This window comes from Colius striatus, chromosome 8 (genome assembly GCF_028858725.1).
Source record: "Colius striatus isolate bColStr4 chromosome 8, bColStr4.1.hap1, whole genome shotgun sequence".
NCBI classification, from domain to species: Eukaryota; Metazoa; Chordata; class Aves; order Coliiformes; family Coliidae; genus Colius; species Colius striatus.
In genome coordinates, this window is record NC_084766.1 from 18,325,805 (window position 1) to 18,446,524 (window position 120,720).

The following is a 120,720-nucleotide window of genomic DNA, read 5'->3' on the forward strand; positions in this document are numbered from 1 at the left end:
CTTTCCCAATGCTCTCAGCTGCAGCTGAGATTCTAGGCCAGACTTTATTTTTGGCAAGGGGGAAAAAAAATATCCTTTGATACTGTGAAAAAAAATGAAAGTAAATGCTGAGCCCTGTGCCTTGAGCAAGGATCTCTTCTGCTATATAGCATCAGTGTATTAGATCTGAAATCCCCATGCTTTGATCATTGATGGGAAAAGGAAAAAAAATGACATAAAGCAATTTATTGTGATCCCTAGTGATTCTTTCTTTGGGATTAAACTTGGAATATTATTTTTGTGATATGCTGGCATAACAAACCAAAGCATGTGAGTTTCACTGCAGGATGAGGTTGAGCTGTGAATAGAGCTGAGTAAATTACTTGCACAGAACAAAGCAGCTGAAGAAGTTACAGTTCTATTTTTGATCACACAGAGTGTACAGACAAGCACAAAAACAGAGAAAAAAACCCAAAACCAACCCAAAGTAGAAAAAAGAAAAGACCCCAGATCCTCTGTTCTTCATAGTTGAAAGCACACAAGCTGTTGAGATCTCTGAGGACTATTGGTTAGAGCTTCTTTTTGTAGTATTTTCTGTTTATGGGAATTACAAGTTGTATCTACTCCTGTTGGTATGATGACAGACATGAGATGTAAAATGTTGGTGAAAGCTTGCTTGGTGCAAATACTTGTGTGTGGCCACAAGAGAGATTTGGCAAGCCCAAGTTTTCTGCCTGAACAGTGACCACATTCACAAGCCTTAGGTCTCTCAACACGTGGTTAATTTGGCCCAGTATTTACTGAGAAGTCTTCCTGAGCAGTCTGTTTATGGACATATTAAAACAAAATTGGTACAAAATGTGTGGTGAAACCTTGGTATGTAACTTTGAGGTGCCAGATCTTTCACAGAAAGCTACTCCCAGGAATTTCTCTTAGTTTCCTTGCCAAATTTCAACTTCCCACTCTTGAGGTAGGTCAAAGATAGCTTTAAACAGAGGGAAATTTCTGTGTTATGCTTTGAAACAGATGATCTTTTAAAAAACCTCAACACAACAAGAAAAGCTGTGGGACAGAGAGCAAAGTATGAAAAGAGAAAAATATTCATTGTCTGTCCCAGTCCTGGTTTTGCTCTTGAACTCATAGCCTCAGTTCCTGGTTGTGAAGTTCTGCCATTGAACTTTGATTAGGCTCCTAACCTCACCTTAACCTTGGGAGCTGCCATCCCTCAATGGTATAAAAACTGTGGGTGAAGAAGAAACAAGGAAATAAGCCTCAGAAATCCCTTTGTCACCTGCATCTCCAAGGTCTTGGCAGTGATCTCTGATCATTGCACTGCTGCCTTGCTAGCAGCGCCTCTTTTGGGAGCCCAAGCAGCCCCATGGAATCCCAAGCCAAATAAGAAGAATCCCAAGCATTACCTTTTCTTAAAAATCACTACATATGGAAAGCACTGGGGGTAGGATTGTTATCTCACCTCTCTGGGTTTGGGAACCTCTTGGATTCCCTTTAAAACTTCTGCTGCTAGCATGGGGATCTCTAAAAAAAACCCCAAACTTGTAAGGCCTTCTTAAAACTGGGAAAGACATGCCACATAATCCCCTAGGAAGCAGTCAGTGACTACTGTCCACTTTCCTCCAAAGGTAAAATGGTCTCCAGTTTCCTTTGTGGGATAAAAAAAAAAATGTTGTTAATCCCTTCCATTTTTGGTTCAGAGAGAGTGAGCTAGTTTTCCTAGCAGCAACATATATTGAAGGGTTACAAGTGGTGCATAAGGTGCTTGGAATAAATCCTGCTTGGATGATGTTCAGAAGCTTTTCTTGAGTACACTGTGTCTGATCCTGGCTGCTGAGAAGCCATGTACACAGTGTACAGCAGAAATCACTCCAGCACAGCACTGTTGCATGCCACCTGGCAGAACTGCAGGTGGAAACCACTGAGATTCAAAGACTAGAGTGAGAGTTTCTCCCTTTGAAATAGCAAGAGGGACAATTAAGATGCACACTCTCCTGCTCTGGGGTGAGCATGTTGGTGCATATGTCTTGTCTGATACTGCTTATGAGGAGCTAGTAATTTTGCTCATATGCACCACTGATGTGGGGTGCTCTTTGTGCCCCCCAAGTCCTTATTATAAGTGTCCCTGGTGCCATGGGACCTATCTGTGCACTGTCCTGCTTTCATCCATTCAGTTTGCAATGGCTGATGCTTCTTCCTTTCCTTTCACCCACACTGGGGAACATTACCCAGACTTCTAATTTTTCCTATGGTAATATTTTGCTGTTGAATATTCCCTAGCCCTTGCTTGTTTCTCCTAGCTCCTACACATGCCCTTGGACAGAGTGGACCCTCAACAACTTTATGGATAACACAGAACTACAAGGAGTGGCTGACGTGCTGAAGAGCAGAGCATTGGTCCAGAGGGACCTCAAGAAACTTGGGGATTTGGCCAACAGAAACTTCCTGAAACTCAGTGAGATGTACAAAGTCCTGCACTGGGGGTGCCATTGCATAGATCGAAGCTGAAAAACAACTGGTTGAACATGTCTCCTGGAAACAACCAAGGGATTACAGCAAATGAGGTGTTGAATACAACCCAAGGTGTAGTCTCGCCACAAAGGCAGTAAAGGATATCCCAGGCTACCTTAGGCACAGCAGGAGCAGGCAATCAAAGGATGTTGTTAATCAGTGCCAGGGAGGTCAAAGCTGGATTCTGTGTCCAATCTTGGGCAATACCTGCAGAGGTGGTGCTTGGAGTAATTCTGTGGAGCTCTCTGACAGAAGATGCTGAAGGTGCCGATGGTTCCCATGGGTTCAGAAACAGAGAGAATACTTCCAGATCTGCTGGGAATACGTTCATGGAAGAAAAGTCTGCATGGAAAACCAATATTTATACTGATACAAACTCTAATTTGGTGAAGGACCTGAGCTCCAAGCTGCTGGAGCTTGGAGATGTATAACTACGTGCTTGCATTGTTCTTCTGTAATAATTACCTGTTAGTGACTGCTGGCATGGTAAGGATATAGGCTTGAGCTGCCATGATTGTTTTGTTCTGCATCTTCCTGGGAAGCCTTCTTCAGTGAGAAATGTGGCAGATGGATAGAAATATGACCAGGTTTGGAGAAAACTCAGAGGAGTTGGAGCTTGGGATAGTGTGCAAGAAAAACAGGGTAGAGGATTTTTGTCCCATGGCCAGATCTCACACTTGACAGTGCTGAGAGAAAAGCTGTTTTGAAGAACGTCCTTCAAGATCTCTCCCCTTGGATCTCCTGGGAAGTCAAACTCTAACTTGATGAATGTGAATGTGATTTGTTCTTCCTGGTCACCTGGCTCAGTAAAGCACACCAGGCTATTGTGTAGGCATTCTCAAGTTGGCTTCATTGCTTGCTCTCTTGTGGCCCTGTGTTGTTTAAACTTGCAGCCTTTTGTACTTTTCTCTTGAAGATGCTAGAGTGAAAAATGCACAAGTAGCCTTCCTGGTCCATTATCCTCTCTCTGGGGAATCTCCGTCTCTTTGGACAGTAGAGCCAGGTTCCTTTATCTTGGCCCCTCCATACTTTGTGTTTCCTCTCTGCAATGGCATCTGCCATCACTGGTAAAAGCACAAATGTGCCAGGGACAATCTTTTTCTTTTGCAAAACAGACCCAGTGCTCCATCACAAAGTTTCATTTCTAACCTGAGCAAGAGGCCTGCCACCAATTCCCCTTAAATTAGCATACTCAAGGGAAAGTTTTGGTGAGACATCCCAATTTGGCTGAAACCAGCAAGAGAAATGCATGTTGACTTTAATGGGAAGTCTCTGTTAACCACAGTCTTGCTGCACAGATCTTTCAGTCGTCTGAATTTGCTTCAGAGATGTGGACAATGACTCTGCAAGCTGATCTTCTGACCAGAGGTGAGAGAACTAGGAGGGGCTTGTCTAAAGCTTTCAGCTGGACATCACAGCAAAAAAGCAGGTGTTTTCCTGCTCATCAAACTCTTTTTTATCCATTTGATTGAGGGTGGTGATTCTCAGAGATAAACACAAATTATTCATTTAGAGAAGTCTTGTTTAAAAGAAAATAAATGGGAGGAAAATGAAAACCACAAGTACTGACTTTCAAATGTATGTGTTTGGACTCTTTAATCCAAAATTCCCTATCAGCAGAGTGCTGATGCTTGGAAATTTGCTGGAGCTGATAATTTGGCAGCATTAGAGCTTTTTGCCAATATAAGTAATGAAGGATCAACAGCTCGTGGTTTGGGATATCTGGAGTAAAGACCACACATGTTGCTCTTAACAGGAAAGAAAAGCCCACCCTTGCCTTGAGCTCAGGCAGCACTGGTGGAGGAAAAGCATGTTCATCTCTTGGGGAGGATCCTGTGGGCTTCAGATTTCAATGATGAATTTCTTCCAGCTTCCCATATCTGGCATCCCACTTTTTTCCATGTAGGTTGTATCTGGCATTGAGATGGTTCTGGTCTAGACTCACAGGCAACAATATAGTGATACAACAGATGTGACTTACAATCCATCATGACTTGTGCATGAAGAAAAAGGGCGCCATAGTTAGAGAATCTGGGTCTGTGGGAGACCTCAGTGTCATTTGCAAATCACATCATGTTTTGCTTATGGTGTCTGAATGCCTTTGCATGTAATTTTTGAGTGGTTGAGAAAAAGTTAGTCAAGTTACCATTATGTCAAGAGACAAAACATATGTACTTACACTAAGCTCCTTTAGCACACCAGCATGCACAGGCCTTCCATATTCATTCAACATAGAGAGGAGACCGTCTTTTACAGTGAGTGCTGAATATCCAACCAGTGAGATCATGCAGAAGTGGAGGTCTTCAAGTTTACTTTTAACATCAAGTTTCTTGTCATAGACATGCTTGAGAATGAATATATGGAAGACTTGTGAAAAACAAGGCAGAATCTTGATCCCTGTTCTTGGCAATAATCAGGGTGCATCTTAATTCATAGAATCATAGAATCGTTGCTGTTGGAAAAGGTTTTTGAGATCATCGAGTCCAACCACTAACCTCACACTGTTGAGCCCATCACTAAACTAAACCATGTCCTCATCTATGCATCTTCTAAACATCTCCAGGGATGATGATTCCACCACCTCACTGGGCAGCCTGTTCCAATGCTTAATAACCCTCTTGGTGAAAAAGTTCTTCCTAATGTCTAATCTAAACCTTTCTTGGCACAGGAAGTGCCAGTTTCCTCTTGTATGTATCCATTACTGGAGAGAAGAGATCAACCTCCACCTCACTACAACTCCCTTTCAAGTAGTCGTAGAGAGTGATCATATCTCCTCTCAGCCTCCTCTTCTCTAGGCTAAACATCCACAGCTCCTTCAGCCGCTCCTCAGCAGATTTGTCCTCTAGACCCTTCACGAGCTTCATTGCTCCTCTCTGGACATGCTCCAGCACCTCAATGTCCTTCTTGTAGTGAGGAGTCCAGAACTGGACACAGTATTGAAGACATGGCCTCATCAGCGCTGACTACAGGGGGACAGTCACTTCCTTAGCCCTAACTGGTCACATTATTTCTGATATAAGACAGGATGCCTTGGCCACCTGAGCACACTGCTGCGTCATGTTCAGCCAGCCGTTGATTAAGACCCCCAGGTCCTTTTCTGCTGGGCAGCTTTCTAGCCCCTCTGCCCCGAGCCTGTAGCATTGCATGGAGTTGAGTGGCTCACGTGCAGGACACTGCACTTGTCCTTGTTGAACCTCATACAACTGACCTCAGCCCATTGCTCCAGCTTGTCCAGATCCCTCTGAAGAGCCTTCCTGCCCTGAAGTGGGTCTACACAGCTGTCCAGCTTGGTGTCATCAGTAAACTTACTGAGGGTGCACTCAATCCCCTCATGCAGATCATTGATAAAGGTATTAAACAGCCCTGGGGAACAGCACTGGTGACTGGCTACCAACTGGATTTAAGTCCATTCACTACGACTCTCTGGGCCTGGCCATCCAGCCAGTTTTTTGTTGAAAAAAAGCATCAGAAGTAGTGTAGCCAGCAGGACTAGGGAAGTGATCATTTCCCTGTTCTTGGCACTGATCAGGCTGCACCTTAAATATTGTGTTTGGTTTTGGGCCTCTCACTCTAAGACAGACATTGAGGTGCTGGAGCGTATCCAAAGAGGCTGGTGAAGAGCCTAGAGGAAAAGGTTTATGAGGAACAGCTGATGGAACTCTGGGTGTTCAGCCTGAAGAAAAGGCAGCTGAGGAGACCTTCTTGTTCTCTGCAGCTCCCTGAGAGGAGACTGTGGCCAGGGTGGGGATTGGTCTCTTGTAATAGGACAAATAGAAATGGCTTCAAGTTGCACCAGGGGAGGTATAGATTGGAGATTTGGAATTTTTTTCCCTGAAAGGGCTGTCAAGCCCTGCAACAGAATGGCCAGGGAAGTCGTGGAGTCCCTTTCCCAGAGGGATTCCAATGCTGTGTCGCTGTGGCTCTGAGGGACATGGTTTAGTGGTGGATGGGACAGTGCTGGCTTAATGGTTGGACTTGATGGTCTTAAAGGTTGTTTCCAATCTAAACACTTCTGTGATTCTGTGATTCAAAGTCTTGCTCACCTGATTTGTGACTCTCAGAAACTCCGTTTTGGTGCTCCTTCACTATGCCTAACAGACACAAAGTTAGCTGCCATGCTTTATGTGTTGCAGTTGATGATTGCTACTGGACTTGCCTGCTTTTCTCTCTTTTTTTTTTTAAGCATACCTAAAGTATATCTTTATAGGTGCTTCTCTTACCTCTGGCCAGTCACTGTCCTCTCTTTCTCTGGGGATCTCTGAATGGAGAACTGATGTTCATCCATTTTCTTTCTCAAATTCTAAGCTGACTTGAAGGAGTCACGTGCATGCCGTTGTCTGAACTCCAAATACTGCCCCTTTCCTGCCCAAGAGATTAAAAATAAAACCAAACACAGAAGCATCAGTTGAGTATGAGCTCTCCCAGGGCCTCATCAAATTTGGGAGACACAGCTTGGCATTCAAAGACACATCCAAGGCAGTGAGATTAATATGAGTTTTCAGGCCCATATTTTTCTTCCCATGCTGTGGCTGGTGTGTCCTTTGTATTTTACATTGCGCTTTCAAAACTTCTTCCCTGTTTTGAAGAACAGAGGAGATGCTGATCTGTGCTTTAGCCGAGTGGCCATTGGCTTATCTTTCTTTGGAAGCATGTTGTGCTCTTATTCAGACTGGTTTGTTCTTTGGATTTGACTGCAGATTTAGCCCCAGATTTTTCCTTGGTCAGTATTTATTCTGTGTAATGAAGCTTGAGACGATATTAAATAGAGGAACAAACTATGTTTGAGACCAGCTGTTGTAACTTGCTTTCTCACTTCCAGGCAGACATCCAAGCCACTTTGGTGTTTATGAGACATTTCCATGTGCACTTGTATTTCTGGGACCTTCACAATAGTGCCTCCAGATTTCTGGGTAGGACAAGCTGAGGTACAAGAGAAATGTTTGGAGGTGGCCTTGAGTCTAAGTGAGCACGGATGGTATCCTGACATGAAGTACTCTGGGCTGGGAGAAAAAATTTCCAGTGCAATCTCGAATACTGGACCTTAAGTCATGGTGGAAGCATTTCATATGGTCTGAAAAGCGCAAAAGCTAAAGATCTCAACTACTGCAACATTCACATCATGCGACGTATTTGCTTTCCTTGGCAGAAGTGAACCTCTGGGGTTTCATTTTCTGAATGTCAGTTAAAAGTCTTCTTCCCGATTAACTGCATTTACTGCTTGTTTATCCCGCTGAACATCCAGTTTGTAAAAGATTCGGTGGAGGGGTGGTGAGAAGAAGGCACTCAACTTGATAGAAAAACAAGAAGACATTTTTGATTGGGGAAAAATGATAATTTCTCCTTGCCATCCTCCAACCCCATTTCCCCAATAAGGATTCCTCCTGCTCCTCTCCTTGTATGCTTCAACTTCAGTGCATGAAAACAAATCTTTTCTGTCTCTTCCTCAGAACATGGTTGTCAGTTTTACTTTATATCACCATGAGTGATTGTCCCTGAACTCAAGGGAAGACCCAATAGGTTATTCTGTCACTCATCCATTGGATATTTCTCATATGGGTTGGGTACCAACAACACATCTGGCAGTCCTCTTGAAATTCAGCTGTACGTGCAAACTTAGGGATGATGGTTTTGCATCAGGAGCTCTTCCTCACTGTAGGTCAGTTTTGAAATTAGCCCTAGCTTGCAGGAAAGGACTGGATTCCAGAGTTTTTCCAACAAAGCACAAGATGTTTGCTAGGATTAAGCTTTGTGTGTGTAGGGTAGGCTTACTGCTTCCTGGCAGGAATGGAGAGGCACCACTTGGAATATCTAAATAACTGAATGGGAATATCTTGCTCAAGCACGTGGTGAAGGAGTCCTCCTACAAGTTTTACAAGTTATGATCACGTGGCCTTGGACTCCTTCTGGAAACTTCTGGTGTGGCTGTCCCTTGGAGCGCTGGTGCATTTGTCTCTGAAGAGTGCTATAAAGCCAGTATCTCCAGGACTTGGCATAGAGTCTCGCCACAGCATGGCTGGTTTTTTAAGTCTGAAGAAATCCTCTCTGGTGCCTGTCTGTCCCAACCTGTGGCAAAGTCTTGAGAGAAGGTATGTTCTGCACCTGTTGGCCTAGGGTTTCTATGTGAGTTTGGGTTACGATGGAGTTAGCTTTGCCAAGTTTCTCCAGCACTGTCTCAGCACTGCCTTCCTGATTCACACTGGAGGCTTGAAAACAGGCATTCACCTTCCCCTTGTCTCTGCTTTTGGCACTAGTGAGGTTGCTTGGTGAGGTGTTGTATTGAATGTTCGTGGCTAGGTTTTGGTAGCATGGGGTGCTACAGAAGTGGCTTCTGTGAGAAACTGATAGAAGCTTCCCTTGTGTCCCAGTGAAGAAGGAGGGGAAGAGGCACTCCAGGCACTGGAGCAGAGATTCCCCTGTATGGTGTATCCCATGGTATGGCAGGCCCTACCTCTGCAGTGATGGAAGCTGCAGTGGAGCAGAGGTCCACCTGCAGCCCATGGAGGTCCATGGTGGAGCAGTTCTTTACCTGCAACCTGTAGAGGACCCCACGCTGAAGCAGATGGATGACCAAAAGAGGTTGTGACCCCATAGGAAGCCTGTGCTGGAGCAACCTCCTGGCAGGACCTGTGCGCCAATGAAGAAAGAGGAGCTCACATCAGATCATGTTTGCTGGAAGGACTTGTGCTCCATGCTGGAGCAGTCTGTTCCTGAAGGACTGCACCCAGAGAAGAAACCCACTTGAAGCAGTTAGTGAAGAACTGCAGCCTGTGAGAAGGTCCCACGTTGCAGAAGGACTGTCTCCTTTGGGACGGACCCCAAAATGAAGCAGGGGAAGAATGTGAGGAGTCCTCTCCCTGAAGAGGAAGGAGCAGCAGAGACATGTGATGAGCTGACTACAACCCCCATTCCCCATCTCTCTGCACCATTGAGGGGGAGAAGGTAGAGAAAATTGGGAGTAAAGTTAAGCCCAGGAAGAAAAAAGGGGTGATGGGAAGATGTTTTAAGATTTAGGGGTTTTATTTTCTCATTACCCTACACTGATTTTGATTGGTAATAAATCAAACTAATTTCAGGGTTTTTTAAACAAAATAACTATCTGAAACAGCAGAAGACAAGAGAACTAGCAACTGTTGGGAGATACAGGAACAATCAATTCCCCTTGATCCTCCCCACCTTCAGACATCTTGGAAACACCTTCCTTGTAAATTGCAACTTACAAATACTTTGTTGTTTGATAAGGTGACAACATTAGTAAAAACCTAAAAGCTTTTTGGATCCTGCTTATGGAATATCTCTTCCTGCTGACTGCAAAAGACTTGGACCAGGTCAAACCATACACTCTCCAATATCCAGAGGGAAAGAAGAAGACGTCCTTTTTTATCCTCTTTTAAAAATATTAATTTGATGATATTTTAATTTTTTTTAAAGTATTCTTGTATGCATTTTCTATTTTTTTTAACTTAATATTATTCCTTGTATGAAGCTTATATATCCTTAGCTATGCTGTGGTTGTGCTTGAACTTTTCTGGAAAGTGACATAGAAGATGGAGATGCTCTGCAGGATGGGCAGGGTATTGTGCCTCTTCCAGTGAAGACCTGGTAAGAAAGTTTGTGTGATAGTAAGTCCCCATCTCAGCATCAGTCTACATCTGCCACAAGATCAGATTTTCTAGACAGATAAAACACAGAGCATACTGTCCTCTCTATAATGTATTTCATAGAGTGGTGTCCATTGTGGAATCTGTTTTTATCATTGATTAGAGCTTACTTGTAAAAGACATTATTTATAAAGTGACATTCTTTACAAAAAAGTAGTTAGAGTATCCTGATGAGGAGGTCCAATCACAAGCTGAAGAAAAGTCAGGTCCTGCTGCAGCCTTGTTCACATTCCTAGAGGCATCCCTCCCACTCTACTGGGGTTGGCCTCCCAGCACATCCCCACAGCTCAGTTCCCAGGCAAGTCAGTGATCCCTGGGAGAGGGCTTCTGTGGCAGTGTGGGATGCCAAATTCACATCCATGAAATGCACTGTTCTGAGGTCTCTGATTTGCTCTATTAAACCAGTCCAAGTCAGAAGACTCAGAGAAATTAACTTCAAAGTCAGTGCCAGTAGAGGAGGTAGGAGAAAGAAAGAAAAGAAAGCAAGAAACGTTCATCTGCTTCTTGCCATGTGCCAAAATGTTGTGACACATATGTCCATATGGGAAAAAGAAACAATATCTTATGCAAACCAGCTGTGCTTCAACATGGAACAGTCTTGATGCTTTCACATTGTTTTACCTTTTTTAAGTAGGGTATAAAGTTAATTAAGAAATCCCTGTAACAGCTCTTTGAAGTAGGGACCGCTGGCCTAAATCCTTCCTCTTCATCCAAATGTACAAGCGCCTGCAGCAGGGCAGGTGAGACTGGAGGCAGGACTTTGTGGCTGGGGAAAGAGGATGTTGCAAATTGGATTGGAGCACCACCAAGGCAAAGAGGGTTTCCTGGGCCAGCACACATATCTGACAGCTGTCCTGCCAGAGGAGGCAGGTGAATCTGTGATGAGGTTGCTTAAGATGGCAGGAACTCAAAAATTTTCATCAGAGCTCAAACAATAGGTTTTTCCTGTGCTGCGTTTGCTTTTTCTTGAGTTTTCAAAAGGGCTCTCTGCAAAAATGCCTTTCCTTAATCATGGAGCATTGGTTAATAAATATAAAAGTACAAGGATTTCAGTTTCCTTTTGCTGAACTTCAGCATTTTCCCAGGCATGTGTCCAGAAAAGCACAATAATAGAGCTGTTAAACCCAGAGATACTACCACAAGTGTCTCATTGTCCAGTGTTGAATACGAGGACATATCTGCTTCAGCATGCTAGCTATAAAATACCAGCTTCATCTCCCCACACTGATGCTGCCTCAGTTATTTTAGTCTTAACAAGTTTATAGCTGTCTGATGGACAGAGACTAAACTGCCTCTGATGTAAAATAGAAGGAATCCTGCACAAATGAGAATATATGCCTTATTTGCATTTTATCTCATTAACTAGGGTAAAACCCTGGCTCACAGCCTCTGTGAAAAGGGAAACCAAATTATTACCTTGTCATTGGAGATTTTTGGCTAATTCCTCAGGACTTAGACAACGTGCCCTCATCCTGATTTCTGCCCCAGATGTGGAAAGACCATGCTGTGCCCAAGGACACCAGAACCCCTGGTATCTCTGAGGATGTAACTCAGTGAGGATGTAAGTTTTTCTGGAGAGATTTGGTATTTGGGGCCAGAATCTGCTTGGAGAAGCAAAGCAAGATCCCCAGAGGCACCAGCACAAGCTTCAGTGCAGGAAATAGTCCATTCCTGAAATCCAGGCTTTTCCACATATTTGTTAGTAACCTTGAAAACAGGATTTCTGCTGCTGCTGTTCCATTTTACAACATGGCAAAGCTGAGGAACAATGGTGAAGAACTGCAGATTCACTAACTGGGTGTGAAGTGATGCATGAAGGGAAAATAACCCAAATTGCCATATGTGACATGATGGGCTCTGGCTGCTGATGAGCACTCTAGAATGAGATCCCAATTTTTTGATGGGTGATCCTGTGAATGCAACAATCTATTGCTCAAGGAGCATTAAAAAAAAGCCAAAAGGCTGTAGGGAATTTACCAGGAAAGGAAAAGAGAGCATCACAACGCTGCTGCACAAATCTGCCATGATGCTGGGTGCAGTTGAAGTTTTCCTGTCTCAGAAGGGATATAGCAGAGCTGGGAAAACTGTGGGGAGAGTGAAAGATCTGGAATGGCTTTTGTCTGATTGTACATGACTTCTCCTGCTATGAAAAATTAGAGTGCACTAACCAGCTTGAAGTAGGTTCAGGTTGGACAAGGGGAGAGTGTTGCTCACAGGGCACACATTTACCCTGCAGAGTCCCTTGGTGCATGATTTTGAGGATGTGAGGAGTTTTTGTGAAGTTGAAAGGACAGTCAAGAAGCTAATAAATGAGGAATTTGTTCAAAGGTACTGATCACTTCCAAAATTACTTATTTCATAAAATCCCTGAACAGCAAAGTACCAGAAGCCGTGAGAGCACCCAGGTGAAATTTCCCTATGTGTTTTTCTTATTCTTATGCTCTTCTGCAGTTTTTTGGCCAGAGTTCAAAACAGGATCCTGGGCTTAATGGATTTCCACCAATACAGCCATTTTCTTGTTCTGACACAGGAAATTGAAGAGACAATCCCTTGTGAAGGGGGATGTAATGACATTGTACATGAGTGATTTCAGCTTTGCATCCTGAATCAAGCTAAACATTTAATGATGAAGCCCAGAGTTCAGAGATGGAAGGATGGAAGAATAAACCCCCACACTTCTGTGAAAGTGTAAAAACGAATTCTGTTTCAGAAAGCTCATATTACTAGGTTTGTGAGTGAAAGAGCCAGGAGACCTAAACAGGAGGCAGAGAGGAGCTGCAGCCCTTGAGATGAATGGCCTGTGCAGGGCTGCCTGGTGTGTGAGGGACCCCACACTGGAGCAGGGAGGACCAGCAAGGAGTCCTTCAGCCCTGAGTCAAGTGTCACGAGCCATCAGGAAAAGACTGTCTGCACCCCCCATTCCCTTACCCCAAGAGCCATTCAGAGGGGGAGATAAACACATGGGGATCAGAGCTTTCCAAAAAGAGGGGAGGGATGGAGGGAAGGTGGTCTTAAGGGACTGGTTGTGCTCGTCACCACTGTATCGCTCTGTAGTGTTTTCTGTTTGTTATGGTTTTGGGTTTTATGATTTTGGTTGGTGATGGATTAAATTCATTTCTGTTTTCTTCCCCAAGTTGAGTAGTCCTGTCTGTTTTGCCTGGGACTATAAGTGGCAATTGAGCCCTTCTTGTCCTTAGGACATGACAAAGGCCCTTGGTACTTCTGGCTGGTCGTGGTCCTTTGATCCTGTATGGGGCTAAACCACATCTCCTGACTTGTGGACTGGAGTAGGGGCTTGTTTCATCCACCAATGGACAACCTGAAGAGTATGATGTGCCCAGCTTTCAAAAGGAAAGCCTCAGCTCTGCAAGGCTGGCAATCTGGAAGATTTTTAAATTGACACACGTGGTATTGGTAAGTTGAAGGACCTTTGCTCTATAGGCTTCTTTCCCTGCATATGTGCACTGCCTTCGAGTGGGATTTGCTTGCTTAAATGACAAACACTTTTCTGGTGTATCCCTGGTCTTATCCCAGACTGCCAGACTTGGTGGTATTTCATTTCTCCAGAAGAAGGGGAAGTGAGCTACTGAATTTATGCACAAGCCCCCCAGAAACGTCATGCCAGTTGGTGTGAGGACAAGTTGCACCAGCTGTGCTGTGCATCCCCTCCTACGGCACCATGCTCCCACACCGTGCTGCTCCTCTGGCTCTGCCACCAGGTGTACAAGATCAGTGGTGCATTTAAGTGATGCCATCCATGCTGCTTACCATGATTAACAAACAAGAAGTCCATTTGGGAACTAAGGCTTCCAGTGAGATATTATCATAAAAATCACCCTCTACTTTTGCCATTTCAATGTCCTTCCTACACCCTTGTCCTATTTTTTTTTTTTCTGGTTTATAAAGGCTTTGGGCACAGAGAAACTACTGGAAACACAACTTTTCCCCTTCTCAAACACGGCTTCTTTTTACTCCTTGACTGTAGGATGCCCTTATTGAGTGTGGGACTGCCCCTGCAGCCCCCCTGCCCACCTTCCACTTCAGCAAATGCATCTGTATACCATGTTGTGCATTTCCCTGGTGTCAATGTCTTTTCTTACTTTTTTAAACTGCCAATGAAGGGAAGAAATGCAGCATTTGAAGCCTCCACTGTGCCCAAGAGATGACACTGCTCCTGAGGTTTTATTTCAGTAGCCCGCATAGCTACTTGTCACCAAAACAGCTACTGAGGAGGGATCAGACAAACTGTTGTAATGAAAGAAATTAAAGGGTAGAGTCCCCTCTCCCCCAACACCTCTGGTGTGAGCTGTCCCACACACAGCAGTTGGGTCGTGAGTTTGCAGGGGCTCCACTACCCACCCTGCCAGCACCCAGAGAGGCAGGACCTGTGCCATGGGTTGGGGTGCTCTGAGCAGCTCTTCAAATTGCAGCCTGTGCAATTTGCAGGGCACAGGGGAGTCAAAGCAGTAGATGTAGGTAGCGTTGTGTAGGGGTGGGTGAATTTTTACAACAGCTGCATCCTTCCAGGGAGTGTTGGAGATGTTACTTCTGTTGCATCACTTCCACCAATGAGTTTTATCCTGTGATGCTGAATCTAAGAGTGAGGTTAGGAACAACTCATACACAACAAGATTAGACCTCAAATTTGCAACTAAACAGACACTTACAGGCTTTCCTAGCCCTTCATGTCCTAACTCTTCTGTCAGCATTTGAAAATGTTACTGTATGAAGATGAAAATATCCTCCCACCCATCCCATCCTCAGCATCCTTCATACCCAGCGGTGCAGAGTGTTAGGAAAGTGTGCAGATCTAGTGTTCCAAGGAAAGCCTGCAGGACCAGCTTTGTCATAAATCATCTACCATCAGCCAAGAGCTGTGTTCCAGTTCAGAAACATCAACCCAAAGCGTCCTGAAGAAATTCAGCTGTGCAGATTTAGGGGGCTTTGCTGGTAATGGGCTGTAGATTAGCTGTGCACTCACCTCCTGCAAGGCTCATCGCCAGCTCTCATTTACCCAGTGAAAGCCCCAGGCTTGCTGGTGCATTTGAATGAGGTTTGCAAATAGTTTCTACCCATCTACTCTGCAAGTCAGGCTCACATGCAGCAAACAAAACTATGCTGAGGAGCCCAAATCTTTTGCTAGCAATGGCCAATTGGGAATAAAAGTTACTTCTTTATAGCAGATGTGTAGCTCAAAGTTCACTGTAAGTGCACTCACACTGAAAGCACAGCGTGTATTGTTCTGTAAGAAGGCTAAGCCCTTCAAAAGACTAATTTCATTATTCAGAAAATAAAGTAAGAGAGTGAGAGTGCCAAAATTAACCATCCAGTCACCCTCTGGAAGCAGAGATTTCTTTGAGTTAAATGCTGTTGCTCACAGAAACATAAAGAAAATCTGCCATACAGGGCTCTGGTTTTTGCACTGGTTTAGCAGCTCAATACCGTGTTTAAAAAATGGCTAGTGGGCCCAAGGCCAGGCAGACCACCCCACGCAAAGCTCTCTGTGTGCACAACGTGCCAGTGAATAAGGCTCAGGGCATCTACAGTTATGACCTCCACAGAAAATCAAAAGCAACAAATCATGGATATTTTTTTTATGATCTAGACAGAAATCGATCATTCTCTTACTGACCAAATTCAAACATAATACTTCTAAGCAAGAAGGGCAAAAGGAGAAAACAAGTCTTATGAGAAAACTTCACCTAAGTGCTTTTAGGCTGATTTGAGCAAATAAAAGTATGTTCTTAAAATTGACAGCAAAACCACTTTAAACTGGTGGATCTTTACCCACGCTGTTTATTTGTTCAGAGGAAGAGATGGTGTGGGTCCTTCTAATTCAGCACAATCAGGTTCTGCCCAAAAGCTGACCCTGGCCCTTTTAATTGGTAATAACTGTAATAACAAAGCCTGTGTCTCTGTTTTTCCTGCCCCCCACACTCCAGCAATGCACTGGTGACTAGGAAGAGGGAGGTTCAGGTCCTGTTGTTCTCTTGAGGCATGCATCCACCTCCATAGGCTTTGCAGGACAAGTTTCTTGTCTTCACCTCCATCTGGTTCCACCTTGCTCTGTAGCCATGGTAAGCCAATGTCAGAACAACAAGGACAAATTGTGTCATCTCATGTACAGAACCATGCGTTGCTTGGCCATGTTGCTTGGCTGGTGCATTAATTATTCCTGAAATTCTCCTTGCCTAACCAAATTCCTCCCTCTGGAGCCGAGCTCCCATCTGTAAGTTTAGCACTAAGGAAAAACTCAGGAGCATTTCACATGTAAAGAAACATCCATCCCATTTCAGAAGGTTAATAGTGGAAGATTGTCAAAGACCAGCTGTTGTTTTTATCCCACGAGTCTGCAAGGATGCACATGTGGGAAGGGTTTTGGTAGAAATCTGCTCTCTGGTCCAAATTTCTCAATGAACAGGACAAGGGAGTACATTATCTGTTAGAGGTTTTCCTTATTCTCGCAATGTACTCCATGCAGTGATTTTCCCATGGAGAGGATCCCCTGCTCCCACCAAAAATCTTCTGCTCTGGGTGATGTCAACTCAGGTGGTCAAAAACTGTGAGCATGACAGTCCTGGGGCTCTCCTGCTCACAGGGGGCAGGCCATTCTTTGGGACTGGACAGAGTTTCCTGCACTGCAGCTTGTGACAGTGCCTCTGGGGCTCTTGCTGTGCCACTCCAAGTAGAGTCTAGGACCTGTCTGGGCAGGGGAGATGCTGTTGGATCCCTCTTTGCTTCCTCATCTCTGGCTGCCTCAAATCAGGACAGCAGATTATTAAGGAATTCTTAAGGTTGGTGAGCAGCACCTATGTCCATTGCCACAGTGAGGCCACATGGGAAGCAGAGCAGAGTCCTTGGGCATGGGAGCTGACCTGTAACTATCTGTTGCAGACTCCTCACGAGCACCTGCCATGCAAAGGGGGGCCAGCTCCCTCTTGCATAGCATCAAAGGAGCAGATGGGTCCCTTCCATTTGTTGTTTTACTTCCCATTTCCAGCACGTGGTCCTGGGGGTGACAACATGACAAGCTCTTCTATCTGTCAAAACAGCCAGAAACCATCTCCAGCCACATCTGGGGTGGAAAATGGAGTTTTCTCCCAAACCCAGAGCTGTTATGTCCTGCTCAGAAATCGTTTGTCAAGGGCACTGACTTGAAGAATGGACTGTGATATGTTAAGGGTTTTATTTATACTTGCTCCAGTCCCACTGTGTTTGTGGTTCACAAGCCAGTCTCCAAAACTGACTTTTAAATAAAAAGAGAGTGGCAGAAAATCCAAAACAATTAGGGTGCAGGGTGCTGATAGTACAGGTTTTGGACCAGAATTGCTCCAGCATCTCCCTATAAAGAGCAATAATCATGCACAACTTGTAGCTGTTGCTACAATATATTCGTGAGAAGCTGGAGAGCAAAAATATTTGTGTATTTCTGAGACTTCATTTCTCTCATGATGGGGAATGGCAACATGCATGCTCACTGCTGGGCAGCTGCAAAGGAAGCGCTGGCTGTTTCACTAAGCTTTGAGGTTCTGAGCTCAGATTTTCTGTGCACTGAAAAGGTGGTGAAGTAGACCAGCTGAGCCCCTCTTCTCCTGCCAGCTTGTCCCCTTTACCTCTGCTCTGGGCACGGAAAACAGCTGTTGGGACAGAGGCTGACCTATATTCCAGTGCTGAGCAGTGCTCACCACTTTTTTTTCCTCTGGGCTGAAAAAGGCAGAGGATGGCCAAATCTGTGCACGGTGGAAGCATCACTTCCATACCCTGAAACAAGCTGAGGGAAATAAGACCTTGGTTCTTGCAGCAGGGCGTGAAGGATGTTTCAGCACCAGCACAGGTGAGGGAGGAGGTGCTATTCAGCTTGACAGGAACCCTGTGTTGAAAAGGTAATTTCAAGCTGAGCTGTGGTTTACTGCGGCATCCTTGTGACCGGCTGCGTGGCTGGTCGGCAGGGGCAGCAGGGAACAGGCTCGTTTTCCCACAGCCACAGCCTGTGCAGGCATTTCAAGCTGTGGCTGAGGCGAAGTGGTGGCTTTCTACTCACCTGTGTGGCCCTTGCTTGAATTAAACCCCCTTGCATAAAACCCCCTTCCTCAGACTTTCAGAGCACTCAGGGAGAAGTGCGGTGCACAAAGACTTGGGTTTTTTTTCCTTCTCGCTGGGATGATGCCTGAAGCACCTGGTTATAGTGATGCTCAGCTGTTATGGGATGAAAATTAGGGAAGAAGAATCATGAGGCTTTTCCAGGATCTCTACAGGCTTCAGTACCATGACCTCCAAGATGACAACAATCTGCCCTGCATCTTCTTTGCTCAACACGGGCAATAGCTCTCCTGGGTTTATTTCTCACCTGTTTCCAATGATTTACCTCCAGAGGGGAAACTTTACCCAGCTCCTCCAAAACAGTCACCTTCCCTCCTCCTTGGCAAGGGCTGTTTTTCTGCTGTGTGAGGCTGCCCGTTCTACAGCAGCTGCAGGCACCAGCCATGCTTTGCAATGCTGCAGTGGTGTTATCACCATTTGATCTTGAAGGTGCCACCTGCATAGCAGAAATCCTAAGGAAGCCAATAGTGAGGCCATGTGATGAGGTGGGCAGGGCAGCAGCTGAATACTCTGGGATTTCTGGGCTTCAGCTCTGCCGTGCAAAGCGGCTTACAGACAGCACATCCAAGCCAGAGCTTGGATTAGAGGCAAAACCAGCTCTGGCCTCAGTGAAATGTCTGCACAGTGGCTCAAGGTGCTGACTGGGCAGCTCAGAGTGCCCTGAGTGCACTCAGGCTCCTGTTTACAGCACCAACCTCCTAATGGTGGGTCACATTTGGTGTTGTTACATTGAATTTTGCAGCACGGAGCAGATGAGCAAATGGTGTGTTTGCCCAGGCACTCACAAAGCCCTTCAGTGCCAGAGCTCAGCCTACAGCTGAGGTCAGGAGCCATGACCCAGACATAACTTCACAATCTGGGTGGTGCAGGGTCAGGTTCCTCTTCTTTGCATTATTTCAGAGTGGAATTCATCTGTCAGTATTGCATGCCACATTGCTGCTGCTGCTCAGTGATGGCTGCTTTTAAGTTGGTGCTGTGCCAGCACAACACGTCTCTCCATCATGATGTGGTCACTGCAGGGGAAGTGGACACCTCGACTTGCCCAGACATGGCTCTGAGAAAACTGCTGTAGCTGTGGCATTGGTCCTGCTGGGAGTGGTGTCAGGCCAGGGACATCCACATCTTATCTCTCAGCCACACATGCCTTCTAGAAGAGTCCAATATGATGATGCTGACACACCTCATGGGCAGCAAGATTCCTGGAAAATCCTGGCCTCTGGGAGATCTGGTCTTGCTCTGGGGGCTTTGTCTGCAGAAATGTTTCACAGCTCAGTGCTATGGAAACTCACCCTGTATTTTCAGCTGGGCAGCACCTCCCATCTGCAACTGCCTTTTAAAATGAAAAAATCAAACCAAACAAACCCCAAATTAAAATAACCTCTTAATTTATTTTCATATGCTCACACAAAAATATGACCCAGATACTTGGAGACATGAGGCTGGATGTCTCTCTCCTCCTAGCTCTTTCCAGAAATGGGCTAAATTCCTACAAACTGCACTAAATGCACCAAGAGGTGTGCAGATGGTTTTATATATCTGGGACATTTATTCCAACTAACAGCCCATATGCTCTGTGCAGTCAGGGTCGGAATGAGCCACATTTCTGCAGCATGGCATAGGGGCAGGGTCACAGAATGACAGAATGATGGAATCTTAAGGGTTGGAAGGGACCTTGACCCCTGCCGGAGCGGGGCCACCTAGAGTAGGTCACACAGGAGTTCATCTAGGTGGATTTTAAATGTTACCAGAGAAGAAGATTCAACAAGCCATCTGAGCAGCCTGTTCCAGTGGCAAAGTCCATCTGTAATGAACTGACCGCAATCCCCATCCCCTGTGCTGCTGAGAGGGGAAGGAAGGAGAGTCCTGGGAAGAGGAAGGGGTGGGGGGAGGTGTTTTAAGATTCAATTTTATTTCTTATCTCCCTGTTCTTATTGTTCCTTTAATAAATCAAACTTTTTTGTCCCCAGGTTGAGTCTGTTTTGCCCGTGACGCTAATTGCTGAACGACCACCCTGTCCTTAACTCACAAACTGTTCACTATATTTCTCTCTCTCTCCTGTCCAGTTTAGGAGGGGGAGTGATTTTATGACCTGGCTAAAGCACCACAGCACATCACACACTTTTAGGATTGACCTTTATTTGGATATTTAGTGGTGTGGCTGCCTTCCACTCAGAATTGAAGGAAGAGGAAGGAAATGAAAATTTTAGCTAGTTAATGCAAAATCCATCTTTGAAGAAAGAAGTAGAAAACAAAGGGTGACAAGGAAAATAGCACAAGAGAAGAGTCTAGAAGTATCCCCTAATGTTGCAGCCTTCTCCTTTCACCCCTGCAGGAAAGGGACTCACATCCTTCTTTGTGCACCAAGGCAGAGCCTAGATGAAGGCATTCAGGTGGGATGAGTCCCCAGAAACCATCATCACAGGCCCAGCAATGGTTGACCCACCTGCCACTGTGATATCTTCCAGGGGAACTGAAAACCCAGCAGAAAACCCTCTTGCACGGTTCGGCATGTTCCCTTAGGGACAGTCTCTCGCAGGACATCAGACCTGGATGGAAGTTGAGAAGCACAAATGAAAGACGGGGCTTGGCTGCTTCCCTATGCCATCCTCCAAGGGATATGGCCCTTTAATTAAGGTTTTCCAGCACTCCAACATGACATGGACATGGACACTTCAGCTGGGACTCTGGATGCTTTCGAGCTTGTGTTAAATCACACCAATACTAAATTCCTCACCAGATTTATTCCATGACTATTTGGCTTTTCATGGCTTCTTTGATCTGTGGAAGGTGGGAGCTCTAATGCTTTTGTAAAACAATTGTGCACATTACATGACCACTGATCTTCCCTATTTCTGCACAACACATAGTGATTGAAACCTGAGAGTTTGGAGCTGGTTGGTTCAGACAGAAAAATAACATCTAGTTTTAAACTTAAGCATTTCATAGAAGGAAGAAAAACAAAAATTAATAAAACTGCATGGGATTATTAAATGTTCTTCAAAGAGTTTTTTAAAATTAAGTGTTAATGTTCTTAGTGTCACTAAAAATACTGCATTAGAAATGGTTAAATTACAGTGTTCAATTGCTGTGAATAGAGGATGTTGGATTTTTGTGAAATGCAAGGTTATGAGAAAAAAGGAGGCCGAATTTTACTTCTCTAATGGTTAAAATTCTATCAGCTGAAAACAGCATTTTGTTATTTTTAGTGTAGTAGAGACAGGTACTAAATTTGTGATGTAATTTAAGAGGAAGGGAAAGAGAAAACAAAATTCAGAATAAAGAAATGATTTCTTGGTTAATTTCTGAGTAATTTCAAAATTGAATTCCCAGAGACAGAGTTTAGTAGCTTAGAAATACTAGAAACCATGACAGGGAGTATTTTCAACAGAATTACAGTTACTGTTTATTTTTTAGTATTTCAAATCAAATTCCTTGTTCATTCACTTATGTACTTATACTCTTTCCTGGACCTGAATCCTCTATTTCTACACCTGTTCTGCCAAAATGAAGTGCAGAACTGTCTAGAACTCACCTTCCATTCAGCCTAGCTTTCAGTACTTTAAATGAGTTTTGATGGTGGTGGTGATGTAACCCTAAGCCTGAAATGTCACCACAGTTTTCTTATTAACACACTGCTACAGACCACATTTAGGTACATTCTTTTTCTTCCTTGCTCTTGGCATTTGCCAGGCAAAGCAGCTAAACCACCTTCCCTATTGGCTGCTCCCAACTCAAGCCCTCCACCACCTGAAAGGAAGAAAGGCCTATTCCTCCTTCAGGAGGCCCTGGACCAGCAGAAAGCCACAATGCACTGGTGACTCTCTAACCTGGGAAATACTGAAGTCTTTTAAGGGCAGCAACTTTCCGGGCAGGATCGCTTTACTCTGTTAAACTCATGTTACAATCCAGATGTCAATGTCTATGCCCAAGATGGCTTTGGGATAGCCATTGCTATGAGAGCTGCAGGAACATGCACATCCTCTCTTTTGCCTTCTCTTCACTCTTTCATGAGCACAGCTGGGCTGATGCTGCTTAGACCACACCCAGGAGTCATGTTTCAGTGGCACATCAGTGCCAGTTACCTCATCAAGCTCTTAAATAATCTCTTCCAGAAATCTGTAACCAGGACTCCAGAAAAATGTGGGTCAAGAAAGATGGTTGGCATAGTAGCATAACCCACCTAAAAGTCGTCTGTGCCTGGAGACATCGTTAGACCTGGAGTCAGTATGTTCAGACCTTGCATAGGCTGTCCGACTTGAGAAGCACAGCAAGGTATGTCACATCAACTGATTCCCCAGCAGAATAACCATGACCAGGCTGTTCTGAAGACCAGAACAAATTACCATATGTATGTATGAATAGTCTGGGATCGGTTGTGCGTGTTCCTTCTGTCACTTCCAGGGCTCCAAATGCCCAGACAAGGAGTAGACTCCACAGCTCCGTGGGGTTTTGTGCTGTTTCAGGCCAAGCTCCCTGTCCTTGACACAATTTTCACAGGCCACAAAAGTATCAGGAGACCTGGTAAGACTGCTGGAGCTCAGTGTCTCTGACTAAAGCAAAAAAAAGCCTTACTTCAAGCACAGATCCTGGAAAATTCAATTCCATCACAATGATTATAACAGCACACCAACAGATCTTCATTTATTTATTTTTCAAGATGGGGACCAGCAATATTAACAAACTAGAATGCAATCCATCAAAGTAATATTCATCACAAATCTAGACTCAGTCTAGCAGCTGACTTTGAAATTGCTATAAATGACACTTCACAGACTCTGCAAGACTCACAGCAGAATCTATGCAGCCACCAAAATTGGAACAAGTAAATCCATCGCCCCCACAAATCAGGAGAGGTTGAGTATGAAGAATCATTTGTCCTAAACAACTGGGCACAGCTTTTGTAACCTGAAAAAGAAAAGTATACAAGTAGATGGAAAATGAAGCATTTTATTTACCTGAATTTCACATCAGAAAGGTCTATATTCCTGAGAAATATGGCTTCACACAAAGCACTCCTCCAAGCACTAATTAACAACAAAATATTTATCTTTGAATTAGAATAAAGCTTTCCTGTATATGGAGATTTAGAAACCTGCAGCCCTGCTTGATCTTTTTCTCAGTTTGTCTCAGCAGAAATGAATTGCCCAACTCTGGACAGATGAGACATATAGATTCCTAAACCCAAACATATGGAGGTATATGATCTTGTATCAACAAAGCTGGGCTTGCAAAAAAAAAAAAAACCCAAGTATGTAACTGTTCAACGAAGGAAGAGGAGTCTGCTGTTTCCAAGAGAGCCTGCAACACCAGCTGACCTTCCTGGATGCGAAGTGAGGTGGACTTCTGAGTAACAATTGTCATGATGCCCATGCTTCATGCTGCCTTGCAAGCCTCTGTACATAAGGATTAAATATTGGAAAAAAAAAGGAAAAACATCTAGAAAACCAGAGGGGGGAGGAAAGCAGAAGCACATCAGCAGATCAGCAACAGAGATCAAACCATAGAGATTTAAAGTACAATTTTCTTTCTATCATTTCTGACTTTCTGCCTTCGGTCTGAAGACATGGTTTGGATTCAAATATATCTTTTGGTTCAAAGATGTCTTTGGATTCCTGTGCAGTGAACTGTTACTTCATCCCATCATGCATCTGCCAGCTTTGGTGAACATGACCTGAAGTCCAACACATCCTATTCAGTCCAGGGGATTTTTCCACTGATTCAAATGTACACTCAGACAGCCACTGTCATGCCATGATCTGCTATTTCCAGGTACAGATAAGCTGCAAAACATCCACCTTTATTTTACTGGCTGCATTTTGTAATACCAGCACTATAGTATCTCTTTAAAGGAGGTAATTATCCAAAATTAATTTGCACCCAGTTGTGACCCATTCTCCATGATGCAACTTGAGAGTCCAGCCACCTATGATAAATCCAGCCAAAGACTGTCTTTCTTACACTAAATTTAGGTCAGTATTCAATTTATTCCTAATTTTTTCTTACAGATCAAGGTCAGAGAGCAGAAAAAACAAAGAGAGATTTGGCAGAAAAGGCTTTTTGAGTATCCTTCCCTCTTGCTCATTTGGTGCTGGCTTCTGAATTGTCATGCTGACCACAGGATTTGTATTTTCACATCTCAGCCTGCATCTTTTCATCTGTGTGATAACATGGTGTGCTCAATGCAGTGAAGGCCCTCACTTTAGGCATAATGACTGAGGAAAGGAATAATCCTGCCCCTTTTTCAAGTTCTTCTGAAGGTGTTGTCCAACATGAATTCCAAATGGCCCTCAGCTACATGGCTCCATGTCAAAGACTGCAACACTCAGAAAACCAATGGCCAAGGTCATCTAGTGCTGGCAATGGCTTTCTTTGTGGACAGGTTGGACTAGAGACCTGAAGAGGTACCTTGTGAGGTTCCCTCTGAAAAGGTCCAATTTGTACAATTCTGTGTTTTTCCAGTATCCCTTACACATATAAAGAGACTCTGCCAAAGGGACATGATGGGTCAGGAAGCTGTTGGCTCTGAAGGCTAACAGCATCTCGTAATTAAAGCACAGGATCCCGAATTGCAGCTGTGCTGCTAAGTAGTGTCAGTATAAGTTTGGAAGTCCTAATCCCACCGTGGAAAAATGTAATGTCTGCATTTTAATTCCAGGATTGTGTTTGGTCATGTGAAGGACATTACAGCTGTATTTAATTAACAAGTAGGATAAATCTTGTTTGAAAGACTCAGGGGAAATATGCACCCATCCCTGAGGCAACAGTTTACTATAACTGAAAGTAAAGATAGCTTTAAGAGGGAGCTCTGTCCCAGATATTTCATTTAGGAAGTGATTATTTTATAGGATGGCAAGAGAGATCTCTTTATTGAGACAATGGATCTGACCTACACTGACTTATTTGCAATCTAAGACATATTGATACTTATCCACTCCATTAAAGACTGGTGATAATTCTTCCTGTCACCAGGCATAGAGCATAAGCAGCTGCTGAAGTCGGTTAGTAGCAGCGGGGTTGATAGCACAGTTGAAACAGGCAGGAGTGGGAAGAGTTGCAAATTGTACAGTGGTTTGAGAAAATAACAGAGCTCATCAAGCAGTATGATGTCTGATTGTAATTTTTAAATAGGGGAAACAGGATACACACCTAGTGATTTAGGAAAACAACAATTTTTAAGCAATTGTTGAAAATAAGAGTTTGTTCCTACAGTTTGTCCCAGCCACCCCTAATAGATGAAGCAATGGGTACAAGGTTATAATAAATCCTGCATGGCCATCACTTTGCCACAATTCAAAAAGCATAGTTGTTTGGTGGAATGCAAATGGCTTTTTTAACTCAGTAGTATGAAATTAATCACTGTGCCTGTCCTTATCCATGCTTTCATGGTGAAACAAATAAGAATGGGACAAATAAGATGCATATGCTCAGCTGACACCTTTGACACCATGTAAGTAGTGCAAGGAAACAGCATATTAAGTCCTTTCCTTGCACACATAAACAAAGTAGCTGAATTTGACGAATCATATGACAAAGCTCTGTGACAGTAGCAGTAACCAGAGTGTATTAATTCTGTTTAAAACTACTTCTTACTTTGTTTCAGGAGCCCTTTTCAGAGGCAGTCAACTAAGTATCTGCTTGTTGGAAATAGATCCAATTCTTCTCCTCCCTACCACCTGTAGCTCTTGTGCTTGCAAGCAGTTTGAAGCAGAAAAGTTAACAGATAATGCGGAAGATTGGAAGCCATGCAGAAAAGGATGCTTCAACAGTAACCACTGTACTGTTACTAGCCAAAAAAAACCTCCTGAATTGATAAAGAAGAATACATAAAACATAGCATGATTTTTGTATGAGTCATCTGAAACATTAAAACCTATGTTAAGGTCATTTTTATATGACAATTGAGAAGAAATACTATGCACTGGGGAGTGATTTGCAAACTACTAACACCTACCTTGCAGAAGAATAAACTTGTGCTAATGAGACCAGGTCCCTAAACTGAATGCAGATCAAGTGATATGAGTAGACTTCACAACAGTCATTTACAGTTACTTTTCCAGACTTCATAAAAGGAAAAAAATTAGGGGACTGCTTTAAACAGATATTTTGCATCAACTTTCACATTAGTTTTCAGTGTAATTCAACTTAAAGAGGCTTTGGTAAGTGTGGAGATACACTCCAATACTTTAGGAAATTGTCAACAATTTCCTTGACTTTTAACAGAAGCCTGTAAAATATACACGTTTTGCTATTATTACCCTTAAGTAGTTTTTTTTGGGGATTTTTTTTTGCATAACATAGTGTTAAATTGAACCGTGCCAAATTAAATAATTACAATTAGTACATCTGAAAACAAGGACTACTCTGTGGTAGGATGGGAATTTTGCTAACATATCACATACTTTTGGACACAGAAGAGACAGATTGAATCATATTTTTAGATACTAGCAAAAATCCCACCTAAGTATGTGGGATTTACCTCCTCCTATGCACCACTCCTGTCCTTACTTACCAGGAGTGCTACATAACTTACTGCTGAGCCATGTTCACTATGTACAAAGATGACTACAAATGAAGTGTCTGTCCTTGATCAGCCTTCATGCTGCTCATGGCTACGTGGAGGAATGTATTACCGTCATGGAGCAACTATCCCCTTTGCCCTTGCTCCCCAAGGACAAAAACCACTGGGTCATATGATGTCTTCTATCTCCTGATACACAGCCGAGTCTGTACTACAGCACTGCCCCAACAGCATCCTTGCAGCTGACTCAACCCAGCATAGAGTACCTGGGAGTATCTCCATTTATGACACTTGATGCTGTCTGGTTTAGGTAGGGATGGCACAATCCTCTCCAGGTGACTGAGAATTAACTGCTGCACCTCCACAGGATCTGAGTCCAGGTGCTCACTTCCAAACGTCTTAGTTGTGTGAACTACAACCGAGGGCCCAATTTCAGAAGACTCTGAAATAAAAAGGAGAGATGCTTTTGAAATATTCCACTAGGCCTCCTGGTAGACAGCAGGATGAGCAATGTGCCTCCATGGCCAAGGCCAACGGCACCCTGGGGTGTATGAGAAGGGATGTGGGCAGTAGGTTGAGAGAGGTTCTCCTCCCCTCTACTCTGCCCTCGTGACACCTCATCTGGAATATTGTGTCCAATTCTAGGCCCCTCCCCTAGACAGGGAGCTGCTGGAGAGAGGGCCACCAAGATGATGACGGAGTGGAGCATCTCCCTTATGATGAAAGGCTGAGGGAAGTAGGGAGGATAATGAGGCGAGACCTTATTAATGTTCACAAATATGTCAGGAGTGTCAGGAGGGTGGAGCCAGGCTGTTCTCAGTGATGTCCAATGATAGGACAAGGGGCAATGGGTATAAGCTGGAACATAAGACATTCCAAAGAAATACAAGGAAGAATTTCTTCACTGTGAGGGTGCCGGAGCACTGGAACAGGCTGCCCAGATGGGTTGTGGAGTCTCCTTCTCTAGAGACATTCAAAATCCACCTGGATGAGTTCCTGTGTGACCTACTCTAGGTGGCCTGCTCTGGCAGGGGGGTTGGACTAGGTATCTTTCAAGGTCCCTTCCAACCCTTAAGATTCTGTGATTCTGTGATTAATAATTGCCTTCACTGCATGCTGCCAGTTGTGCCTCTAGCCTAGGAGTCAATAAGAACAAAAATATCTGTGGCACCACCCTATTCTTCCAGCTGGAAAAAACATAAGGAGTAGTAACACAAGTTTTTCACAAGCAGCACCATGAAGAAATCCAGCCACTTGGCAAAATTTTTGGTGGTTTTCCCATTGCAATAACTCTAGTCCCACATGTCTCCTAGAGGAACCTCAGGCACTCCCATATCCCATAAGTAGCAGCTAGAAGGAACAGAAAACACACTAGAAGCAAACTCTTCCCCTTCTTCCTTCCAGACATTTCAACAGGTTCTACAAGGAGGGCAACCACCTGGCAATCGTGTCAAGCTGTCAAAAGTGAACAACAAGAAACATGTAAAATTGCTTTTTGCAGACAGGTCTACAAATAGTAACAATTAGAGTCCCTAATTAAAGCATTTAAAATGCATATCCCCTTAAGGGGACAATCTCTGCAACAGAGAAATATGAAAGACTTGGATATGAAATCATCACAAGATACAAATTTTCTTTAAAAGAAAAAAGGACAGAAGAGTGCTTGTTGCAATACTGTGAAAAAAACATCTGCTCCCTCTATAACTGACAATGGAGCAGTATTACATTGTTGAAAAGCCAGAATAAAACCCATTCTTACACTTAGAGAGGGGAAGGAGAGGAACAGAAATGAGGATAGGTTAGCTTGAGAAATCAGCACTTCCTTTTCACCTGCACAAGTGAATTTCATGTAAATTGTGCTTCTTTATCAAGTTCAGGAAATTTATGCACAGTTCTCTACATGGACACTTCAGGGAGCATGATCCTTCAATACAACTTCTGTCCTTGGGCAAATACAAGCAAAACTCAGAGTCTGTCCCTTAAAGTTCAACCAAGCTGCAGTGCCAGGGGAGGGACTGAAGACAGCTCAAGTGCTCATGTTCATCAAAGCAGACTTGGAAAAGGCCACCTTTTTCTGGGTGCTTTCCTGAAGTGTCCAGATACTTTGAGTTTGTTTCCTATTTTAATGTGAGATGCTTTATTGTGAGTACTTTCCTGTGTATTGGGCTTGAAAGTAAGTCTTAATCACCAGTGATGGACAGGTCTAAGATATCCACTCAACGAGGATTTGAGATGAGGGCAAGGCTGATCTGGGGACTAAGACTGTAAAGTGAATCGTGGACTGCTCTTGTCTAGAAGCAGAGGCTCAGCCAAAGGGGTCATATTCTTCCTTGAGCTCTGATGAACTGATTGCCCGAGTCTAACACTCAGCCTTAGCCTCATCCTATTGAAATGTCTCCTGCCACTCTCAAGCCTAGTTTCACAGGCTAGCAGAGGATATGTCTTTGTTTGCATCAGCTTTTCCAGCTACCTGGGAAAATGTCAAGAAACGCTATCCTTTCTCTTTTGGGGGAGAAGGCAGGTATTCTGATGTCTCTACATAGACACTCAAGGAGAGACAATCAAGTGGGGAAGTCTATAAGGTACATTGGGATTAATTAGAGTATACATGGTATTCTGGCAAATTCTTCCATATAAACTTGGCAAAAAAGCTCATTAAAAATGTCTACACATTTTCATAAAACAAACATTCATTGCTTGCTGTGACTTGTTTTACCTAAAGTTTCTTGGACAGGGCCACCTTCTTTCAAATCTCTCATCTCTTCCATAGCATGTACAAAACAAGTTTCAGGAGAACAAGCAGTTTGTTGAGTTTTTAATTCCTTCTTTGAGCTACTGATAGCTTGGAGAGCTTCCAGAGGCCACTGAGTCACAGCCTTCCAGTACTGAAATGTGCAGCCTGTGAGGATCAAGTTTAGCCTCACGCCTTTTTCTTTCTCCAGCAAAAATACTGGCTAAGAGAGGAGTTAAAATCTATCTCACAAGGCACATTTTGGAAGAGTCCATGAAAAGAACAACACTAACTTTTTTTGTATTCAGGAATTCAGCATTTCTTTAGCCTTACAGACAGTTTCTGATTAGTTTTCTAAAAGGCAGGCAGGTGATTACCAAGTAATTGGCCATGTAATGAGGTTAAAATCTAAATAACTCTTCAACTATTCCACCTTCCTAAAAAATCTTATTTTAAAATCTGCATTTTAAAATTAAAAAGGATACTAAAGAATTACACTGATTCTGAAAACCTGTAAGACAATCTTCCTTTTAAACTATATAACCTGCAATCCTGAAGCTCTAGAAGGGACCTGCTTCTATTTTTATGTGTCATCTATCTTTAGCCCTCCAGAAGGCAAAGAGATGTAAAGACTGCGGTATTGTGGAAATGAAACTTGAAATAATTTATAATGAAGAATTCCCACTGATTGCCCAACCTGTTATAAATATTTATGGGATGGTTAAGCTGGCCAATCACACAAATATTTAATATTCATACATAACGCACAGGGAATTCAACATACACTTCTTGTAGACTCTTCCTTATGTAATGTTCAAGTGCATTACCTCTGCAGATGGAGACATGGTTTTATGAATAGTAGCTGAGATCCTCAGCTGATGAAAAAGCCTTCCTTCTCAGAGGCTCATCATGCTCAAGATTACACCAGTAATGGCAGCATCAGAGAAACAGCTTTATTATTGATTCTTCCACATAAAGTGAGAAGAAAATGGATGCCATCTGTAGTTATCAGTAAAGAACTAGGCTGTGTCACAATGAAGTCAGCTAATGGGAGCATATTGCACTGTGGAGAAGAGCTGCTGGGGAACTCCCTAGATGCTGGTGCATTCCCCAGCAGGCTCAGCTATGCCCGGGTCAGGCTTGATGTCTCCGCCCCACTGCAGTGAGGGTTAAATCCAACACAGAAGTTTGTATTCCTCTCTAGCAGAAGGAACAAAGACCAAACTCGGAAAAGTCATGTTGTTCTGTCTCACCCATCTGGACTGCCAGAAAGATGTCATGGTTACCTGGTTTGTTCTAACTTACAGAAGTCCAGAGGACATGCTGATGAGGGCTATGTTGAATGCACACTTAATGATTTAAAGAATACCATTATGCTATACATGTTTAAAGAATCAGCAACCATTGCGAAGTCTGCATAAAGGAATTGAGAAAACAAAAAGAGAGGGGATGCTCAGGGGACGAACAACCCCATGCACCAGTACAGGCTGGGGATTGGCCTGCTGGACAGAAGTTCTGCAGAGAGAGACCTGGGAGTCCTGATTGATAATAAACTAAACACGAGCCAGCAATGTGCCCTCGTGGCCAAGAAGGCCAACGGCATCCTGGGATGCATCAAGAAGAGGGTGGCCAGCAGGTCGAGGGAGGTTCTCCTCATCTGAAGGTCCCTTCCAACCTCTACCATTTTATGATTCTATGCTGCCATACTTCCAAGCAAGAGGCTTTATGAGTTTGCAAGTTCCCTGCAACAAGCAGTGATTCAGAGCACTGCAGCTCATCACACACCAGCGAGGTGCAAGCAGTCCTTAGGGATGCACACGGCTCTGAGAGCAGGCAATGGCTGGCATTTCTGGAGAATTACAGACTGCAACTCACTGGCTCTGCTAACAAACCCATCCCATTGCATAATTATACAACAAGGCTGTTGTATGAACTTCTTTAGTACAGAAGGAGAGTGTTATACCTCTGCTTTACTGAGTCAAAACAGGGATTGCATCTCATACAAACAAAAAGAACAGTCTGGAGTTACATAGTGAGGGCTAGACTTTGCCTTTTGGGCTTAGTAGGCTAGACTACTTGTGTTTATGTAGATGTGATATATATATATATATGTATATAGTTATTTTTTACAGAATGACTTGATAAACTTCCAATAATCATGAATGTATCAAAGTGTAGAAACACCAGAAAAATAATCCAATTTCTGTTTGTGTAATTTTTACTTATGCCTAGAGAACTGCAGCCATACTCCTGTATCTGCTGAGGATGTATCACTGATAAGCACTGCAGCTGCATCTGATGGGAAGCAAGGCAATCTTCCCTCCAAAGATTAATGCAATGGAGGGAAGGATGAGCACAGATGCTTGAAAAATAACACACAACTGAATAGAGGGGGACAGTGTATATGGCATAACAGAGGAACGCTGGAAGTGAGACCATTCAGGCATCACTTGGAGAAGGTGATGGCTATTTGAGAAGGATGACTGTTCTGAAAGACACAGGAAGGATGACTGTTCTGTTTCACTCAGAAGACCCAGCATAAATCTTAGCCTGAGCATTTCTGCTTACTCTCTGCACAGTTACTTTTTCGTTGTCATCATTATCTTCTTCAGTTGAATGCAATGACTCAAGGTTGAGGGATAGAAAAATGGGAAAGATGATGGTGGAGCATGATGTTTCAATGTTAGTAACAGCACCCCTCAAAAAAAGTGAACGAGGGATAGAGAAGTGCTGCTGTGCCTTCCATTGAAATGTTCTGGAGGTCAATCAGAAGCACGGAAAGAAAATAACAAATGTAAAATACTGATTTGTTGTCTTAAAGTGTGTGTGTGTGTGTATGTCTCCATTATGAGCAGAGCCACACATGTGTTTGAAGACAAATGAATCACTTGGTGACCACTTATGAATTTTACACTTCTGTCCCTCAGCATTACTGGACATGATACAGACATGCTTCCCAACTGTCCCGTGGTCAGCTCAAGTGATCGCAGGCAGAAATACTGCTCCAGCTGGCATGTACTGCTCTTCCTGGAACAAAGTGGAAATCCACAAAATGCAGGTTCACCAGGAAAGAGAGCAGTTAAGGTAGCTGGTTGGCTGTTTATATGTCACAAGGAGGGCCATACCGGAGACTGATCACCTTCAGTTGCTGGCCCACAGTTTGTCCCAGCCCTACGAATACAATTTGTTCCTCTTGGAAAATTTCATTCATCTCTCACAACATGAGGGAAATTTCAGTGAGCAAAGTACGTGTCAACGCTGATGTTCTGGTAGTTTCTGTGTATTAGTTAACAATACGCTCCAAATAATATGCTTCCTATTTGCTTAAATTCCATTTGGAGACAGCAAAGACACTGTATTTAGCTATTTGATAATTCCATTATAATTCCATAGTTGTTGTTCTCAGTACTGGCACTTTCAGACCACGTCAGGAAAGGATGAGTGAATTTCTGTCTTTGGCTGTGTCCTCTTTGGCACAGCTAGAACCAGGCAGCTGGGATGGACAATACCAGTAGGTACTCTGATGTATCAAGGATGTATCAATAAACACAATGATGGTGACATAACCTTAGATGCAAGAAAATCTCCAGCTGCACATTGTCAGTAACAAGGAGACAGTGCCAGAGTGGGGGAAAAAAAATCACTCTATATTTGGCTCCTTTTTTACATACTCATTTTTAGTGCTTGCTGGAGGAAGCACACCAGGGTGGATGCAACTTTGTTTTGTCAGTTCAGCCATTCTTTTATTTTCCCTCTTTTCAGACTAACAGGCTAAATTCTTAGGAGAAATAACAAAGTTGGGCTTCCACAGTTGTGAGTCGATTCATCTCTCCAAATTTTTTGCTTGCACTGTTTCTGGAGGCACTTCAAGAGCCACTGCCACCCAGTTGGCTTTGGCACAAGGAAGGGCACATTTGGAAGAGCTAACTTGGACTGTACTATCACGACAACCTGTGTCTCACACAGGACAACCCCATGCATCAGTCTGGCTGAGCAACAGACCTTTCTGAAAAGACTCTATTGGTTAAGGTGGATTGACCACTGAATATAACCCAGCAGTGCAAATGTGGCAAATTACATCACACTGAGGCCTTGAGCGATATGATCTAGCTTTGCAGCTGGATCTAATTTCAAACCTTGCTTGGAGGTAGGACTAGACTACCTCCAGTGGTCCCTTCCAAACCAAATGGCTGTTCCTCTAGCTGGTAGAGGCAGGCAACAGTCCTGGAGGCAACAGCCACAGGCTGAGCCTTGGCAAGTTCAGATTGCAGATGGAGAAACACTTTGCCCTGCAGTGGAGGTGCAGTTGTAGGACAGGTCACTAGCCATGTGGTGGAACATCCATCCTGTTCCATTTTAAAAAAATGCTCAGCTAGATAAAGCACAGCTGCCCCGACCTTGTGGTAGAACAACCTGCTGTGAGTGGGAGCTGGAGCAGAGATCTTCAGAGGTCCTGGCCACCAGCACTGCTGTTACACTGCCAGCTCCTCATGACAGCTTATTACATGAAATTGCACGTTTACAGTGTAAGAGAAGGCAGGTGCACCCAACGTTACAGCTGTGTTCTAGTATGGTGGCAGCATGTAGATAGAAAGGTGATGGGCAAAGTTTTCAATGCCCTGCCCAGCCAGTACCAACATCACTGATGCCTCCACACAGCAAATCCCGACTGAACACAGAAGACTAGAAACAGAACTCTCCCAGGTCAAAATCTGAATGTGCTTTAGCACAATGAATTTGGTAATACTTAGTAATTAGGTATTAGGCAGCATATGATTATGAAAATCCTCCCTTATTCTGTGACACTGATATTGTTTTGTAGGTCACCACAAAGGTGGATAGCTTTTTATCCCACTTGAGGGACGTGGTTAAACGTGGTCATCGTCACAATGTGAGCAAGTAACAGAATCAGGAAGCATTTTCTGCTCCTAATGAACTTGATTAAACTCAAATGCTTGCAGTTTTTCTTGAGCTATCTTATGTCAATACACTCTTGGTATACAAAATACATTCAATAAATAAAACGTATACTTGCTCAACTGCCATCTTCCAGAAACAGATGAGAAGCATCTGCCTTGTGGTATGTCCTCCAAGCTTTACTGAGCAGCTGTACTATAAGCAGCCATTTCAAGGATTTTCCGTGATTATAAAAGCACACTGGCTAACTCTGAATTACACTGAAGAGCCTCAATTATATAACTCATTATATAACTCATAACTTCTAAACATGCTTAGTGGAAAGAACGGGAGTTGTAAAGTAATGGATGATGGGAGATAAATTGGCATGTGAATGAATCGACGTTTAAACAAAGGAACTCCAGTTCTTTCTTGGAATAGCAACACTTTGATGTCACAGATCCCCTTACACTGGTTTCATAAATGCAGTAACGTAAAACATGTGCTGGGTGCTGATTTTCTGAGGATCTTCCTGCTTTCATTGTGTATTTTATTACAGGCCAAATGTGACATTAAATGCTATTCGTTGCAGGCTGGAATTAAATACTTGCTCTGTTCAGAGCAGCAACACTCAATTAAACAGCATTTTTCATAATCTACACCCTCTATTGTCACTGTGTTTCAGGGAAATAATGGGAGCACTGACCTATATTGCGTTTCTTATTATCGATGGAGATGAACCGTATGCAGGGATTATCAGTGATGTACTGTGCAGCCCAGGGGACATCAATCTGTGCACCAGCTTCATAAAAAAGTCCCAAAGCATAGCAGGAGGAGTAGCTTGCAGATTCCAGTTGTTGCTTTTGACTTTCATTAACTACTGTGTAAAAAAAAAAAAAGAAAAATCCCTTTTATCTCAGAACATTAAATATGTGAATGCTGCAGTTAAGCTGATTATTCCTTCCCAAAAACAACCACACTGCTAAAACTAGAGAATTTAATATTAAACCTAGTGCTTTTTATATTTTTTCTGGGACATCTCTTCAAGAAGTTTTAATGGTGCGCTATGTATAGTGTGTCCTTCACACACAATCCTCCCCTATCTGTCAATAGTTTATCTCCCAGTTCTCTGCTAGTGGCCTCTGACTAGAAACATCCATAACTGGTGACTTTTTTTCCAAATCTTTTCTCAAAGGGTGAATAAATGGGATTAGGAAGTTTGGGTTGCCTCTAGCACATCAGGTAAATGATTGTATGGCTCTCCAAAGACTCAGATGACTTCACATGTCAACAATATGAAGCCAGGGACTCTTGAATCTCTGGGGAAAATAGCCCTGCGACTTCTGTGCTGCAATTCAAATGGATGCAGGAAACTTTTTACTTCAGCACACAAAGGGTTCATCCTGAAGCTCAAGTTCTTCAGCTGAAGATATTTTAAAAAGGTTTAGAAAATTTCAGAACAAACATGAATCCACTCCTCTCTACGATTAACTCTTCTCTCTTCTAATTACAGTTGAGATCTGCTTTTTGCCTCAATTTTATACTTTTCACAAAAAGCTGCACAAAGTAGCATTAGTCCCACTCTGCATTCAAATACTCTTTTACTTCCTGCAAAAACACTGACTAATCACTAAGTTAGGTACCACATCTCTCTTCCTACTACCGAATGGTCAGGTAATGCTGCAGCAGGACATGCCAAGACAAAATCACAACAGTCTCACACTTGTATGTGAAGTTGCATGCTCTGTTGGGCTTGTTTGGAGATTAGATATGAAGAGGTAAAAGAACAACAATCCAGGTGCTTCATTTAATGCAAAAGTCAGCCAACACAATGAACATCTTGTACAAAATAAAGAGCAGCTGTATCCACCATGGGACTTCCCACGAGCAGCAAGCCAGGTGTTGAGTGGCATCTTCAGAAGGACTTCAGCAGAAGTCCTGCCCCAAGACAGACCAGCCCCACATGTGGGGCAGGCTGGGATGGGCTGGAGAGGGAAGCTCTCCTCCATAAGGAGAGGCACCCGCAGCCTCTTGTACACCAAGCTGGCCAGGAGCCACAGCAACAAAGGCCAGCAAGCCAGGTATGAGGGCACCCAGCAGGTCAAGAGAAAGTATATTCCTCTTGTGTAAGGCAACATTTGGACACACTGTGCAGCTTGTACAAGGGAGACAACAACCAACCAGGTCAAATTCTGTGCAGGGTCACCAGTGTGGTCAATTAAAGGTGGTCTCCATTCCTGGGGACTGCACTGACTCACTCAGACATGGCCGAAAACAACTGCTGGGAGTAGTGTTAGGCTAGAGATCCCCCCACGCTGCCTCCAGTCACGGCTGGGATGGGGCATACCTTACCTGTGCCACAGCCACCTTCATGTGACCGTAATTCACGTGCTCCTCAAAACTTGCAACCAGGACATCTTCATTACACACTCACTCCACCAGTATATACACTCTCCCTGGGAACCAGTATTTCCTACCGTGCCTCAGCAATAAATCAAACCTCTGTCATGCAAGCACTTGAGTCATACGGTGTTTGCCAGGGGTGCAGCAAAGCTGGCAGAGCATTTTCCAGCAGGATGCACATTTGAAAGCACATTCTGTTATGCTGACAAGTCCTTGCAACAACTGCCATTAAACCTACATACCACCAGTCCACCAAGGTACATTCCCACCACAGTGGTGGGAGGACAATGAGCAATGCAGAGTCGTTCTGCAGAGTAGTTCTGTGGAGAGCAACCTGCGAGTTCTGGTAGACAGTAAACTCTGCATGAGACAGCAATGTGTCTTCATGGCCAAAAAGAGGTGCATAAAGGAGTGTGACCAGCAGGTCAAGGGAAGTTGGGGCCAGTCTTGTTCAACATCTTCATCAACCACCTGGATGAGGAGACAGAGTGTCCCCTCAGCAAGTTCGCTGATGACACCAAACAGGGAGGACTGGCTGATTCCCCAGAGGCTGTGCTGCCATTCAGTGGGATCTCGACTGGCTTGAGAGTTGGGCAGAGAGGAACCTCATGAGGTTCAACAAGGACAAGTGCAGAATCCTGCATCTGGCAAGGAACAACCCCATGCACCAGTACAGGCTGGGGGTCGAACTGCTGAAGAGCAGCTCTGCAGAGAGAGACCTGGGAGTCCAGGTTGATAATAAACTAACCATGAGCCAGCAATGTGCCCTCATGGCCAAGAAGGCCAATGGCATCCTGGGATGCATCAAGAAGAGTGTGGCCAGCAGGTCGAGGGAGGTTCTTCTCCCCCTCTACTCTGCCCTGGTGAGGCCTCATCTGGAGTCCTGTGTCCAGTTCTGGGTTCCTCAACTCAAGGGGGACAGAGAACTTCTAGAGAGTCCAGCGCAGGGTCTGGATGATCAGGGGACTGGAGCATCTTTCATATGAGGAAAGGCTGCAGGACCTGGGGCTGTTTAGTCTGGAGAAGAGGAGATTGAGGGGAGATTTTATTAACATTTACAAATATCTAAAGGGTGAGTGTCCGGAGGTTGGGATATCCCCTTTTTCTATAGTATCTAGCAACAGGACAAGGGGTAATTGGATGAAGCTGGAACACAAAAAGTTCTATTTAAATATAAAAAAAAACTATTTAACTATGAGGGTGAGGGAGCCCTGGCACAGGCTGCCCAGAGGGGTTGTGGAGTCTCCTTCCTTGGAGGTCTTCAGCACCCGCCTGGACATGTTCCTATGCGACCTGATCTAGGTGATCCTGCTTCTGCAGGGGGGTTGGACTAGATGATCTCTAAAGGTCCCTTCCAACCCCTGCCATTCTGTGATTCTATGAAGTTCTCCTCTTCTTCTACTCTGCCCTGGTAAGGCCACATCTAGGGTATTTTGTCCAGTTCTGGACTCCCAAGTTCAAGACTAACAGAGAACTTCTGAAGAGTCTAGTGGAGGGCTACAAGATAATGAGGGGACTGGAACACCTCTCTTATGAGGAAAGACTGTGAGATCTGGGTCTATTTAGCCTGGAGGAGAGAAGACTAAGGGAGACCTTATCAATACTTATAAACAGTGTCTGTCAAGAAGATGAGGCTGGTCTGTTTTCCGTAGTGCCAAGTGATGCAACAATGGTTAACAGGCACAAGCTGGAATGTAGGAAGTTCCATTTGAACATGAGGAGAAACTTCTTTCCTGTGAGGGTGAGGGAGCCCTGGTATAGGCTGCCCAGGGAGGGTATGGACTCTCCTCCTCTGAGGTTTTCAAAACCTGCCTGAAGCTGTTCCTATGTGACCTGATCAAACTGAACCTGCTTTAGCAGGGGGTTGGACTAGATGATCTCTAGAGGTCCTTTCCAACCCCAGCTCTTACCAACCTGTGGGTGACCATTTCATCTATGCAAGTCTATAGATGCTGCATCCTAACTCCTTGTCATGACTAGTCCACTCTAGCAAACTCCATGTGGAGTCCCAAAATGTCCCTATTCAGAGTCCCCTGAGAGGTTCAATAAGTAAGCCATGAAGCCACACATCCCCCACCTCCTGGCTGGAAATATTCCCTGGCCTGTGCTAACTTTCCACTTAAGCCATGAATTTAGCAGCACAGGCACAAGGTGCCAGCATCCAGGACCTGTCTCAGGAGCTCCTCATTGCCAAGTCAGAACAGCAATGTCAGCAATTTCAGCAGTGCTTGTCCCAGTTCCTCCTGGACATAGAGAAGTGCTGCTTCTAAACACATGCCACACAGTGGAGGGGACAGATCTTGTCCAGAAATAATCTTTCAGGTAAGGGTTTTGAGGTGTCTGTCACCACCAGGCCCTCTTCTTACAGCTGTAATAAATAATCACAACATACAATCACAAAGCACTGTTGCTGTGCTTTGAAAGAATATGAGTGCCCTACAAACAAGCAAATAAATACAAAGCTGTAATACCACATTTAAACCACTACTCTTTGTCCAGGTTACTTTGGCAACTCATTTCCCCTTGGGGAAAATAAAACAAATCAGACCTTCAGCCAGCAAAAGAAATTTCCCCAGCAAAGCTCAGCATGCAGAAACTTCCATGCTGTGGGAATGTATCTGAGAGAGAATGGAACTGCCTGGCTTGGAGACTGCAGGTGCCAAGCTGCCTAAGCCTGTGCCCTGCTTCTGCTCTGCAGCACACACGGGCTGCTTCAGAGGAAGGGATGAGCAGGTTTAAATTTGCTCAGGCAAATGGTTTATTACACAGAGCATTTCAGTAGGTAAAACCTTCACAGTGTTAAGTGTTGTCAAAGCAGAGACAGTCAGTTGGCTCTGAAGTACCTTGCTTCAGACTTATCATCGCTTGACGAAACTACCTCCACAAGCTATAAAGTTTCAGAAGGTGTTAGGGGTCATTGGGGATGAATGCTGAACAGCAGTACAGTAATCAAAGCTAAGTTAAAATTTTATTAGCTCTCAGTACATACATACACATGGAGCTTGGCTGAGGGATGCTGGGGAAAGCAGATGAAGGAAGGCAAAGGAGCCTAGCTAAGCAATCTCCCTCTGAGGAGAGGCGAGAAGAGGGAGAGCAAGCAGCTTCCAGGGTGTTGGCACCAGCCAGAAGTGACAGAGCTGTGACTTAACAGATCAAAGGGTTGTAAACAGCTAAGGCGGCTTGTTCACAGCACTAAGAGAAGGGACAGCTTTGGGAATAAGTCACTTTTCAAAGCCTTGGGTTGATGGGATAATGCCCAGACTAAGTAAACCTGGCTATTCAGCTCAGCACCTGCAGACAATGGTGGGCTGCTCACCATGAGAAGTGAATCCCAGAAACAGTGAGGAGCATCATCCAACTCAGTCTTGCCCTGTCCTTGAGTAAACCAGAGCTGGAAGGGAATCTGCAGGGTAGAAGCAGAGGGCCAGCACTGCAACACTAGCCACACCTCACGTAACTGCACTGGACTCACGGTCAGGCTCAGGCTTGAGGCAACTGCAGCTGGTCACTGCGCGTCCCCAGGGATGGGGATTCCCCACCGCTCAGGCCCTTTCCAGGGACACCCCGCTCATAGGGGATGGATTGGCTGCTTCCTTGGGCTGAGGCTTCCCATGCCACAGCTTGTGCCACTGCCTCTGGTCTCTTTCTGACCATACCATAAACTAGAAATGACTAATGCTATCCCAAATAGTTGGGTTTGCATCTCAAAATGTAAAACTATATTAACAGTTACAATGTACATTTGTAACCAATTTGCTTAATTATTGCTTAGGTTTTTAAAAAAATATTGTCTGTGGGTCACTGGACTCTAAACTGCTGCAAATTTACAAAACTGAGGAAGTTTGTATAGGTTGATAAGACAATAAAGTGACACCAAGTTTGAAAACTAACAACAAAAAACCTGAACTGTATGCAAAAACAATGCTACAAGTTGTAAGACTGAGGGGTTTTTTCCCTGCTCCATCCCCTCTGTGCTTTAACAGGGCAAACAAGTTGATCTAAGGACACGAAGAGGGCCTTCATTTTGAATTTCCATACTTCTTTTGGTTTAAACGAAAACCAGACTGTTGTTTTAATGTTGCGTATGAAACCACAAAATAACTATTAATTTTTCTTCTTCCAACAAAAATGGATAAGATGATTTTAATAACATTTTGGAAAAAAACCCCCAGCTTTCAGACCACAGAACTGTCCAGGGTACAAGAATCAGCCATAACAGTATTTTTAAAGTAATGCCTAAGGACATGAAAATCTTATATTTTCCACTGAGAAACTCAGCTACAGCTGTGCTGTGAATGGCACTGAAGTAAATCTCCAGAGGACATTTCATCACATCAAAGCAAGGGGCATGCATACTTCATTTGCTGTTTCTCTAGACAGTGACAGCAGAGTGGATTACTTATCTGTGACACTTAATAAATATAATAAGGGGCTTTTATCTGCTGTTCCAGTGCTCTAATATAACCTCACTGCCTTACTTGTGTTGTGAGGAGAGGACCCAAAGATCGCATTAGGGCCAACAAGAGGAGAGCCAAGCTGGCACACCGCGACCACGGGCATTCAGGAGTCCAGGACTGAGTCCAGCCTACTGTTGCAGAGTCCAGGGAAGCAAAAATAAATCCAGGTGCTCCAACAGCCAAGAACCAATCAGAATGAGCAAGGTTTAATCCTGGACTCTTAGTCATTTGCCAGCAAGAAAAGGAAGGGATGGTAATTTGCATCTCTCTCTGCAGCAAGGCACTGCAGGAGCTAGGTAGCACCTGGACCGTTCACTACCAACTTGTGACAGTTGCCAGACTCCAGCAAAGACTGGACTTGCAACTGTAATTTTGAGCAAGCAGAGATGGGAAGAGACACAATGGGTCAATAAAGGATTCAGGTCAGTCTGATAATGGAGGCAGACAGGTTACCTTCAAACCAAGTCACACCAGGTCACAGCTGCTGGAAACAGGGAAAAGCAGATGCTACAATGTGAGATGCATTTTAAAAAATACTGGTTTTGGAAACTTTTGTTATTCCTAATTCAGTACCTCTAAAATCTTGCGAATACTCATCTTCCTATCACGTCAACAAACAACTCTGGAGCTCAGCTTGGATGCTTGAATCCAGCTCTTACATGCACATAAGGAAGTATGTGAAAACTTGGGTAAATAAATTCAGATCCTGGTTTGAAAGACTTCTAGAGATGAGAGGGAAAATACTTTTTTTCTTTCACCATACAATATTGCTGGGTCATAGAGGGTGTGGCATCCTGACAACAAGCAGTCAAGTCTAGCTCGTGTTTTATCACCTGACATATTCAAAATCACTTACAAGGTACAGCCAAGGGACATCCAGACAGTAATGGCTCCCAAAGCACTACGAAAAAACTCTATAGCAGTACTTTAAGGAATGTTATTAAAGCAGCAAAATAAGAGGATGCTGGACTTGTTTTTTCTTTTAGGAAAGACCACTATTTTTAGTCTTGACTTCTTTTTACTGGAAACTCCTTATTCTTCAAATAATCTGACACCTTTAGTTCCGATGGGAATAGTTTTAGATTCTGGCTTCAACTTGGTGACTTTTCCAGAGTATCCTCCCAGCTAACTGTAACTCCTGCTCCTTATAGGTCTGCTTTCAGCACTTTCTTAAGCCATTTTAGGCAAGCAGTCTGACACAAGCTAAGCACAGTTGTCCTGCAAGAAACCAGAAAAATACTCTGAAGGATGCTGTGACTTTCAACAAGGGATGAAAATGCCCCCTGTACCCCACAAGGGTTACAAGAGTCAAAAGGTACTTCTAAAGTTACCCTTTACTCCTTTCTGCTCAAGTTTTGGCAAGCAAAAACTTCAGCTGAAGCTTTGCTGGTGACCATAGCTTACACAGCACCTCAGGATAAGCCCCTACTTTAACATATTTGCAAAGAAAATATCCTTTTCATCTCTTGAAAAGTTCAGCATCAAGGCTGGACAGCAAGATGCCCCTGCATCCAAGGAGGAAACTAGCTACCTTTTGTCACTGTCCTGCCACCCCTGGATCAGGACCTGAAACAAAATCAATCCTGTCCAACTCCCAGTCCTCACCCACCACAGGATGGCACAAAGAAAAAATCCCTGCCCATTCCTCTTGTTCTCTCTCCAGCCTTATGGAAAATGGTGTCAGACATCTTGATTAAAGAAAACCCAACAAACTTAGGAAGGATCATAGTATGCACTGCTTGTTTTCCAGCAGATGGATTAGCTGGTGGACAAGCTCCCTGTAATTCTCTCATACTCAGTTGAGTCTTTGACTAGGAAGGTTTTTCTCCACCTTCTGTACTTTTCCCTTACTCGATTTGTCTGACCATACATTTATCTCACAGCTATGCCCTCAGTAATTCTGCTACTGACACTATCCCCAAAAAGCTGTTTTCATTTCTTTAGACTGTTTTGCTTAAAATTTTATTTGCAGCACTTTAGTCATGTGCTGACAGTAAGTCAGATGATGTCAGTGACAGAGTCTTTGTAAGTGGCTAGTGAGCACCCTTAAAAAGTTTAAAAGTTAAAAAGGAAACTCAGTGGTTAAACAGCAAAGATATTTTTAGGTATCAAGTTAAGAGACTTTAATAAGGTGATCACTCAGCAGAACAGGCAGCTGAGTCAAGGGGCTGGAGATAGTTTATTGTCACAGCTGGGAGAGTGCTGCAGAGAGGAGCCATTCAGTATGGCACATCATTATAACATCCACACAACAAGGCCTCCAGGGATGACAACCTCTTCTCCCTCAGCAGGTTTGTGGAGAACTTTCCTACTGCTCTCTGAAGCAAGAAGTTGCTGCCCTGAGCACTCTAGTTGAGTGGTGACAATGGACAGACTTGTCAGGCAGTCCCCCCCTCTTTGCAGTCATCAACACTGACATTGCACCATGACACTGGCGCTCTGCCACCATGCTGACCATTACAAGATGCAGGCTCTTCCGCTTCTGCCTTTGCGTAGGAGGGAGCAGAGGTTATGAGAAAGGCTTCATTTTTAAGTCCAGCTTCCTTATCAAACAGCTTGACATTCTTTTTAAAAAGGCAGCATAACAGTTAAACATAATGCTTTTATCTATGTCAAAATGCTCACTAAACTGAGATATACCTTACATATTCGTATTACACTCAGCTTTTGTTTGAATAGTTCTGCTCAGATCCAACGCAATGCTCACTCCTGCGTGTGTGTAACATCCATAACTTCTCAAATAATTAGTTCAGATCACTGCAGTCCTGGCTGACTTGGCATAAAGCTTGTTTAGATAAAGTTTGTAACACATGAAGGAACAGCATATTTAGAAATGCAGATGATTAAATAAAAGAGAAAGGTGCTAGGGGGGAAAAAAAAGGCAGTACAAGTAATTTTTTATGAACTTTAAGATTTTGAGAACTAAACTTGAATACCTGTCCACCAGCTGCTGTCCACAAGATGACTCATTCACATTAAGCTAAAACTTCCCTCAATTTTCTTAAGAAACATGTATGCTTATCTCCTAAGGCACTGCACATTGTACTTGAGTCAACACAGAAATTATACAGCACTATTTCTAGGAACAGAGACAAAGCTGGCACAAGAGCAGAGTACCACCAGCTCCTGGAAGAAGGGCAGGTGAGAAAAGCAGAGGGACGATGCTCCATGGGATCTCTGTCAAACACTGGGCCATGCTGCAGGTGGTGTGCTAATGTTCACTAGCAGCTCTGAAAGAGCTGCGCTGCTCAGAGCAACTGGCATAGATCGTGTGGTTTTGTTGTCAGAGATCAGCATAGCAGCCTGCTGCAAAACTCTCTTTCCTTTCCCTCCCTGTAACCTGATCCTTGCTGTATCTACTTATATGCTCAGCTCATACTTTTATTTTAAAAAATCCCTGATTCAAAGCAATAATCTTGTTATGCTTAATAAATAATTCAAATTTTAAATTTAACAGATCAATCTTGCTTTCTCATACTGTAGTTTATTCTTAACCTGTACGCTGCATTACGCACAGCTGATGATCTCCATGCTGTTCTCTTCAGCCTGTATGTTCAGTGTCCAGTCTGCAGGTGGATTTATAGCCATTTGATTCACTACTTTTGTATTAATGGGCAAAATAACTTCTCAGACTTATTATCTGGATGACTGGGCTGTGACTGCAGCAGTTGACTCCTAACCAAAGTCATAGCCATTTACTCAGTGATGCTTTTGGAAGCAGTGCAGCTCCTGAAGATATGTACACTGATGGCAAGAGGCATTTTTGTCTCCTGAACCTTGAGCATATGCAAGGCCCACACACAACACACCATGGAAATGCTGCTCACTACTCGTTATTTTATCTATGGTTTTGATTCAAAATTAATGACATCTGACCTCTGCTAAGCTTCCACCCTGGGTAGAATAGGGTATGACATTTACAATCAAGTAAAACTAATGGATAAGTTAACGTCTTTTTCATTATGCAAAGTCTTCCTATAGTTACACCACCATCTGCCTGAAGAAAGCAAGCCAGTCTTGTAATGATTCAAAATGCTCATATTTTAGCTGGGAAAGTTCTTCTCATTTTGCCTGTGAGGGAGCAGAGATAGACACCTTTGTGGAGCCACCAGGACAGACTGACTACTTCCAGCAAAGGACACAGATATAGAACAAAGATAACCAGCATTGTCCAGGAGATTTTGGAGATGTTTGGAAATCAGAGTCACTTACAAAGAACCCCAAGAAATTGGTTAATAAAGTCCAAATAAAAAACATAATACAAATGTAAACTCCCGTTTCTACTTGGTAATCATTTATAGGAAGTGAGATAGAATACACATGACAAATTATGTACAAATTAATCAAGGTTCATTTTCCTGCTGTGCCTTATCATTATAGAGGCCTTAGAATAGCTTCCTACATTAAGTTACAAAGTACTACACAGTTCTGTTACTCTCTGGTCTCAAAATGTAAAAAGTTCATTACTTACATAATCTTCACCATAAAACATTTAGCAAATAACTTCTCTCCCAGGCTATTTAGCCTTCTCTTGCTGAGAAGCCAGTCTCTGGCCATCCAGCCCTCTGGGCATCTCTGAAGCTTTTTGAATGATGAAACATGGAAGCTGCAGGCATACAAAAGCAACTTCCTCTGTTAATTCGTGTTGAACACCAAGTTTTCTTTCGCAGTCCTAGGGAGAGATGAGCTTATATTTTCATTGGATCTCAGGTCCCCAGTGAAGTTGGTCAGATCAGGTCTCTGCATCAGAGATACAAACTTAGGATAGATTTTTTTCAGTCACTTTTCATATTTACACTTCCAATGACAAAATGAAAGGGGGACAGAAGAAACCATTGCCCTTTGCCAAGAAAACCATAACACACTATAGGGACTGGTGTCTGCATTAACTTAAAGCCGCCTCTGAATGGAGCTGGTGGATCATGGTCACAAGTAACACTGTCAGAAGCTTCATGCACAAACAAATTTTGGAAACAAATTGAAGAATACATAAAGATGCTTCAATCAACTTGTATCTTGCTTCAGCAGGTAAACTACACAACCACATAATCAAGAGAAAAACATTAGAGCAAGAGAAGTCTCTTCCTCCTCATCCCTTCTGCCAATTCTTATCTGGCTTTCTGTCACACAGAAGACCTATCATCAGCTCTCAATGCATCCTAGCCCGCCATTAGCACTTCTGCTGACTATTACGTTGGTGCTGAAAGTTCAGTAACAACTTGAACTTCCACGCATTTTCTGAATAAGGAGAAGCTCAGCCTAATGAAATCTGAATAGGAGCCCACAAGTGGCCAGTTCTGGTCTACCTTCTCACCTGTGACACTGACTTGCAACACTGCCTTGGGTAAGTCACATAACCTTCCTATACACAGGTTTTATAGTGCTAAACAAAAAGTAATTATAACTATCTTCCTCATAGTGTTGTGGAAGTTAATCAAATTCCATCCTAAACAACAGTAGATGTAGTACAACTGAAGTAGAAGATGCAGACACAAAGTGGTTTTCTGCTATTGTCTCCTCCTGTGACAGTACAACTAGAGTTTCCAAATGGTTTTTACTGGTAAGGAAAGACTGTGTTAAATACTAAATCTGTCTTCCATTTTAACTATTTAAGAAAAATGGTTACTGGGGAACTAAATGACCTGACACATCTGCAGGGAATTTTTTAACATCTATTCTACTGTTAATTCTCAGTATTAAGTTTTGTTTTCTCAATTAATCATAAACAGTCTTCCTTTTCTAAGATTAATAATGACCACAAATTTCTATCTGACACATAATTTAGCTTAAATGTTTCCAAGCTGTTTCTCTTCAGTTCATTACCTTGGCCTGAAGTTGCCTATATATTTTACCATCCTCAGATCGGTCATATAAGAGCTCTATCAATTTACATTCTCTTCCATTGCAGTAAATCCAGACAAGGACTTCACTGCATATTGATAAATGTCCTGAAAAGGAGAACATTTGACCTGGTAAGAACAGTGTTCTTCCAGAATTACTCTCCTGATGTACCGCAAGGCACATTTCCAATCACAACAACTTTGGGTGGCTATTTCACTGAAGAAACATGCACCGTACAGTATTCATTGATTTTGGAATACCTTGAAGTTGGACACTTGACTTCACTAAGAGACATAAGCCATGTTGGTACAGCCAAACATGTACATGGATATGAATATAATTTAGTTTTTTTAAATCTGCAAAGAATGATTCCCTTATGGAGGAGATGGGAAGCATCTGCCTAACTTAGTTAGCTTCCGACATAACAAATCTAGGACCAATATTAAAGCAAAGCAGCAAACAAAAAGCAGTGCAGAACAAATTTCAAAGTGAAAAGGGATTCTGAAGTCAGTCTTAGTATGACATGTCCTGAAATCACTCAAGATAAGTAGAGCTGCTGCAAGGAAAAGGTTTTACTCATTCAGTAAGTTATGTCCTTTCCCTCTGATTGGTGAGCTGAAGATCCAAGAAACACTGAATACTACTGTTCATCCCAATGGTGAGGAAAAGTGACTGCTAATTAAAAGGTAAAAGGATTATGATCAGAAAGCTACCAGTGAGAATGGAGGAATGGCACTGGCACAGAGACATGCCAGTACCAGATACTAGAAAATTCATGACAAATCACACATAAATATTTGAAGAAAAAAAGACTAAATTATGTTTGGAGGAAGTCTATGATTTTCTACTGTTGAGAGAAATCCTCTCATTACGAGCTTAAACACTGAATGCATTTAAACAGATTTAAAACTCTAAATGAGGCCTTCAAATCGATGTTTTCAAAGGCACACAAATTATTTCAGAGGATGGATTTGTATTCCAGTAAGATGAGACTGAGAACTGTGCTTGATTTGCCAATACACCTACCTGTGAGACAAGCAGTATCAAGATGCAATAGGTTTCAAGGGAAGAGAGGAAGACAAAGTAGGAAGTGGGAGACAGAGAGGTGACACAAGGCAAAGACACTTGTTTCTCAGCTCATTACCAGGGAAAAAAAACTTCCTAAATGCACAACAAACAGGCACATGTAAAAACAAAGCCCAAACCAGAATATAGCATGTCTACCTAGTGCAAGCAGCTTTCTGATAATCACAGCCTTTTGTCTAATCACATCTAATTGCTCCTTGTCTCAGAGGATTTGTATGAAGCTTAATTCATCCCAAGTACTTCTTAAAAGCAGCCAATAAAACGAAGCACCTGCCTGCCCTATCAGTATTTTAGAGGGTTGTGGGGAAGCAAATAAAACCATAAACTTCATTCTTTCAAGAGGAAAATAAAACTTTTCTGAAGACTGTACTTATTATAAAGCATAATATCTAATGGGAAAGTTTCTTTTTAGAAGCTGTCTGCACTGTATCAATTAGTTCAACAGAATTTGGCACATGCAGTTTCAGGAATATGTATCCTGAGATAAAGCTTCACACTGGAGTATCACAAAGCTGAAGATCTTTAAAATAACATCATGAACACCTACACATCCAAATTGGGATAGAACTTAGAGCTTAACATTCACAAACTTGTGTACAAAATGTAAAAAAAAAAACCCAAAAACAACACCACAAATCCATTTATATTCATTTGAGAATTAACCAGTCTTGAAAGATAAAGCAAATCCAGTTGCTGGGGAAGAAGAGTCTATCAGACAATGCGAAGTGCCAGAACTTCACAACTACCCGCCTGGACAGACAGGAAGAAATTGTCAAATTGTCATCCACCATATCTTTTATCTTCTCTAAAAATGACCCAGATAAACCATTTTCTTTTAATTTCACATGAAGTATTGTAGAATATACAATAATTCCCCTCACATAAGCAAAAAAACTCAGGATAAAAAAATACCACTGAGAACTACACATGCCATAGTGACACAGTCCATAGGAAGAGCACACACGAGATTTGCTTTGTTTTTATTTATTTTTTTTTAAATCAAATTAGTTGTGGCTATACTTCTTTTTGAGCTTTATTTTACTTACACTTTTTTTCCCTGCAGCTGAATTAGTTATAGACTTTATGGGGTTTTCCTCCAAGAAGTTTTAATAAAGCAAAGACTGAAAAGCTGAAATAAACAGTTTTATCCTTTTGCTATTTTTAGAGGCATATTTGAATTCTTATGCACATATTTCAGTAACTAAGAGGGAACGGGAAAGGGGAAAACATCTTTCCTGATGTACTCCAGCACAGCAAAGGGAGGAATCTGATGCACTGGATAGAAAGGGATTGGAAGGAGACAAAAGGGAAGAAACCAATACTGAACTAAGAAATCTAAGGAGATAAGCAGAAGGGCAGATGAGAATCAAGGTGCCAGGCAGTATGTACAGAAGACAGACAACATGAAATACAAGGCATCAGGGCAGGAGGAAAGACAATGGAAAATATAGCAGAGGTAATAGATTTACAAACAAAACAATTTAAGGAAAATCATTTCTCAAAAAGAAAGTGAAGGATGGATCAAGAGATATATGTGAAGTAAACAGGAGAAACATGAACTAAACAAAGAAAATAGAACTGAAGTTCCAAGAGGCAGACTAGAATGAAGGCTCACAACTGAGATTAACAGACACTTCTGTGCATTCCCACAGCAGATGTTCTGTCTCCCTATATTTAGAAGAGACAGTGGGATGAATCCTTTTACTGAATTGGCACAGTACTTTATTTTCAATTACATAGTTTAAGAATTAAAGTTGCTTTGGCTGGTGCTGAATATCTGAAAGCCTTGATCATGTTCTGGTACCCTCACGGCAGGTAATGGGAGTTTTGGAAATAGTGCTTATGACAAAAATAATTTTTCTATTTTCCTCCTGCAACTGTCCAGTGTTTTGCAGCACATGTAAGTTTGAGGGTCTGTGCACAACTTTCTCAGCCACATCAACAGGCAGGTTTTTTAGTTTCTGACATTTTAATACTAAAATTTAGACATTTCCTAAAGAAATAAGAGACATAAAATACGTACTGGTGGGGTAAGTCTAGTCTGTTGGACATTGATGAGATTGTTACTGACAAGAATCCATTCAAATGGAGACACTTAAGTGAGATTCACAGATGTCGCTGGTTCCTGATGAAAAAATGAATTTATTTTGCTTCTGCAGTGAACTTAATCTAAAACCCCATAATCTTTGCTTTTAAATTGACTCACATAACTCAGGCAAGTCCAGTTGCTCAACATTTAATGTAGGGTTGCCAGCAACTGCACAAAATCAGCATTCGTGCTTTCAGTGGACCACAGAAGCCCACCCTGCTATCAGTGTGTCTGTTGAGTATGGCTCTGCTTCTCCAGGTATGTTCTGTAAACAGCCTGGGAATGCACTTTTAAAAGATTACTTCTCTCTAGCTTTGCATTTGGTTACCAAACACTAACTCACATTTCCACCCACCCACCCTTACCCCTATAGGGAACACCTCAGGCTCTAGGAGACATTGTCAGAACTTAGAAAACTCTTTAAAGATTTCCACTTGTAACTGGTGAAAAGAATAATCTAGACAGCTGTCTTTCTTTTCCTAAATGTGCTATGTGAGTTGTGATTCACTCTTCTGAACTGCAGAACCATGCCGTAACAGATCTCTCTATTATAAAGTACCTTAAAAATCTAATATATTCTGTAACTGAAGCCACAGAACCACTACCAGTCCCAAACAAGTTTTGAGTTCATTCTCCATTTTCAGAAAACAAACCAATGCACAATAAGCAAATAAATCTGAACAATAATTCAGAGCCATCAGTAGACGCAATGCTAAAACACACTAAAAATACAACAATACAAATGAACATTCCTGCATTCACTGTCCAAATACAGAACAAAAGGAAGGGGACTTGTATCAATCATGTAAGGATGGATGACAGACCATCCATAAATACAGCACTGAGAAAACTGTTACTATTAATAAAGATCTGACTAATAGATAACTTCCACTCAAAAGTACTAAAACAGCTGGCTTATCTCTCTGTGGCCTCTTTGATGCAGATTTTTAACACAGAATTCTAGGCAAAACACAGAGATGTGGAAGGGTTTGCATATTGTGACAAGAGGACAAACAGAAGTGACTCTGGTGTTGGGGAAAAAAAACCTGACATCAGTTCCCAAGCATTGAGAGTGAAATTTGATGGGTAGCTGACCTAATTATTGGCCAGATGACTCCAAAACAGGTCTTCCTGAACAAATATAATTTCTCTTCAGTAGGACTGCTCATTTGTTTGATGAAACCAAGTACATACAGACAGTACATGAAACTTAACCCTGTATGGCATAATGCTTAAAAGAGGGCATCATACTAAAACAATAAAGTCCACACAAATTAGCTTAGGAACTGGTGGGCTGACAGTTTCTGAGGAGCAGCTGTTAGTGGGTATTTCCAGCTCCTCACTGCAAAGGCTGGTAAGAAGCTTAAAAACATACAAACAATGTAATTGCTGAAAAAAATAAAGGCAATGAAATTTGCTAATGTCACAAAGTCTGAGTGGGCAGTCATGCATGATCAGTATCACCATGCAGGAAGCTAGAACAGCAAGTAGCAAGAGAGCTTAAATGTCTATACAACACTTACCAGATGCATACTGAAATGTTGTGTTCAATTTTGATCTTAAAAAGGGTCTGGCAGATGTCTGAGAGGTGGGATAATTAAAGAAGGTCAGCACTTCTCTAGACAGAGAATTCCCAGCCCTAGGATGATCTGCAGTCAACCTGAGAAAAACACCTTAAGAGCCAAGAACTAGAAAGGTTTCCAAAATCACAGTCGATTAACTAATAGGTGCTTCATCTTTGATGGTTTCTGCAAACCAAGAATGAACGTCTCTACTGAAGTACCAGAGAGAAACCTAATTAGGCTTTACCGTCGAAGGTACCTGTATGAAAGGTGATGGCCATACCAGTGAATAGGCAACAACTGAATGAGTTGCTCCATCCTTTCAAACTTTAAGCAATTCATGAGACCAGTGCAAACTCTAGCCTCTGCTATCAAACCACACATTTCAATGAGTTTGAAGAAGAAAATTAATTATGGAAGGGCAAGCACTCAAAGTTTGTCTTTCCTTCCTTGGTGGATTTATGCACTGGGAGTATATAGACTGTACTCTTGTAAGGAAAAGGAACTCAGATGAGGAGCACAGGGGATTTTGCTGCACCGGCCTTTTCAACATCTTTATACAGGAGCTCTGAAGGAATGAGAGATGCTCCCTCTCTCCTTTGCCTTACTGCATCAGCCTGTATGACTCATGTAAGTCAAAATCAAAACACAACTTCCCTATATGTAATAAGTGATCCAGTATCTCACACAGAAGAGTGATACTCTGTTACATGCCTTTCAGTGGTCCTGGTTCTTCATACTGTATGCAGCAAACACAGTACTCAAGGAGCAAAGGCAGTACTAAATTTACTGACTAGATACAAGGCTCTACAGACAAAATAGCTGCTATTTTTTAAGAGAACAGCTGTCAAGAACAACATCCTCATCAGAAAGCTCAGGCAGTATGGCTTGGATAATTGGACAGTGAGGTGGATCGAGAGCTGGCTGAATGACAGAGCCCAGAGGGTGGTGATCAATGGCACAGAATCCAGTTGGAAGCCTGTGGCCAGTGGGGTTCCACAGGGATCGGTTCTGGAGCCAGTCTTGCTCAACATCTTCATCAACGACCTGGATGAGGGGACAGAGTGTACTCTCAGCAAGTTTCCTGATAACACCAAACTGGGAAGACTGGCAGATTCCCCAGAAGGCTGTGCTGCCATTCAGCGGGATCTCGACCAGCTGGAGAGTTGAGCAGAGAGGAACCTCATGAAGTTCAACAAGTGGAGAGTCCTGCATCTGGGTAGGAATAACCCCATGTACAAGCTGGAGACTGACCTGCTGGAGAGCAGCTCTGCAGAGAGAGACCTGAGAGTCCTGATTGATAATAAACTAAAAATTAGCCAGCAATGTGCCTTCATGGCCAAGAAGGCCAATGGCATCCTGGGATGCATCGAGTGTGGCCAGCAGGTCAAGGGAGGTTCTGCTCCCCCTCTACTCTGACCTGGTGAAGCCTCATCTGGAGTCCTGTGTCCAGTTCTGGGCTCCCCAGCTCAAGAGGGACAGGGAACTTCTGGAGAGAGTCCAGCACAGGGCCACTAAGATGATCAGGGACTGGAGCATCTCCCTTATGAGGAAAGGCCATAGGAACTGAGGCTGTTTAGTCTGGAGAAGAGGAGACCAGGGATGGATCTCATTATTTACAAAGATCTTAATGGCAGATGTCAGGAGGTTGGGGCATCACTTTTTTTTCGTTGTATCTAGTGACAGGACAAGGTGCAATGGGATGAAGCTGGAACACAAAAAGTTCCATTTAAACATAAAAAAGCCCCGTTTTACTGTGAGGGATACGGAGCACTGGAAGAGGCTGCCCAGAGAGGGTGTGTAGTCTCCTCTGGAGACCTGCCTGGACAAATTCCTGTGTGACCTGATCTAGGTTGGTCTGCTTTAGCAGGGAGGTTGGATTGGATGATCTCTAAAGGTCCCTTCCAATCCTACCATTCTATGATTTCTTTATGGCCACACTTTATAAAACAAAAAGCTTTTTAAGTAATAACAGCTTTCCTAGTCCAAGTCTCAGCCTGCAGCAGTGTTTGCAGTTGAGTAATAAACCCTTTTAAAATACCGTTTATTATGGAAATACTGTCAGAGCCTTAATTAAAAGGAAGCACCACAACAGTAGAGCTGCTCATACAACAAGTGAATTCTGAAAAGAACATCAGGCACTCACTGACCTCTGCATTAAATGCTTTTATTTCAGCTCACCCTTTCAAATGGCATTGTTGACAACAAGTTATCTGAATGAGATCACTTGTATATCCTACTGCACGGTACATAGAGACAAAAACAAGAAAGAGTACCTAATGTCACCAGCAGTGGTTTGAAACCATAAGGCTCTTCCACCAGAACACAGAATCATCTAGAAGTGAGAAAGGACCTTTAAATCACACTTTCAGGTCTGAGACTTATTTCAGATTTGCTTCACAAAAGAATTCTGCTCTCAGGTCAACAATATCTCTGTCTTAGTAAATTTTTAAAGAGGGTGAAATACAGTCTCACTCAAGTCATAGGAAATTTCATCAATTACTTCAGAGTGTAAGTTTTATCCAAAGTGAATCATGAATCACCTGCTCATTAGGAAAATTGAGGCTTTTAAAAGAATGATGCTTTATGACAGGAAAACATGATATGCTGATGACACAGATCAATATGGACAAAGTCTGGTAAAAGCAAGAATAACTTTGGTATCCTTCTATCAAAGAAATTCAGAGTCTGCACGTAAAACACACTCAGTGTGCTTATCCCAAGCAGGAATGTTCGCAGAGCACAGAGCCTCCCATCTTACACAGCCTCCATTTCAGCATGTACACCATGTGTCTAGGTTTAATCCCACAGTTCCTTATCCTGAGGCAAACAGGATTCTTTCCCAGTCAATTATGTTAATTGCAAGAGAACTTGTCTGTCCCTGGGGAAACTGTGGGAACATTGCTGCACCACCATGCTAGTGATTTCTAGCCATATACTCAATGCTTCTGCAAAACTGCAGGGAAACAATGAGAGAAAGGGATTTTGCCTCCATGTTTCACTAATGCTGTCAGCTGTGCCAGAAGATTTGTTTCAAGAAGGATGCTGTGAGTTATCTGAATAGGTGTCCCTGGACACGGATTTTAAGCGATTGTTGTGGGTTTTTTCAGTGTCTATCACAGGCACAGCTACCTCTCAATCTTTGCAAATGCCACCTGGGCATCAGCAAATGGTCCTATTGTCAATTTGGTTTTCAACTTGGTCCTCCCCTCACCCCCAAATTTTAAGAGTATGAAAGACACCAGATATTCAGGTTTATTCAGTGAAAATGAAGTGCTAGGACAGGCAAGGGTGCTATTCAGGAACATGTGAAGACACAGGACTGAAAACCACATCTGCTAATGAAAAGCTGCAGACTGTGCTCTATCCAGCCAACAAAGAGAAGGCAACGGAATAACTTGATCCCACCAGCAATGTGTAAGTGCAGAAAACAAACATTTGATAGAAAACTTTTCACTTTAGCAGGCACAAGTCTAATAAGATTCAATGGCTAGCTAAAGCTATACCCCTTTCAAGGCACGACACTGAGACAGAAATAAATCAAAGGAAACAAATTGAGCTCTTCTCAAAAGCTAAAAAAAATTAAAAACATAAAAAATATCACAAGTCAGAGCAAACCTCATTAAAATATAGCATGTACCATTTGGATCATCCATCACTGGAAGTGTTTAAGCCAAGACTGGATGTTTATTTTAAGATCAGTCCCAATTAAAACAGGCTTATGGCCTGCAGGGGACTGTTTTATCTGGTCACAGTGGACCCTCTGAGCTTTCTAATCTGTAATCTAATTTTCAATCAGGGAATGGCATTGCTATACACTCTACTTGATTCCATCCTTGGAAGTGTCATGTGGTGCAGGATATGGTAAATAAAAGCACATAGCACTTATTTTTAAAGCTGGCTGGCACAAGATATGGAGGAAAGACTGTAGGTGGTTTAAATGAATGTATTATATTTAATACATGAATGTACTATATTTAATACATGACATTCATCAATGACACAGCAAGAGGCATATAATAAGGATCAAACAATTAAGACTTACTGAGAAAATGCAGTAATTCTACTTGTTTGGAATGAGTAAAGCTAGCCTGCTCCTCAGCCAAAGGCAATACTTTTGCTTTCCATTCATCACTACCCCAAAAGTCTGGGAGTAAAATATATATATATATATACACACACACACACATGTTGAGTTTAGTGACATCATACTAAAGAACATGACTGTCACTGAAATTCTAGCATGCAAAATGGGGACTGAAGTGGAAAGCAAACATGTTTGAGCATGGTCTCTATGTTCAGCATTTAACCAGTCCCAGCTCGCTTCTAATCACTTTTAGTTGTTTGTGGATTTGCCAGAGCAAAAATGGCCAAGCAGCTTGTTTACCTAACACTGCTGTGCTGCTCACAATTTCAACACATTTTACACTTGGCAGAGCAAAGGCCAGGTCTTCCAAAAGCTTGGGTAGATTTGTATAATAAATAATAATAAATCTACCTGGCCCAAGAACGTGTTTTTTTCAGGAGTGCCCTAGTCTCTCTCCAATTCTCCACGTGATCAACAGACAAAAGACATTCTTATCTTGCATGTTTCTTTGAAAAAAATGTCTGTAATTAGAAAGACATTTAACTGATCCAAAGTTAGCTCTGAGGAAAATTGCAGTAGTGGTGAAATGACCAAAGTCATTCATAAAAACAAACAGAACTAAACATTTTTTCATGTTTATCCGATAGGGCTCCAGAAAAGAAATATTAAAGAACATTTTAATAGTACCTTTCCCAGCCTAGATAAAAACTGCACGGAAACAAACCTCTTAATCCCAAACCTTAGGCGACTCATCTTTTGAGTCTAAATGAAAATACTGAGTATTGCTCTGAAATCAGAAGACTCCCACTTTTTATATGTTAAGTAGATCTCTGTTTATTAAATATCAAGTGGCCAATTTTCATTCTACAAGAGTTGTATGGATAATTAAGTTTTTGCGGAAGGCAGCATTGCAATGTTCTGGACAAACAGTCATTCTTTTAGCCTACCGATGTCCGTAATTCCTAAGTTTGTAAGCAGGAGCTCCTTTAAAACTAACATGAAAGAACTATACACACATAAAAAGCATGTTCACAGCCAGACAAACAATAAATAGTGGAATGTGGCCAGATTGTGATATTACAGAAAAGACTTGTCTAGCATGTGTGCATGTTATTTCAAAGTTCAAAAAGTTACATACATTTTTAACAAACCAAAAACACATTATGAGCTTATTACTGTTGAGTCTTCAGAGCAATAGCTCAGTAGACTGAAATAACTGAAGTTGAAGTTTATGGTGTCTGACGTTTTTTTCTGCATGACACATTTAAACCCCATGCAGCACTGTAACCAGACAATTCACACCCTTTACACACTCAACACTCAACTACAAACTTCTTCCACCGTAACTAAGAGAAAGGAAACCCCAAAATTATGCAAATCTCTCCTCAAAACACTTATCTGTGTCACAGAAAAGGAAAATGAAAATACTCTACTGTAGTTCAAATGCTACGTAATTATTTTCTTCTCACTTCAGTTAGCAGGAGAGAAATAGAAACAGTGTGACTGCTTTGTGCCTAAGTTGCAATGCATTTAGCAAATTCCCACAGCCCTTGCAGTAGATTTAAGGCTCATAAGCCCTACTAATGTTAAATCAGAAATTCCACAGTTTTGAAAAAATTAGTAACTATCCAAAACAGTGCTAATGTAGCTGCTTAACCACCCTAAAACTCTGTTTAAAATAAGAAACTGGATTTAAGTAAGGAAGTAAAAATGGCAGCATCATCCGTACCACATTTTCTCCAGAGTGCTGTATGTGGGGAACACATCAACATGAAAACCATGCAGTGCCATCAGCCCATGGAGAGAAGAGTGGTTCCTTGCACCTCCAAAACCCAGGACTGCGCTCAGCTGTGGAGCGCTTGGCCCTGCACACAGTACAGGGGTGGTCCTGCTGTCCCCAGCTTCCTGGAAGCCTGACTGGAAAGGGAATTTTTTTGTTGTCAGATTGTGGGTTCTGGGAAAGACTCTGGAGGGCAATTCCACCATCAGACTATACTAACATGAACAGCCTCCCAGGGGAAACTCAGTTGGTCACTGGGTCAAGGCTCATTTTGTCCCTCTGTCTCACAGACTTCACATTTCTGGGATATTTGAAAATAACCTCCACAGCATCATCTTGCTGGTGGTCTCATCTCACCTTATGCATCTGCATCTGTTGTGTAGCCCCTAGAAGCTGAACCACTAAAGTGGCAGGCAGATGAGTTTCTCAGTGGATGAGGAAGCCTAACAAACATTTTGCCCCTACATTTGCAAGGGAAAAGGACCACCAAAACATAGTACATCACTTTCTCCAGGTCTCTATGACAGAAACAAATGGGGATGAGTGGAAGCTTGCCCTACTGCAAACCCTTTGTACTACCTCTGAGAGCACACTCACAGCTCTATGACTTGGGCACATATGGAGGTACAGCACTACCTTCTCTGGATGATCAGCATCACTGAGATGGAAAGGGCCAAAAAAGATTCTCAGTACCAAGTCAGTACCAATAGGGCAAAGGTGCCCCTAATTAAACTAAGTATCTCTAATAAAAAAGGTTACAAACACACCTCATCAATTTAAAACTGATACAGTTAGCAGCTTCAAAACCAAAGTTACTAAATCCCTTAAGAAAACACCGTAACTGCTGACCATTGAGAGAATGGCTTACAGTGATGCCTAAGGTATTGTTACCTGTGCAGCAAAAGAACCTTTTACAACTCTGTGTTGCACCCTTCATTTCACCACTTGGAGTTACAGAGATTGTCATTTCCAAGGGACCTAATCTGTGAACCCAAAGAAAGCAGGTAGAGAAGGCACATTTAACCTTTAGCCAGTGACATCCCTCAGAGTAGGACAGAATCAGCCATAACACTAGTGTCCTTGACACCACTATCTCCCTGCACAGATGCTTGAGAAGGTCTCGGTTCCCTGTAACAGCCATTTCAGCCCAATAGGCCTGCAAAGGTCTGTTAGAGCAAGCCCCAGCCTCTGGCAGCTCCAGGATGTCTGTCAGCCAGAGAAGTTGTCTATCAAGTCAAACTGTCAGCCTCACTTTTGTCTGGAGGCTACAACTTCACCATTCACCTAAACTCTGGTGGGTGTATGCATTTTCAGATTAATTGGTTTGAATGGTCCTGGCAATCAAGTGTTTTCACATGCCTCTATTTCCACACAACATAGAATACCTACCTAGAGTATTAATTCAACAACTCTAAACTAAAGCAGGTCCCACCTTCTCCTAGTAGTTATGAAATACAAAAGATATCTAAAAGCATTTTAAGAGCTGTAAATTACATTGAAAACCATAAAAATTGCACTTTCCTTGCATCTGAAGAGTCAGTCTGCCCCCTGATTTGTAAACTGTGCATTCACATAGAGAGTATTGAGGGAAAAACTCAAATATTTGATGCATTCATATTAAGCAATAATGCAAATGTGAACACTTAAGGAATTCCTTTTGCTTTAAAGGGAAGGAATTTAAGATGGTTTCCAAAGTGACTGTGAACAAGACTACAAAGCACAAAACCTGACAATTAGGAAGGTGATTCAGACTACTTGAAACACCAGAAGTTTCCCAAGACAGTTCTTTGCATGCAACCAAAGGTATATCATCAACTGAAAATTAGAGCTTAAGGCGTGCACTTACAGATAACTGACCTCCATCAGACTGTGTCAGCTGGTAATGTTTCATCTGAAAGATCACACACATCATAGACAATTTTCAAGTTGACATCAGGTTGTGTACCCATAGAGGGAACAGTAAGGCAGTTCAAAGCTCTCACTATTTGCCCACATAGGCCCACATTAAAGGTTGCATGAATATCTCTGATGCTGATCAGTACTGTGGTTAGCTGCTTCTAAAGTGAAATCTCTATCCTGATGTGATCTGGTCACTGTATTGTTTATCCACTCATACTGGATTCACTGCAAAACTTCAGGCAGTTTGTTCAAAATTCCCTACATTGAAGCTTGCTATAATCACATCTGCTTTAGTCTACAGCTATGTCTTACCAACTTGATTAAAAGAATGAAAACAAAGCCTCACTGAAAACTAAAGCCACAGATAGACCCCCAAAACACTGAGACGGTCATTTTTTTTTGTGCTACCCAGAAACAGTCATTAGCACTGTTCATGGTAATAAGAGTGGATCTTAAAGCAAGACTTCCTTTAAAAAGGTCAGCAAGTGATAAGCAATACCAATTAGTATCCATCTGATCTGCTGAAGAGAAAAATTCAACCCACTGTAGTCAAAACACATGTCATTTGAGGGCTAAAGACAATCCAAGTCGCAGCTACAAAAAAAACACCCAAAATCACAGTATTAGTTTCCCCATCAAACCATGAAATTAAAAAAAACTTAAAAACAACCCAAAATTCACTTCTAGCATGCTCCATGTTTTGGGATTGGCTGAACTCAATCTATTAGAATATATAGGATTTCCCCTTGCTATTCCCTATGAATTGTGGACAAAAATAACACCATGCAAAATGAAATAACAAAAAACTTTTCAGAAGATATTTTGGTTACTAGGCAGTCAGAGTCCTAATTTGCTTTTAAATACCTGGTTACTTTCTAGCTTAATAGGAAAGGGAAAAGAAGAAAGGAAGTTATGTACCACAATTAGCGAGGAATCACTTCAGGGACAGTCTCCAGAACTGACATGACAGATGCTTCCATTCAAAACTGCAAAACTGTGATAACAACAATTCTTAACTATCATATGCACACCTAGTCAGCCTTCACCAAAATTCATCAAAAACCAGTAGATCTTATATTTTTATAGATCATAGAATGGTAGGGTTGAAAGGGACCTTTAGAGCTCATGCAATCCAACCCCCCTGCAGGTTCATCTAGATCACTTCGCACAGGAACTTGTCCAGGCATGTGCTGAAGACCTCCAAGGAAGGAGACTCCACAACCCCTCTGGGCAGCCTGTGCCACTGCTCTGTCACCCTCACAGTTAAATAGTTTTTCCTTATATTTAAATGGGACTTTTTGTGTTCCAGCTTCATCCCATTACCCCTTGTCCTGTTGCTAGATACTATAGAAAAAAGGGATGTCCCAACCGCCTGACAACCACCCTTTAGATATTTGTATATATGAATAAGATCCCCCTGCAGTCTCCTCTTCTCCAGACTAAACAGCCCCAGTTCCCGCAGCTTTTACTCATAAGAAAGATGCTTCAGTCCCTGATCATCTTGGTGGCCATGTGCTGGACTCTCCAGAAGTTCTCTGTCCTCTTCAGTTGGGGAGCCCAGAACTGGACACAGGACTCCAGATGAGACCTCACCAGGGCGGAGCAGAGGGGGAGTAGAACCTCCCTTGACCTGCTGGCCACACTCGATGCATCCCAGGATGCCATTGGCCTTCTTGGCCATGAGGGCACATTGCTGCTTCATTATCAATCAGGACTCCCAGGTCTCTCTCTGCAGAGCTGCTCTCCAGCAGTTCGACCCCCAACCTGTACTGGTGCATGGGGTTGTTCTTACCCAGACACAGGACTCTGCACTTGTCCTTGTTGAACCTCATGAGGGTCCTCTCCGCACAAAGCATTAAGTGCATTTGTGTTTGTGTATACATGCACATATAATGTACATACATACAACATGCATATACACACCTACAGAGAGTGCTTATGCAAATCAACCAGGCTTAATCATGCTCTCCAAGTCTTTGCACATACAGTCATCACAGCTTAGGTGCTGTCAGAGAAATGGTTTACAGGAGTCTGCTAAGCTGGATCGTATCACTTGGGGCAAAAGTAGAGTCATTAGTGAAACTGAGGCGCTTTCTGAAATGGACAGTATTTTCCATTTTGAAGATGTTATTCCTAGTGCTCCATTACTGTGGCTTCCAACAGCAAATCCCAGTGGGCAGTTTTCCATCTAGATTGCAGAACTGCACAACTCTTACCGAGGCTCAGAGAATGTCTGAAGTGGGTGAGAGACACCAGAGAGACACTGTCATGCCCACAAATAAGAACCGCTGGAGCATTTCTCTGTTCCTGTGCTGCACATGAACTGTCACATCGGCCATCCAATCCAGACATTAAACCCCAGGGACCTAATGCCTAGACACAAGTACATGTAAAGTGATTCCTGAAGTAAGAATAGGCCAGGAAACAAACAAAAAAAAATAATCCCCTACTATGCTTGCACATGTGAAGAACATGCAACATTCTCTTCATTGTCCTAAAAACACTTAGAGGAAGTGGGGTTTTTGTAGCAAATAACTTCAAATCTTGCACAGGATTTCTAATCCTAATATAATTGATGACTCATGATCTGTAGTCTCATTAAGTGAAACTGTTGACATTAAAATCATTGGCAATGGTGAGCTGGCATGATAATTATGCCCACTTACTGTGAGGCAGTCAGCCAACCACCTCCCAAAAACAGAACTAGAGATATGAAGTCTAATTATAAGTGTCTGAATTATCAAGGGTTTTTTTGATTTTTTTTTAAGTTACTGCTGAGAACTCAGCAGAAAGTTTCCATTTCACTAAGAGCATTGCAGTATAATATCTTCTTTATGGTATTTTGAGTATTAAAGGCTCAATTTAACGACTAGCCCCATGAAAAACTTCCTACCTGGCAGTTTTGTCCTTTGTTCAGAGTGGAAGATTTACAACTAATTCTTTAATTTCTATGAGAAGATGTTTTAGATGTACTGCAACTAAAGTACACATCAAAAAGGATCACAAGCACCAGACATCTGTAAAGAGAAGATACATGCTATAAACTGCATTAAGGGATTCTGAAATAGAATCTAGTGTAAGCCTCAACTAATAACAAATAAATAATTAGCATGCATTTGTAAAACAAAAATACAAGTTAGTGCTACTCAGATTATATATAACCATTTACTATGAAAACATGTTTACGACATCTGTGCAGTACTGGGATACTTCCTACACTATTAGAAAGCATCCTGAGAACAAGTACAATTGTATGCAAAATCAGAGCCCATATCTAGATGCATCTTGGTGACCAACACAAGTCTAAACTAACACTAAAATAGCAAGGACCTCATCTCTCACCTATGCTTTGGAGTCTTCTGCATTAAAGATGCTGAATTTAGTCTCCTTAATTTTTTTATATGCCCAGGGCTCCTCTTTCCAAAAGTCCACATCCCTTCTGTTACTGCCTTTCTGCCTTAGGCAATAACAAAGGCTCAAAACAACAGGGTATCAGCTGTCATTTTCACTGCTTTTTGTAGCTTCTCAGAACACTACAGGATGAGCCACAGGCTAAGATTCTTCACTAAGGAGATCAGCTTCAACTTTGTACTCTATAAGAGATACTGCTGTTTAAGCAGGACTAAGGCCTTCTGACACAAAGTTCTGGTTCCACTCTTTGTGGTCTCCTCCCATAGTCTCCTTGTTCCACGTTCATGTTCTCACACTGCCGATGCTACCATGCTCCATATTCAATATTCCCATCATGCTTATTTCCATGAACTTCATCCACCTTCCTGACAATTCTCTCATCATACTTTCCATGAAGCAGAATATAGTGAAAGCATTTTGAGACATCACCCAGAAGCAAGGCATGGCGCCAGTGATAAGAGGGATGAAAGCCTAACAAGTGCCTGGGATGCAGAACAAAGTCTGGCTTCATACAGGAGAATGAATGCTTCACTCTGACACTGGCATGTGTTCTTTCTTTGTCACTCAGACATACCAGAAAACAAACTACCTACAGACAAGCAACCCAGAAAGCCAAAACACATAGGTCTTCAGTGCAAGAGGGCACAACTCACTTTTCTAGAGTTGTTCTGTAATGTACCACAGACTCCTAAAAGTGAGATTGGTGCCACCTTGGCTGATATTTAAAAAAGAGGGAGCACACTTCCAGCTGGGCTTTGTGCTGCATTACTGACATTCTCCAAAATCCTTTGCTATTAACGGTCATGCTTTTCCCTACTCCCAGGAGTCTCTCAGCTCTAGCAGCACAGCCAAACTGCTTGTGCTATACAAGCAGGGCTTCCACTGTTATAAACATGGGATTCTTTCCAACCATTAAACATCTACAAAAGCTACCGGAGTTGTCAGGCCCTATGGATCAGTATAGGTTTATATTTGCTGGAGGTTCTCCCTCTGTGCAACCTCTGCTATAAGTTTATGCACAAATGGCAATAGATGAGTGTAATCACATTGGACAGTATGTTGAGAAAGGATCTCCAGTTTTCCCTGAAGAGCAATACCACAGTCACACCTCTTTATTTTACTGCGGTGATGATGAAACTGATGTAACAAAGCCTAGGTATATTCTGTGTGCCCTGCTCACCAACCTACTTGCATTTTCCTTTCCTAAATTCTGGTAATGTTTGATGTCCACACACAGATCCATTACTGACTTGTGGTACTTGGATTCTGTTTCATGTGTTGATGGAAACAGAATGTCCTTGTACAACAGCAACTGAGAGTCTAAAGAAGCAGTCTGGAGGCTATTGTCCAACAAACTATGAAAATTATGAAGTTGAGAGCAGTAAAAGCTGTTAAAGCTGTTAGTCAGCACAACAGCCTTCAAGAGCATTGTCCCTTCCAGAAACGCAGCTCCCCTTAAAGCAGAAACATCTCGTGAATAATCCGGATTTCACCCTGCAGACACCTGCATGCACAGCTCCATTTTATATGCAGATAGTAGACATAAGAGAAGAGCAAAACCTTTCATTTCCTAAATGTATTTCTTCCAGCAGCCACTGTGCAAAATTCAGCAAAGTTTTCCAGGGACTCCAAACCTCAGTGAACCACTTTAATGTTTCCTTAAAGATCATTGTTCTCTACAGCATAAAATATCACTGCCTTTGAAAAAAATTGTCATAAAGTACGACTAAACCTTAGTCAAGCCACAGAAAGTAGTATTTGTACCACCCTAAAATGAACCTTTTAACATGCCAAAATGAAGCATTTTTGGTACCAACTGCTCCCACAGAAAGAGAATACTCACTTTCATTTCCCCAAAGAGAAAAAAAAAAGACATTTTTAGATCAAACAAAAGTTACAAAGATCTGATATACAACACAACAAGAAAGTGGGGCCTGTGTGTAACACTATTAATCTATCTTGACTGAACAATATATACTTTTTTAATTTCACTCTTCTGCCTCCACCTTTTTTGTTTGCTGTTGAGGACAGGTTAAGTGCTACTGGCAGTATCTTGGCACAGGCATTTCAATAAACAGTAGGTATTGTAATAGTAAAAAAAAACATCTTAGTCCCTCATATTTTACAGAATTTTACTTCCAATCTATTTGGCTAAAAGATCTCTCTTCCAGGTTCATGTTGGAAAAACAACTATTTACGGAACAACAACAAACACTTCCTCTGCAGAAAGAGTCAATACAGTCAAATGAGATAGTTTCAAATTCGGATTAAATCCTGCAAGCTTCTGCCAATCATGTACTATGAAGGCAAATAATAACTGAGACAAAGACTAACACTTTTGGAAGTCATGAGGTAACGTGCAATCAGAAGAATGGCTGTTTGAGTGAGGCAACATAAGGAGTCCTAGCACAGAGACAAAAGCACCACGGCCAAGTTGAAAGACTGGTGACTGGAAATAGAAAGTAGCCTTGCAACAAGCTAGTATTTAGGAGAAGCACACTGATCACAAACAGAAATACGAACAGTGATTTTGAAGTGTTTAATAGTAAAAGTTGATTAAATTTTCTAACCACGCAATTATTTGTCTTCCTCTGGTGGTGCCATAAAAGCTATCAGAGGACACAAAAACCTTTACTGAAAGTAATGTGAATTGGATTCTGCATGGAGAGAAAGAACAAGTCCTGCAACTGCAAATGCCAAGGCCAGGCTAAAGGAAGATCAGCATCATCTCTCTGTATCTTGCTGGAAATCTAAGTGAAGAATCACTTTTCCATTACTTTGCTTTGCAAGAGAGTACTCAGAGTACATGGGAACTCCATACCTCTTGGTGCCAAGCAAATGGTGGCAGAGATGAATATTGGCAGAACAAGTGTCATGCCATTGTGGCAAGACTTGTCAAGTGTCACACTCTGAGGTAGACAGAAGAACAGCTGAAAATTCCAGACATCAAGTCATTATTACTACCACTGACAGCTTCAAAATACCTCTGGTAAGAAGTTCTCTTCTGCAGGACTAATGAATACAACATCTTCCTCTCTATGATCAAGCTTTTACTACAGAGGCATCCGCTAACTTTTCTTTCTGTTTGACTGAAATACAGCTGTGTCTCCAAAGGCAGAATGTACACAGGCAACATTATGGTTTAATTTTAATTTTGCTCCTGTTCTGTCTGTAGTAAACACAACTAAATTCTTCAAGGCAGCCTGGAGATTTCAGATATACTTTTCCACAGTCAGTCACATATGAATCCTGTAATTGGCACCAAGAGCTTCAATCATATCTGAATGGAAGGATGCAGCCTCTGGACTATAATTTAACCACTTGTTTTCTATTAAAAAATCAACATCTATTTTCATCCCCATCTTCAGCTGTATTTATTTATCCCCTTACTATTACCAGCAGTTCTGCAAAACTCATTTCCTTCATTTTTTACCTTTCTTTGATAAGAGGCAACTGCGTCCTTCAATGTTCAGTATGACTGAAAAATGCAACCAAGGTAAAATCTAGTCATGGTAAGAGTCAATGAAAATTTTACAGTAAACTTAGAGCAAGACGAGATGAGAAAACTGTCAGATTCAGTATCCTCTTTCTTTACTATTTTAAAGTAAGGAAATTTAGGTTTTTTGTATATTTTTCCAGGATTCTCCCACTCCTGCTTTATCACGATTCTGAGAAGGCACATATTACTGCATGTTCAGGTAAATATCCTGCACATATTGGTAAATCTTTCTGGATCTTTTCAGATGCTCAAATTTTCCATCAGTTTTAATAACTAGCATTTTTTTTTCTGTTGACTGCTTCTAACATCTTCCTTCTATTCCCAAGTTCAGGGATTCCACATTTTATTGCACTCTTCTTTCTGTTGAAAGATTTTTTCTGGTGGACAGTTCCTGAATTTTGTAAGTTTTTTCCATTTGCCAAAAGTTCCCAAGATAATTATCTAAAACCAGGAATTCACAGTTATTCAGTCAGTGTTGTCTCCCACCAAACTGATCTCAAATATTCCCTGTACAATTAAGGTAATTCAATTTACAATTAATTTTTGAGTTAAAGCAGATATATGTATATGGCAGCTAAACATGTACCAAAACTTGCAGTGCACTTTTCCAGTAAAGGACATGTTATGAAAGTGTGAAAAAGCGATAAAAAGATAATGAAGAGGCTTAAAATACCTTCCTACAGCAACACACACACCAATTCTTTACTGCAGTTCAAAATGCCCCTTGCTCTTTGACCTCAGCCCAACAGCATAAAGGAAAGCCAACGATAATTCTTATTAAATCCCACTAATAATGTTAATAGGAGGAAAAAACCTCTCAAAGTATAGATTTTCCTAAAGCTAAATGTTTACTATTATAAAAGCTGCAAGCAGCAATAGTAACAAAAGGTGAGGTGTGAGAAATTTCCTAAAGAAATTCATAAAGCCTTCAAGACTCCATTAAAATTGCCCTGGGAATAATTTGCAATCAGCTCCAGGTGGACATTGGGTTAAGTATCTGAGTGCAAAACTTACTCCAGGGTTTTCTTTCACTGTGGGTTTCCCTGCCCCCATTTCACATGATTCAGCAGGTGCACTGTCTCCACCTGCAGCCCCATTACTCTGTAAGGGAGGAAGTTTTAACTGATCACAGCATCACACAAATTTCAAACAAGCCTATGATCCTGTTGCTAGCATTCATTAGTCAGCACTATGGTCTCTCAAACCAAAGTTAGGGCTCTTCAGTTTTGAACAGATAGCAAGTCATCCTATCCCAAAGTTATCAGGCACAAAAGTGAGAAAACACCCATGGGGCCCCTCCTTTTCCCCTTCTTTCAATTTCCATCCCTTTTCACAATACCACATTTACACACATTTCCAATCTACTGTCATTAGCAGTATCAAATGGTACCATTTGACTCAAATGGTACTTGCTCACCATGGCTTCAGACACGTTATAACATCTATGTTAAATAGCCTTTTTCATGGATTATCACCTGTTATTACTGTAACACCCTGTTTACTAGCTGTAAACCTGCATCCCTCAAATATGTTTCAACGAGTTGTTAGCTGTATTTCAAAGCAATCAAACAGTGAACTAGTCATCTCAAAAATACCAATTTATTATTACTTGGCATCCTGGGAGATGATGTGCTTTGGACCCATGAAAGTTGACCATTGTCTTCCACTTCTCATTTTCATAAAGCAGCTTTATGTGAAGCAGACAAAACCTGCAGACTGGTGACAAGAGGATTGCTGCAACCAAAAGGGAGCATCATAATAACAGAGCACAAAGAAAACATGTGCTAGAACACACACACAAAATCATATCACAACTCTAGCCTTTAAAAAAAAATGAGGGGGTACAAAAAGAGATAAGTACAGGGGAGAACTTCAAAGTCAAAACTGGCACTAGAAAGTAGGGGTACCACCTTCTCTGTCTACTGTTCTGGAGTGTGACTCAGCAGAACAAAGGCTTTTGTCTTCATTTAGAAATAGAGTCCATACTGCATAGGAAGTCATAAAAACCCTCTGGAACATGACCATACTTCCATTTGTTTTCATAGGGATGTACTACAGAAAGTGTCTCGCTTTAGAGACAGTAAATCATGACCCTCTTCCACATGAGTTGATGAGACCAGAGTAAGACTCTTAGTTTTCTTATATGCATGGAGAGCAGTCAATCGAAAAATAGAAACTTGTATTAAAAAAAAAAATTGAGTGAGATGGTCACATTTTAAAGCATTCAATTTTTCACTTGTATAAAATGAATCTGCAAATACCAAATAAATTAAAATAGAAAGAATACAAAAAAAGAACAATGGTACATGTCAAGGTCTGTGCTACCACTATGATCCAACATTGTTTAAGTCACAAAAAAATGCCAGCAGGTTTAAGACTAACATATATATTTGAAATAGTTGTACTTTTCTTTTTGTATCGTATCTGTCACAGATGTAAATGTTAAATAAATCTGAAAGGGAAATATGAATATCAAATAGCTTTTAAATAATCTTTTTTTTTTTTTTTAATCCTAATATTATCATATTGTGGTTTAGGCCCATCAGGGGACAAAAGACCACGATTAGACTCAAGTACCAAGGACCTGAGAACTGACAAAGGGCAGGGAGCACTTAATTGCTGCTTAGGGTCCTGGACAAAACAGACCAGGCTACTGGCCTTGGGGAAGAAAATAGAAAATAATTTAACCCAACAGCAACTAAACCATAATCTTAAAAACCCAAAATAACCATCACAAAACAACACAGAGTGGTACAATGATGAAGAGCACAACCAGCCCTCTAAGATTACCTTCTCCTCACCCCTCCCCTCTTCCCGGGCTCAGAGCCCTGATCCCCGTGTCTTTACCTCCTCCCCCATGAACGGCCCAGTGGGGCAGGAAATAGGGGTTTCAGTCAGTCTATACTTGATGGCTTCCGCCCTTAGTCTCTCAGGGCAGGTGGGATCCGCATGAGTCTTCCCTGCTCCTCCGTGGGGTACCTCACACACACAGCAGCCCTGCACGGGCTGCTCTGACGTGCATTTATCCCAAAGGCTGCAGCTCCTCTCTGCCTCTCGTGTGGGGCTGCTCTGCGGCACGCAGGCTCCAGCACGGCCTGTGCCATGGCCGCCTCCTCACACAGTCCCTCACCAGTCTGGGCACACTCACCCAGAGCTGCTGGTGGCTCTCAGTCCTGCCATGGCCCTGCATGGGTTGCAGGGGTACAGCTGCCTTCTCACCACGGTTTGCAGAGGGGTCTCTGGTGTGGTGCTCCTCCTTCCTTCCTCCTTCTCTGACTGTGGGGTCCGCGTGGTCGCCTCCATCTTGTATCACTCTTACACCTCCTGCCAGCACTTCAAATTCCCGTCCCTAAATAGAGATGGCAGAGGTGCCAGATTGGCCCAGCCGGGCCGGAGGTGGGTCTGAACCCAGGAGCCGGGAGAGTCCAGAAACTCTTTACGGGGTCTTCACTGCAACCCGCTCCCCCTGTTACCAAGCAAAAGCAACTCCTTGCTAAACCATGACACATCAAGAAACACTCTTAATTACTCAAATGTGATCAGACCAAGATGCTGTAGTTCATTGGTATTTTCAAGTTAAATATTATGTAGAAGAGAAAACAAGCAAACTATGTTCATTTAAGGACAGATTTTTGTGTTCAGGGACACATCACTATATCTGTGAATGAACTAGTTTCTGTCACTCTCCTCCAGTCATTGCCATACTGTCATTCAATAGTGAATTTTCTGATGGAAACAGAGTCCCGTTCTACAAACAAATTTCCTGCTATCAAGCAAAGAAGTAGACTTCAGTTCAGAAGTGTATGGGCTTTATACTACATAAAAGTTAATGTTCTTTATCTCAGTGATGTTTGATAAGATAAAACTCTACTTGCTTCCATGCACTTTTTATTGGGTTTTTTTTAAAGCTAGCTGTGCATATCAGAAGTTGTTGCTTGTTTTGCAGAGAACAGGACTATGGTACACAAATAAGCCTTGTCTGTGAATGTCATGGTTGTGAAATACATAAATAAAACCACATGCTCTTATAAGAAATTTTCACCTCACTCTCTTTGCTCCATGCTGAGGGTGCTGGGTAGATCTCAATGCAGGAGTGAGAGCCTGCAAACACAAGTACATCAAGGCTTGCAGAGAAACTGGTAACAGTAATTTGTCTAGTTTTTCTGCAGGGTGAATGCACAAGACAATTTGAACAAGAATTATATTATTTGGTTTCCTCTATTTTCTTATTTGAAATAGGTGTGAACTGCTGTTAACTGGTACCTTTGATAGGTGCCTAGTATTTTGTGTAATATTTCAATGATTCTTGGAGGACATACCTCACGGTGAGAGAAGAGCGTCAATTCACCGTGCTACTAAAAAATAACTGAATTAATAACAGGTTTAATCTAGAGTTGATTAGAAAGTTCTGAGGTTTGACCTACCAGTTAAAAACTTGAATGATGCACTGTGCAGCACTCATCAGAAAAGCTACAGAACCAGCAATTTTGTTAATTCATGGAAACATTTTGTAAAAAATGCTTCTAACTTGCCATGGTAATAGTTTCTTTTACTGAAATAATGTTCTTCTTTTTCCTTCCTTGTTTGCTTTTAAAATACATGCTTTGGTAATAAAGGAAGACTAACACAGAACATGGTGAACAAACTACCTCAATTTCTCTCTTGTACTATGACTTCTTTTAGTGATCTAAAACACACAAAAGAGGAAGTGGTATAACTCCTCTCAGTGTAATATGAATCTAATTTCAAGTTCTGGGTTATGCAATGATCTCATCTATTTTCTTTCCTGGGCTGGTATTTGGTATATGCAGACATATATAGCTATGTGTTACCATCATGCTATTTCCCTCCTACCCTTTTGTACCTCACCTGCTATTCAGGTTGCCCTTAATAAAAGGGGCAACAGAAGCAACACTGTCTAAATGCTGCAGTTGTGCAATGATGAGAAAATTAATATTGGGAAAGCAAATCAGCAAGTCTAAAAAGTCAGATGATTCAAGTGTGCCAGAAAGAGAACAGAACACACCTCAGGGAACCTGACAACAGTCACAGCACTATGTAGGGGAAAGCACTTCTGTCAATTAATAGAAGTCTATTTAGCAAAGGCTGTATATTTTATTAAACATTATACTACAGGTCCGTGTCCTTTACTACCTGTAACTGAGCTTGTTTGCAGAGCTAGAGAGCACAAAAGCATCAGACAGGCTTTACTGTCTCAAGATTGAGTCCCAATTAAACCTTCTCATCCCACCCTCAGCGTTTATTCATGTGGTAAGCACTAACCTCCATTTGCACAGATTGAGGTGCTGATAATGAGAAGTTAAGCTTTCCTCAAAGTTGAAATCAGCACTGGCATACAAACCACATTCACACTATGGAGTTTGAACATTCATGTTCTGACAAAACTTCTTGTTACACTACGTTCCATTGATGATTTTTTCCTTGTTTAAGTAACTTCCTTTGCCTGGCATTCAGATATACCCAAAATACAATCACTAACAGCAAAGAGTACAAAAATGCTAAAAACCCATAAAATTAAAACTGCATACATATGTAATACTTCGCCCACAATCAGAACATTGTTTCATGCAGGTTCAATTGTCTCAGATGCTCTGGGTGTCTTATCTCTTTTATTTCTTTTGGTTTCTCACACACTCTTTCTTTTTCTTCAGAGAACATCCTGTCTCTCATCTTGGACTTCCTAAAGGATTTCAACACGCAGACAGGTATGCACAGTACACATTCTGTGTTCTGAAAGTCTGGATGAATTAAGAAAGCTGTACCTGATTGCAAATGGCCTTTCTCTGCCATAACATCTCCAGCTTCCATAAACTAGAATGCACATATAGTGCACACAATTTTAGATGTACAACTTAAGTTGTTTGCTTAAAAATCTGGTTCCTCAGTCTCTTTTTGTTGTTGTTGTTTTTTACTTTTAAGAAGGTAAGCCATTGCTATAAAATATTAATGCTCAAAATGTAACATAGTAGAAAAAAAAATTGGTTCCTTAAAAGTTATTGACAGATCAGCTGCAACCTACCAGAGGATAACAAAAAAAAAAAATACCAGATGGAGTACAAAAAAAAAAACCCAAAAGTTCCTTGTTGTTAGTACATCATAACAAATGCTGTATTCAAAAGCCAAACTCCCCTCCTGCCACAACAAACTTTCTTGGGAAATTGTTGATGCCATTTTCAACTATCAACAGTAAACTCTAATGGCTTAATCTGACAAAGATCAAAAACGGTAGAAATACTGATCTCTAAATGTTGCCCAGACCGATCTGCCTTGAAAATCCTATTAAAACAGAAAATGCAGCTACCTTAAATGCCACAAACTATTATGATACTAGGTATCATGACATTTTACTGCAAAATAAAAGTACTGCCAGGGTAACACACACAAAAAGTAACGTTTATGACTATAGGCAATATGACAGAAAAGAACAAAACCTAATTTAAAAGAAATCCAAGTAAATATGTATCTCACTGACTACAAACACATATATATTAGTAGCGGTATCCCTGCCAGACAGTTTATGAGGGCTTAAAAACCACAAAGCCAAATCCCTTAAAACTGGTATCAATATGAACCCCAGTTCAAGGCCAACAAACCACCAATAAGTCCTGCTTAGATTGGCTTCAAAAGCACAGGCTACCACAACATTTTTGAGCACCTACAAGAGGTGAAAGCTACCCAACTTCCCTGACAGACCTCAAACTGAAATTGTTCACAAGGAACCATCAGACTTCTTCCCATGGGATTACTGTGGCATTTTACTATCACCTAAGGGTTTTTAAAAAAGAACAGATTTGATACATTTATGGTGGTGTTACTTATTCCACACAATCTGAAACCATGGCATTGTGACTTATCATCAGAGAGGAGAGAGCTAGGAAAACCACAATATTTTAAAAACAAAGGGCAAAAACTTTGAGAAGTTGAAGTTTAGAAAGTGTTTGCCAGAATTATGACCTTTAATATGTGTACTGCTTAAAATATTCTGAAGACTAGAATGTCGTCTTGGAATCTTTCTGACAGCATCACAGAGCTGTATTTTATTAGTCTACCTTTTTCCAGCCTTACAGGTACTGATATTCTTGTCAGAGTCTTACAACACAAGCATGATGCAAACAGACTTACACTGACATCTAAAGGTATCTACTACATGATGCCTTATGAAAATGTTTGGGAACTGCTAGCAACTTCTAAAGTGCTAACAAAAGAGAGAAATTTAGTCTTTCTTTTTTTTCTTTCAACTTTTATACCCAGAAGGAGACAAATTCTCTCTCACAAACATGAGATACTTTAAAAAGTCTGAGATAAGACATGACAACCTCCTGTAAATGCAAAGAAATATTTGCATATAAAACATTAAAAGTTTATGAAGTTTAAGCAAGGATTTACTTGGTAAATCCCATGAGCTGAAACACAAGTATGGGAAAGGACATGAAGGCCCTAGGAATTTCAATTCAGTTACTGTTTAATTGTTTCAATTAAAATTGGAATCCTTCCAATTCCTTCTTTGCAGATAAATTAAAAATATTCAAAATCTAAATTTCAGGAAACTTGCCATGTAATTCTTATTGACCCAAAAAATGTTCTTCAAAGAAGTAAATTAAGCTCTCACTTGGACAGTTCTTATGGAAATGATCAAGTTGGGCAGAAACTCTAACAGTAGCTCAGCTATTTGAAAAGAAGTGACCATTTTGAAGTTAAATTCATTGCCCGTGTCTAAGTTGACTTTGAGCATAGTATACAATATAAAACGCAAAAGTTGTTTTCAAGCTTATTTTTGCAACAAGCATGCCTTAGTTCAGAATACATGGAGGGGATTTTGACTAATGTTCCAAAATATACTTCCTACTGTACCAGTGAGAAAAGGCTGACATTAGCCACCAAATCTATTTACTTTATGTTTTACAAAGTCACACACCACTTTCTTGTTCTGCAGTCACTTTACAGCTTGCAAGACACTAAAACCACTTGCTATCTGCACATAGTTCATTTAATAAAGTTTACTTTCCTAAGTTTCCATAGGCAGCTACACTGTTCTTCCAGAAGTATAAATCCAGTGAGAAGAGATCAATAAATCCTTTTTAATGTAGAGCAATATACTGCTCATACATTTATTTTCAGAGGAGCACTAATCAGTCACACTTCAGTCCAGTTGTATTTTTAAAGCATTGCTTTTGGGAACAGACTTGGAGGCTACTGTTACAACAGGACTGACTCTGGAAAGCCTTATTTGCACATCTCCTCCTTTTGAGTAAATCAAGTGAAAGGATAGTTTTAATTCCCTTTAAATAAGCCAATACTTTTTTTCACATTTTTAATAATTTGTAGCAACTGAGTCTATTGCTACAATATAGCATGCTTCATCAACTAAGTCTATAAATATTGTCAAGGAATCACACCTTCATTTCTCACCCAGCCTATCCCATTTTCTAAATTAAGTAAACTTTGGGACTGTGAGACTGCCTGCTTACCCTGTTGGACAGCAGTGGAATAGGGAAACAAGTACATACATGGTGCTTCCTGAAACACAAACTAACATGAGTCCATTCCGATCACCCTAACAACAAATCCTGATCAGTCAGATCCAAACACAGTGATCCACCTGACAACTGCTAAAATGCTACTAACTAGTGTTTTAAATCCTCTTTCCATCAGGTTTTACACAGGTGAGGACTTCTCATCTGGAGTAAGAAAAGTCATGGTTTCACAGACTAAAATTTCAATACTCAGTCAATTAAAAAAGGTGCAAAAGAAAAGCATTTTTGGAGAAAACAGGAGATGTTTGAAGTTTACTCCATTCAGCTGCTGTACTTTTATTAGGTAATCCAGCCATTACAAATGAGATGGGCTTTTTTTGGTAAAGTGAAGCAGTCCTTGAAGTTGTTCTGCAAACCACATGTGCAGAAGTTTTTAACCCCTCAAAACATCACTGGATGCAGAACTGATGGCAGATATTGAAACAACTACTAAAGAAAACAGAAACTTGGATAAAGGAACTCGACTCAAAGATCTCTGGGAAGCCTCACATGTGACTTATTGTAAAGCTCAGACAGTGTTTGTGGTTTTCAATTTGACACTTGACAGCTCAGGCTCATTCACACAGCTCCGAGCTAGGCACAAGCCAGGTGAGCCCCCACCGTCAGCTGTTGTCTCTCAGGAAACTCTCATGGGTCACAACAGCGGAATAGGTTTACAAGTGATGGAACCAAGTTCATTCTCCCAAACATACCGCCAACATTAACCAACTCTTAAAGGCAATTCATGTTAGAAAATCCTGGGAACACAGTAAATCCAAAGAAAGCAACATTATCTGTAACTTCCAAAATCCTGGGACATAAAGCCAGATTCTATCTTTAATAGATAATATTCAAGGGGAACATTTGAGGGCAGAACTACACTAGCCACTGCACAGTTTATTGGGGCTTTTTTTTTAAAGTAGAGTCACAGGAGATCTCCAGCGTTCTGAGTATCTCTGAGATGGCTTCTAAGGAAACACAGGTAATTTCAACACACTGTGCAGCTAAAATTACTAACAGGATATGATAACACTCTGGATGGAAATTACAGAAGAAAAAGGTTACTCTTCTCAGCTTCTCCGACAACCTAAGTCACTACCCATGCAATCTGACCTTCTCTGCTACTAGCCCTGCAACCTAATCCTCCATTGGGTTGACATCTGCCTGTTGGCCATGCAGGGAAGAGGTTTAAGAAACTGCCCCAGGTTTTAAGAACAGATAACAGGCGGAGAGAGAAGGGGCAGAAAAGCCTGTATCTGAAGTTTCACAGTCAGTTTTGACCAACTCAGCTGCAAATTTCTATATAGAGATGGGGTTCACATCTCTCAGGTTTGCTCAGCTCTAGAGCCCACACAGCCACAGACTAAACCAGACCAGCCTGCTGACACAAACACAAACCTTTCTAGCTGTAGGATTTTTCCCCTGGAGTTAGTTTTCAGATATACCGTTGGGCTGATACATCTGACAACATTAAGGCTGACAATGGGCATTGCAATGCTTCTGCAAAATAAAACATATCTGCTGTCTGCATCACCTGACACACAAAGAGAAACAGAACTTAGTTTCTACAAAACATGTTGAAAGTTATTCCTGAGGGTTTTTTTAATATAAGAGCATACCACAGGCTCTTGGAAATTCTCATGCCATGTGTGAAAAGCTGACTGCAAGCTCAATGCAAATTTTGACTCAATGAAGCCTAAAATCTCATTAAGTTTCAAATTAATAATATTATTTTTCCTGCTCCAATCCAGATGTGGACTGTAAAAATAACTTAAAAGTTTTCAGATGTATCTGTAGAAGGTAAAGACAACCTTTGTAAAGAAAGGTCTCAATGACAGTGGTGTGAGTGGCCAGCAACTATTAAAAAAACCCTAGAAGTCAACAAAAAGCCATCTAGTCCAGAGACTCTGCCTAAGCCATGAAAATATATTAAAATGCACATAGCATTAAAAAAACTTCTTGTTCCAATGAAGACTTCTGTCTAGCTATTTGATTGTAGCAATAATTTAAAAAAATCAAAAAAGTGAGCAATTAAATGTGAAGTGTGCATGCAAACTTGCACCAGATTTCTCAAAGGTTTTCAAGTCTATAAAAGTAATAGTTTGAGTTACAGATTTCACATCAAAACAAAGGCTATAAAGTCCTCAAAGTCAGCCTACAGTCACCTTCACATATTTCTCTCCCAAGCATGCTGAGCAGCTGCAGTAACAAGGAAGGGAGGAGAGCTTTTCTATATGTCTCCCCCACTCTCAAAAGGAAAACAAGATCAAAACTTCAAACAAAAAGTGACTTAATTTAAAGGAAGAGGCAAGATGGACATTATCAGCGTTTCCCAAACCCATTAAGGATTCAGGATCTAAAAAATTCAGGTCTGCTATAAATGCCTTAACTAGACTTGCTGAAGAGTAAGTTCTTAGTAGCACATCCAAGCCTCTTACAACACAGAAACCATAAGTTCATTAAACACATTCCACAAGATACAAATAAGCTTCAGGATTGCTCAGTTTGGTCACATTCTTTGGCAGGGAACTTTTATTTAAGTTCATGGCAAAAAAGAGCAGCTTTGGAAAGTTTTCCCTGTCTAAACACAATCTCTGGACAGTACCAAAGCCAGCCTGCTGTTGGGAAAAACTGAGAGGTATCTGTGTTTATTGTTGAGATAAACAAATTTCAGAGCATTTATCTGTTCTGTTCCAAGTATGTGCTGTGTTCAAATACCATCACCTCTATTATTTAGGAAAAAAATCCTAACGTGCATACGCACGTGGGCTCATGTTTGGCTGATCCAATATTCATGGGGTCTCATCCTCTATTTTGAGACACAATACTGGAATGACATAAAGAAGCCAAACAAGCATTAAATAAAGCTCTGCAGTCAAGTCCCTTGGTACTGAAGCATTCTGCAACCCAGCACAGGCAACGGAGACAGGAAGAGACACATGTCCAGGTTACAGTAACTACAGATAGTCATATCAGGCTGAATTAAACGTGTCTACACACAAATGCAGCACTGCCTTACATGTCAGAAGTGACACTTCAAAAATCGGCTTAGCTAAATCAGAACAATCTGCTGCCAGTTTAATGTGCAGGTGCTCTGAATCTCTCCTGGGACTGCCCAGGAAACCTAAGCTTCAAATTCAAACCACACATTCATGAGCATTTCTTTGCTCACACTCGCACAGCCCCTGCACTGCTCTCCTACATTTGCTGAAAGCATATCATGTGCTAGTGAGTCTGCAGGTCACAGGCTGAATCAAAGACACCACCACCGATCTTCCTAAAAAGAACTCCCCACCTTTACCAGGGGAAGGGGGCATGGAGAACAGCATTATTGTAGTACAGCTGTCTTGATAGAGATAAGATAGAACAAGTAACAGGGACTGCTGGAAGAGATGCTTCTGCAATGTTATCAGGCACTAAAAAGAGATGCTGTAACAGCATTAGACCCCTCTGCAGGGTTTCTGTTTAAAAGTTGTCATTCTGCTCTGGTCAAAGGACCTAATGTAGGTTTTCCTGGAGTGAGAAGCACCTGCTGTACTCTCCTCAACTCTGAAGGCAAAGGCAGCATACTTTCCCCTTCCACCACTGTATTTGGCTTTTTTTAATTTCTGTTTTACTCCAAGATCAGTCATATCAAAGTTTCAGCTTTCTACCAATGGTAGGTGGTGCTGATTGACAACAATAAAATGCAAAGTACCCCTTCTCTATTTCATTCTCCTTTTCAAATCTCTCATGCTCACACACACACTGGGTTTAACCTTCACACTTCTCAGATAAAACAGGTCACTGGGATCAGTGTGGTGACCTATCTGACTTTTGATAGCCTTTCAATATGTTAACTAATAGCTGTAGAACAAGTCCATTATAACCACTCCAGATATAAAGAAACACTTAAAAACAGGCTAGATTCAAACATACACATCCAACTTTGATTTTTTTTTTTTGCCCCACAATATGCAATTCCAGCTCCAGTAGTCTTTTTTTAAGCTGCACTTCCTAAGAAGGGAAGTTGTACTTGAACAGCAGAAGGCAGAGAAAGTGTAACAACTTCACCTGTTTTAAATCCTGATGTAGTAGCTTCAGTGGCAGCTGAACAGACGTGCATGAGCTGCTCCTCTTCACAGACCCTCATCGGCTCCTACATGCATAGTCCCACCCTCTCCCTTCTGCGTTCTTCTCAGGCTTGTCAGAACATTCCACAAGCTAATCCAATTCCTCGGACAAGCAAAAGTGATCCCATACTTACATATGTGAGTGTGTGTGTGTATATATACACACACACTGTCCTTGCTGTACTGGTGAGTCAGATGAACTCACAGGAGTGTACAAAATGCTACAGTGGAAGGTGACAGCAGCAGCAAGAGGCAGAGACAGGATGCCATTCACTGCATCACAGGTGAAATTCACAGCTAGAGTGAAAGAGTGATAACAGCTCACGGTAACTGTTTGGTCACAGCTAAGGAGAGCTGTATTCTGTCCACTGTATCATGCAAACATGGGCTAGGACACACTAAGATGCTGGCACTTCTGCTGTGGTATTCTCAACCAAGACAACTGCCTCTTGCACTTCTATCAGACTCCAATTGTACCAACACAGATCCTTCCACCATCCCAACCTCAGTCAGTACTAGGATGTTTCCACATCACATGAGGGACAGGTTTTTAGAGGACCACATTACTATCAACAGTTAGTCCCAAGCAAAACTAGTAACTACTTGTATTTCCAGACAGCACAAATATTTGCATAGTGTGACCTCAGCTTCTAAGGTCTGACAAGTAACTAAAAAACAGTGTACATGTTTACACTAGACATTTTAGACATATTAGGTAATGAGAGTAAACTCAAAGTCTGGATAAGCCCTGTTAAGATTGCTTGGAACTGGAACTACAAAATAAACATATTCACTCAGCAATAACTGGGACTCATGAAAAAATTACCTGAGTTATGCTTTCCTAATTCACATGATAAAGTCTCCCTATGAAAATACAGTCCTATGTTACTTGCATCTTCTCACCAGCTTGTATTGTTTAAAACAAGTGGGACATTCACACAGATGGAAAAAAAAATAGGTCAGGCTTGAAACAAAAGTCAAGTCATTCTGGTTTATTAGCAGATTAAACATGCAGAACTGTAATTTTCAATTCCAAGTAAAGCAACATAATGAAAACATTCTGAACACAGATAAAAACTACTGCAAATTGTTGCAATCTTTAATAGCTGTGTTGCCAAGTGTCTTACTAAAATGAGAAATGATAAAGTTGCTCTGGCTTGAAAATGCACAGAAAAGAACTATATTGCTTAGGGATCACATGGAATCTGGTATATTAATCTAGGATTTTTCTAATATCAGCAGCCAATATGACAGTCCAGTATGTCCGAAATACTATTAAATGACAAATATTTGCAAAATGTAGTCCTTTTGTTTACAAAGATCCTGCTTTTAAGTAAACTTAATCCTTTTCTGACACCAAATTCACATTATCATAGAATCATAGAATGGTAGAGGTTGGAAGGACCTTTAGAGATCATCTAGTCCAACCCCCCTGCAGAAGCAGGATCACCTAGATCAGGTCGCATAGGAACATGTGCAGGAGGGTCTTGAAGACCTCCAAGGAAGGAGACTCCACAACCCCTCTGGGCAGCCTGTGCCAGGGCTCCCTCACCTGAACAGTGAAATAGTTTTTTCTTGTATTTAAATGGAACTTTTTGTGTTCCAGCTTCATCCCATTACCCTTGTCCTGTCACTAGATACAACAAAAAAAAAAGTGATGTCCCAACTTCCCGACACCCACCCTTTAGGTATTTATAAATGTTAATAAGATCTCCCCTCAATCTCCTCTTCTCCAGACTAAACAGCCCCAGTTCCCGCAGCCTTTCCTCATGTTAAAGATGTTCCAGTCCCCTGATCATCTTGGTGGCCCTGTGCTGGACTCTCTCCAGCACTTCCCTGTCCCTCTTGAGCTGAGGAGCCCAGAACTGGACACAGGACTCCAGATGAGACCTCACCAGGGCAGAGTAGAGAGAAGACTCTCCCTTGACCTGCTGGCCACACTCTTCTTGATGCACCCCAGGATGCCGTTGGCCTTCTTGGCCACGAGGGCACATTGCTGGCTCATCTTTACTTTATTATCAACCTGGACTCCCAGGTCTCTCTCTGCAGAGCTGCTCTTCAGCAGTTTGACCCCCAGCCTGTACTGGTGCATGGGGTTGTTCCTTCCCAGATGCAAGACTCTGCATTTGTCCTTGTTGAACCTCATGAGGTTCCTCTCTGCCCAACTCTCAAGTTGGTCGAGATCCCACTGAATGGCAGCACAGCCTTCTGGGCAATCAGTCAGTCCTCCCAGTTTGGTGTCATCAGCCAACATGCTGAGGGTACACTCTGTCCCCTCATCCAGGTCATTGATGAAGATGTTGAACAAGACTGGCCCCAGAACCGATCCCTGTGGAACTCCACTGGCCACAGGCCTCCAACTCGACTCTGTGCCATTGATCAGCACCCTCTGGGCTTTGTCATTCAGTCAGCTCTCGATCCACCTCACATTATAAAACTCAGAAACATGTATTCCTTTTCCCTTTATCTTCTGCACAACTACACTATTTACTACCAAAATATATAAAGTCTAAATACTAACAGATGCACTAAATTTTATTTAGTTCTCCAATCTGAAGTTCTAAAACACCATTTAATTGCTGCCACCTATTGGTGTTCCAAACATATTGCAAGTAGCTAACCTTTTCCTCCCCTCAACCCACTGCTACTAACTAGTACTCAGCTATTTCAAAAGCTTAGAAAGTTGCTAATTCATAACATACCACATGGCAAAAAAGGAAAGTGCATCTTAAATCCCAAGAGGTGGATGCAGGAAACCTCCGCTCTCTGTTGGAAAACTCAAGCTCTTTGACATGCAATCAATATAAGGTTGAGATATAGAGAGGGTCCCGGTACATCACTGCAAGTCAAAAAGGATCCAAAACCTACATCTGGTACAGGCTCTGGAACACCTTTCTTACATTCTCCTCACCCATTTTCCCCCTCACTACTTAGCCTAAAGAAACAGTAATAAGTAAAGAAGACAGTAGCTCCAATGCCAAGAAACTCCAGGGTACCAGGAGTCAGCCCTGCTGCCCAAGATGAAGAATTAACAATTGGCTGGAAATCTGGAAGCTGGTCTCGTATGGAGTATAAGCAGAGGAAGATAATATGAAATCTGCTGGGTTCTCTCAGATAAAAGTTAATCCTGGAGTTATAGATTAAGAACAGGATGCTGTGAAAACCATCTGACAGTTCCAGCAGTCTAAGTACAAGTGAAACGAACCTTAATTACATCTTCTACTATCCTAACTCCTTCTACTACAAAAGAGGACATGCTCACTTTTTGGACATGAAAAGATTTAACTACCTCAAGGAAAATAATCTGCAAAGACATCACCTCTGATTGAGAAAGGCCTTGAGATGCAGACTGGAGGAACCTCAGGAAGACTCTAAGAAAACAGTACTATACAGCACCTCTACCCTTTCTTTGTTCCCAGGACATTCACCACTGTTAGAAAGGACTGGATGGGTCAGACCACAGTAATGACATCCCAGAGCAATCCAACAGCCAACTCATTATACATGTCCCCACAGGCATATACAGTTTGATGGGCTGTTGAGGCCCATCTAGTGTCAGTTGAATTAACCAAACTGCAGCAGTTTGAGAGGCAGCCCTGAACACAAACACCTCCAAGCAATACTCCATGTTAAACTGTCATAAAAAGCCTAACCAACAACAAAAAATCAAGATGATGTATCTCCTTGCAGGCAGGGAACAGTCCAACCCATTGGAGCTGTTATGCATTGCTCTCCTCTTACTTTCTAATGCTTGCAAAGCCCTGCTTCAGTTAGTGTCCAGGTAATGCCTTGAACAGTAGTTTACTGTATCTTTGTATAGCAGAACAGCAGACATGCAATTTAAAATATATAATTCTGAAAAGTATATCTGTATATTTACCCTGCTCATAAGATTCAGAGCATGAAGTGAAAGAGGACACTCAGTTACCAAGGAAATTCAGTGGGGATACCATTATTTTCCACAGTAGATGGATAGGAGAAATGAGAGAGCTTTTAAAACTACAATAGCAGAGAAGCCCTGTTCTTACAGAACATTTATCTCATTGGGCACAAAGCTTAAATACAATACAATGAAAACACTTTTCTTCTTTACCACAATCAGACATCAGTTTTCCCTTTACTACTGAAAGATACTGTGCTGCAGTTCAATGTTTTGCTGCCATCTATCCCTTTCAGCTTTTTACTCCCCATCTTCTTTTCCTTCATACATGTCCTGGTTACTTAGAAGCAACTTCAGATACTCTGGCAGCTCACTCTAATCACCGCATCTATTGTTCTGATGTGTTCTAACAGATAGGTCCAAAACAATGCTCAAGTATTTAAACACAAAAAAAAATGAGATGCAGCAGAACACAAGAAGCCAAGCATTGAAGTCAGCTCTTCATCTTTCAAGCATCAGTGGTTTTCCTGCAAAACACAGAGCAAAAAAAATTCTACACATTTTAGAGTGGCTACTTCAGGAGCTGGCAGCAGAGAGACAACAAGCCCTGTCTGACCAGAACTCACTTGAGCAACGTAGTTGCCCCTGCACTGCTGCCAGCACACTGAGTTCAAAGAAAGGTCTTGAGCCACATGCAGCGTGTTTGGTACAACACTGCAACTGAGGCAAGAAATCCGCAGCCCAGCATGCTTCAAATAGCTCTGCCAGGGTCAGCACAGGCCTGGACGAGCTTCCTGGCTTCTGCTCATTATCAGCCCTCAGAGCCACCTCCTTCAGAGCTGCATCAAGATCACTGCCCTATACATCCTGACAGTGGCTGTTCCACAAGCATTAAGTCCAACAGTACACGTACCAAACCTGCCCACAAGCTTGACAACACCTCAACTGACCCACCCTCGCAGAAGCAACACCGCTGGGAGCTCACTGTGGGCGGATACTGACTGCACACAGAGCTCCCATGGGCAAGTAGGACTCCTCAGGCTGGCTTCAGAGAAAAGCTGGCCCTGGAAGTCTCACACCCAAGTCAATGTACCTAAGCTAGTAAACATGTCCAGACCTGAACTTACACTTCTGCCTCAGGACCCAGCCACTCTTTCCAAGCATGGCACTGTAAACACATTTACCTCAATACAACACCAAAAGATAACTGCAGCTTACTCAGGTTTGAGGAATACAAGGCCCGGAAACAGCAAACAAGCTGGAGAGTCTAAGAGACTTTCATCTTTAATAAACTAGTTACCATAGAGTTCTGATCTGGACTTTTTCCTCCCCTGCATTTCTTGTGATTTTAAGCTCATGGAAATGCCCTGGGTGTTTTCCCCATAGCACAGTTATAGCTATATAGTTTTCCCCATAGCACAGGGCTTAGTCTCTTGTCATCCCTACTACAGTCATACCAAAGGCAGCACCAAAAATTAGCATGACATATTGACAAAGAGACAGTAACAATGAAACCACCATATAGGGACCAGCTGAGGCTCTTGTCTGATTCGATACCTATTTTCAAGTCAGAGACAGACAAGACCTGTTTTAGAAATGTGTAAAAAAAATTAAAGATCAGATAAAAATTGACTCATCTACTTAAGACATTTTTGCTATCAAGGTATTACTGCTCATGCACCATGTACACGGCCTAGAAATTACTCACCTCCCATCATTTCAGATTCATTCTCTTTTGGCAGAAATTAACACACAACTCAGACTCCCAAGTGTTTGCTCAACTGCTAGATACCTGCAATTTAGAAATATGAACTTACTCTTCACAATGTCACCTTGCAGCTGAAGAATTTGTGGAACGGGAATTGTGAGAATAACTATATCAAATTGTTCTGGTGGTCCCATTTTCCTGGAGACTTCCCATTTCCCATCTCTGAGAGATATGTGAGTTACATGCTGTTCATAGAAGACATCTGCACCTGCTTGGAAAAAGAAGAAATTAAATGCATGCAACAGTGAATTCCACAGAGCAAAATGCCTTTAGTACTTTGATGACTTGCAAACAGCAAAGCTTTCGGCAAAGTTTCACAAATTAGGTTGAATCAATTTAATAGCCGGCATGACATTAAAAGAGGAGACCTTCATCAGCAGAAAAGATCCCATCACTTCCCTGTGCTAGGGCTGGTATTCACCTGACAAGACTCAGCTCCATCAACAGATGGAAAACTACCAGCTGCCTTGTCAGTTTAGTTTACTGTGGCTTTAGTGAGCTGAACCAATTGAGAAGGACATCCATTGAGCACAGGAGGTGGCACAGGCCAAGCAATGAAAGCACATCCCCAGGAGCTGAAAAAAAAAAAGAACACTGCCCCTGTTAGCAGCTCCCATTTATCAGAAGACAGAAACACAAATATTTGTAAGATTGGGGTTTAAAAAAGCAGGTAATTAAAAAAAAAAAGACAAAAACAATCACATGAAAAGCGCATAGTTTGCTCATAAAGCTAACACTTTTCAAAGTGGAGTTTACTAAACTGTACAAGTGGTTCTGTCTCATTACACCTAATGCAGTAGTTACACAATTTACAACAGCAGACAATCTGCTCCTTCAGTCTTCTCTGAAGGACTTTCCACATAGTATGCTCACATACTGTATAAGCATTTACATCTATGCAACACGAGATGTAGATCACTCCTATGTTTCCAGTTGCTTGGTTAAACAGCACAGTTAACTTAAGCATCCACTTATGAAACAACACCCAAACACCCATTTCATTAAAGTTGCAACTCAAATCAATATGGTTCAGATGTGTTTACTCATGTAAGCAACTTCAAGACATACATAAACAAACAAGGAACTTGAACACTCTCACTGGAGATTTAAAGTTGAAAGACATTTCAAGAATGCTATCAAAAGCAATCACTAAAACCTTTCGTTTCATAGGAAAGCATCTAAAAAATTACCTGACTGCTGTAAATAATACTTGACAACAGAGGAGATGCCCTGGGGTGCCACGTAATTGCAGGAGCCTTCTTTCACTACCATTCCTTCAATGGGTGCAGTCAGCTGTTTCAAGATGCCCTGAGACACAAGTTCCTCACACAAGCTTAAAGGAAGCAAATGACACAGAGATGAAAATACAGTGCACAAAAACCAACAGCAGCTGCCATTATTCTTTACAAAGTTAAGATCGGCCCAACTTTACAAGTTGGGGAACAGTGTTCAACATCCACATACAATCTGTGTTTCAAGCCAGGCTATACATGACAGAAATCACACTATAAGCTAACAAACTACTTTGCTGGTTTTTTGGGGGCTGTCCCAGTAAGAAACAAAGGCTACCTACCATGCCTGTAATAGAAACTGTTAACAGGACTAACTGTGCAAGTGGCACATACCACAGCTAATTAAATCTGAGTATCTAAACCAATCACATTGCTACCATGAAATGGTGCAATATTCCAGCAACTAGATGCAGCTGTCAGAAACACACCTGCATTTTCCCTCATTCCCACATCACCACCCCGTTACCCAGCCCATGCTGAACGTCCCTGTGCAGCCAGCAAGTGCAAGCACGTCCCACCAATGCAATCCTCCTGTCCCCTCTGGGAGAGACATCATGTCCTCACAAAGACGAGGCATCTCTCACTTTTCCTTTCCTACCCAGCCTTCCTGTCACCTCCACAATGTTTAGGCGACTCTGAGGCACATTAGCTCTTAAAAGGAAAGACCTCTGTGGATACACGCATCGGGCCGACGTCCGCCCGCGTTTCCCACGGCGGGCAGGCTGGCGCTGCGAGCTGAAACCGTCGCGCGAGCTAAAACGTGCGCGGGCAGCGCAACGACGCGCCCGACCCCGCGCACCGCCCTCTTGTTCGCCCCCATCGCTCACCACCCCGCTTCCCACCTGAGGCGTCAGGAACGAGGGGAAACACCGAACGCAGCGGGCGGCACACCGGGGGACGGGAGTGGAAGGGAGAAAGCTGGAGACGCGGCACGTCGACCGGTCCCACAGCCCTCGCCCAGGCCGGGGCGCCCGCGTTCCCACCGCCGGCACCTCCCCTCCCGCCGGCCGCGCGCGGGGCGGGGCGAGGGGCGGAGCTCACCTGCGGCACGACTCGGCACTCTCGGGCCCGAGGGTAACGTACTGCGCACCCAGGTCGGCGGTGCAGGCGGCGTCCCGAGCGCTGCGGCTCGTGTTCATACGGCCCCCTACGCGACAGCCCGTCAGAAACCGTCACGCCACGCCACGCCACGCGCCCCCCGCGACAAGAACTGGACCCACCTGCGCCGCGCGCCTTGTCCCAGACGACGACGCGGCGCAGCACCGCCCCCCGCAGCAGGGCCGCGCACACGCCGCCCGTCAGCCCCGCGCCCACCACCAGCACCCGCTCCATGGCCGGCCGCGCCGCGCCACGCCCCGCGCGGGGGCGGCACCTCCGCGCCGCCGCGCCCCCGGGGGGCCGCGCCCCACGCGCGGGCAGGCGGCAGCCGCCGCCGCACATGCTCACGCGCACAGCCCTGCGCACGGCGCTGTGGTCACGCGCACGCACGCGTGTACACACACCCCCACACACGTAAGTGTACATGCATGCCCCCCGTCTCCGCACACACATGCGAGCACACACCACCCCGCATGCACACACACACCCATGTGTGGACACCCTGCACACACCCCCCTGCACACACCCACTCCCCTGCACACACTTGCATGCACACACACACAACACGCTCCCTACATGCATACCTGCACTCACACATGCAAACCTGTGCACACACACACAACACACTCCCTACATGCATACCTGCACTCACACATGCAAACCTGTGCACACACACACAACACGCTCCCTACATGCACACCTGCACTCACACATGCAAACCTGTGCACACACACACAACACACTCCCTACATGCACACCTGCACTCACACATGCAAACCTGTGCACACACACACAACACGCTCCCTACATGCATACCTGCATTCACACATGCAAACCTGTGCACACACACACAACACACTCCCTACATGCACACCTGCACTCACACATGCAAACCTGTGCACACACACACACAACACGCTCCCTACATGCACACCTGCACTCACACATGCAAACCTGTGCACACGCACACAACACACTCCCTACATGCACACCTGCACTCACACATGCAAACCTGTGCACACGCACACAACACACTCCCTACATGCACACCTGCACTCACACATGCAGACCTGTGCACACGCACACAACACACTCCCTACATGCACACCTGCACTCACACATGCAAACCTGTGCACACGCACACAACACACTCCCTACATGCATACCTGCACTCACACATGCAAACCTGTGCACACATACACAACACACTCCCTTACATGCATACCTGCACTCACACATGCAAACCTGTGCACACATACACAACACACTCCCTACATGCATACCTGCACTCACACATGCAAACCTGTGCACACGCACACAACACACTCCCTACATGCACACCTGCACTCACACATGCAAACCTGTGCACACACACACAACACACTCCCTACATGCATACCTGCACTCACACATGCAAACCTGTGCACACGCACACAACACACTCCCTACATGCATACCTGCACTCACACATGCAAACCTGTGCACACATACACAACACACTCCCTTACATGCATACCTGCACTCACACATGCAAACCTGTGCACACATACACAACACACTCCCTTACATGCATACCTGCACTCACACATGCAAACCTGTGCACACACACACAACACACTCCCTACATGCATACCTGCACTCACACATGCAAACCTGTGCACACGCACACAACACACTCCCTACATGCACACCTGCACTCACACATGCAAACCTGTGCACACACACACAACACACTCCCTACATGCATACCTGCACTCACACATGCAAACCTGTGCACACACACACAACACACTCCCTACATGCATACCTGCACTCACACATGCAAACCTGTGCACACGCACACAACACACTCCCTACATGCATACCTGCACTCACACATGCAAACCTGTGCACACATACACAACACACTCCCTTACATGCATACCTGCACTCACACATGCAAACCTGTGCACACGCACACAACACACTCCCTACATGCATACCTGCACTCACACATGCAAACCTGTGCACACATACACAACACACTCCCTACATGCATACCTGCATTCACACATGCAAACCTGTGCACACACACACAACACACTCCCTACATGCATACCTGCACTCACACATGCAAACCTGTGCACACATACACAACACACTCCCTACATGCACACCCGCATTCACACATGCAAACCTGTGCACACACACACTCCCTCCTGCACACTTACAAGTCTGTCCTGGGACAGAGGGTATCCTGGCTGCCTCCGAGGTCTCTGCCCACATGCCTCTGGAATGGGCTTGTACAGCCCCACTGCAGTCAGGGCTCACCACCAGCCAGTCCCTGGTTTACCTGTGGGATTAAAGAACTGGTAATTGGCAAAAAAATGTAAAGTGACCTTCAGATTATGAGACTGATTGCTGGCGAATGAGTTACAGAATGCCCTGTGAGTGTGATGAGCACTGTGAGGGTGGAAAACAGGCAAAGTCTGAAGGTCAGAAAGATGTAAAAACAAAACCAAACATATGTAACTTTTTACAATAAATTGGGAGTGCGGGGATGCAAGTGATGTTCATTCGGGGATGCAAATGGACGGATGCAGCACAACCACTGTAGTTGATATGAATGTCATTTATTGCTTACATTTGCCTAACTTTATACTATTGTTAGTCACGTACACACAATCACACAAAGCTTAATTGGTTACTCTATCATTTCACATTCTGTGCATGTAGCTTTTACTCTATACTGATTGGAAACAGCTTGCCAACCTTGGCCCCTCAAAGTTTCATTTTTGTAACAACTTAAACACCAACCTCATTGTGCTTAAACACCAACTTCTTGTGTTGTTATAACACCCCATCTATTTGGCCTTCAATTACTCTTAGACTGTACTGTAGTTTCTCTGAAACTAAGTAAATATCTTTATTCTTAAAATAAATAATTGTCTGGCTGGTACAAATCATGTCCCCTTTCACTTAAATATACGCCTACACGGGAGATTGCATAACCAGTATATGCTGAGGAATACTTGCAGGTGTTGGTGGACACCAATTTGCACACGAGTCAGTGTGTCCTGCAAAGAATGCAAATGGTGGCAAATGGCAAAAAATGTTGGCAGCAAGTCAAGGGAGGTGACCTTTTCTGTCCCCCACCCCCAGCAATGGTGAGGCCAGACCTGCAATGCTGGGTCCAGTTCTAGGCTTCCCAGGACACAAGAAAGTCCAACCTGCATAGGTGAGAGTTGAGGTCAGAGAACTGCTGATCACTGTAGTATGGGGGTCACAACAACCTGATACTTTTGCAGAGATGTTTATCAACAGATTAGTTTAAAGTCCCCTGATGGAATTCATTGTATCTAAGGGACAGGGCTTAGCTACCGAAGATGTTGATACCTTCCGTGAGAGCTCTGAATTGGCCCCAAGTGTTGTTTAATAGACACTTATTGGAGACAGGTTGGAGCCCCTATCTCCTCTTCGCATCTGAGTAGTGGAGTAGTAATGGAGTTGTGTTCAGTCTGAGCCTTCCCATATTAAAAAAAAAAAAAAGATCATATAATCAACACATGTAAGAGTTCAAAGCTGTGAATTCAGATTTGCTGGGAAATTTTCTCTTCTTGGCACCATTGCTCTGGGAAGATACCATCAGGCTGCCCCTCGGGCATGGGGTCCTCCCAGAGCTGCAGGTAAATATCAATCCTGCCATTGCCCTCCATGGGTCACAGGGACACATGGGTCCCTGTGGTGAGAGAGCTGCTCTTCCCTTCTGACCCATTATTGTTTGGAAAATTAGCCTGTTAGGTCTAGCACCGGGTGCTTGACAGCATCCTGCAGTTATGACTGATGCCAGACAGGCAGGAGCATCAGTGACATGGGAGTGGTGAAAGCTGGGGATCCATAGGGGATAAGTGAGAGCAGGAGGCAGTGGAGGAAAGAAGCCACATCTGGCCCGCAGCTTCTAAGGTGGGCACAGCTGGCAAAGGTCAAAGTAGTAGGAGATGGTAGACCATCACGAGAACCTCCTTGCTGCATCAAGTTCAAAACTTAGTGATCTGCTGATAAAATATGCAAGTAGAGCTGAGGGCGGTTGAGCCCTTCCTTACCTCATAAGTCCACTCATCCCTCTGCAGTCACATTGCTTCTTGCCAAACTTTTCTTGCTTATCCTGTTTAGCCTCTTAGTAGTTAAATGAAAAAAAACCACCAAGTCACAAAGAGTAAACTACCAACTCCATTTACCCTGAAGGAGTTAACTGATTAATAACTCTCTCCAAGCAGTCTCTTTTTTGTCTATATTTGTGCAGAATTAGGCAAGTCAGGAATTCATAGTGCCACCACTTAGTTTGAGACCGCAGACAGTTGACAAGGTGATTGTCCTGCTAATACTCGGCTCTGGCAAGGCTGTACTTCCAATACTGTGTTTAATTCTGCAGTCTCCACTACAAGAAAGATATGGTGTTGGAGCATATCCAGAGATGGGCAACAAAGTTGCTGAAAGGTTTAGAGAACAAGTCTGATGAGGAGCAGCTGAGACAGCTGGTGATGTTTAGCCTAGAGAAGAGGGGGCTGAGAGGAGATATGATCACTCTCTACAACTACCTGAAGGGGAGTTGTAATGAGGTGGGGTTTGATCTCTCCAGTAATAGGACACAAGGAAATGGGCTCAAGTTGCACCAAGGGAGGTTTAGATTGGACATTAGGAAGAACTTTTTCACTGAGAGGGCTATAAAGCATTAGAATGGGCTGCCTAGGGAGGTGGTGGATTCACCATCCCTAGAGATACTCAGAAGATGCACAGACAAAGTACTGAAGAATATAGTTAGTGATGGGCATGACAGTGTGAGGTTAGTGGTTGGACTTGATCTTAAAGGTTTTTTTCAAGTTGTAATGATTCTGAGAAAATTTCTAAAAAATCAGTAATAAAGAATGAATGTTCAGAAACACAGGAACCTTCTGTTTAATTAGGCTGAAGGTAGTAGCATTCAACTACCTTCAGTAGAATAGATAGTAGAATCTTCAGCAATAGAATAGATACTAGAGTAAACGTCCCTTACTTTCCTCTCTAAGTTGAGTAGTCAGGCATGTTTTGCCCGTAGCCATAAATCTTGTCTCAATCCACAACATCCTTAGTTGTTTTTTTCCTCTCATTTCAGGGGAGAATGGGTGGCACCAAGAGACAGTCTTTTGAGGTGCTTCATTGCTGGCTGGGCAAAACCACCACACAGAGGTACTGTTTAATTAAGCGGAAACAGAGGACCTTGAATAGTGTCACAAGCCAGAAGCAATGCTGAGACGTCTCCACAGTCCGCCAAAAATGGTAGAAGGACATCTCATTTTCTTGATTCTACCTTTGCAATAAGACTCTTCAAAGATAATTCCTTGTCATGGTTTAGCAAGGGGCAGCTTTTGCTTGGTAACCGGGGGAGGGGGTTGCAGTGAAGACCCCGTAAAGAGTTTTTGGACTCTTCCCCGGCTCCTGGGTTCAGACCCACCTCCGGCCTGGTTGGGCCAATCTGGTGCCTCTGTGATCACTATTTAGGGACGGGAATTTGAAGTGCTGGCAGGAGGTGTAAGAGTGATACAAGATGGAGGTGACCATGTGGACCCCAAAGTCAGAGAAGGAGGAAGGAAGGAAGGAGGAGCACCAGACCAGAGACCCCTCTGCAAGCCGTGGTGAGAAGGCAGCTGTACCCCTGCAACCCACGCAGGGCCATGGCAGGACTGAGAGCCACCAGCAGCTCCGTGTGAGTGCACCCAGACAGGCGAGGGACTGTGTGAGGAGTCGGCCATGGCACAGGCCGTGCTGGAGCCTGTGGGCCCCAGAGCAGCCCCACACGAGAGGCAGAGAGGAGCTGCAGCCTTTGGGATAAATGCACGTTTTGTCCTTTGTTTTGCCTAAACATTTTCCTTCCCTTTTAAAACCATGAAACCGTGACCCAAATCCTTGCTGAAATGACAGCTAAATGACCCTAATACAGTGGTAGAGTACTTGAAAAGAAAATGCTATGGCTATTCCAGAGAGACACAACTGACTGCACTGTGCTGGGCCCTGACTAGTATGTATCAGATGCTACTCAACATTAGACAGCACCCTCAGGGGAAAGAGGAGAAAAACAGGTTGACAGGCACTGCAGCTACCCCAGCCCCAATGACAGACCTCAGTAACAGGCAGCATGGCTACTCAAACCTTGGTGGCAGGCATTGCAGCCAAATCAGGAAAACAACCTCTGCCAGAATCAGTTGACCCTGTAGAGAAGAAGAAATGTTGGATGCGAAAGTCAACTCGCTTAGAAAGGGAAGAAACTCCACTTAGGAGGAAGAAGAAATCAAAGCAGGACTATTACAAGAAGAGGAGGAAGAGGCAGAAGTTATGAATGAGACAGTTACCACCCAATCCCTATCCCTGAGCGAGTTGCAAGACATACAGAAGGACTTCAGCTGTCACCCAGGGAAGCACAATGTCACCCGGCTGCTCTGATGCTGGGATAATGGTGCCAGTAGCCTGGAACTGGAAGGCAAGGAAGCCAAACAACTGGGCTCCCTGTCTAGGGAAGGAGGCATTGACAAGGCAATTGGAAAAAGGACACAAGTATGCAGCCTTTGGAGGTGACTTCTCTCAGGTGTAAAGGAAGTGTATCCATTCAAGGAAGACATCAAATATCACCCAGGCAAGTGAACTACCATGGACAAAGTTATCCAGTACCTGAGGGAACTGGCTGTGGTAGAAGTCATTTATCATGATCTGGACAATCCATCAATCCAGATGAGGTCCAGTGCACATCCTCAATGTGGTAAAGTTCCTCTGGAGCACGTCATCATCATATGCCAATTTGTTGGTTGTCTTGTCATGGATAAAAGGCGAGGGGAAAACGGTGGATGAAGTGGCCAGACAACTCTGGCAGTACAAAGGAAGTCTGTCTTCTTCTTTACAATCCTGTGTCTCTGCTGTGGAGAAACTATCCTATGAGTTCCAACAATTTAAGAAAGAGATCTCCTGCTCTCCACCTGCATGGGCCCATGTCTCTGCTATTAGGAACGAGCATTCTTCTGATTAAGAGAGGAGATACAGAGGGTACACACACCGGGGCAACCTGTGGTTCTATGTACGCAGTAAGGGAGAGGACATGAGAAGATGGGATGGAAAACCTAAGGTGGTCCTAGAGACAAAAGTACCAGAACTACAAGCAAAACCAAAAAGGGACTCCTCATGGAAAAATGCTGCCCCAGTTTCCAGTGAGCAGCTCCCCAGAGATGTAGTGCTTAATTTTGCTTCTGATCCTCTTGAAGGGACCTCTAGTTCTTTCCCATAGAAAGTATGTGATACACATGACAATCTTAGAAGGGCCCTGCCTCCAGTCAGGGAGAGGACAGGGATAATTAGATTTGTTGTTCTGTGTGGCCTGGCACATCAGATCCACTAGAATACAAGACTCTTATGGATACTGGAGCTGTGGATCCCTGTAGTGTTCACGTACCATTCACAGTGTGATCTGCTGTCACTAGAGCAGGCTGAGACCAGAATTCAGGCAGAAAAACTCCTTCTTACAGCAAGTCACTGAGGTAGATGAAGGTGATCCTGGATGCCAGAGGGATAACAGGCAGAGCTGGGTCTAATTCCATTCTACCTGCTGCTCTTGGTGAGGAGTGTTTCTGCCTGCATCCTTGGTGGGAGGTGTCTTTGCTGCACCTGGGGACTTTCTGGGCAAATTCTTCAAGGAGAATGCCTGTGAAGGTCTACCTACCTGTAGATCTGTGTATCTCAGGAGTTTCTTCTGTCTGACATAACAATGGCCAGTTTCAACTCTACCTGAGCTTTGGCTTATGTCTTCTCTTTGCATACATGTATTCTTCCTGAAAATCCTGACTTAGCGTCCAAAGATCATACCATTCCTTCTTCCCTCTGGAGCTCTGAGAGCAGCTCCCTGTTCATCCAATGTATTCTGTCCTTCTTGCTTGACATCCAACACAAGGGAAATGCTTCTGAGAGACATGCCACTGCATCTGGGAGCTACAAGAAAGAGCACAGGCAGACCTTGCCTACATTGGAAGGGAGGTCCCCAGGTAGCCTATCACACAACATTTTGCTACCTTCTTAGCAGCTTTCCTGAGGGATCTATCGCCAGTGCTGTTCAGGTTGCCTGCTGAGCTCCTATTGTAAATACAGGCTGCTGTTGCTAAGAGACATGCCTCTGCATCTCATCTGGGAACTACAAGAAAGAGCACAGGCAGATCTTACCTACACTGGTAGGTTACTTCCCCAGGCGGCCTATCACCCAACACTTTGGTACCTTTCTAGCAGCTTTCATGTGGGAGCTATCTCCAGAGGCATGCGTTTTGCCTGCTTGGCTCCTCTTGGAAGTACACTCTGCTGCTGCTCATAGGTATGCTGCTGCATCTGGGAGTTACAAGAAAGCACACAGGCAGATATTGCCTACACTGGTAGTTAGGTTTCTGGGTAGCCTATCAGCCAACACCTTGCTATTTCCTCGTATCTTTCCTTTGGGAGCTATCTCCGGTTGCAAGCATTTTGCCTGCTCAACTCCTACTGAAAACACAGGCTGTTGCTACTGAAAGACTTGCCACTGCATCTGGGAGCTACGAGAAAGAGCATAAGCAGACCATGCCTACACTGGTAGGTAGATCAGCCAGCACAGTGCGACCTTCCTAGCGGATTTCCTGTGAGAGGTGTCTCCAGAGGTGTTCATTTTGCCTGCTAGCCTCCTACTGAAAATACAGGCTCCTGCTGTGCAGACACATGCCACTGCATCTGAGAGCTACAAGAAAGGGCACAGGTAGACCTTGCCTACACTGGTATGGTGATCCCTAGGTGACCTATCACCCAACACTTTGCTACCTTCTTAGCAGCTTTCCTGAGGGATCTATCAGCAGTGGCGTTCGATTTACCTGCTATTCCTGTGCATTTTACCTGCTCAGTTGTTATTCAAAATACAGGTTGCTTGTCAAAATTATGCCAGTGCATAATGGGAGCTACAAGAAAGCAGGCAGACAGACCTCGCCTACACTGGTATGTAGGTCCCCAGGTAGCCTATGAGGCAGCACTGTGCTATCTTCCTAGCACCTTTCCTTTGGGACCTCTCTGCAATCCCGTGCATTTTGCCTGCTAAGTTCCTGTTGAAAATATAGGCTGCTGATAAAATGTCACTGCTTCTGCGAGCTAGAAGAAAGCACGTAAGCAGATCTTGCCTAGACTGGTAGATAAATCCCCGGGTATCCTATAGACCAGCACTGTGACACCTTCCTAGCGGCTTTCCTGTTGCAGCTATCTGCAATGTCATACACTTTACCTGCACAGCTCTTATTGAAAATGCAGGCTGCTGCTGCACATAAACATACCACTGTATCTGCGAGCTACAAAAATGTACATAATCAGACATTGCTTACACTGGTAGGTAGGTCCCCGGGTAGCCTATCAGCCAGCACCTTATCTGTGGGAGCTATCTCTATTCCTGTGCATTTTGCCTGCTCAGCTGTTACTGAAAATACAGGTTGCTTGTTAAAATTATGTAACTGCATAATGGGAGTTGTAGGCACCCGGAAGATCTTGGGCTGTGACATGAGTGGCAGAGAGTACAGAAGAGGCAGCCACGGGGCGGAGTGAAAGGAGGTGCTTGTGCTAGCAGATAAAAGCACATGGCGCAAACAATAAAGCTGGAATAAAGCATCATCCATACTGGGTATGCTGTGATCTTGTCCCCTCAGTGACTGGTGAGCTGAGTGATCCGTTCGGGAGGCCTGGTGATGTTGCCAGTAGCGGCAACATACGGTGATCCCGATGTGATCGGCGGAACACAGGACGTCCACGGCCATGGCACAGATGGAACAAGTGATTAACACACTCAAGGCAGTAGCGCTTGAGGTGGGCGAGCAGGTTCACCATGCACCCACGGCCACTTGATTCATATGGATGCGGAAGTGGGGTGTGTTACAGGCACCCACAGATTTGGTCCAGAATTGGACAGCGGTAGAGGGGGAGATGCTGCAGGCTGCTTTGGCGGGGACCAAGGGGATGGACCAGCATCTTAAAACGTGGGGGGAGATTAAGAGGACTCTGTCTAAGGCGGCACAGGAGAAACAGGTCTGGTTGATGGCGTAGGAAACTATCCATGGCAAGGGGTGGAAAGTGCAAACGGATGAGAGAGCTTGTAGAAATCAGGAGGCTCAAACGAGTGTGCAGACGGGTCCATCGCTATGTGGGGACGCGGAATGGGATAAACTTGACAGCGAGGAGGAGAGTGAGGGGTGCGGCCCTGGAGTGGAGTCCCCGCGCGAGAGCAGCTTCCCAGTCGAGCCCAGCCCGCCGGGCTACCCCTGGGACGAGTTGCCGAGGATGCGGACGAGGGATGCCGAGCGGGCGGAGTCGGGCGGGAGTAGGGCGCAGGATGATCGGGGGAGAGTGGGGAGGTGCGACCCCGTGTTAGACTGGGTGCCGTCGGGCACACGGGGCAGACAAAAAGCAGGAGAGCGGAATGCCGGCTGTGCAGCCGGCGCTGGGGATGGCGCCGGGGCGGATGGTGCCGGGGGGCGGGAGAAAGGAGAAATATCAGCTGCGCCACGAGCCACCAAAGATGATGCCTGGAGGAGGAGGGGACAGAGTACAGGGGAGATGTCGAGATGTATTCGATAGGCGAGTGTGATAGCATGCAGCCGCGAAGAGAAAAGGGGATGGGCTATGCCGAGAGGGGGCAGACAGGAGGGCTTGGCAGCGCTGCTCAGCCGACTGCAGGAAGTAACTGCTAATGCCGAGAAGGTAGCGCAGGAAACGCAGTTGATTAAGGATGCAGCCGGGGGAGGGAGCCAACCGCTTACAGGCTGGCGTCTGGTAGCAGAAAATTGCCTCAGATTCGAGGAAAGGCTGCGGGAACTGAGGCTGTTTAGTCTAGAGGCGAGGAGACTGAGAGGAGATCTTATTACCATTTACAAATATCTAAAGGGTGGGTGTTGGGAGGTTGGGACATCTCTTTTTTTCTGTTGTAGCTAGCGACAGGACAGAGTGGTGGGATGAAGCTGGAACACAGAGGGTTCCACTTAAATATTAAAACAAACAAACAAACAAAAACCACAACCAAACTATTTTACTATGAGGGTGATGGAGCAGTGGAACAGGCTGCCCAGAGTCTCCTTCCTTGGAAGTCTTTGGGACCTGCCTGGGCACATTCCTATGTGACCTGTTCTGGGTGAGCTTGCTTCTGCTGGGAGGGGGGCGAGATTTTAAGAGCTGACACATAGATATCAGTGGACTGTGCTACCTCAAGGCATGAAAAACTCACCAATATTGTGCCAATTGGCAGTCGGCGCTGCCCTACGACTCATTCATCATAAATGGTTACAAGCAAAAATAGTCCACTATGTGGATGATATCTTGTTGAGCTTGCCCAGCGGTGGTGACCTCTGCCAACTCCACCAGGAGGTTGTGGAGGAGTTAGCTAAACATGGACTAATTATCAAACCTAGTAAGACCCAGTGGGGTAGTGGGATAAAATATTTAGGAATGCTTATCACAGAAGGACAAGTGAGAGCGCAGAAATTGTTGGTAATTGACCAGATAACTATGCTACAACAGGTGCAGCAGTTAGTGGGGACCCTACAGTGGTTGCGATCATTCGTACCGATCACCCTGGATGAGATGTAGATATTTTACCCACTTCTCAGAGGCAAGCTCTTAGCGCAAGCCCCAAGGACACTGTCTGGCCACCAGAAAGCATTGCTGGTGAACATTATCGACTGTGTGCAGTCATGCCTTGACCAGATGGCAACCAGGTCAGCCGTTGGTCACCACTATCCATTTGATTCCACAAGGAGCGCACAGTTTCCTGGGGCATCTTGATGGTAGTTGTCATCTCACCATCCTGCAGTGGATCTATCAGAGCCACGAAAAGGTGGACTCATGCACGGCCATGATTAGATGGGTAAGACAGCGTGCATGGCAACTGTGGGGAATGGACCCAATTGTCCTTATGTTGCCTATTTCAGTTCCACAATGGAAAAAGATGTTTCAGATGGAGTGGGAGCTCCAAAATGCCTTAGCAGATTTTACCGGTCAGCTCTCCAGCCCGATAGAACACCCACTGCTACACTTGCTGCAGAACGTGCAGTGCACACCTGACGTGCAGTTGTCTACAGCACCGGTGGAAGGCCGCACTGTCTTTACACATGCCTCATCAAAGACCAACGCAGTGGCAGTGGTGTGGAAACAGGGAGACAGATGAGAGAAAATCTTGCATACTGATGCCACAAAATCGATGTGGTATCTAGAGGCCAAAGCTGTCACCCTTGTCCTGGAGGCATGGCACTCTACGCCACTCAATATCGTCACCGACTCAAGATTCTTTGCTAAACTAGTTTGACACTGTGCATGAGCCATCTGTGCTTCCACCAGTATAGCAGACCTCATATTGAATGCTTTACAAACTCATACTGCCCCTTCTCTATTGTACACATCAACAATCACACCAATATTCCAGGGGCCTTCACCAAAGGTAACCAAAAGGCAGACGAAGCAGCAACGCATGTATGGCCTATCTCCACCCAAGAGGATTTCCCAGCAGCCAGGCAGCTACACGCCTTTTTGCATTGTGGAGCACGGGTTCTACATCATCAGACCAAGATCCCTCTCCAAGTGGAAAAGCAGATAGTTGCTGCTTGCCCTCAATGTGCTCCGGTGCCACCATGGAAAGCCGGAGTCAATCGCCGAGGGCTGCTCCCGAATCAGATCTGGCAAATGGCTGTCACAATTTATGAGCCCTTTTGCCCCAACCATCACCTCCATGTCACCATTGACACTTGCAGTGGCTATATACTAGCTCCCCCCACGCGCCGAGCAACAGCGCGCCATGTGATTTGGCGCTGGCTATAATGCATAGCCGTCCTAGGATGTCCTGAACAAATCAAAACTGACAATGGGCCTTGTTACACCTCCCATGTGACACAGGAATTCTGTCAAACCTGGCAGATCAAACTGGTACACAATATCCCTCACAACAGCCAGGGACAGGCAATCGTTGAATGCACTCACGCTGTTCTTAAAGTACAGCTCAGCCGTCTTGGGGAGGGGGAGAGCATGGGACATAGAATTACCCCCGATAGGAAACACAATATTTTGATGCGCTGTCTGTATGTCCTTGACCACTTTATTCGAGGGTCAGGACCCATACCGGTGCAAGCACACTTTAGGGAGCAAGAGCCGGTAGCAGTAGATAAATTACCAGCAGTCAAATTGCGGCAAATCGACTCTAAGGAGTGGGAGTCAGGATGCAGGCTTAGATGCCTGGGCCAAGGGTATGCTTGTGTAGAAAAGGAGGGAACCCAGCAGTGGGTCCTAGCAAAACAAATATGACCAGAGATATGAGTCTAAGGGTCTACTGAGTCTCTTTTGCAGGTTGGTGTGTTTTTCGGAATGCTTGCCATGACGCAGATCCAGCTGGGGTCACCCAACTATTGGCCAGATTGGGCGGTGAAGTGGAACATGGCCAACACCTGTTTATATCTTCCTGCAATTGGCTCAGCTAGCTACTACAAAAAAGTGCACAGGCAGACCTTGACTACACTGGTAGATATGTCCCAGTAGGCTTATCAATCAGCACTGTGCTATCTTCCTTGCTGCTTTCCTGTGGGAGCTATATCCCATCCCGTACACTTGTCTGCTCAGCTCCTTTGAAAAGATAAGCTGCTTCTGCTCAGAGACATGCCACCGCATCTGGGAGCTACAAGACAGTGCGTAAGCAGACCTTGCTTATGCTGGTAGGTGGGACCCCGGGTAGCCTTTTACCTAGCATTGTGCTACCCTCCTAGCAGCTTTCCTTTGGGAGAGATCTCCAATCCTGTTCATTTTTACTGCTCATATCTTACTGAAATACAGGCTGCTGCTGCTCAGAGACAGGCTACCGCAACTTCGAGCTATAGGAAAATGCACTGGAAGAATTTCCTACAGTGGTAGCAACGTCCTCATAGGCTTATCAGTCAGCACTGTGCTATCTTCCATGCTGCTTTCCTGTGGGAGCTATATCCCATCCCATACACTTTGTCTGCTTAGCTCCTTTGAAAATATAAGCTGCTGCTGCTCAGAGACGTGCCACTGCATCTGGGAGTTACAAGAAAGTGCGTAAGCAGACCTTGCTTATGCTGGTAGGTAGCTCCCCAGGTAGCCTATCAACTAGCACTGTAGTACCTTCCTAGCAGCTTTCCTGTGGGAGCTATCTCCAATCTCGTGCATTTTACCTGCTATGTTGCTATTGAAAATACAGACTGCTGCTGCTTAAAGACAAGCCGCTGCATCTGGGAGCTACAAGAAATGAGGTAGGCAGACATATACACTGGTACGTAGGTCCCCGTGTAGCCTATGAGCCAGCACTGTTCTACCTTCTAGCATGTTTCCTGTGAAAACTATGTTCAATCCCGTACATTTTGCCTGCTCATCTCCTATTGAAAATATAGGCGGCTGCTGCTCAGATATATGCCACTGGATCTTTGAGCAATAAGAAAGTGCACAGACAGACTTTGCATACAGTGGTAGGTAGGTCCCCAGGTAGCATATCATCCAGCACTACCTTCCTAGCACCTTTCCTGGGGGAGCTATCTCCAATAGTTTTCTTTGTCTGCTCAGCTTCTATTGAAAACACAGGCTGCTGGTTAAAGTTTTGCCACTCCATCTGGTAGCTACAAGACAGCACGTAAGTAGACCTTGCCCACACTGGTGGGTAGCTCCCTGGGTACCCTATCAAGCAGCAATGTGCTACCTTCCTAGCATCTATACTGTGGGTGCTAACCTCCCATCCTGTGCATTTTACCTGCTTGGTTCCTATTGAAAATATAGGCTGTTGCTGCTTAGAGACATGCCATTGGATTTGGGAGCTACAAGAAAGCATGTAAGCATACCTTGCCTACAGTGGTAGATTTCTCCCCGGGTAGCCTATCAGCCAGCATTGAGCTACCTTCTTAGCAGCTTTCCTGTGGGAGCTATCTCCAATCCCATGCATTTTGCCTGCTCAACTCCTACTAAAAATACAGGCTACTGCTGTTAAAAGACATAACACTGCATCTGGGGATACAAGAAAGCTAGCAATGTGACAGTGTGAGATTGAACAACAAAGTATTTCATTTCAAGTCTTAATTTTTCAATTTACAGGCAATGAGAATTTTGGTGGCATTTCAACTAATGATTTCTGTGGTTGCTAGTCTTTCATGATCCTTTCCTGAGCTGTCCAAGATCAATCATATCAAGATTTTAACAAATGACACGTTCAAATTAATCTTGTGTGAAAGTCCAAAGTTAGTGTAGTGACAGTACATTTTTGCCCACAACTTAGTACAACAGAAAAACGCTGGTGCCTAGGGCTGCTTGAAATATTTCCTTAGAGTTGCTTTTGAGCAGGAAACTGAACTTAAATATATACACATGCTTTTCCTCCCTAAAGCTGTCTAATTCTTCTTCAGCCACAATCTGAGTGATCTATAGCTTCTCCCTCACACAGAAGAAAAGAGTATGTATCCCAGGAAATGCAATGGCCAGGATCTCTGTCAAACAATGGTAGGAGTTACTACAGTCCAGGTGAGTTTCAAGGTGGCTTTATCAACCTGGATGCAATGTTTTTCAACAAATATGATTTACTACTGGAATCTCCACTAGAAACGTTTGCTTCTCTTTCTTAATGGGAAAAAGTACTTAGCCTTTTTTCTTCCTAAACAATTCTATGTGGTGGTGAATGTCATGGGTCACTGAAATGTTGCATGTCATTGTTTTGATCAGCCACCACACGACAGGAGTGGCTGAATATGTGGCTTATATCTTCCTATTTCTTTGAGCCTGAGTCTCAGTAGCATCTCTACACTGTCTTAGATCATAGCACCTTCCACAGCACAGAGGTATGGACTCTACTGCAAGTCACTGGCAGGAGGTATGGCTCCCTCAAGGAGGTCTACATCCTAACAAGCCATATCAGTGACTCAGCAGATGAAGCTTTTGCTCACTCTATGAAAGATCTACACCAGGCCACATTTACTGGTGAGCCCACAGTAGGTGGCTCCCTCTCAGTGGGCATTTATCGTGTTGGTAACAGTTCCCTATATGCCTCCATCCCCAGCCAAGTGGTGCTCAGCCCAGTCACTGGCAAAGTACGGAGTGTGTCTGGAGTGGAGCCACACATCACCATCCAGGCCAGTGAAGCCATGGCTGTGGCTCAGCATATTGCCAACCTGAGTACCCAGGAACTCTGCAAACAGTAGGCAAGCTTGTGGCAGATAATTGTGCCTTTGTGGACATTGGGGCTGTTGTAGCATTCAGCCTCACCAAGAACATCAACAAAGATAGCTATAAAAGAAAGAGGAGCTAGCCAACAAGGTGACTGCTAACTTGCAAGCCCTTTCTGATGATCAGCACTTGAAATTACTCTACATCCCTCAACATACCAAGGACAGCACCACAGGGATCATGCCAAAATAGATACAGTTCTCTTGCACCAATTATACCTATGCCAGCTAGAATGGGAGCACTAAGTCAGATATCTTGTTTCTAGCCCCTGTTATAAATCCACCAGTATTTGCCTGTACCAAGAGGAGAAGTCAATGCCTAAATGAGTTTTGGAGGCTGAGTTCTCTCTGACATTAAGGCAAGTCAGTGTAGTAGTTTAAGGTAGTAGATGGTAGTTCTGCATGCATGCATTTTAGGAAAAACATTCAGACTGTGAATCTCTTTCAGTTAACACCTGCCAGAATAAAATATGCTTAGAGGGAAGATACTGTCTATGTGATTCCCTCTCTTTCGGTGCTATGGCTTTTCATGCTGTAATAATGCACTGTAATAATGACTGGTTGTAAAACAAGGTTTTAATTGGAGATGAAAGTAAATGCATACAGCCACAAAACATGCAGACACATACTCTTCAATAGATCTTTCTCTTCAAAATGGCTATGCCTGTCTTCTATTTCAGCAGAATAACAAGCAACTATTTTGTTAATGACAGTTGGAAAGTTGTTCTGATTGTATTACATGCTCAGTATCAGAAAGTTTCTCAATGTCCTAGAAATACTTTGAAAGAAGTATATGGGAGGAAGTTAAGTGATCCCAGGGATAAACTAGCTACCAGAGACATCTTTTCCCTGGGAACTCATAAAATTACATTTTGAAGAACATATAGTTGCAATGAACCAGAGTATACCAAGCATCAGGTAATTAATTAAATTAATTAAATTAAATTAATTAAATGTTTTCTGTGGTAGAAAAAGAGCCTTCCACCCTTTGAAGCTTTTGGCATGTATGATTTAAAGTGGGTATACCTTTGTGGTATTATCTTCAAAACTAAGATCAAAGACAAAGCCTAAGCATTGTCTTTTGGAAGAGCATTTTTTTTCAAGTTTGTTAACCAAGAGCTGGCTCCATTCTTGCTTCTAAGTTTAAATGGAAATAAGAAATTGTTGTGATTTGGCCCAGCTAGCACAGCAGCACCACGACAGTCTCTCGCTCGGTGCCCCCATTCACCCCCACCCTCGTTAGGATGGCAGAGGCCTCAGCGAAATGGGAGTAAAAAGGTTGTTGTGGATTAAGGAAAGGGCAGGGAAGGCTCGCTGCCAATCATGGTTCCAGGCAAAACCGTCTCCAGTACTCGACTTTAAAAGGAAGGTTTATTCAACAAGAAACAGAATGGAATAAAAGCAAAAAGGGAGTAGGATGATGAGAAAATTACAACCAGCACTTTAAGATCTCCCTCCCCCATCCCTCCTTTCTTCCCGGGCCCAGCTCACTGCTCCCAATATCTCTACCTCGTCCCTCCTCAACAGCTCAGGGGGGCAGGGAATGGGGCATGTGGTCAGTCTCTCACAGATGGGCTCTGCTGCTTCTGTCTTCTCTGATGAGGATGACTCCTGACATTCTTCCCCTGCTCCAACACGGGGTTCCTCCCACAGGACACAGTCCTTAATGAACTTCCCTGGCGTGGGTTCTTCCAGGCAGCTGCGGCTTCTGTCGATACAGGGTCCCTCACATGGGACACAGTCCTTGGTGAATTACTTTGGTGTGGATTCTTTGCCATGGTTGCAGTTTCTGCAGTTACAGGGTCCCTCTCTCGGGACAAAGCCTCTTCTGGGCATAAGTTTAATGAGCTGCTTTGTCATGGGTTCCTCCCGACAGTTACAGCTGTGGATATTGGGTCCCTTCCTCAGGACACGGCCTCCTCCGGCCATAGTCACTGTCCCTGGCTCGGGGCCTTTAATGAAGTGAATCACTGCCCCTGGTCTGGGACCAGCTTTAGCAAAATGAGTCTCTGCCCCAGGTACAGGGTCATTATCAAAATGAGTCTCTACCACTGATGTGGGATCTTTAAAGAAATGCAAATAAATCTCAGTTTCACCAGTTCTCTCCATAGAATGCAGGGGAGTCTCTGCTCCAGCACACCTCCTCCTCTCTTTCATCACTGACCTTGGAGTCCACATGGTTGTTTCTCTCACTGTTCCTACTCCTTGAACCACCACCAGCCAGAAGAAGAAGAAGAAGGAGCAGAAGAAGGAAGAAACAGGAAGAAGAAGGAAGAAGAAGGAAGAAGAAGGAAGAAGAAGGAAGAAGAAGGAAGAAGGAGGAAGAAGAAGCCTCCTCTTCCAGCTTCTTCTTAAAAAGTGATTGTGGAGGTGTCTAATTGGCTCAGTCCCAGCAGTGGGTCTGGTTACACCATCAGCCCCATGAACAGCCCCTTCAGCCACTTGTGTCAACACCAGAACGTTTCACTAAGACCAGAGCCTTACAACACCAGCATGTCCTCCAGCCCACAATTATCACAGATTATATCAGATGATGGTGTGCCGCATGAAGTGAAAATAAAAAATTGGTTACAGCTCTCAACTCTTCCATAGTGACCAGGTTTCCTTTTAGAGCAGACTCCAGCCCTCAAGTTAATTACATGTTTGCAAATGGAAGGATTAGAGGGAGTGGTGACACGTGATGCTCCCAAATATATGTAGCAGAGGGGATAACAGCCCTAGGTATGGAGAGAACGACATAGGATCTCCTCCTTGATGGACATAGGGAAGAAAGGTACTCATGCCTCTTCTGCTGCAGCTCCTGGATCACAGCATGCAATCCCCCTTCCTTTGGTGTTTCTGCTTTTGCATAGGCTGCCAGCGAGGTGCTATTCCTGGGGACAACAAGAGAGAGCTATAGGCAGTTGAATGGATGAGATGGTGGGGCTTCTGTGGGACTGCTGGGACAAAAGAAAAGTCCTTTCTGCTCATGTATGGGGTTGTGGGAGCACCCAATATTCAGGACCATGCTGCTAATGGAAAAAGCTTCACCATGCTGCAGCTCTTGGAAGTCACCAGGAGCTCTTAAAGTCTGCTGAGCTGAGGGAATATATTCACAAAGGGAATATTTTTGCAAGCTGATGGTGGGTAGTAAAGAAGTATCCTAGGCAAGTTGTTTCTCTTGAACTTGAATGTTCTTTTCCTATTGTTATGCCTCAACAATTTTGTCTCTCTTTTTTTTTTTTTTATGAAGGGCTAAGGGTCTTCTGCAGCCAAGCAGCTGTGGAAGGGCTGTGTTGAGTGCAAATGGTTGCCATCCTTGCTTTACCTCATACCTCTGCCTGAGTGTACCTCAGGAGCATCCCGGGAATAATCCCCCAGTCACTTTCCCCAAGGGAAAAAGAGTCCTGCGGTACAGCAGAGATGGGAGATGTAATGAGAGTTCTCAGCCTGAATGGTAGCTCAGGGAGGAGGGGTGGAGGTGGGAAAGCCCTTTTTCTGTAGGCTGGCGAGCACACTAGGGAGCATCGATGCGAGGTGGAATGTCACTATTCTGGGTTGGGGGCATCAAGGGCTTTGCTGAGCCAAGTCATAGCTACCCTGACTTCACACTGGCCATACCCTGCTCTGAAAGAGAGTGGACAAGGGGTGTCCCGAGGTCCCCTCTTAGCAGAGCAGCAGTTCCAGTGTGATCCCCCACACATCTGTTATACAGGGGGCAGATGGCCTTCACCCAAGCTACAAAACACTTCTTGCAGCAAGGGAACGTGTTTCATCAAGAAGAAGAGGGAGATGTCAATGAGAGTTAGCTGGGCAGCAACAGAAATTTTCCAGATATTCTCTCTCCATAAGAAGATATTCTGCATGGTAACAACGGGGTGGATGCAAGATGGCATCTGGCTGTTCTGATTGCTTCCCATGCAGCATAGCACAGACACATGCATTCAATGGGAATTTGGCAGGGCTCCTTAATGTGGGCTCCATGCTATTTAAATATTAAACACACCACACAAGAGCTGAGGCAATATTTGGGTTGCAAATCTGTTGTCTCCACAAATGAAATTATAATAGGATGGTTTGTGGTAGAAACATATCAAAATGGATACCTCAGAATCCTTCACATGAAAAACAATAAATCTTCTGAAACAGTATTTCACTCAGGTTTGAAAAGAAAAATAAAATGTGTCCTGAAGCCTCTTTCAGCCACAAGAAGAGACCAAACAAACCACATTATTTGATTTCACAAAAAGAACAAAACATCCATGGTCCTGCAATTTAAAACTGGCGGTGTACTCCTTTCAGCTATCAATTTAACCAGACTTAAAATTACTTCTCCTATTACTTGGTCTGATTGACATGCTATTAACAGAAGTGCAGTGACTGACATGTGCGTGCTATCCCTGGCTTCTGTGTTGCTACCATCAATGTTTCTCACATCAGATTTACAATGTTTTGCAGAGCAACATGATGAGTCTGTTTGTAATCATTGCCTATTTCATGTTCATCAGTGTAAAGTCAGACACAGGCCCTGAGGCATCAATGGATATGGTAAGTGCTCTGCCTTCTTTTCCTGCTCGGGCATGAAAGCTAGCTATGTTGTCATAGGCTGTGCAAAATCTCTGCTTGCTTAACATCACCAGGGTTTGGCAAAAGGATTTTAATAGTCTCCCTGTGCTTATGTGCATGGAGATTTACGAAACATTGATGGGGGAGTTTGGTCCAAGTCAACAGATTTGGCGAATGCTGCTGTATCAGGCTTGGAGCTTCACTGTCATTGTTACCTTGCTCTTGACAAAGGTTAATTGCAATGGGAAAAGTAAAATGTGTCTTTCTTTACCAGATCTGCTCAGGGAGTGAGGGAAACACACCTGTCGTAAATTTCAGCTGAAATTATGACATTAGTGGAAGTTAAATTGGCAGGTCCCTTCCCCACCCTCCCGTTAACGACAAAACCACCTCAGTGTGGCCACTGCTGGCATCACCCAGGTTTTCTGACACCTTCCAGTAGAGAGACCCCAATCTCACTGGGGACACATCTTGTCCTGTCCTTCCCTTCCCACAGGAACAAATTGTCCGCTACCATGGGTATCCGTATGAAGAGCATGAAGTGGTGACTGATGATGGCTATTACCTCACCATGCAGAGGATTCCTCATGGCAGAGACAACTCAGGAAGTATGAGCATCTCCCATCAAGCAGAGGCATGGGATTCCACTATGTTCTGTCCTTGTAAGTGCCACAAGAATTTTTGCCTGGCCCACAAATCCTGAGAGCTCTGCAGGACTGGAGTAGGCCACGTTAAGGGCTAGCTCATTTTGGGCTGGATACTCAAAGAGACAATTTTCCCTGACTTGAGAGAAGAAGAAATGTAGATGTCCACCATGTTGACCTTCTTGTTCTCAGAGGATTCATGCCAAAGTTGAAGGAAAAAACAGAAAGAGTGAATGGGACAAAGAAATTTTACTCCAGGCTTTACCCCAGCACAAAGGCAGTCAGTGGAGCAGCAAAAAGCCATTTTTCAGGAAAAAAAACACATCATGTGCTCAATCCAATGCTATTTTGTCTCCTTTCTGTTCTTTATTCTACTTCAAAGTGGAAGGAGTGATGCCTCATTCTTGGCAAAGTGTCCCTCTTCTGAGAAGCAGGAGAATGGACGTATGAAGATTATAGAATCATAAAATAGTAGGGATTGGAAGGGACCTTTACAGATCAGAGATCATCCCATCCAACTGTCCTGCAGAAGCAGGTTCACCTAGATCAGGTCACACAGGAATGTGTCTCAGTGTGTTTTAAAAACCTCCAGAGAAGGAAGTTCCTGCAGCCTTTCCTCATAAGGAAGATGTTCCAGTCCCCTGTTCATTTTGGTGGCCCTGCAGTTGACTCTCCAGAAGTTCAGTCAGGACTCCCAGATCTCTCTCTGCAGAGCTGCTCTCCAACAGGTCAATTCCCAGCTTGTACTGGTGCATGGGGTTGTTCCTTCCCAGATGCAAGACTCTGCACTTGCCCTTTTTGAACCTCATGAGGTTCTTCTCTGACAACTGTCAAGCTGATCGAGATCCTGCTGAATGGCAGCACAGCCTTCTTTCTGGTGAATAAGCCAGTCCTCACAGTTTGGTGTCATAAGTGAACTTGCAATGAACTGGCAAAAAAGATTTCCACACCAGATTTCCATTGAGGATACTGAAAAAAACAGTGTCCAGACAGACATAGGGCTTGATTTCTTTCTTCTTGGAAGAAACTTCCATTCAGAGTGGAGCCCAACCTTATTTTTCATCTTCACTATATTAATTTTTCTCTGTTCTGGGATTGCCAGAGAACCTTCTTCAAAGAGAAGTTTCTTCCTCTGAGGACACGTGAGGACATATCTCTGCACTGGAATCACTTCCCCAGGGAGTTGCTACCAAAGCAATCCCTGGATGTCAATAGTCAGTTTTGGTTTTGGTCAGAGAAAATGTTCTTCCTCTTCTTTTTTTAGCTCCAAAGCGTGTAGTCCTCCTGCAGCATGGGCTGGCATTAGAGGGAAGCAACTGGGTTACCAACTTACCCAACAGCAGCCTGGGCTTCATCCTCGCTGATGCTGGCTATGATGTCTGGATGGGAAACAACCGGGGGAACAGCTGGTCACGAAAACACCAAGAGTTTGACTTTTACCAAGAGGAATACTCATCTTACAGGTATTTTCTGAGAAACCACAGGGTGGGCAGGTATCTGTTAAACTCATTGTCCACAGGCTTGAGTAAGAGCAGCACTGACAGTGACAAGTAGCTGCCAGTGGTCATAAACCAATGACATCAAGACACCACTATGGAGGGGTGGCCATAACTGCCAGAGCCCTTATCTGCATAAGAGTCATGATACTTCTTACCATGTCTTGCCTATCACTTACAAGGGCAGCAACAATAACTTTGTCATGTTCTCGTCTCCATTGCAGCTTTCACGAAATGGCCGTGTATGACCTTCCAGCAATGATCAACTATATTCTGAAGAAAACTGGACAGGAACAGTTATACTACGTGGCTTACTCTCAAGGCACCACCATAGGTACTTAGGAGGAAATCAGACCACTGTCAGAGGTACATTTACCTGTACATCCCCATTTTGGGAGTGTTCTGCTGAGACCCTGAGCAGAGAAGGTACCATCCAGTTATATCCAAACAACGAAGGGAAAAGAGCAGGTAAATTGCTTTAACAGAACAGTTTTGAGCAGTGATGGACCAAACCCAGTTGCAGTGATGGCTTTTGATGCATCCCCCTGCTGCCCGATCCTTGCTTGGGGAAGATGCAGCTGGGAAGACACAGGCTGAGCAGTCCACCAGCTGAAATGCATCAGCAGCAAAGGCTTCAGGTCAACCAACCTTCTAGAACTGTCTCTGAAGGTCTTTCAGGAGAGCACATGTGCCTGGAAGCCAATAACTCCTTCATGAATAATTGGGCAGAGTTTGCTTCCTTCTCTCTTTCACAGGTCTCATTGCATTTTCCTCCATTCCTGAGCTGGATCGGAAAATCAAGATGTTTTTTGCCTTGGCTCCTGTCTCCACAGTCTCGAAAGCCAAGGCACCCGTTCTATGGCTGTTTAAACTTCCTGAAGGGCTATTTAAGGTACATTCTCTCCTAGTGCTTATCTGGTGTGGAGGAAGAGGAAACATAAAGGTCTCTTCATTTGAGACATGCAGTGCTTGTACATTACCCTGTCCTGTGTTTGCCACTTGACATCGAACACTTAAGTTCATGCCTATTGTCTTGGGAATGAACGCATTAAGTAAAGCATCCTCTTGTCCAGCCTTAACCAGAGAAGAAAAATTTCTAGATATTAGTTTGGAGTCCATCCTCCCAGAGAAGCCTTTTCTAGGAAGGTCAGCCTTTTTCCAAGGCCATGGCCATTTCTGAAAAGCCAAAATAACAAAATAGCAGTGCTGTTCCAAGGGAACAACTTTCAGAGAACAGAGGGATGAGGAGCATCTAGACATGAAAAAGTTTGGAACAACACTGATGAAGACTATTGACTTTCACAGCTCATTTTTGGATACACAGTGGTCTTTGATAAGAGCAATATCTGGAAGCAAGTGATTTCCAATCTGTGCTGCCACTCCATCCCTAAAAGCTTCTGCTCCCTTATTCTTCACTTGGTTGGTGGGTTTACCTACAGCTTAAATATGGTATGTACATTCCAGCTTACCTTTTAAGTGATCCATTTTCTCATTGATTGAGAACAGTTGTCATCTGTTTTCACCTGGCACTTCGCATCTTCAATTCATTATGAAATCTGGCTATTGCATCAGCATTTTGCAATTTGGCCATTACATTGGCCATTGCATTGACATGAGAGGGAAGTCCAGAATACATACAAAGTAACATGTCCACCTGATATGTGGTCCCCCGCAGTGGAGATGATAAAAAAAAGGAGAGTGCAAAAAATCACTTGGTATTCCAGGGGCTCCCAGGGATACTCTTTCACTAAGTAATTTGTAATTTCACATGTATTTTATAACAAAATGAGCCTTACACAATGATGCACCCTTTAAATCACTGTGAGGTAAAGTGAGCTCTCAGACTCTTCAGTCTACAATCCCTTAGAACATATTTATCCTCAGATCAGAGCCTTTCTCTGTGCTCTGTTGCACTATATTCTATATTTATATAAATATTCTATATTTAGAATCTCAGAAAATTTCAGGCTGGAGGCACAAGGGTGCTGATGTCACACCAAGTCCAACACTACAGCTACAGTAGACTGCATTGCAATATGTCCAGGCGAGCTCAATGGACCAAAGGAGGGCTATTTCTCTGGGGTCAGTCAAGATTGCGAAGTTCAAATGCTGCCAAAAACCACTCATTTGAGTAAAACTGGAGGCAGATCCATTTAGAGTACCAAAAAAATAATAGCTTCGTCATGGAGTCAGAGCTGGGACACTGCTTCTCATGGAAATTTTTGGTGTAATTTCTTCATATTCCAAGGAGGAAACATGTTAGAAACAACATGTAGAGCTACTGTCACAAGTTGTACATTGTCTTTGCAAAAAAAGCTCCTGAGCACAAGATACAGAGTTTCACTATTGTTTGACAACCACCTAGATTCAGATCCAGCATCCCATGCAAATTGCTCAGCTCACTGAAGGGAGCTCTTCAGTACACTTCATGCTGCTGCCCAGGGTGTGCATTCACACGGTATGTGGATGAGCTTTGCCTTCACAAAGCTAAGATAAAGCAGTTTGTAGAAATGCAAGTTCCGACTGTGTGAGTGAAAGACTTTTTTGGCTACTTAATAGCATCACTTTTATTTCTAATGTGATTTTCCTCCATACAGAGAGCAAATGTCTCCAATGTTTTCTTTGCAGAGCCGTATGGATGTCTACCTGTCCCACTACCCTGATACAACATCCATAAAAACCTACTTACATTGGCGTCAGGTAATATTTCCTGCTGCACGGTAAGACTGCATGCAACCACGACCCTTGTTCTTTTCTCTTGACATAGTCCTCCATTGCACAACTATATTAGAGAGAATATTCTGCAGCTCAGTAGCCACCTGAGAGATAAAGGAAGAAAGATATGAGCAGTGCCAGCTGATCTTGGAGGCCGTGTTGAGATTTTCCTTGGGGTTGAGCTCTCTTCCCAAAAGACAATATCACACATTAGAATTAGTATTCTTGAACCTTGGTGGAAGGAGGGGTTTCTCGGTCACTTCTTTTATGTTATGATCCCCTCTAATGCATGGATAACAAATATAGCTCTTCTCCTTTCTCAGTTGTATCAAACAGGGGAATTCAAATATTATGATTATGGCAGCGACAACATGCTTCATTACAACCAGGTAGGAGAAATCCGTTCTCATCTGTCAGTTTTAAAAGAAAAAGGTTTTTTTAAAAAAGAAAATGACAATGAAAATATTGCAGCATCTGAGAATAAATTTCATGGGATATATGGATTTTATCTTATATGGTCGAAGAAGTTTCTAACAAAAAAAGAGATCCCTGATATTATTCAGTGATGATTTTTTGACACTCCAGTTGAAAATTGCAAGAACCTTAGGCATAGTCAGATTCTGTCGTGCTACTTTCAATACCATCTTGAGATAGCAGAGAATTCCAAGAAGCAATTAGGAATATTTTGAACTTTTGACCTCTCTGGCTTTCCTTCATTAAGCCACATTATTTGTCTTCCAGATGACACCTCACTTCTATGAGTTGGAAAATATGAAAGCGCCTTTTGCTGCATGGTATGGTGGCAGGGACTGGCTTACAGTTCCTGAAGACACACACACCACTCTGTCTCGTATAACCAACGTAGTGTACAAAAAATACATTCCCGAGTTCGCCCACTTCGATTTCCTTTGGAGTACGAAAGCCTATGAACAAGTGTACAAAGAAATTCTTGAACTGATGAAAGATAGCGCCTAGAATTGGAACAGTGGCTGTCACCAGTGCTTTCTCATTTAACTTCTGGGGTGTCTTTTATTTTAAAAAAGACTCATGTTACCCTGGCAAGTGAGAAGAACAAGCCAATCCAGTGATCAGGAAAGCACATAGGGTTTTTAGGTTAGATAAGCTAAGGTTCTTGCAGAAGATGGGCATGTCCCTGGACACCGAGTCTCCCAGGTGCCTTACTCACATGGATTTCCAGCAACAATAAATTTCAGTGGAATTCGCCTCCTGGGTGACGTTGCAGGCTCTGGTCTCCCGACACTTTTCTTCACAGCTACAAAAATCTGTACAGCAGCTCAGGTCTCTCCTGGATACGGATATTTCATGACAGTAGATGTACTTGGATGAAACTATGTGGTGGATCAATCAATGAATCCTTCCAGGGTAGATTTATCCACCTTCTGGTGATTCTTTTGTGACGAGAATCTCAGCATTTTGATTGCTTACATTACAGTCAGAAGGAGGTAAAAACTTTCTGCCTGATAGCAATCAGCTCTTTTTTCTTTTTTCCTAAGAACTGTCCATTTTACTTACATAAGTAATATCTTTCTCAAATTCACGTTGATTTGGATAGCATCAGCTTTGCTTGATACAATAAAATGGTTCTACCATTTTAAACAATATTTCTAAGGCACAAACCTATCTGAAAAGGTCACCTTTTGCTGCCTCTCAGGAAATGCTCTTTTTTTTTTTAAGTAGGAAAGAGGAGGGTCTGGTGTAGGCCAGTAATGGAGTCTAACTCTGTTTTCAACTTCTGGATTACACTTCCTAATAATATATTGATTAAGGAAGGAATTGTGAATTTGTCTGTTTGTGTAACTGTATTCTTAAAATAGGAACAAGCAGAGCAAAAGATAAGGCCCTCTTTCCACAAAGATGTACAAATAATAACAATCATAATAAAGTAAGACAGGGTCCACTGTACTTCTGTGTGATAGTACTGCCTTAAAACTCCAGAGGCACATGTGAGTTTTTGACACAGACATCTTGCCATGTGGAGCCACAGAACTTCTTGTTCAATATTCCGCTACTCAGGGATATCTTTCAGTGGCTTGTAGCACTGTTAGATGCCTACTGCCCACAACACAACTATCACCCTCTATCTTGCAGTGAAGAGGTGAGTCACAGGGAGCTGGTTGCAGGGTGAGGAGGGGTGAGATAACTTCACAGTGTAAGAATTAGACCACAGATTACACAAGATCCATCTGGAGCAACAGTGATTATCTGTCTCAGTGCATTTGTAATGGACATCTTTTTCAGTGTGGTTATTTACTGCAGGGCTCTGCCCCTGGAGCAGCATTGTTACACCACTACTCACTCTGTGCACTGCAATTTCTCACATCATTTTCTGTCTGTGCAAATAAACACCCAAAGCTTGACAAGATATTTCCCCAATAAACTTCTGAAAAGCTTGCAAGAACTTATTTATATTTAGTTAAAAATTTTAAAACTTTTTACTTCTGAGGATCTGTAAGAACTGTAGTGCTTAGTGCTTAGTCCCTTCTTTTTCTGCCGCTTCTGCAATTATCTGATGCAATGTTTTATTATGTGTTGTCAGACTCCCATGACAGAGCTTTTGGTGAAGTTCTTTCTAAATCAGGTTCTGGAAGTTCTCTGCTCTCAATCTCAATCTCCATCTTCCCATCTCAGTAAAGTTTGAAGGTAATTGTTTCATCTAAGATTGCCTTATCAATAAATGGATTGAGTCATGGTTTTATGTGGAGCTGCGTTTTGCTTGGCAACGGTGAGGGAGCTGCAGTGCTGGTCCCTGAAAGCCATTCCTGAAACATCACCCAACTCTGAGGTAGATCCAACTCTGACCCTGCTGGGCCAGTCTGGTGCCTCTGCAGTTATTATTTAAGACAGAAAATCTGCAGCTGAAGAGGAGATAAGGAGGTACAGACATTGAGATCAGGGAAGAGGGAAAAGGCAGGGGGAAGGTTGTCTTGGAGGGCTGATTGTGCTTTTCATCATCATGCCGCTCTGTGGATTATTTTTTTGTTTTGTTTTCTTCCCCAAGTTGAGTTGTCCTCTCTGTTTTTCCAAGGACCATAAGTGGCAAAAGAGTCCTCCCTGTCCTTATGGTGTTCCTAAGACAATTTGGTTGTGGTCTTTTATTCCTAGATCAGCCTAAACCATGACAGTCCTATGGCAAGCTGTATTGATCTGACCAGAACTGAAGCCCTTGTATGTCTGTTTGGCAAGTCAATAGTCATCAGGCAGATTCCTGATGATTGTCCAATGTCAGGCTACGACATCAGCTGATGTTGTTGGGGTCCAGATCAAATTCAAAATGCACCATGAGGCCTTCACAACCCCAGTGAATGTATTCATGGCACAGCAGTGCTCCCTTTTTATTCTCTGTCCATGAGCAAACCAATTTCAGTCATATAGTTACTTAATTTTCTTCTGGATATGCTTATACTGAAGCCATTCTTGGTCATGCTTGTGTAGAGCAATCAAGGTCAGATGGGCTTAAAACAGTGTCACATCCCATTCAAAATACAGCAGTTCCACTATGTTTGCTGGCCTAAAATTTTCTATTATCAACATAGTCAACATGGAAAAAAGGCAGTACATGCACGAACTGTGAAGCTGTCATGATTTAACCGCAGCCGACAATTCAGTTCCACGCAGCCACTCACTCACTTCCCTTCAGTTGGATGGGGGAGAGAATAAAAAGAATAAAAGTGAGATAAAGACAATCTAATAGGTAAAGCAAATTCTGCATACACAAGCAAAGCAAAACAAGGCATTCATTCACTACATCAGCAGACAGGTGTTCAGCCCTCTCCAGGAAAGCAGGTCTCTATCAGGTGTAACAATGACTTAGGAAGACAAAATGTAATTATAAAACATCTCTGAATTATCAACACTGTTTCCAAAACAAATACAAACATAGCCCATTGTGCTGGGTTTCACATTTCACATTACTATTATAGAAGACATAGATACCATTCTCCTAGTCTATGGACAACTCCTCTAAAGGAGGTCCATTAAAAGTACAGAAAATGTCCATTGCATTAATTTAGTCCATGACTCCACCGTTACGCTTGTCACTCAGAACAGGAGAGGTGTGATGTTACATGGAGTTATAGGGCAACAAATCCAGATTAGGGCACGTCACTGCTGCAATTGCACTCCTTGTAATGCTTATCTTTTACTGGTTCATCTGGTTTCTGCTTTAATAATTTCTATAACGTGCAACTCAACAACAGTTACAAATATTTAAAGGCATTTCTATTACAACCTCCTCCCTGGTCCCCTTGGGCCAAGTTATAGTCTTATCATTGTAATGAACCCCTCCCCTTCACCTAGCCTGGCTACCAACAAGGGGTTCCTGCCCCGTGTTGTAAAAAGTAAAAGCTGCACATGCAAGCAAAGCAAAACAAGGCCTTCATTCACTCCTTCCTGATGGCAGGAAGGTTCATTGGTGTTCAGTCAATGGTGTTCAGCCATCTCCAGGAAAGCAGGGTTCCATCACATCTAACAGTTACTTGAGGAGATAAAATGCCTTAACTGTGAACATCTCCACTTCCTTCTTCTTCTTCCAGCTGTTTACGTTGAGCATAATTTCATATGGTCTGGGATATCCGCGGGGTCAGTTGCAGTCAGTTGTCCTGCCTGTTGTCTCTGCCCAGCTCCTTCTGTACTCCCAGCCTTCTCTCTAGGGGGTGGAGTGAGGGGCTGAAAAGATCTTGATGCCATGCAAGCACTGCTCTACAGTAACTGAAATATTCCTGAGTTATCAACACTGTTTTTGACTGTCAGGGTTTGACATGACAGCCTTTTCTGGGAAGGGGGAAGGAGCTGTAAAGATGGCTCCTGTAAGAAGTTGCTCGCAACTCTCCCCAGCTCTGAGCCAGACCCACTTCTGGGGCTGAGCCAATTGGGTGCCTCCACGATCACTTTTTAAGGAGAAGATGGAAGAGGAGGTTTCTTCCTCCATCTTCTTCCGTCTTCTGCCCCCTTCTTCTCCTTCTGGCCGGTGGTGGTGCAAGGAGTAGGAACAGTGAGAGAAACAACCATGCGGACTTCAAGGTCAGTGATGAAAGAGAGGAGGAGGTGTGCTGGAGCAGAGACTCCCCTGCATTCTACGGAGAGGACTGGTGAAGCTGAGATTTATTTTCATTTCTTTAAAGACCCTGCATCAGTGGTAGAGACTCATTTTGATAATGACCCTGTATCAGGGGCAGAGACTCATTTTGCTAAAGCTGGCCCCAGACCAGGGGCAGTGATTCCCTTCATTAAAGGCCTCAAGCCAGGGACAGTGACTATGGCCGGAGGAGACCGTGTCTTGTGGGAGGGACCCAATCACTTCACTACAGACCCCGAGACAGGGGCTGTGACTTTCTTCTTTAAATCTATGGCCAGAGCAGACTGTGTCCTGAGGAAGGGACCCAATATCCACAGTTGTAACTGTGGGGAGGAACCCACAACAAAGTAGCTCATTAAACTTATGCCCAGAAGAGGCCTTGTCCAGGGAGAGGGAACATATAACTGCAGAAACTGTAACCATGGCAAAGAATCCACACCAAAGTAATTCAGCAAGGACTGTGTCCCGTGTGAGGAGCACTGTATCGACAAAAGCTGCAACTGTGGGGAAGAACCCACACCAGAGAAGTTCATTAAGGACTGTGTCCCAGGGGAGGAACCCTGTGTTGGAGCGGGGGAAGAATGCCAGGAGTCGTCCTCATCTGAGAAGAGAGAAGTGGCAGAGCCCATCTGTGAGAGACTGACCACATGCCCCATTCCCTGCCCCCCTGAGCCGTTGAGGGGGGAGGAGGTAGAGATATCGGGAGCAGTGAGCTGGGCCCAGGAAGAAAGGAGGGATGGGGGAAGGAGATCTTAAAGTGCTGGTTGTAATTTTCTCACCATCCTACTCCCTTTTGCTTTTATTCCATTCTGTTTCTTGTAGAATAAACTTTCCTACTTTCCTCTCTAAGTCGAGTACTGGAGTCTGTTTTGCCCGGAATCGTAACTGACAGCGAGCTCTCCCTGCCCTTGTCTTAATCCACAACAACCTTGCTTATCTTTTTACTCCCATTTCGCTGAGGCCTCTACCATCCTAACGAGGGTGGGGGTGAATGGGGGCACCAAACGAGAGACTGTTGTGGTGCTGCTGTGATAGCTGAGCCAAACCATGACATTGGCACAAATCCAAACCAAAGCCCTGTACGTATTACTAGGAAGAAAACTAACTACCCCAGCCAAGTCCAGAGTAACTGCATGAACTCAAGACCATATGATCGGCTCCATGAACTGGGGACCATATGGTCAGTGCCAGGCTGTGTCCACACTAGAGAGGTGGTGAGCATGTCTAATATAGTGTACTTTCATCTTGAGAATTATGCACAGGCACATGCTCAAAGTGAAGTAAAGCTTTTGTAAGTATCCCTAGGATTGGTCTACTGTCTTACTTTAAGTAATATACTCCACCATTATTTACAAACTGTTTTGTACCAAGGTTAATCTAGGATAAGGTTTCATCAAGTTGTGTCAGGTGGTGTTGTACCTTTTCAATTTTTTTTGATCCTTCACACCATGCCTGAAAACAGTTTCCAGCATACACCGTGCATTGCTGAGTAGATTTAGAGTTTTATTTGGTTGAGTATACATTACTTTCTTATTTTGGGAACTATGAGCAATTTCTGAGTTATTTCTTATGTTATTTCCAATATTATTTTTTCTTTGAGGTTGCTGGATGAATGTTTGGAAGACTTGTGCTTTTGTATATTGGTACTTTAGGCACATGACAACCGTATAAAGCCATGGAAAGTTGGATTTAAATAAATCATGATCAGATATAACTACCTCTATCATTCTTCACAAGCCTGTGTTGGTGTTCATTGCTGACACTGGAATGTGATGTGTCAGACTGCTCCCTGAAGGTCCCTGACAGGCCTGACCAGGGTGAGATGATCCCATTCAGTTTTTTCCAATGTATGGAAAAAAGTACTATGATACCAAATTTTAAAAATATGGTATTTCCCTGTTGAGAAAGTTTGCAGAAGTTGTCCTAGGTCTGTTCATGAAAAAGGCAAACTAATTTGTCTTTGAAATACTCGTTAAAGCCAGATGTACAATGATTAGGCTTCTAATACCATCTGGAGGCTTGTTACATGAGTGAAAGCACCAGGAGAATCAGTAGAACAGGAGTTAGAGTACTGCTATGCAGTGGCAACCAAGGACATGATTAATAACAACCAAACTGGTAAGTGCTGAAGAATGTGATGCTTGCACCATTTCATGCCGCAGAGCACATGACTAGTCAATCACAAGACCTGCACCTGATAACAGAAGGACAGCGGTGAGGACATAGTACATTTCATGGGCTATTTCTCTTCTTGTTACAGCAATTGCAGAATGGGTTACAGTCCTGATGCCTCAAGCAATAGAATGACACAAACACCCAGCAGCAGTGTTGTCTCATGTTTATGAAACTTGAAGTTAACAAGATGCAGACATAAAATATCATGCCATAGTAACTTTTCTCTTCCAAAGGACCTTACAGGCCAAAAAAGAGTTGGCCTTTAGGCCTCAACCAGAAGGCAGAAGGCTATGAAGTAGCTTGACTTACACGTGACATTTGGTTAGCATTCGGCTACACAAATTTCACCCCTCTGAGAATATATATATGAGAGTGCTGATTGGAAGTATCTGCACAGTTAGAAGGTAAAGTGAAAATTTAGAAATGATCATGAGTATTCTCACAGCAACAAAAGCATTCTGTGAGTGTGGTTACACAGCTTCATTTTAAGATGTTCATGAAAGTATATCTAATATTTGGTTGTGCACCTTACCATGTCTTATGAGGTCTTTATACTGTAGGTTAACACTAGTGACTAGTTTCAGGTCTGTTCAGTGCACAGTCACA

General features: G+C 43.3%; 2 protein-coding genes across 7 annotated transcripts; one reads left to right on the forward strand and one right to left on the reverse strand.

Annotated features, from left to right (window-relative positions):
- Positions 1-20,397: 20,397 nt before the first annotated feature.
- On the reverse strand, positions 20,398-87,449 carry RNLS (renalase, FAD dependent amine oxidase). Of its 6 annotated transcripts, XM_062000992.1 has the most exons (8): positions 87,326-87,449; positions 87,147-87,252; positions 86,004-86,146; positions 84,863-85,024; positions 35,112-35,285; positions 27,045-27,220; positions 23,049-23,165; positions 20,398-20,806 (listed from the first exon to the last, which is right to left on the reverse strand). In XM_062000992.1, the coding sequence occupies exons 1-8, from the start codon at positions 87,435-87,437 to the stop codon at positions 20,801-20,803; spliced, it is 996 nt and encodes a 331-aa protein (XP_061856976.1). In that variant the 5' UTR covers positions 87,438-87,449; the 3' UTR covers positions 20,398-20,800. The 6 variants fall into 6 exon arrangements, with proteins under 6 accessions (XP_061856976.1, XP_061856977.1, XP_061856974.1 ...); XM_062000993.1 differs by lacking the exon at positions 23,049-23,165 and having other exon boundaries at positions 20,750-20,806; XM_062000990.1 differs by lacking the exon at positions 20,398-20,806 and having other exon boundaries at positions 22,874-23,165; positions 84,863-85,021.
- A 20,438-nt stretch (positions 87,450-107,887) lies between these two features.
- Positions 107,888-113,819, forward strand: LOC104555547 (lipase member M). The gene is made up of 9 exons (XM_010199020.1): positions 107,888-107,971; positions 108,486-108,651; positions 109,898-110,096; positions 110,354-110,463; positions 110,885-111,021; positions 111,435-111,578; positions 112,758-112,829; positions 113,168-113,233; positions 113,586-113,819. The coding sequence occupies exons 1-9, from the start codon at positions 107,888-107,890 to the stop codon at positions 113,817-113,819; spliced, it is 1,212 nt and encodes a 403-aa protein (XP_010197322.1).
- Positions 113,820-120,720: the final 6,901 nt, after the last annotated feature.

Bases quoted from the DNA above. Each gene is read 5' to 3' on its own strand.
- RNLS (XM_062000989.1), bottom strand. From the start codon at position 87,437: ATGGAGCGGGTGCTGGTGGTGGGCGCGGGGCTGACGGGCGGCGTGTGC. The intron at 35,286-84,862 runs GTAAGTTCATAT...TTTTTTACACAG, and splicing joins GCAAGGTGACATTGTGAAGA to TAGTTAATGAAAGTCAAAAG. The intron at 27,221-35,111 runs GTCAGTGCTCCC...TTTTTATTTCAG, and splicing joins TAATAAGAAACGCAATATAG to AGTCTTCTGAAATTGGGCCC.
- LOC104555547 (XM_010199020.1), top strand. From the start codon at position 107,888: ATGATGAGTCTGTTTGTAATCATTGCCTATTTCATGTTCATCAGTGTA. The intron at 110,097-110,353 runs GTATTTTCTGAG...TCTCCATTGCAG, and splicing joins GAGGAATACTCATCTTACAG to CTTTCACGAAATGGCCGTGT. The intron at 111,022-111,434 runs GTACATTCTCTC...TGACTTTCACAG, and splicing joins TTCCTGAAGGGCTATTTAAG to CTCATTTTTGGATACACAGT.